Source organism: Oryctolagus cuniculus, chromosome 16, assembly GCF_051225735.1.
Source record: "Oryctolagus cuniculus isolate XC-2025 breed Fujian yellow rabbit chromosome 16, ASM5122573v1, whole genome shotgun sequence".
In the NCBI taxonomy this organism is placed as follows: Eukaryota; Metazoa; Chordata; class Mammalia; order Lagomorpha; family Leporidae; genus Oryctolagus; species Oryctolagus cuniculus.
The window spans coordinates 51,567,003-51,709,808 of NC_142882.1; the positions used below are offsets into that span (position 1 = coordinate 51,567,003).

The 142,806-nt window shown below is 45.3% G+C and overlaps 2 protein-coding genes, 1 long non-coding RNA gene and 1 pseudogene across 9 annotated transcripts; 3 read left to right on the forward strand and 1 right to left on the reverse strand.

The window, feature by feature from the left end:
* Nucleotides 1-3,534: 3,534 nt before the first annotated feature.
* Nucleotides 3,535-72,870, forward strand: KLHL7 (kelch like family member 7). Of its 6 annotated transcripts, none has more exons than XM_002713712.6 (11): nucleotides 3,535-3,910; nucleotides 26,163-26,265; nucleotides 27,155-27,248; nucleotides 27,525-27,649; nucleotides 34,001-34,176; nucleotides 37,411-37,585; nucleotides 48,047-48,189; nucleotides 63,972-64,212; nucleotides 68,178-68,379; nucleotides 70,478-70,575; nucleotides 71,479-72,870. In XM_002713712.6, exons 1-11 carry the CDS (start codon nucleotides 3,791-3,793, stop codon nucleotides 71,760-71,762), a joined length of 1,761 nt encoding a protein of 586 aa, XP_002713758.1. In that variant the 5' UTR covers nucleotides 3,535-3,790; the 3' UTR covers nucleotides 71,763-72,870. The 6 variants fall into 6 exon arrangements, with proteins under 6 accessions (XP_002713758.1, XP_089171496.1, XP_089171497.1 ...); XM_008261523.5 differs by lacking the exon at nucleotides 3,535-3,910 and adding an exon at nucleotides 3,924-4,306; XM_089315371.1 differs by lacking the exon at nucleotides 37,411-37,585 and having other exon boundaries at nucleotides 3,567-3,910.
* On the reverse strand, nucleotides 61,365-62,268 carry LOC100350333 (poly(rC)-binding protein 2 pseudogene; annotated as a pseudogene).
* Nucleotides 72,871-79,283: 6,413 nt separating the features above from the next.
* Nucleotides 79,284-97,013, forward strand: NUP42 (nucleoporin 42). Of its 2 annotated transcripts, XM_002713713.6 has the most exons (7): nucleotides 80,040-80,303; nucleotides 81,902-82,130; nucleotides 84,328-84,422; nucleotides 90,160-90,236; nucleotides 90,998-91,084; nucleotides 95,566-95,650; nucleotides 96,173-97,013. In XM_002713713.6, the coding sequence occupies exons 1-7, from the start codon at nucleotides 80,180-80,182 to the stop codon at nucleotides 96,745-96,747; spliced, it is 1,272 nt and encodes a 423-aa protein (XP_002713759.1). In that variant the 5' UTR covers nucleotides 80,040-80,179; the 3' UTR covers nucleotides 96,748-97,013. The 2 variants fall into 2 exon arrangements, with proteins under 2 accessions (XP_069915751.1, XP_002713759.1); XM_070059650.2 differs by lacking the exon at nucleotides 84,328-84,422 and having other exon boundaries at nucleotides 79,284-80,303.
* A 14,883-nt stretch (nucleotides 97,014-111,896) lies between these two features.
* On the forward strand, nucleotides 111,897-134,467 carry LOC149121744 (uncharacterized). Its single transcript, XR_016222539.1, has 2 exons — nucleotides 111,897-112,074; nucleotides 134,183-134,467. It is a non-coding gene; the product is annotated as an uncharacterized LOC149121744 (long non-coding RNA).
* Nucleotides 134,468-142,806: the final 8,339 nt, after the last annotated feature.

Here is a 142,806-nt window from a genome sequence, read left to right on the forward strand (position 1 = left end):
GTGCACCGGCCGCAGCGCGCCAGCCGCGGCGGCCATTGGAGGGTGAATCAACAGCAAAGGAAGACCTTTCTCTCTGTCTCTCTCTGTCAATGTCCACTCTGCCTGTCCAAAAAAAAAAAAAAAAAAAAAAAAAAAGATAGGATTAGTGTCAAAGGGATTACATAAATAAGACTAGTGTCTGCAAATAATAATTGATAGAATTAAAAAGGAGAGAATGGTCCTACATAGGAAGCAGGATACACAGCAGACTCATAGAACGGCAAATGCCCTAAACAGCAATCTGACCTCAGAGTTAGCCCTTAAGGCATTCGGATCTGACTAAAAAGCCCAGGAGAGTTTCGCAGGCATGGAAAGCCAAGACACTCTTGTGGGGGAGGGGAGGGAACCTAATTAAAAGATCTCTGTGAGTGAGATCCCAGTGGAAAGAACAGGCCATCAAAGAAGTAGGTACCTTTCTCTGAAGGGAGGAGAGAACTTCCACTTTGAATATGGCCCTATCTAAAATTGGAGTTGGTGAACTCAAGAGGCTTCCATAGCCTTGACAGCTCATGACAGAGCCTCGGGTGATTACTGATGCCATAAATAAGAGTATCAATTGTTAAATCAACAACGGGAGTCACTGTGCACCTGCTCCCCATGTAGGACCTCTGTCCTTAATGTGTTGTACTATATGAATTAACGGTAAAACTACTACTCAAACAGTACTCTATACTTTGTGTGTCTGTGTGGGTGCAGTCTGTTGAAATCTTTGCTTAGTATATAATAATTTGATCTTCTGTATATAAAGATAATTGAAAATGAATCTTGATGTGAATGGGATGGGAGAGGGGGTGGGAGATGAGATGGTTGTGGGTGGGAGGTTATGGGGGGAAAAGCTGCTATAATTCAAAAGTTGTACTTTGGAAATTTATATACATTAAATAAAAGTTGAGAAAAAAAGAAAGTAAATAAATTTTAAAATATTAAAAAAAAAGTGGGGTAGCTGGAACTCAAGCCCAGGACTCCGATATGGGATATAGGTATTCCAAACCTCATCCTAACCACTGCACCAAACATGCAGGCCCCTCTATGGTCTCTTGAGTTGTGGCTCATCCTGTGGCTGTTCCACAAACTTCAATGTTTTATATTCTGCAGGGTATGAAAGGACTGTTTCAATATCAAGGTACTAAGAATAATATTGTTTATTTTTGCCTTGTTACAGACCAGCTGTTTACCCCATTACCTGCATCTTTGCCTTTGAATCACAGACCCATTAGCAGAAATAGCTGGAATACAGGTCTTTGTCTTCGGTAAGAAAAAGAATTTCAGATGTGAGATACAGTAGCAGGAAGCAAGGTAACAAAGTTCAATGAGGCAGTGCATCTATCAGAATGGATGGGCAGCTCTTCAAACAAATCCAAGAAGCCTCCCAGTTTTCATTCAGACTGGGGTTTATGTGGGTATGAGGTCAACTTCTTTCTACTATTTCTCCCTCTACACCCTCTTCTGGACAAAGGGCTTCCTGGGTATGAAATTGGTGAAAACTCTCCCAAGGTTTTGTTACCCAATGCTACCAGACTGCATAGCCTGCTTGGCATGGGCAGAGGGTGAATGAGGAGACAGCCAAGAGTTAACTGGGCAAGCTGAGAAAAGCAAATTCCAAGGCTCTCTCCTAGTCTCAGTCTGCTTCTCCTTTTTTCCTTTCCTCCTTCATCAGAAACTTTCAGGTGGGAGACAGAGAAGGAAACAGATAAAGACTGTTGGAGAAATTCAGAGAAACAAACTCCAGGTTTAACAGAAAGCAGCTAAAGCCCCAAAATTCTGGAAGCCTAACTGCTCTAATTGCTGGATTGATAAATTACTTGTCAAGAAATTACACTTTGGGGCCACCTTTGGGACATAGTGGGTTTAAGTCACTGCCTGCAACAGCAGCATCCCATATGAACCTGGTTCAGGTTCAAGTCCTGGCTGCTCCAATTACAATCCAGTTCCCTGCTAATTTATGTGGGAAGGCAGTGGGCCACGTGGGAGACCCAGATGGAGCTCTGGGCTCCTGGCTTCTGCCTGGCCCAGCACCAGCCATTGCAGCCATTTGGGGAGTGAACCAGTGGATGGAAGATCTTTCTTTCTCTCACTCTGTCTCTCCCTCTTTCTCTGTGACTCTGCCTTTCAAGTAATTAAATGAATCTTAAATAAAAAAGAAAGTATAACCCTTCAATAGTGTAAATTATTTTACATAAAACATGCTTCCATATAATTCTAGTAGACCCAGGTAGAAAATGAAGGGGATGTATAAAGTTTTCAGAAAACAAAGTAACATACAAGTTCAAATAACTATACTTTAGAAACCTTAAATAAGAAGATAGAAATTAGCCTAGAAAAACAAAGCACTTGCAGAAAGGAATTAGCCTAGGAAACATGACTTCGAAGGAATGCAGTATTTTACACTACAAAGTCCTGCCCGTGCCCACCAATTTCATAGGTGGTCCGTCTTCCTCTCCAAAGAAATGTACCCTAGAGAATCTTTACCCAGCGCCCACCAGGATATCCAGTCTGATAATACTAACAAAATCCTGGGAGGAAAGTCAACAAGTCCACACTCAGGGAAACACAGTCTAGGGGAAGGGGGGGGGGGAATGGCAGGAAGACCTGGACCCCTTAGAAGCCCCGGTCTAAATGAAACTTGGCTCTCAGCTCCCAGTTCTTTGCTAAGGTGCCGCCTGGCCAGTCAGGTGTATTCTATTAAACTCTGTAACCTTGCTTATCGCAGTCTAACTGGGTGTTCTCATCCGTGTGGAGAGGTGCCTATCCGGTCTCCTGGATGCCTAACCTTGAAACCTCGCCACCTCTCTTATAACACAAATACTGAGCAAAGGTGGGCTCCTGTGCACCTGTCACCCACGTGTTGATGGGCGCTGATACAAATCTGCAGCCGGTGCACGTTACGCATCAGGGCTTTTGTCTGCTCCACACTCATTGGCCCACCACGACAGTCCAGCCATCTCCGCTGACAGCAAGTTACCAAACTAACTTCCAAGACCAAGTCCCGCCTTCCTCAGAAGCTTGACTGGAGAGAGTTTTGGAGCTGACACTGATCACAGCGCGCGTCAAGGGGACACCTACGGGACTGCAGGCTCTCGCTTCGCCAGCACCAAGCAAGCGCACCCTGTGCTCCGTCTAACAAGCCGTCAGCTTGCAGCAGGGGACATCCTTTCACAATTGAACAACTATTTATTGCGCTTCTCTCATAGGCCAGGCTCTGATACTGCAGCGAAAAAAGCACCACTCTGTTCCCACGCAACCGACACTGATGGGAGGTGCTTCTGTGTGACAACCACGTCATCTAAATCCAGAAAACCTATCAGTTTCGGACAGACGGAGGAGCACGTACAACCTCGCCCCAGCTCCAGGGAAAAATTCACCCATCGCCGACCGGCTCCCAACAACTCCGAAGCCCAGGTGCGCCGGGGCGCGCGGCTCTGAGCGTCGCGCGGCTGTGACGCACTAGACCCCGCCCCTTGCCCCCTTTATAGTGTTCCGCTCCCTCCTCCCTCCCCCCTCCCCCACACAGCGAAGTGCGCAGGCTCCTGGGGTAGGCTCGGGTCCTTGCCCGGGAAGCCGCAGAGGCGGCCGGGGCTCCTCCCTCTTGTTGAGTTTCTGAGAGGGCTTCGGGCCTCGTCACGCTACAGAGACGGAGCCGGCGTCGCCGCAGCCGCAGTGCTGCCTGCCGCCAGCCGGGAGAGAGTGACGCCGCCCCCTCCTCGCTGGCCCTGCCTGACGAGCTCTGGGGCGTGACCCGCTCTGAGGGACCATGGCAGCCTCCGGGGTGGAGAAGAGCAGCAAGAAGAAGACGGAGAAGAAACTGGCGGCGCGAGAGGAAGCTAAACTGTTGGCGGGCTTCATGGGCGTCATGAATAACATGCGGAAGCAGGTACCGCCTCCGTGGGAGTGACGGGCGGTCGCTGGGAGGGAGGGTCCCTGCGGGCCGCGACCCCCGGCCGTCTCCGCCTCGCTCCTCGCGCGCCGACCGGCCGCTTTTGCTATTGGGTGCGGGGGTTGGGGGCCCAAGAGCTCCTCGCCGGCGGACCCTGGGGGGCGCTGGTTGTGTAACGGCGCCGGCCGGGCTGTTTGAGGGGTCGCGAGGGCTGGCACCGGCGCGGCCCAGCCCGAGGACCCTCAGCCCAGGGGAAGGAGGAGGATCGCTGGCCGCGAGTCGGCGCCTGCCCGGGACCCCCGTCCCCCGCCTGCCTTGCCCCGATGGAGCTGGTAGACGCCCTTGTTGTTAAGAGGGGCCCCTTTTGTGGGCTCTGCGGCGCGGAGGCGAAAGGTGGGTGATGGAACGCTGGAGAAGGCAGCCCGGAGAGGTGGCGTGTGTTTGTTAATTCCGTGATGTGTCGCATAGCCGCGAGCCCAGATGGTTCCTTCTGCAAGCTTTGCTTGGTGGACAAAGCCACCTCCGGGGAGGTCTGTGGGAATGCTAAGGTTCTGTTGTCCGAGGGGGACAAAGCAGAGGCGTGAGTTGTGGGCTTGTCAGAGTGATCCTGCGGGCGTTGCGAATGGCGGGCGAGGCATCGAAGGGTTTTGTGATGATGTTAATGTCTGGCTGCTTGAAGCAAACGCTGGCCGCGGGCACCGAGTCTTCCTTTGTTCATTGGCAGTAGATGTCTGCGGAACTGCGTTCGCATGGCTCCTGGCCTTTGTGCTGGAGGAGCCGTGAAGTCTGACTGCATTGTGTTGTGTAAGTTAGGCTCGTTGCTCTTGTCCCGGTGGCGGGCTTGCATGTACATCTGATTGTGTTTGCAGCCCCACTGACTCGTAATTGCGGGTACATTTAGCCAGCGTCGGCCTGTAATGGCAGTCTGACGCAGCTGCCCGGTGCTAGGACTTGTTGAGGGCTCCTGATGGTTCCCATCACTCCCCCTTGTAGCTGTGTTTTCATGCCGGGATGAGATTATTGTAAAGCATGGCCTCATCCTTAATTGGAGAGCTGCAAAAATCAAATGTTTACTTAAGAGGGGGAGGGGACTGAGATTGTACATTTAGCTATCTGCATTTAAAAATGGATCACCTGTATTTCTTTGACTTCTTTTTGTATTAACATCTGTTTGTTTACTGTTCAAACAGAAATGTGGTTACTGAGTTACAGTTGCTGGAAACTGTTACTGAGTAGGGGAAAATGGATACAAGGTAAACAGAGATCTCCCTCAGGGCGTAACTGACCTTAATTTGCCTCACTCTCCTTTTGTCATTGACTGCATTCTCCCATAGTTCTTGTACCAACTTCGTGGAATCCTGCATCTTCTTGCAAAATGTAATTTACCTTGTGTTTATATTGCATTGTTCTTTCTTACATCTTGACACAGGGGAGACTTCCCCAAGAATGACTGACAAGGGCAGTTGGAATTTGCAGAAGCAAAAGCTGTTCTGAGCTGGAGGAGGAATGTTTTGAGTGAGGACCAGTTTTATCAGTGTTGTCCTTTAGTAAATAGTTTTGCGTTATGACCATTTTTGTTTTCCCTTATGACCTCATTACTTTGGGGACCTGGGTGAGTGTTTAGATAACAAAGACCCCCCTCCGTATACAACCAGAAACACTCCTTCAAAAATTTGAGAGCACTCTGAAATTAATATATCTTTCTTTTTTCCTTTCCTTTTTTTTTTTTTTTAAGAATTTATTTATTTGAAAGGCAGACTTATAGAGAAGGGTGGGAAGGAGGGGGAAAGAGAGGGAGAGAGAGAGGATCTTTCATCCCCTGATTCATTCCCTAGGTGGCCACAAGGGCCAGAGCTGGGCAATTCAAGAGCAGGGGCCCAAGCACTTGAGTCATCCTCTGCTGCTTTCCCAGACACATTAGCAGGAAGCTGGACCAGAAGTGGAGCAGCCAGGACTCTATCAAGCACCCATATGGGAGAAAATTTTTGAAAATCAGAGAATAAATTGTTTCAGTAGGTTTATCACAAATTTTGAAGGTGATGAGAAGTCAGTATAAGATTAGAACTAGAAACACCGAAAAGATGAAGCAACACAGAAGGTTTTGTTGTTGTAGTGACAGTTATTTTGATGGGGAAGCAGATGGGAGTCAGACTGGTATAAACTGAAGTGAGTAGGATATGAGGAAATTGAGACAGCCCTTTTGAGAAATTTGGCCTTCATGGAAGTAAGAAAGTCAGATGAAGGTTGCTTGGTTTATTTGTTTAAATGAGAGAGAGATATGTTTAAAAATTGGTGGGGAGAGGGGCCGGCACTGTGGCGCACTAGGCTAATCCTCTGCCTTCGGTGCCGGCAACCCATATGGGCACTGGGTTCTAGTCTGGGTTGCTCCTCTTCCAGTCCAGCTCTCTGCTGTAGCCCGGGAGGGCAGTGGAGGATGGCCCAAGTGCTTGGGCCCATGCACCCACATGGGAGACCAGGAGGAAACACCTGGCTCCTGGCTTTGGATCGGCGCGGTTCCGGCCATATTGGCCATTTGGGGGGTGAACCAACAGAAGGAAGACCTTTCTCTCTCTCTCACTGTCTATAACTCTACCTCTCAAATAAATTAAAAGAATTAGTGGGGAGAATTTGAGTTGTAGAGGTTGACTGTATAGAAAACAGAATGAGTAATTAATAATTCCTGAGATGACATCCTAAGTAAATGTGATTAATCTTAGGTGGAGGGAGAGGGAAGACAGTTCTCTTCATAAGTGGGAAGGACAAGAATGGTAAATAGCTGTGTTTGGAATCAGAAGGATAAAGGAAGAAAAGAGGAAGAAGAAGGAGAGGCTGGAGGTTGAAGAACGTGGTCTTTATGAATAGTAGCAGTGATGTGTTGGCTGGCAGGGTTTCTGGAAGCTCTTTTGAGGTTGTCACGAATTTATAATGAATCCTTATCCTTAACCTGGCCTTCAAAACCTCTATCTGTTCTAATCCCTACCTACTTCTCCAGTCAGATCTCCTACGACTCATCTCTTAACTGTTTCACTCCAGACATCTGTCTTCCTTTCAGAGCCTAAAATATTGTAGCAGTGCCTGAAACTCCCTTCCCCTCCTACTCATGCTTCAGTTCTTACCTTAAATGCCATTTCCTCCCAGAATGTCCTAGATTATGTCAAGGCCCTCTGTTCATTTCCCTCATGCATTTATCTCTCTCAAAATGCGGAAATCACTTTTTAGTTTAATGTTTGTCTTTTCCACAGACAACAAACATGTTTGTCTAAGCTCCATGGTGGCAAAGATTGTGTCTTAGTGGTGTATTACCAACATTACCACATAGGAACTCAACTATTTGTTAAATAAATAGTTCAGTGGTGGGCACTTAGCACTTGAGATGCCAGTTAACATCACATCCCATATCAGAATTCCATGGGTTTGATGATTCCCTGCTCCAGCTCTTGACTCCAGCTTCCTCCTAATGCATGCTGTGGAAGGCAGCAGGTGGTGGCTCAAGTAATTGGGTTCCTGCCACCCACATGGGAGACCTGGATTGAGTTCCCAGCTCCCACCTTTGGACTGCACTAGCCCCAACTGTTGCTGTTTGGGGAGTGAACCAGTGATAAGAACTTGATTGTTCTCTGCCTGTCTCTCTCTCTGTCAAATAAGTAAAACTTTAAATAAATAAATAAATAAATAGTTGATGTATAGATATGTCTAGGAGGTGCTGAAAGCAAAGTAAGAAGTGAATAGAAGATGAAACTCTAGGCAACATCAAACTTTTTTTTTTTTTTAAGATTTTATTTATTTGAGAGGTAGAGTTACAGACAGTGAGAGGAAGAGACAGAGAGAAAGGTCTTCCTTCCGTTGGTTCACTCCCCAAATCTGGCCGCAACGGCCAGAGCTGCACCCTATCAGGAGCCAGGAGCTTCTTCCTGGTCTCCCACATGGGTGAAGGGGCCCAAGGACTTGGGCCATCTTCTACTTCTTTCCCAGGCCATAGCAGAGAGCTGCATTGGAAGAGCAGCAGCTGGGACTTGAACCGGCACCCTTATGGGATGCCAGTGCCACAGGCAGAGGATTAACCTACTACACCACGGTGCTGGCCCGGCAACATCAAACATTTTAAAGAATAGGACATAACATGCATTGGCAATTAAGGAGTGAAAAGGCATAAAGACAGCAGGAATAGTATCATTGAGACCAAGATGTAAGTAAGAAAGAGACAATGAGGTCTATCATATGTTGTAGTGAGGCCAAAAGAGATAATGTGCCAACTGAAAATTAAAACTTGAAAATTGATGCTCTTTGCAAGTATAGTTTTAATGTAATGTCAGGGTGGGGAGGAGACAGATTTTAGAGGACAAAGGAGGGACAGGGTGCTAAGTATATGGTGAGTGACCTGCTGCCTGTGCTCCTGCTGCTTTACAGATGGGATTAATGTTCTTCCTCTAAACTGTAGCAGTGTCCAGTACATGCAGCCATCCTGACATTTACCACTTGTTGGTTAAGTGAGTGAGTACAGCAGCACATAAGTATCTTGAGGGGATACATGATTGTATCAAAATTCCCTTTTTTTTTTTTTTAAGATTTATTTATTTACTTGAAAGGTGGAATTACATAGAGACACAGGCAGAGAGAGAATCTTCCATCTGCTGGTTCACCCCTCAAATGGCCCCACAATGGGTAGAGCTGGGCTGATCTGAAGCCAGAAGCCAGGAGCTTCTTCTGGGTCTCCCACGTGGGTGCAGGAGCCCAAGCACTTGGGCCATTTCTACTGCTTTCCCAGGCCATAGCAGAGAACTGGATCGGAAGTGGAGCAGCTGGGTCTTTTTTTTTTTTTTTTAATTTTTTTATTTTTATTTGACAGGCAGGTGGATAGTGAGAGAGAGAGACAGAAAGGTCTTCCTTTTGCTGTTAGTTCACCCTCCAATGGCCGCCACGGCTGGTGCACTGTGGCCGGCGCACCGTGCTGATCCGAAGGTAGGAGCTAGGTGCTTCTCGTCTCCCATGGGGTGCAGGGCCCAAGCACTTGGGCCATCCTCCACTGCACTCCCGGGCCACAGCAGAGAGCTGGCCTGGTAGAGGGGCAACCGGGACAGAATCCGGTGCCCCGACCGGGACTAGAACCCGGTGTGCTGGCGCCGCTAGGTGGAGGATTAGCCTATTGAGCCGCGGCACTGGCCATGCAGCTGGGCCTTAAACCGGTGCCCATATGGGATGCCAGCACTGCAAGTGCCACAACACCAGCCCCCAAAATTCCTTTCAAAAGAGGAGACGGCCAAGACTTGGGAATTGCAAGAACTAAGACAGCCCCAAAAGCATCACTAGCCTTTTTCTGGGATGCTGCCTTCATTTCAGCTCAGCTGTGAGCACTCCAAGTGTGCATTTTTCTATCAGAGTTTCAAATCTTGTGGTGAAAGGATCTGATAGACCTAGTAATAATTAAAGATTAATCCTTTGAATCAGTTCTCTGTGATAAGGAGAGCAGGGCCAGTAGCATGTCCTGATAAGGAAGGACTTGTATATTGAGGTCATTTCTTTTTTTTTTTTTTTTTAAATAAAGATTTATTCATTTGAAAGTCAGAGTTACACAAAGAGAGGAGAGGCAGAGAGAGAGAGGTCTTCTATCTGATGGTTCACTCCCCAGATGGCCACAATGGCCAGAGCTGTGCTGATCCAAAGCCAGGAGCCAGGAGCTTCTTCCCAGTCTCCCACGTGGGTGCAGGGGCCCAAGGAGTTGGGCCATCTTCTACTTTCCTGGGCCATAGCAGAGAGCTGGACAGGAAGTGGAACAGCCGGGTCTCAAACCGGTGCCCATATGGGATGCCACGCTTCAGGGCAGGACGTTAACCCACTGCACCACAGCGCCGGCCCTGAGGCCATTTCTTGAGTAGGCATAAATTGTAACCCTGGTAGCTGCTTCAGTTAGTGTCTACTATGAAGATTCTTATCAGCGAAATACTAGGATATTAACTATTTTACTAGATAATAATACACCATATTTAGTTATATTTTCATCAAAGTATAATTGATATAATTAATATTTAAGAAATATACTCCCAACAATATACTATCTATACTAAATATCCCAAATTCGGTGCATCAGATTGGCCCACAATAAAGTAGTATTCAGAATTAATTCTTCCTTTTTTTAAAAAAAAGATTTATTTTATTTATTTGAAAGAATTACAGAGAGAGGTGGAGACAGAGAGAGGTCTTCTATCCACTGGTTCACTCCCCAGATGACCACAATGGCCGGAGCTGCGCTGATCCGAATCCAGGAGCCAGGAGCTTCCTCCAGGTCCCCACGTGGGTGCAGGGGCCCAAGGAATTGGGCCATCTTCTACTGCTTTCCCAGGCCATAGCAGAGAGCTGGATGGGAAGAGGAGCAGCCAGGACTAGAACTGGCGCCCATATGAGATGCCGGCACTTCAGGCCAGGGCTTTAACCTTCTGCGCCACAGCACTGGCCCCTATTCCTTACACCTTTCTTTTATTTTTTTTTTTTTTTAAGATTTATTTATTAATTTGAAAGGCAGAGTTAGAGAGGCAGAAGCGGAGAGAGAGAGAGAGAGAAGTCTTCCATCTGCTTATTGACTCCCCAGATTGCTGCAATGGCTGGAGCTGCACTGAACCAAAGCCAGGAGCTTCTTCCAGGTCTCCCGTGTGGGTAAAGTGGCCCAAGGATTTGGGCGATCTTCTACTGCTTTCCCAGGCCATAACAAAGAGCTGGATCAGAAGTGGAGCAGCTGGGACTTGAACCAGCACCCATATGGGATGCTGGCACTTCAGGCAGTTGCTTTACCCACTACACCACAGCGCCAGTCCCTACACCTTTCTTTTAAGTTACAATTGAATTGAATTGCAATTTACTGTTACATGGTAAACTTTTATTATGAAGAGTTATTTAAAAGTGGTTTTGTGTCCTCCATAAACTTTTAGTGTTGTCTTTGGGCACTCGTTGCTTTGGGAAGCAACATGTTGTACTGGAAATAACATGGATTTTGGAATCAAATAGATCTGTGTTTGAATCCTAGCTTAGTCTTCTTACTAATTGGATAACATTGAGCAAATCACAGTTTCCTCAGTGTTATGTGTTCTTATCAGACCAACAGTGATTACAACACCATACTTGTCTACCTAACTGATATTAGAATAAGTGAGATAAAGGATGTATGAAGTCTTGATAAATTGTCCATTCCATATAAATATAGACCAGATTCCTGGTGGTAAGCAGCAGAAAGCTATTCTGTCTTAAATAAAAATAATTGATGGTGAGATATCTGAAGCTCATAGCATTGCCCACAGGCAGGGAGTTGAGCAGCCATGGCAAGCAAGCAAGGCCAGGGGTCCTCTGAAAGCTGGACAGCTGAAACCCTGGGATCGAGGTTGCAGTGCAAGAGTCGCCTTGACCACTGCTACTGCTGCTGAAAGATGTCTTTCTTTCCCTCTTAATGTCACTCAGGAGTCAGAATCGTGGAAGTAGGTTTCCAATTAGCTAGCATTAGATCTTTTTCCAGGCCGATTCTGAAAGGAATGAATAGAAGAAATTTGGCTTCTGTAATGAGAAGCAGTCTCTGGGATTGCTGTTTTGCCAGGAGAGTTCATAATAAGAATTTTTTTCAGAAATAGGAACTAAGGGTTTTAGTTGGATGTTAGTTAGCCAGAATCCATAGATATCTACCACAGTCTATCCCTTGTGCTGGCCAGTAAAAATGTACATGCTCTTGTTTTTGTTTTTTCTTCACTTACCATGTCTAATTGCAAGTTCAAGTCCACTTACTGATATCCATTCCTTCTGTAGTCACTTCCAGATCCTAAGGATTAAATGAGGATTGGTTCTTTATATGATTGTGGAGAGGAAATGAAAAGAAGGGAAACTAGTTGAAACTTAGCCAAATAAAACAGCAAGGATTACAATTAAGTTAGAAGCTACATTCATTTTTTTAAAAAGATTTATTTTATTTATCTGAAAGAGTTACAGAGAGGGGCAGAGACAGAGAGATCTTCCATCCACTGGTTTACTCCCCAGATGGCTGCAATGGCCGGAGCTGTGCTGATCTGAAGGCAGGATCCAGGAGCCTCCTCCTCTGGGTCTCCCACGCGGGTGCAGGGACCCATGGACTTGTGCCACCCTCCTCTGCTTTCCCAGGCCACAGCAGAGAGATGGATTAGAAGAGGAGCAGCCGGGACTAGAACCGGTGCCCACATAGGATACCGGCACCTCAGACCAGGGTTTTAACCTGCTGTGCCACAGCACCAGTCCCTACGTTCATTTTTAAAATCTGTTCCTTAGTGTTATTTATCATGTGGTGGTTATAACTCCTTCCTTCACTGCCTTCCTGTTCTTTGTCTTTAGCCAACTCCTCAAGGTTCTATCTGTTGAGGTGACCCAAACCTTTAGCCTTGAGCCTTTGATATTGCCTGTTTAGGGCTGTTTTAGTCTGGTTGACATTCACCAGTAGAGGGACAAGTGTTTAGCCTAGCCATTAAGGCACCCGTGTCCCCTGTTAGAGTTTGTGGGTACTTTTCCTGGCTCCAGCTCCTGATTCCAGCTTCCTGCTAATGTAGACCTTGGGAGACAGCCATGATGGCTCCAGCTGTTGGGTTCCTGCCATCTGTGTTGGAGACCTGGATTGTATCCCTGGCTCCCAGCTTCAGCCCTGGCCCAGCATATTAGGAACATTTGGGAAGTGAACCAACAGATAGCTGCTCTTGCTCTGTGTTTCCCCCTCTCTCTGCTCTCAAATTAAAAAAAAAAAAAAAAAATTTTTTTTTTGACAGGCAGAGTGGACAGTGAGAGAGAGAGACAGAGAGAAAGGTCTTCCTTTGCCGTTGGTTCACCCTCCAATGGCCGCCGCAGCCAGCGCGCTGCGCTGATCCGAAGGCAGGAGCCAGATGCTTCTCCTGGTCTCCCATGGGGTGCAGGGCCCAAGTACTTGGGCCATCCTCCACTGCACTCCCTGGCCACAGCAGAGAGCTGGCCTGGAAGAGGGGCAACCGGGACAGAATCTGGCACCCCGACCAGGACTAGAACCCGGTGTGCCAGCGCTGCAAGGCGGAGGATTAGCCTATTGAGCCGCGGCGCTGGCCCAAATTAAATATTTTTTTAAAGATTTATTTTATTTATTTGAAAGAGCCACAGAGAGATGTCTTCCATCTGCTGGTTCTCTCCCCAAATGGACGTGATGGCTGGTGCTGAGCTGATCCAAAGCCAGGAGATTCTTCAGGTCTCCCATGTGTATGCAGGGACCTAAGGACTTGGGCTGTCTTTCCCAGGTGCATCAGCAGGGAGCTGGTTCAGAAGTGGATCAGCAGGGACTCAAACTGGTGTCCATATAGGATGCTGGTGCTATAGGCCCCGGCTTTAACCCACTGCACCACAGCATTGGCCCCTAAATCAATTTTTTAAGATTTACCAAGACTGACATGGTGGTGCAGTGGATTAAGTCACCACTTTTGACTCTCAAGTCTCATATCAGAGTGCTGATTTAAGTCCCAACTACACCACTTCCAATCCAGCTCCCTGTTAATGTGCCTGGGAAGCAGCAGATTATGGCTGAAGGAAGTGAGTCCCTGACACACACATCAGAGACCCAGATGGAATTCCTGGCTTCACTCTGGTCCAGCTGCAGCATGCTTGTGCTTGTTCTTTCTGCATTTCAAATAAATCTTAAAAAAAAAAAAAAAAAAAGATTTATCACTAGATTTTACATTACCAGTGTTGGGTATGGAATTTGACTTGACACTATTTACAAGCTAATTAGATGTTGCTGTTAAATGTGTGCTTATAGAAGACACTAGACGCTTGGATCAGCAACAGTGATTGGTTACTTGCAGCATTGCATCATGAAGTTTGCTTTGTCCCAGAGTGCTATGAAGGCAGCAGATGGGAGCCCAGGTGGATGTCACATACAGTGGATTCTTGCTGCAGCCAAGGAATAAACACTACACTTAAGGAATCTACTATTTTTATTGTAAGAAAATAAGTTATTTCATCCCCTAAGATCACCGTCTGTTTACACAACTCTGAGAAATGGTATCTCAGGTAAACAGTGGCAGAGTCTTGCCTTTTTGACATGTCTGGGAGATATGTGAGACTCAACAGATCCACAGGGGGCTGTCTTTGCCAGCAATCAGAGGCCCCCAGGGGGATCCCTTGATCACCTGAGTTCCAGGGCATCTCTTGCCCATGGAGTAGAGCAACAGTTTTGTTCTTGATGGCCAGAGTCAGACAGAGAGGCAAATGGAACCCTTTTTTTCTTTCTACCTGAAGAGGAGGTAAAAATGATGAGACCATAATGGCCAGGTCACAGTCTTCACTTCCAATTTTGTGGAAATATTTGTATCACTTGGTTCAATCTTTCATCTTTTGGCTCCCTGAAATATCTAAACCAGCAGAACCACTTTCAGAAAGACTAATTGCTAAGATCAGAAGCAAAACTTTTGTAAGTGGATTTTTTAAAGAGATTATTTGTTTGTTTGAAAGGCAGAGGAGGAGAGGGAACTGTCTTCCACCCACTGGTTCACTTCCCAAATGGCTGCTGTGCCAGGCTGAAGCCAGGAGCAGGAACTCCATCCGGGCCTTGCATGTGGGTGGCGGGATTCTGCTGCTTTTCCAGGCTTAGCAGTGAGCTGGATCAGAAGTAGAGCAGGTGACTTGAACAGGTGCTCATATGGGACTCCAGTGTCACAAGCGGCAGCTTAACCCACTGCACCACAACGCCAGCCCCTATAAGTAAATTATTAAGCATGATAGTGAAGGGAGACTCTTTCTCTTGTTTGAGGTTGTTAATCCTACTTACAGAGAAATCATTCTGTGAAAATAAGTCATATGAGATTAGATTATTTAGGGATGGATCTTGCTGCTTAAAGAAGTTTGAAAAGCCAGCAGTATAAAGGGCCTTTCCCTGGAAGGAGAGAGTGAGTGTGTGTGTGAGAGCGTGTGTGTGCGCACTTATTTGTGTTGGCATCTGTATGTGGCTTTAGTGGCTGAAGGAATTGTTAGGTAGAAACATTTCTGACCTTCACTCAAAAGGTAAATGAAGTATTTTGAGCTCGTGTCTGTCTTGCTTTCTAACTCAGTTGCTATTCTAATTAAGTTAAAACTTTAAGACGCTGCTGGTGTAGTTACTCTTTAGAGAACCACGTTCTTCTACTTAAGGTCTCCAAAGTAAGGTGTGCCAGATGGTGATCTCCCTAAGCTAGATTTGGGCTCAGCTGTGCCCCTCCCACGCACCCACTCCTGACATATGAATATGCAGATTCAGAGATTTCAATTATTGGGATGTGCAGAGGTGATTAAAAGGCCCACCTATATTGGCTTTTTTAGCAAAGCCTTGTTTTCCACTTTGATTTTACTAGAGAAGGGCTGCATATGGGGGATTACCAAGTATTATCCTTCAGTCTGTAGTGTGTTTTATTGTCTTCTTTGCCTGTTGATCCTATGTAAACTCCCTGAGATGAGAATCCAAGAGCACTGAATGGTCCCACCCCAAACCCTCTACAGGAGGGTTCTCATTTCCAAGTTTGCCTTGTCTTCGGTTTTGTATTTGCTTAGCAGCACAGGAATGCCTTGTTCTCTCCTAACTGCTGATGTGGCTGCTCTCCTCCAGCACTCTCTGTTCTTTGTTGATCCTCCATAGAGCAGCTCAGGTGGTTATTTACATTTTTACACCACAGAGCTTTGAAATGAGTAGATAATGCATTAATGCAAGCCTTGATGTATGACGGGCTAGAAGTTCACTTCCATTTCTTTCCTCAAATATTCCTAAGCCAAGTTGTTCATAGCTCTCCAGATGTTCCGCAGTGAACCAGATGACATTCTAAAACACCTATCTGATTCCATACTAGCAACATGACATCCCCTCAAATTTGATTCTTATGAGCCCCCTCATTACTAAATTTCCACATCTGTGTTCTCTCTGAATTAAAATGAAAGGCAATTGAATTCCAAATATCTGCTCTCCCTGGTGTGTTACACAGCTCAGAGTCTTCATCCAGAAAGACTGAAGTCCTTGGATACAGTCAAGGTGGCTTCTTCAGTAGATGCAGCCTGGACTAACTTCCCTTGGAGAGAAGTCAGTAACCTCTGAGACTGAATTTCTCCCCTTTCCAGGTGCACACTTTTTTTTTTTTTTTTTTTTTTTTTTTTTTTTTTGACAGGCAGAGTGGACAGTGAGAGAGAGAGACAGAGAGAAAGGTCTTCCTTTGCCGTTGGTTCACCCTCCAATGGCCGCCGCAGCCAGCGCGCTGCGCTGATCCGAAGGCAGGAGCCAGATGCTTCTCCTGGTCTCCCATGGGGTGCAGGGCCCAAGTACTTGGGCCATCCTCCACTGCACTCCCTGGCCACAGCAGAGAGCTGGCCTGGAAGAGGGGCAACCGGGACAGAATCTGGCGCCCCAACCGGGACTAGAACCTGGTGTGCCAGCGCCGCAAGGCGGAGGATTACCCTACTGAGCCACAGCGCCCAGGTGCACACTTTTTCAGTGTGTCAGAGCATTCCTAAGACTCTTGAAAGTAGCACTGTGCTATCTCCAACCTCACAAACCTGAAAAGATAAAAGCAAATCTCTGATTTCTATTCTATTAGCATAGATGTTGCCACATTGCTGTTCCCAGCCAAGAACAGAACAGAAACTTTGAAAATCCTCTGTTCTCCAGAAACCCAAGAAAAGAAAATCTTAGTTTTTGGCCCTGACAGGTTACTGTAGTCTCTTGGCTGTCAGAAAGCTGAAGACTATGATTAAACTCAGCTGGGAGGGGTCTTCCCTCAGAAGGCTAGCAGGTGCACTATTTGCTGTCTGTAGATGATTGTTTCACCTATGTTTCTCTGGCATAGGGTGCATTCTTTTTCTTGGACAAAATGTTATCAATTTGCCAGAGTGAGGATGTATGCAGCCACCAGGTCTCATGGAGTTACCTTTCTTTCCTTATTGCCCATCCTGCACATTTAAAGCTTTATTTTATTTTAATTTCTTTTAATCCCATGCTCCTGGCATCCTAGGGGTACTGAAGTGGTTGAGTTCTGTGTAGTGACAAAGCCTTCCCTTCCCTGCCTTTGAGAGAAGAGTGATCCATATTTGCAGCCACTAGTTCTGCAGAGCAGTCTGTGGCTTTGCAGTCTCTAGCTTGCTGATCCTCCTGGTGCCTCTGCCCCTGTGCACCCCTGTTGTGATCCAGCCCTGCTTTTCAGTCCCTCGTGTCTGTGAGTCCTGTCTCTTGGAGCAGTCTGTCCTCTTTTCCTATCTGCTGGAAGATGGCATTTAACAGGTTTCCTTTAGGGCCTTAACACCATACCCCTCAAAACCTTGCCTTTCTCCCATATTTGATTTTGCCAGGCCTTGCAAACTCAGTGGCAGCAGACATGTTCCTTTCAGTTGCCTCTTTGCACCAAAAATGGTCTATATCTCCACTGTCCCATTTTCCTCTTGTATATTTTTTCCTTTCAGGTGACCCCAGCTGACTTGTTAACCTGCTTAACTTGGATTTCTTCCTTCCTACATCATGTAGAGATGGCTTGCTTAGGTCAGAACATCTTCCTTGTTCTTCCCTTTGATTTTAGGCCCAGATGATTGTTTTGCTAGCATGCATCTTTCTCTAATGCCTTTTTTTTTTTAAGCTTTTTATTTAATGAATGAAAATTTCATAGGTAGAGCTTTAGGAATAAAGTGGTTCTTTCCTCCATAACCACCCTCACACTCCCATTCCTGTCCCCCCTCTGCTCCCTCTCCCATCCCATCTTTATTAAGATTCATTTTTAATTAACTTTATATACAGAAAATCAACTCTATACTAGTAAAGATTTCAACAATTTGCACCCCCCAACACACACGCAAAGTATAAAGTACTGTTTGAAAACAAGTTTTACAGTTAAATCTCATAGTTCAACTCATTGAGGACAGAAGTCCTACATAGGGAGTAAGTGCACAGTGACTCCTGTTGTTAATTTAACAATTAACACTCTTATTTATGATGTCAGCAATCACCCAAGGCTCTTGTCATGAGCTGCCAAGTCTGTGGAAGCCTTTTGAGTCCACAGACTCCATCAGTATTTAGACAGGGCCATAAGCAAAGCAAAAGTCCTCTCCTCCCTTCAAAGGAAAGTACATCCTTCTTTGGCCTCCTCTTTCCACTGGGCTTTCACTCACAGAGATCCGTCATGTAGACCATTTTTAGCCACAGTGTCTTGGCTTTCCATGCCTGAAATGGTCTCATGGGCTTTTCAGCCATATCCAAATGCCTTAAGGGCTGATTCTGAGGTCAGAGTACTGTTTAGGGCATTTGTCATTCTTTGAGTCTGCTGTGTGGACTGATTCCCATGTTGGAACATTGTCTGTTTTTTAATTCTATTGTTATTAGCAGACACTTGGTCTTATTTATGTGATCCTTTTGACAATCCTATCTATATGATCAATTACGCATTTAATATGATCACTTTAACACGTACGATGGAGTTAGTATCACCCAGCTTAATGGAGTTTGGAGTCCCATGGCAAGTTTTTAGCTTTACCCTGAGGGGTAAGTCCGTGGGAATGTGTGGAACTGTACAGCTCCTCCGTCTCCTATTCCCACTCTTAGTTTTTACTTGGATCTATTTTCAGTTGAATTTATACACCTATGTTTAATTGTATATTAAGAGTTCAACCAATGGTATTAAGTAGAAAAATAATAAAATAATAAACTTTTCCTCAACAGTCAAAACAAAGGCTGTTCAAGTCATTGCTTCTCATAGTGTCAATTTCACTTCTACAGGTTTCCTTTTAGGTGCTCTGTTAGTTGTTACAGATCAGGGAGAACATATGGTATTTTTCCCTTTGGGACTGGCTTATTTCACTAAGTTTGATGTTTTCCAGATTCATCCATTTTGCAAATGACCTGATTTCATTTTTGTTTTGTTTTGTTTTTACTGCTGTGTAGTATTCCATAGAGTACATATCCCATAATTTTTTTATCCAGTCTTCCGTTGACGGACATTTAGGTTGACTCCATGTCTTAGCTGTTGTAGATTGAGCTGCAATAAACATGGAGGTGCAGATAACTCTTGTATTTGCTGATTTCATTTCCCTTGGGTAAGTTCTGAAGAGTGGGATGGCTGGGTCATATGGTAGGACTATATTCAAATTTCTAAGTTATCTCCAAACTGTCTTACATAGTAGTTTGCATTCCCACCAACAGTGGATTAGGGAACCTTTTTCCCTACATCCTGGCCAGCATTTGTTGTTTGTTGATTTCTGTATGAAAGCCATTCTAACTGGGGTGAGGTGAAACTCCATTGTGATTTTAATCTGCATTTCCCTGGTAGCTAGTGATCCTGAGCATTTTTTCATGTGTCTGTTGTCTAATGCCTGATTTCCCATAGTGGAAGATAAGGGCCCTCTGTGTTCAGGATTGATGCAGTTATTTACAACTTTCACCACCTTCAGACAGAGAATTCCAGTTAAGGGGAAATACAGCATCTAACTCAGGCCTGGACTGTTACATGGCTTCCCTGTAATGTGGTCTTTAAGGTGTACTTCCCCCTTAAAATCTTATTTCCACAAACTTCCCAGGTGTGTTCCAGCGCAGCATATACCATTCCTGTCTTCCCACCAATATCACCTAGAAATTACTTTATATTGCAAGAAACACTCTACTGCTGGTCTTCCCACTTTTCCTTTTTCCATTGTATCTGAACTTAGCATAATCATGTATTATATTTTCCCCAGCCTTGAAAGGGACACATTCTAATTTTTTAAGATTTCTTTAGCTTTAGGAAAAATCATACAAAATTGTACTAGATCCAGGCTCTTTCTTAGAAAACTGCTTTAGTCTACTCCTGAATTCTTACCTCTCTTCCTCCACTCTTTGATGCCTATAAAGCCTTTCTTGAATAAATAGCAAAAAAAAAAAAAAAAAAAAAAATCTATTATTTTCTTAGTGGCCTGTTTTTTAAAGAGCAGTTATGCTAAAGGGGTTTGACTTGTCATATTCCCTTAAAAGAAGGAAAGCTCCCCTTTTCAGTAGCTTAATTTGGGATTCTTCCTTTGTTTCTCTTTCATACTTGATTTATTCTAATTGTATATGTGTTTTAGTCTGTCGGATCCTGTTTCTAATTTTTCTTCTAGCCTATGAATTTATTAATGACTTTTAAAAAAATATTTATTTGAAAGGCAGAGTTAGAGGGAGAGACAGAGATCTCCCATCCTCTGGTTCACTTCCAAATGACCTCTGCAACCGAAGCTGGGCCAATCCAACGCCAGAATCCAGGAGCTTCATCCAGGTCTCCCATGTGAGTGGCTGGGACCCAAGCACTTAGTCCATCTACCACTGCTTTTCTAGACATGTTAACAGGTATTGCAGATGGTGGCTTAACTCGCACAACAATTATTAATGACTTAATTGAGGCTTTTCTAGAAATTCAATCCAAGATGATTCATTCTCATATATTAAGGGCTCCATGACCCTATAGTTTTTCAGTGATTTAAATCTGCCACCCAAATACAATTAAATCTATAGTCTGCTGAGGGATTAAATCCAGGGCCAACCTGGAATGTCACTGGGAGTGACTCGTTGAAGAAACTTTTTGACAAGCCATGTAAAGGTTACGCATTCCTTAGGCCCCTCCTTGGCTGTAACAGAATTTGGACAGTTGATTGCATGCCTCCGGCTAATGGCAACACATGTTGTTAGATGCCAGAACTTCATATAATGCTTTGGAACTTAAGTAGACCTCACTACCTTTGCTGTCTTTCCTGTCAAATGTGATAAAGAATAAAAGGTCCAAGGCCAGCATTTTGGTGCAGTGAGTTAAGCCACTGCCTGTGACACTGGCATCCCATATTGGTGCCAGTTCAAGTCCTGAATGCTCCACTTCTGACCCAGCTCCTTGCTAATGAGCCTGAGAAAACAGTGGAATATGGCCCAAGTGCTTAAGTCTCCATCACTCACATGGTAGACCCAGATGAAGTTACAGGCTCCTAACTTCAGCTTGGCCCAGCCTTGGCCGCTGTGGCCATTTGGGGAGTGAACCACCAAATGAAAAGTCTCTCTCTTTCTCTGTGTCTTTCTCTTTCTAATTCTGCCTTTCAAATAAATAAATCTTTTCAAAGAGTAAAAGATATGGGGCCAGTGCTGTGGCACAGTGGGCTAAAGCCCCGGCCTGCAGTGCCAACATCCCACATAGGCACTGGCTCAAGTTCCGGCTGCTCCACTTCTATTCCAGCTCTCTGCTATGGCCTGGGGAAGCAGTAGAAGATGCCCCAAATCCTTGGGCCCCTGAATGCATGTGGGAGACCCAAAAGAATCTCCTGGCTTCGGATTGGCTCACTCTGGCTGTTGTGGTCATTTGGGGAGTGAACCAACGGATGAAAGACCTCTCTCTCTGCCTCTACCTCTCTCTGTAACTCTGTCTTTCAAACAGATAAAATAAATCTTAAAAAAAAAAAAAAAAAAAGAGTAAAAGATCCTTCATCAGCAGATACCTAAAATGCCTACTTGTTTTGAGATGAGCCTCTTCTGAAACCAAATAAGTCTTCCTGCCAAAGCCTCAAAGTTTGCAAGTGCTAGAATTACCCTGAAATTTGTGTTCCTATGTGATACCTGGAGTAGCTTTACATATAAATTTGAAGGGCCTTTCTTCACTACTAGTTCTGACACAGCAAACAAGTAAGTCAATAGGAAGACAGACTGAAGGCCGTGGCTTTGACCTGAGCATAAAACTGGGCTTCCTGTACTTTCTCCCCTAAACTAAGTTTGGTATCACTGCCTGCCCAGGTTAAGGCTGAGCAGCTAATGACCCCAACGAGCTAGGTCCCACCTGGGGCTGACTTAGGGGAGAAGAATGAGCCAGGAGGCCTGGCCATGTGAGGCCAGTGGCCCTACTTGCACTCTTGACAGGTGGAGAAAAGGACTGAAACTTCCTTCCCATTGTGTCCCTGCCCAGAGGAAGAGGGGAGCACATTATGCCTGAGGAATCTCATGTTTTTCCCTAAATGGTTAACTTATCCCAATTTCATTTTTTTCAATTATACAATCCCTTACCACAGTTTTAAAACTAATAGAATAATGTTTAAGAACACTTTTTTTCATAAAATACCTTTATACAATTTTATTATATGAAGAAACTGCATTATTCCAGCCAAAAAATCAATAAATATTGATAGAATCATGTTTTCCATTTAAAAAGATGAAAAGATCACATTTGAAATGGTAAGAGATGATATCCACAGGCTTTACTCCAACTTCTAGAGGTCCAGGGAAATCCTCATGCAGCCAGGGTACCAGGAGCAGTCAGGCTACCTCACCATGCAGAATTTACAGCTTATTTGTAGACATAACAGGAAGGGATAACATTTTTGTGATCCAGCAAGGAAAAAATATTCCTAAATGATGTTCCTGATTGGATTCCCAAGCATTTAGCTTTATGTGATAGTGACCACTTCTGTCCCATGGGCGTTTTGCATTCATGACTATTATCATCTCCTTTTCATCACCACGGTTATTGAAAACTTTCTTTGAATCTAACATGATACCAAGATGTGGCAAATAAAATCTAAATTCATCCGCTAATATGTGATTATACTTTCAATGAGAATAGCTAATGTGTATCTGTTCACTTTGATGCCACATAAACTTAGGAGATAAAGGAACTCAAAGAAATCCGTCTCGACTACATTTACAGGGCAGCCGTCTCCTAAATACAGTTCATTTTGCTGAAGTTGTAGGTTATTATAGGCGTTAGTCTAATTCTTACCTGGAGCCAAGATGCAGTACAGGTTACAGACGTATCAGCAGAGCCCTCCTAGCACGCCAGCAATCTATTTCTTCAGATCTCAGCCCATGGTACCCCTGGAAAACAGGAGGTTGGAACACTGTTAGGCTTGTAGTATAGAATTCTCATTTATTCTGCTCAGCCCCTGTGCGTGCACACAGCCCTCATGTTGACATCTTACAGTGGTGTGATACACTTGTACAACTGGTGAGAGACAGTGTGGTTACATTATTACTAACTAAAGACCATCCTTTACAGTTCTTCATTTTGCCACATGCCTTCTGTGGGTTTTGACAAATCTGTGAAATGTAGCCCTTGTTACAGTATCATACAGAATTGTTTCCCTACCCTAAACACTCCCTGTGCTCCACTTTGTCACCTTATTTTTAAAAATTAATTAATTTATTTGAAAGGCAGAGTTACAGAGAGGCAGAGAGAGAAATGTCTTTCTTCCATCCGTTGGTTCACTCCCCAAATGGCAGCAACAACCAGAGCTAGGCTGATCTGAATCCAGGCCAGGAGCCTCTTCCAGGTCTCCCACACAGGTGCAGGGGCCCAAGGACTTTGGCCATTCTCTACTGCTTTCTCAGGCTATAGCAGAGAGCCAGATCAGAAATGGAGCAGCCAGGACTTGATCTGGCACCTGTGTGGGATGCTGGTGCTGCAGGTGGTGGCTTTACCTGCTATGTCACAACATCAGGCCCTCTTTTCTTTATAAAAAGATTTATTTTATTCACTTGAAAGGCAGAGTTACAGAGAGGGAGAAACAGAAAGAGATTTTCCATCTGCTGGTTCACTTCCCAAATGGCTGCAATGCCACAATGCCAGCCCTTGTCACCTTATTTTTTAAGTGGTGTCCTTATTCTATACCAAATCCCACTTAATGCAGATGCCTTACATTTCTTGTTTATTTCTTAACAATATCTATTTTATTTTATTTTTACAGGCAGAGCGATAGTGAGAGAGACAGAGAGAAAGGTCTTCCTTTTTCCGTTGGTTCACCCTACAATGGCCGCTGCGGCCAGCGCGCTGCGGCCAGCGCACCACATTGATCAGAAGCCAGGAGCCAGGTGCTTATTCCTGGTCTCCCTTGTGGGTGCAGGGCCCAAGGACCTGGGTCATCCTCCACTGCCCTCCTGGGGCCACAACAGAGAGCTGACCTGGAAGAGGAGCAACCGGGACAGAATCCAGCGCCCCGACCAGGATTAGAACCGGGGTGCCAGTGCCGCAAGCGGAGGATTAGCCTAGTGAGCTGCGGCACCAGCCTCTTGTTTATTTCTTAATACTTTTTTTGCTGCTATCACTTGAGATATTTTTTCTAATTTATGTTTCTCTATGGCTTATTTACATATAGAATAGCTATCTGATTTTTCATATTTGTGTCTGGCCATCTTACTCATTTTTCATGTTAGTTTTACAAATGTCAAGTTGATTATCTTATATTTCCTAACTGGCTTGGCCAAAATTTCCAGAAGAGTGTTAAATAACAGTAGTGACAAGGGTATGTATGCCTCATTTCAAACTTGAAGAACAGCTCTCTTGTGTCACCAACACATGTGATGTTTGCTGTTGATATCTGACAAATGACCTTCAGTATATGTGGAGACACACCATTTGATTGATTAGAGTTTTTCAGGATTTTTAATTGTGTCACACCCTTTTGCCATCTATGGAAGATTTTCTGGATGAAAGTTTTCTTTTTTAGCCTATTGACATAATGGATTGCACTACTAAAATCATCGTTCTTAAACCTTCCTTACATTCCTGGAGTAATTGATTAATACCTTTCTGGATTCAGTTAGCAAATATTTGATAGCTATTATAAGTTCATAAAGAAAACGTAGTTAAAAAGGCAGTAAGAAAGCATAATAAATAGTGTAAAAGAAGATGGCAAATATCAGCCAAAATATATTTTCATAGTAAATATGAAGGGCTTAACTAATCCCTACTAAAAGTAAACTTAGATATTGAGAACTGAAGTTCCAAAAGCTGAAAATAATAAACACAAAGAAAACAAATAGGAGATGTGAACAGAGGAATTGCGAAGTTGTTTTTCTTCTTCAGTTTAACAGGTAGTGTTCAGGGGTTAGTTGTTCTCACTTTTTTAACTTTGTCACTCTTCATCTCATTTAGGACACAATACCTCTTAAATTCTCTTAAGTTACCCAGGTCTTGCTCTCTTTTCCTATCTGTGGCTATACCTCTTCCTTAGCTGACTGGTAGCAGGAGAGAACTCTGTTGTAGTACTATCAAATAAATGTTCTGTTTGGATATAAAGAACTCTCACTTCACCTACACATATACAACATTAACATCCAGCTGGAAATTAATCTTAGACAAAAACTCAGTTGTCAAACAATGATTTTTTCTCCAACTTCTTTCAGTGCCTATAAATCCACTCTACTTTTAAACTCCCTATTCTTAGAAATATTTTTTACCACATTTGAGTGTAGCCCTACATTTTCTGGAAGTTCCCAGTAGTAGCCACAGATTGCTCCCCTGTGAGAACTCAGACCAGATGTGACCTGATTTGCTTGCAACTTTATATGTCCTGTCTCGTTCTTCTCTCTCTGTCCCTTCCTCCCTCCCTCTCTGTCACTGTGCCTTTCAAATAGATAAATAAGTAAAACTTCAAAAAATAAACAAATTTTATTTCGCAAAAGTGATTTATTTTTCCTTGAAATTCATCTGTAAGGTTGCAGGAAAGCTTAGGATTTTTCTTTAATATTCCATTTTCCCAAGTTTTAATTATTGGCTCTTCTAGCAGCCTGGTGATGCCATTTTGGCCCTGGTCAGAATTCACACTTTGGCTGCTGTCCAGCTTCTGCCAGCAGTATGTTTGAAAGAAGTGTGCTGAAGGAAAGCTTGTTGGAGAGAGGACATTCAGTTCTTCTACTCTGTTTATTCTGCATTGTTTCTGTGTCAAGTTAGATCTCCTGAGGCTACCTTCTTGGAGAATGCAGTATGCGCTCTGGATTTTATCAGTGATAACTCGGGGAGCATAATGTAAAAACAGATGGCTGACTTTGAAGAAATTGTCAAGGACACTGCCATTATGATGTTTAATTCCCCCAGAAAAGTGCACCTTGGGAATGATCTTTGAAGTTTTGTCAGAAAAGAATTGCTTTCAGAACGATTTGTAGATGTCTTTAGTTCTGATTATAAGAAGCTTTCGTTTTTTTCTCTTGACTTTGGGAGCTCAGTGTGAAATTTTGGTGTTATGTGGAAGCATCTTAAAGTCCCTCGTAAATATGAGGGGTCTTTAAAAAGTTCACAGGAAGTGAGTCTTATGAAAAAATTATGCATAGCTTTTAAAACTGTTTGAAAGTTAACATCTAATTCCCCCTTACCACAGACTTTCTTAAATACCTTCATATGTCTTATAAACAAACTGTGTGCTGGAAAAAGTCTGGGTTTAGATGGAAAATAGAAAGCCTTCAGCAACCATACGTGTGTGTCTGTGTGTTGCTAAGCTCGACCTAATGAGCCCCATTTAATTTCATGTATTTCTCCTTTGATAGAAAACTTTGTGTGATGTGATCCTCATGGTCCAGGAAAGGAAGATTCCTGCTCATCGAGTTGTCCTTGCTGCAGCCAGTCACTTTTTTAACTTAATGTTCACAAGTAAGTTTCTCAAGACAAAACATGTCATTATTTTTCCTGTGAGAATGAGATGGGGTTAGGTTTAAAGCTCTCAAGGAATGGAGGCTGATAGAATAGCAAAGTGTTTGAAAAGTGGTCATATGATGATTGTTTAGAGGGGAAACCTTTCTTGAGAGCTAAAGGCATGATGCCCTCACTAATGGAGATCCAGCTTCCACTTGAATGCCCAAGATTTGCTTCTTTTCTTCCTCTTCCTCCTCCTTTTTTTTTTTTTTTTTCCTAAGGATTTATTTATTTGAAAGGCAGAGTTACGCAGAGGGAGAGGGAGAGGTGGAGAGAGAAAGAGAGAGAGAGAGAGAGAGAGAGATCTTCCATCCACTGGTTCATTCCCCTAAATGGCCACAACAGCCAAGGTTAGGCCAGGCTGAAGCCAGAGCTTCATCTAGGTCTCCATTTTGGGTGCAGGGGGCCAAGCATCTCCTGGGTACTCCAGCTCCCTACAAGGGCTTTTAGGAGGAATTGTGAGAGATTTGCAAGTTATAGAGGAGATGTATATAAATGATATTGTTGTTACAGTTTATCCAGTTACATTGGAGGCATTTGCTTGTAGCAATCTGAAAAGAGGGCTGTTAAATTATTTTAGGAGTTGGGCAAAGCTAAATGTAGTTGTGTGTTTACTCGGGCTTATCTAAAGAACTACACTGATTCATTAATTTCTTGGATTAATTTAAGGCACATCTCCAGTTTGGAGAGTTGGTTTCCATTTATTATAGGAGTGGTGGGCTTCCTGGGGTATTTTCTTACAGAGAGCTCTGTGCTATTCTTCTCCATGTTTCATTTGGCCTGGAATGTTCTGGGTCCTCAGTTAACCTGTGATAGTCCTGATGCTATTCGTGTCTCTTCACTGCAGCAAACATGCTTGAATCAAAGTCCTTTGAAGTAGAGCTCAAGGACGCTGAACCTGACATTATTGAACAACTTGTGGAATTTGCTTATACTGCTAGGTGAGTGAAGAAAGATCCTTTCTGTTTTAGTGGAATAAAGTTGGGATCTACCGTGGCAAAGCTTGCTGTGACAGATTGGCGTACCCCAAATTCTTCAGAGTAGAAAATTGCAAGGACGGAGGAGTTAAGAATCTTCTGACAAACTAATTCAAGGACTGTAATGCTTAATTTTTTGTTTGATTTTAGTGGCTAGTAGGATACATTCTACATTAGATTATTATGGTAATAAGAGATTGTGGGGCAGTAATAACTCATTTTTATTTTATTTATTTGCAGAATTTCTGTGAATAGCAACAATGTTCAGTCCTTGCTAGATGCAGCAAACCAGTACCAGATTGAACCTGTGAAGAAAATGTGTGTTGATTTTTTGAAAGAACAAGTTGATGCTTCAAATTGTCTTGGTAAGAAATACCAGATCCTGCTTTCTCGTTAAATCCACAGTGTGTATTTTAATAAAGGAAAAAAGCATTGTTAAAAGTATCAGTTCAGGGGCTGGTGCTGTGGCTTAGCAGGTAAAGCTGCCACCGGCAGTGTCCACATCCCATATGGGTGCTGGTTTGAGTCCCAGCTGCTCCACCTCCGATCCAGCTCTGGCCTGGGAAAGCAATGGAATATGTTCTAACTTTCTGGGCCCCTGCACCCACGTGGGAGACCCAGAAAAGGCTCCTGGTTTTGGATCAGCACAGCCCCGGCCATTGCAGCCATCTGGGGAATAAACCAGCATATGGAAGACCTTTCTCTCTCCCTCTCTGCCTCTCTCTAACTCTACCTTTCAAATAAATAAATAAATCTTTATCAAAAATAAAGGTATCAGTTTACCTTAAAGACACTGCCTAGTAGAATGTTCCTTTTAATGAAATTTAAGAGGAGCTTGGCATTGTGGTGTAGCAGGTAAAGCCACCACCTGCTTCATCAGCATCCCATGTGGGCACCAGTTTGAGTCCTGGCTACTCCACTTCCCATCCAGCTCCCTGCTAATGCTCCTGGGAAAGCAGTGGAAGATGGCCCAAGTGCTTGGGCCCCTGCACCCACATGGGAGATCCAGATGAGCTTCCTGGCTTCTGATCCAACTCCCTGCACCTGAGCTATCTTCCACTGCTTTCCCAGGGACATTAGCCAGAGCAGCCAGAATTGAACCAGCACTCTGAAATGGGATATAGGCATTGAGCAGTGGCTTAACCTGTTGTGCCACAGTGCCTACCCCCAAATACTTTATTAATAGCTTCAAAATGGAGTGCTATAATAATTGCTCAATTAGCAGTTAGATTTTTATGTCTTCTAGTATAAACAAGTTAGTAATTTTGACAGTGTGAGAGAGAACATAGTTAAGGATTAGAATACTCGAATTCCAATCGCAGTTCTTTCACTTTCTAACTATGTGACCTCAGCCAAATTATATAACCTTAGTTTTCTCATCTGGGACTTAGCACATCATATGCTTAAGTAAAAATAACATTCATGTTTATCTCATCAGCATATCATCACTAGATGGAAGCCTTAGTCCTTATCCTAGATACAAGGAAGCTCTTTTTAAAAGCCATTTTGTGCTTTGGAAAATGTTGATACAGTATTTAATGAGCTTATTTATTGCCATCAGGTAAGTATCTCTTCCCAAGCTCTTCATTTTTTTTTAAAGGTTTATTTATTTGAAAGGCAGAGTTAGGGAGAGATAAGAGACCTTCCATCTGCCTGTTCACTCTCCAAATGGCTGCAGCAGCCAGGGCTGGGCCTGGGTCCTCCATGTGGTTGCAGGGACCCAAGTCCTGGTCTGCTGCCTCGCAGTGCATTAGCAGGAAGCCAGCTTGGAAGCAGAGAAGCAGGGACTCTAATCCCAGGCACTTCAGTATGAGACGCAGGTTTCCCAAGCTACAACTTAACCTGCCATGCTACAGTGTTTACCCCAGACCTTTGAAATAGCTTTGTCCTACCCTTGCTGTGATTCCGCTGCAGGAAGGTAAAGAGCGTTAGGGTGGAAACGTTAAGAAAGCAGTGAGGAAAGAAAAGTGGCCTCAGCTGAAGTAAAGAGAGAGGCCTTGCCATCCTGGTCATCCTGTGCATGCTAAGATTTTACCTCGGGGAGGGGGAAAATGAAAACAGGATAGAGGCTGGGCACAAGGCTCCTAGAGATGCTTGGGAGCGTTTCTAAAACCCCTCTGTCCTTCCGCCTCCTCCTAGGCCTTCCTCCTTCTAGATCCTCCAGTATTCTTTCCAGCACATTTCACCACTGTGGGCACAGAGAGAAAGATCTTGAAAGGCAAATGGAAAGAAAGCAGAATAAATTACAGGGGAGGATAAAAGCCAGGCAAAGGAGATAAAAAAAAATAATAAGGCTCGGCCTACTACCCAGAAAAGGAATTAAACTAGAAGGGGACTGGTATGCCGGTGAACATACGATGAAAGTTTTCAAGTCATGGCTCAGAAAAGTTCCATATATTAGAAAGTCTTTAACCCACTGATGCAACAGAGACGTTCTGGTGTTAGTCCCTCCATCTCTCTGGACCATGGTTTGGGGCTGCATTTATCTATAAGATTGATGATGTTCCTAAGACTTTAAGTTTTTTCCCTGTTACATATAAACATGAGCTCACAAAATGTGTTTTTAAAAGAGAATTGTGCAAAGTTTGCAACTGTTGAAGTGGAGGAAAAAACATTGTATTCCAAAGCATTACTTATTTAGGGCGTTGCAAGGGAATAATGTATAATCACCTGTGTCCTTCTGAGAAAACTATTAGAGAAAGTGCTCCAGCCAGGTGAGAGGTGAAGGCTCAAGACATATATGCACTGGTTAGATTTCTTAGCTGTAATCAAAGTAAGGTGACTTTTGCTGATTTAAACAGAAAGAGAATTTTATTTTTTAAATTATTTGAGAAGCAGAGAGAAAGGTAGACAGAGCTTGTCCTTCTGCTAGTTCCCTCCCCAAATGCCCATAACAGCCAGGGATGGACCAGACCCAAGTCAGGAGCTTGGAATGCAGTCCAGTCTCCTCCATGGGTGGCAGGGACACAACTGCGGCTGTGATCTCCCACCTCTCAGATCTGCATTAACAGAAAGCTGCAGTCAAGAGCCAAAGCCAGGAATCGAATCCAGGTACTCCAGTGTGAGACTCAGGTACCCTAAAAATTAGGTTAAATTCCTGCTCTCAGAAAGTTAATTTTTTAAACTATTTTTTTAAAAGATTCATTTATGTACTTGAAAGGCAGAATTAGGAGAGAAGAGGGAGAGACAGAGGGAGATCTTCCATCTGCTGGTTTACTCCCCAAATGGCCACAAAGGCTGAAGCTGGACCAATCTGAAGCCAGGAGCCAGGAGCTTCTTCTGGGTTTCCCACCTGGGTACAGGAGCCCAAGTACTTGGGGTTGTCTTCTGCCGCTTTCCCACGTGCATTAGTAGGGAGCTGAATTGGAAATGGAGCAGCCAGTACTTGAACCAGTGCCCATATGGGATGCCAGCGCTATAGGCAGCAGCTTTACCTGCTAAACCACAGAGCCCCCCGCAAGAAAGGGAATTTTTTGAAAGGTTGATGAGTGACTAATAGAATTGCTCAGAAATATCAAAAATCAGCTTTAAAAAGCTATATGGATTTACATAACACAGAATTGTTCTGGTGAGTATCAAAGAATGTTTTGCCTAGTGATCAGAGAACACAGTTGTTTCCAGACATCTGTGCAGTGTTTGTAAATCCTGCTTGTTGTTTGCATATAATCTGGAGCACCTACAAGAGAAGAGACACAGGCTCATCCCCCAGCACCATGCAGTAAACTCTAGAGTAACTGCAAAGGGTCGTTCCTTCTCCCACATCATTGTGGACACTTGGAAATTTAACTGAAGAATGAAGTACTTTTAAAAAGGTACTTAGGGGCTGACATTGTGGCATCACAGGCTCAGGTAAAGCTACCAGCTGCCATGCCAACATTCCCTTACAGGTGCTGGTTGGAGACCCAGCTGCTCCACTTACGATCCAGCTCCCTGCTAATATGTCTGAGAAAACAGTGAAAGATGTCCCAGGTGCTTAGACCTCTTCACTGACGTGGGAAACTTGGGTGGAGCTCCTGGCTGTGGCCTGACCCAGCCCCAGAAATTGCAGCCATTTGGAGAGTGAACCAGTGGATGAAAGATCACAGTCCCTCTCTCACTCCATATCTCTTCTCTCTCTAACTCTTTCCCCCAAAAAAAGATACTTAAAATGAAAATACATAGCAGCATTTAGCCTAGCACTTAAGATGCCCACATCCCGCATGGAGTGCTTGGGTTCCATGCCCAGCCCCTAACTTCAACTTCCTGCTAATGCAGATCCTAAGTGGCAGCAGGTGGAGGCTCAAGTAACGAGATTCCTGCTGCCCATGTAGGACATGTAGATTGAGTTGCTCGTTCCCAGACTTTGATTTGGCACAGTCCTGGCTGTTACAGGAGTTTGGAGGCTGAACAGTAGATGGGAAAGCTTTTTCTGTCTCTCTAATAAGTAAATTGTTTTTAAAAGAACTAATAGATGCTATAGAAATGTATGATAATATGAGGAATTTTCAAAAAGTTCATGGGAAATGCCTATTAATGAAAAATTTATGCATGCATATCAATTTTTTTGCAGCAAAATAAACTTCTAATTCCATTTTTCCACAGACTTTTTGAAGTACCCTTGGAAGCATGCAGTAAGTCAAAACCTTTGAAATGTAGCCAGAGTATTTCTTAGGAGAAAATTTGTAGTCTTAAAATGTTTTCCAGATAACTGCATTTATTTCTATCTTTTTTGGCTTAAGTATTCCACTCAGGTAGAGAAAAAATTTAAATGTATAATAGGAGTAGAAGGAAATATTTTTTGAGGCATAGATTAATGAAGCAGGAAAATAAAACTAATCAACTTGGCCAGTAAAACAAAAGCTAATTATTTCAAAGAATAGTATAAAGTAGCCAGAAATTTAACAAATCCAAGAAAAGATCAAAAAACCATCAATAATTAGAATTACAGATATGAAAACAAAAAACCAAAACCAAACTTTTCTGAAAAACAAAATTTGAAACCCAAAACCTCAAACAAGTGAAAAGGATAAAAGACCTGTTCCCAATTAATACTCTGCCTGATGGCTTTATGGACTAAGACTACCAGGCTTTCAGTGAATAGGTCAGTGCTTATGTTACCTAAGTTGTTCTAAATCAATAGTGTATAAAACTTTCCCAATCACTCATTCAGCTGGGGTGGTATTATCATAATGCGAACACTGGGTGAGGGACATATGTGTGCATATACTTGTACAAAACTTCAGTTTCATTTAGAAATGTTGAGATTTGCTTTTTTGTAAGTGCTAAAGAAAATCAGCAAATTAAATGTGTTTTAAAGCAGAGCCTGGTGCAGGATGGTAACATTAGGAGAGCTTGAGCATGTGTGATGACACAGGGTACTTGGGGACTCCATTTCCTTCAGTTTTTCTGTGAACCTAAAACTGCTCTGGAAGTTCACTTGTTAAAAAGTACTTTGTGACCAGGTAGGATTTAATTCAGAAATACCACAATGTTTCAATGATTTCAGTGTCAAGAAATCTAGTATGGTAACTTGCTATACTAATCAGCTGTAGGAGAAAAAACCTTAGCAACAGATATTAATGGCTCTTTTGTGATTTCAGTTTCTGTGGCTGATATTTTTTAAAAATTTAGGCTCTTAAAGTAGAAATAGTTTTTGGTGAAAATATCATATCCCTAGTGGGAGCAGAAGTGTCCAAATATGGCAGACTCTTCACCACTAGCACCCAGCACACAGAAGTGTTGGCCAGCCAGCACATTTTACAAAGGGGAAAAGGCAATAAAGTCTGACAAGCAGGCATCAATTATGAGAACCTTTATGGTAGAAATATGAAAGCATCAAATCTTACTCACTGAAGACAACCTGCACAGTCAAAGATGATAAACTGAAAAAGGTTCAACTTGGATGTAAAGGAGTGTTGCTGCATGCTTGGTCACATGCAGAAAAATAACTAGTGATTACATACAGAAAGGGAATTGCAAACTTTCTCTGCATCAGCACAAATAGTAAATATGTCAGTCTTTGTGGGCCTCATGCAGTCCTATCTTTCCTTCTGCTCCCCCATTTTTCTTCTACTCCCTTTCCTTCCTTTTCTCTCTCACTTTTCTTCATTTTCTTTCCCCACAAAACTTTAAGAATATAAAACTACTCCTAGCTGCTGATCCTACAAGACAGTCTGGGTTTGGCCTATGGATAGAACTTTGCAGACTCCTGATACAGAATAGAAATGACAAATGGCGTGAAACTTCCTCCAAAATTAAAATATCTGGGAAATGTATAGGGCTTATGTGGGAAAATTGTGTATTCACACTGAATCTCATAAAAAATCAAAATATTATAAATAAATGTATTTCTGAAGAAATGTGATATTTGTCATGTTCTTAAATGGAGCACCTGTATGTTGCAGAAGTGAGATCTCCTGAGTTCAGTGAAGCCCTACTTAAAATCACATCATAATTTTTAACATAGAAAAGATAAAACTTATTTCCTCTTGCAAATACATTTAAAGATGTTTAATCATGACCTAGAAATATTTGAACAAAATGTGGAAGGGGACTGGTTCTACAAAAATCAAAATCAGCCAAACATAAGACATGGGTATAAAAATAGACAAACAGAACAGAAAAGGATTCAGATTTATGGAACTCAGTATTATTTTTCTGAAGTGATTCTTTGTCTTCGGTGTGTATTGGTGTTCTTACAGTGACACTGCGTTCTTTCCTTGTCTTCTTGGGTGCAGGCATAAGTGTGCTGGCGGAATGCCTGGACTGTCCCGAACTGAAAGCGACTGCAGACGACTTTATTCATCAGCATTTTACTGAGGTTTACAAAACTGATGAATTTCTCCAGCTTGATGTCAAGCGCGTGACACATCTTCTCAACCAGGACACTCTGACCGTGAGGGCAGAGGATCAGGTGACTAATTGCCTTCTCACATTTTTCTTAGTGAAAATATACTCTGAGTTCTTACACCTCTTGTTTAGATACATGACAAGGAGAAGAATCATATTAGAAAATGGTGTGTTCTTTTCATTACACAGAGTAAGTAGAGTCTTGTTTCTTAAGAAAAGTAAGTCTTGTGAGGGCTGGCTGTTGGAGAGAGGCCTGATCGAGGAAACAGTGTTAGGTACCATGGTAGACAGAGTCGTGCCTCCTCAAAAGATGTGCACACCCTAATCCCTGGAACCTGAAAATACATTACCTTATGTGACAGGTGGGACTTGATAGATGTGGTTTAAGTTAAGGGTCTGGAGATGAGGATGTTGTCTGAATGGGTCCCATGTGATCTTGAAGTTCTTTAAATGTGCCAGAGTGATGCAGTGTGAGAAAGACTTGACTGGCCATTGCTGGCTTGGAAGGTGAAACAGCCACAAGCCAAGGAATGCAGGCAGCTGCTTGGCACTGGAAGAGGCAAGGGAATAATTTCTCCTGTAGAGCCCCAAGCAGCCCTGCCAGCACCTTGGTTACCTTGGTTACCTTGGTTACCTTGGTTACCTTGGTTTTAGCCTGGTATGACTGGTTCATTTTGTACTCACCTCAGAAACTGCCAGATAAACTGTTAGAAGTTAGAGATGCAGGCAGGGCACAGGCGTTTGGGAGCTGGTTATAGGACCTTTTGATATGCAGACCTGTTGCACATTTTTAGCTTCACATCCATCTCTGTATTTTAAGCCACTATGTTTATGGTAATTTGTTACAGCAGGAATAAGACACTAAAATAGGTACTATAAGATCACAGGCTTTCAGTAACTTTTGTTCTAAAGATGACAGGTTTGCACTAAGTCATGTTCTTTTGCCCTTTTTATATGACCCAGACTATCTTTGTAAGCTAACCCAGAGGCTCTTACTAGGCAAAAAGAAAAAATGCAGACCTAACATGAAAATCAACTGACTTATATATTCAGTTTGGAAAGGAAAGAAAAGATAACTTCAGCCTAGAGAAACCTGACAAACACTACCTATAAGTCATCAAGGTTAACACCCTCAGTACTGAGCAGTGGTGTGATGGCGCACACTGTACCTCATGAAGACGCACCCTCAGTACTGAGCAGTGGTGTGATGGCGCACACTGTACCTCATGGAGACGCACCCTCAGTACTGAGCAGTGGTGTGATGGCGCACACTGTACCTCATGGAGACGCACCCTCAGTACTGAGCAGTGGTGTGATGGCGCACACTGTACCTCATGGAGACGCACCCTCAGTACTGAGCAGTGGTGTGATGGAGCACCCTCAGTACTGAGCAGTGGTGTGATAGAGCACCCTCAGTACTGAGCAGTGGTGTGATGGAGCACACACAGTACAACATGGAGACGCACCCTCAGTACTGAGCAGTGGTGTGATGGAGCACACACAGTACTGAGTAGTGGTGTGATGGCGCACACTGTACCTCATGGAGACGCACCCTCAGTACTGAGCAGTGGTGTGATGGAGCACCCTCAGTACTGAGCAGTGGTGTGATAGAGCACCCTCAGTACTGAGCAGTGGTGTGATGGAGCACACACAGTACAACATGGAGACGCACCCTCAGTACTGAGCAGTGGTGTGATGGAGCACACACAGTACTGAGTAGTGGTGTGATGGCGCACACTGTACCTCATGGAGACGCACCCTCAGTACTGAGCAGTGGAAATTGCAGGGCACCTCTTTGGTTGTCCTCCCAAAAAACCTGTACGGTTTCTGGCCAGAACGCAAAACTGTTAAGATCATCAAAAATTAGGAAAGGGTGAGAAACTGTCACAGTCTAGAAGAGTCTAATGTCATTTAATAAATAAATGTAAAGTGGTCTACTTTATGAGGTCCTGAGACAGAAAAATAACCTTAACTAAAAACTAAAGTCCAAAAAGAAATATTAACTTTAGTTAATCTGTCAATATTGGTTCAGTATTTGTGACAAACAAATCATACTAATGTAACTTCTTAACAACTGGGTACAAGGTATATGAGAATTCTGTATACTATCTTTGCTACTTTTCTGTAAATCTGAAGCTTCTAAAATTAAATATTTTTTAAAGACCAATTCCCATAAATACTTAACTCATCAGTTAAAAAGTGGACCTTGTTAACATCACCACAAAATTAACTAATTTTGCTCCATTGTGTGTGTGTGTGTGTGTGTGTGTGAGAGAGAGAGAGAGAGAGAGAGAGAGAGAGAGAATGGGCTTGTTTTCAGTGTTGATTGATTTGTAAATTATGGTAAGGAGCTGCAGCTCCTTCAGTGCAGTTAAATATCAATGCTATATAGTATTTGGGGAAAAAACTTTTAGGTAATGTGATATTCTATTATTTAAGTTCAAAATCTTTATGTCTTAGAGTTTCTAGGAAGTAGGTAAGTCTGTGAATTCACAATGCAGAAATGTAAGATTGAAATAAAATCACAAGTGAACCTTCATACCTCTTTTGATGGAAGGCCCTTTGGGAAATTAACCTGTTTTTCTGATATTGAATGAGCACATACTGAAACTAATTGACCAGTAGATTTTTTTTTAACTACTATGTATGTCATATCTCCTTCCAAAAGCAAAGTTATATTTTGCTATAAATAATCATGAATTTGGGGCTGGCACTGTGGTGTAGCAGGTAAAACCACCGCCTGCAGTGCTGGCATCCCATGTGGGCGCCAGTTCGAATCCCAGATGCTCCATTTTGATCCATCTCTCTGCTATGCCCTGGGAAATCAGTAGAAGATGACCCAAGTCCTTGGGCCCCTGCACATGCATGGGAGACCCGGAGGAAGCTCCTGGCTTTGGGTTGGCACAGCTCTGGCCACTGTGGCCAACTGGGGAGTGAACCAGAGGATGGAAGACCTCTCTTTCTGCCTCTGCCCCTCTGTAACTCTGCCTTTCAAATAAATAAATAAGTCACTAAATAATAATAATAAAAATCATGAATTGATTTCATTATCCAGTAGTAGTAATAGCAATGGTTCCAAAAAAACTTAGTACTAGAAGATTCACTACAGCGGTGTGAAAATTGTTATGAAGTATAAGTATAGGCAGGCGTTTAGGAATGAAAGCAAATATCTGAATAAAATACTGGGAATAAGTGGCTGTTTCCTCCTGAAGTTTTGCCCCTTCTGGGTGAGTGCAAACAGGTAACTGGAAATGCTGCTTCCATCTAAGAACTTGACTATGCTGTTTTTCCCCTGTAGGTTTATGATGCTGCAGTCAGGTGGCTGAAATATGATGAACCTAATCGCCAGCCATTTATGGTTGATATCCTTGCTAAAGTCAGGTTTCCTCTTATATCAAAGAATTTCTTAAGTAAAACGGTACAAGCTGAACCGCTTATTCAAGACAATCCTGAATGCCTTAAGATGGTGATAAGTAAGTTGCCTTCATATTCATTTATAACCTGATCCATAGCCATTTTCTCGTAATCCATTAGAATTTCTTTATAATCCGTTAGAATGGATCAGACTCAGTAGCTGGGGAGAAACACTCAAGACTTTGCTCTTCCAGATAATTAGTGCCTTGGAGTTCTCAGCTATACCCCTGCTAAGACTTAGCCTCAGACCTTATTTTATGTAGACCTGTGTGATAGAAGGTAAAAATTAGGTAAGCTTTTCCCACTTTTGTATACAGAAGCTTTCATGCACCTGTTCCCACTGTGTCCTTTTCATTTCACCTAGCTATGTGGTATACTTTGTATATGTTTTCTTTCTTAAACAGGTACTGTGGGGAAGGGGGCAGCCTGGAGCTAATAATTGCCATATCTTTTACATTTCCTTCAATTTCTTGGTTTCAGGCTAAGTCCCAACCCCCCAGAACTTATGTAAAATGCTGCTTTAAAAAGTTGTACAATGAATATGTTGCTTTTGTTTCTGGGTAATATTGTGCCTACTCCACTAGGGATTGTGTGCTCTCGGGCTGAGGCCCTGTGCTCACTCGGGGCCTTCCCTTCTCCACCGCCCCCACAGTCCTCTCACCCACTCCTCTGTGGGATCCGTTAGCCTCCGCCATCCCAGGCTTTCCCCCTCTTAATTCTCTCTGTTCAGTGAAACACCCTCTAAAGATTCCTGAAAAAGAGCTCATGGTCAGTAAATATTTGAAGACTCGACAAAACTCGTGTTTGTGTTACAATAAAACATTGACAGATGTTTAATCTGAATATAGAATTACATTGAAAATCATTTTGTTAGCCTTTTGAAAGCGTTCTCCATAATATTCTCAATTCCAGTATTTAGGAAGTCTAGTGCCAATCTAATCCTTTCCTTATCCCTCTCTGTGGGAATTTAAGATCTTTGTTAATCCCTGACGTTTTGAAAGTTTACAATAATGACTGGAGAGAGTAAGTATCTCGGAAGGTGGAGTTAGAGAAGAAAACACGAGAACTCTGAATTCTGAGGAAACAACAGTTGTTTCCTATGTGCGTCTTTTTTTTTTTTTTTTTTTTTTTGAGCCATGTTATTTGAGCACTCTCTTTTCAGCCCAATTTCTCAGTTCTCTTTCACTAATACTGTGGTTCTTAAGCCATTGAGTCTTGAATGTTTGTCTCTTATTAGTCATCTATGTCTCCTGGTCCTCTTATTCTTTTTTTTTTTAAATCTCATTTGCTTTTTTTTGCCTTTTTTAAAAAAAGATTTATTTATTCATTTGAAAGAGTCACACAGAGAGAGAAAGAGAGGCAGAGAGAGAGGTCTTCATCCACTGCTTCACTCCCCAGTTGGCCGCAAAGGCCACAGTTGTACTAATCTATAGCCAGGAGCCAGGAGCTTCTTCTGGGTCTCCCATGCAGGTGCAGGGGCCCAAGGACTTGGGCCATCTTCTACTGCTTTCCCAGGCCATAGCCAAGAGCTGGGTTGGAATTGGAGCAGCCGGGACTTGAACTGGTGCCCTTTTGGGATGCCAGCACTGCAGGCAACGACTTTACCCGCTACACCACAGCACCAGCCCTGTTTTTACTTTTTAATTTCATGTTTTATGCTTCAATATCGTATCACTCTAAAGTAGATAAGTTGTGTGCCTTAGAAGTTTTCTTACTACATAAAATATAGACAACTTATCTTTGAATTTTCATCTTTTTGTTGTTGAAGCTTTTCGTAAATGTTTGATTTCCTGTTTCAATCATGTGAGTATGTTATTAGAAGACTCATAAATGATGCTCTGTGTGTGGGTGGGCTTCTCAGTTTTGGGCTGAGCTGTGGAGGATTCACGGCAGCCAGCTGTTAACTGAGGGCTCCCAAATGCCGGTGCCTACAGACATTTTCTCAGGGAAGAATATGCTGGGTGTTGGTGTTTGGGAGCTGAATAAGGGGCATTTGGCAGCATAATCCCAGTTATCTGTCCCATGTCCTTCTCTGTTCTGTTGCTTAACTCTGGCTTATTGTCTCCAAAGACCAGCTCTGTCTCCTACAGTGCTCAAAGTACCATGGGTCCCTGCCTGATTGTGTAGCACATGAGGGATGCCTGGGATTTCAACTGTTGTTTCCTCAGAATTCAGAGTTCTCGTGTTTTCTTCTCTAACTCCACCTTCCGGGATACTTACTCTCTCCAGTCATGAGGCTCTCCAGGGTAATTTGGTGTGCTTTTCATTGGGGAAGCATTTATGCTAGACTAGCCTTCCATCTGCTGCTTGTCTCCAATAATTGGGCTTTGAGGCTACAGTTCTCTGACTGTCATAGGTAGAGTTTGTATTTATTACTTGTTTCCTTGTTTGCTATGGTTTTCAAGAGGAGAGGAGAAAAAAGTTTCACTGTCTTGTTCAATCTCAAGTTGTTTTTATGTTAAATACAAACCAGTCTTTTCATCTGTGTCTGGCTTTAGTGTCCGGCTTCCCTTGTCCAATTTTTTTTTTTAAAGAGAAGTATATATATATATATATTTAAGATTTTGTTTATTTGAGAGGTAGAGTTACAGTGAGAGGGAGAAAAAGAGAGATTTTCCATCCGCTGGTTCGCTCCCCAAATAGCTGCAATGACCAGAGCTGGGCCAGTCTGAAGCCAGGAGCCAGGAGCTTCTTCCCGGTCTCCCACAGGGGTGCAGGGGCCCAAGCACTGGGCAATCTTCCACTGGTTTCCCAGGCCACAGCTGAGAGCGAGATCGAAAGTGGAGCAGCTGGGACTCGAACCAGCACCCATATGGGATGCTGGCGCCACAGACAGAGGATTAACCTACAGCACCAGCTCCCCAAGATGGTTTTTAATTATCTAAATTTTCCTCATATACGTTTTTGACCTTTATCTTTTCTTTTAACCATTGAGCCTATGTCTTCCTGAAATGTGTCTGCTGTGAAGTAATCCATCTTTTATATGATTTGAAACATGATAAACTTAGTAAGTCTTTTGTCCTTGCTGATGTTTTCAGTTCTCATTTCTTTAAGAATGGTCGCTTTATGTTCTGTGTTTGATCATGGCAGTGTCTGTGGTGCTGTAAACCAAGTGCTATTTGTTGGTTCTGTTGTCTTATTCTCTTGAGCATTGTAATTTTGAATTATGTGCTTATATTGCTTGGTGTTAATCTGCAGGAATGCTGAGTGGTTTGGGTTGTGTTCCAGCAGGTCTTCTCTGGTCTCTTCAAGAGAATAATGTCTGCTTTTGCCATGTTTCTTAAGGCACAACAGTCCAGGACTACTTCAAAATTTTCTTGTCTTATGCTTTCCTAGACCTACAGGAAGGGTAAAATCAAACCTCAAAGCTGCAGGAGGGCAGAGCTGTCATTATCAGTCCTCGGTGTTGGAAGACTTCACCTGCCCCTGGGGCTGAAATTGAAACAGGCAGTTTACTATTTCTGCCTTTACTGACAGGCTGGTTTTTTTGTTTGTTTTTCCTTAGGCTGTCCTTTAAACTAAAAACACAAGCACCAATCCAAGGGCTCCAGTTTCCCGCAGAGACCTCCATTCCCACTTCTCACCCCTCATTTTGAGCAGGTCCAAGACCTTGTGTCCTCTGTCTTGCACAGCAGTCACAACAGGCTCTAGACCCCCAGAGTTAGCATCAGCCCTGAGAACAGCCCCAAGGTCTCTGCATGGGTGCGTCTAGTGTTTAGTCCTTCTTCATTTTTAGACCTCTGAGATCTTGCAGTCCTTGCTATGCATTTAAGAGAGTGTTTGTTTTATTCTTTCCAACATTTATAGTAATTTTGTAGCAGGAGTTTTTCTGAAGATCTAAGCTGACATTTTCTATAAATTTAGATTGTTATTTATGTGAAAAAAATCATTTTCTAGTGTAATGACAGATACACTGAGTTATGTACATTCCAGTTAACCCTAATGGGCTCTTAAATTCCCATCATCCTAATTAAACCAAAAGCCACTGGACAGTTATCCCTAAATGAGGCAGCATTACAGACTTCAGTTTACATGTGATGAGTGAGGTCTCAGAGAAGCAGTAACCTATTTTGAACCCTTCAGTTGTGGGGTTTTTTTTTGTTTTTTTTTGTTTGTTTGTTTGTTTGTTTTTGACAGGCAGAGTGGACAGTGAGAGAGAGAGACAGAGAGAAAGGTCTTCCTTTGCCATTGGTTCACCCTCCAATGGCCGCCGCGGCCAGCGTGCTGCGGCCAGTGCACCGCGGTGATCCGATGGCAGGAGCCAGGAGCCAGGTACTTATCCTGGTCTCCCATGGGGTGCAGGGCCCAAGTACTTGGGCCATCCTCCACTGCACTCCCTGGCCACAGCAGAGAGCTGGCCTGGAAGAGGGCAACCAGGACAGAATCCGGCACCCCGACCGGGACCAGAACCTGGGGTGCCGGCGCCACAAGGCGGAGGATTAGCCTAGTAAGCCGCGGCGCTGGCCTCCTTCAGTTGTTTTTGACACTTCTTTTGAGCGATTAGTTTGTGTACCTAGTTTCAGATGCAAAATTAAGAAAAGAATTAGAAGAAATGAATACTTTGGCTCACACCTACGATATCCTCATGAGTGGTGATAAGTTTGAGTGTTCTGATTATTAAATCACTTGTTCCTTGATTTGGAAGTCACAAAGCTACTACTTAGTAGCATTGTGTGGTAGTTCTAGGTAAGTTGACCTGGTGTTGTCCCTGTTTTGGAAAAATAATTGTCATGGAGGTATTTCAAAAAGTTTGTGGGGAAAAAACTGAATTAAGAGAAAGTTTAATTTGGTACAAAAAATTGAAATCATACTTTTTTTATAATGCACATTTTCCATGAATTTTTTGAAGTCTTCTCACATAGCCATATAATGAAATGCTCTATATTTACTAAAATTATTTTACATAAACATCTGGTAATGTGGAAAATTTTTATAGGTAGCAAAGCATAAAACAGTGTATGTTGTATCTTTTGTTAAAGTAAAATGGAACTTTAGAAAATACTTAGAAGTGTTTGAACCCAATTTAAGTTGTCAAGGAGAAAAGAACTCAAGGGCCTATGGGAGTAACAGGCATATACTTAACTCGGTATACCGTGGTCATCACACTAGTGTGAGAGTGTGAGCCGTGGGCACATCCTTCTGCTTAGGTTTAAAGGATGGAAGGAGACAAAACAGGAAAGGAGGAGTCACTTGAAACAAAGGCTGCTGTCTTGAAAATCAAGATGTATGAGTGTTAAGAGTGGAACATGGGTGCAGGCATTTATCTTGATGGCTAAAATGCCATTTAAGACAACAGCATACCACATTAAAGCTTCTGGGTCTGTAACCCTGCTCCTGATTACAGCTTCCTGCTAATGCAGACCATGGAGGACAGTAGTAATGGGTCCCTGCTACCCATGTGGAAGACCTGGATTTTGTCTGTGGCTCCCAGTTTTGGCCCTGACCAATCCCAGTTGGGATAATAGACATTTGGGTAGTACTTCCTCTGTCTCCCAAAAAGATAAAACTTTTTTAGAGACTTACTTATTTGAGAGGCAGAGCTATAGACAGAGAAAAGAGGTCTTCCATCCACTGGTTCACTCCGCAAATGGCCACAAAGGCTGGAGCTGGGCATATCCAAAGCCAAGAGCTTCCTCCAGGTCTCCCATGTGGGTACAGGGACCCAAGCAGAGAAGCCATCCTCTACTGCTTTTCCAGGCCACAAGCAGAGAACTGAATCAGGAGAGGAGCAGCTATGGTACAAACTGGCACCCATATGGAATGCTGAAACTGCAGGTAGAGGCTTAACCTACTATGCCACAGTGCCAGCACCCAAAAAATAAATTTTTAAGAAAGTAGAAATAGTGGGCATTGTGGCACAGCAGGTTGAACCACCACTAGGGATACCTGCATCCCAAATCAGAGTGTCTAGGATCAGTTCTCGCCTCTGCTTCCAATCCAGTTTCCTGGTAATGCATCTGGGAGCCAGCAGATGATGGCCCAAGTACTTGGGTCCCTGCCAGCCATATAATCCAGTTGGAGTTCCTGGCTCTTGGCCCTGGCTGTTGCAGGCATTTGGAGAGTGAACCAGAAGATGGAAGATCTCTGTCACTGTGCCTTTCAAATAAATAGAACTTTTTAAAAATTATTTTAAAGATTTTTTTTAACTTTTATTTAATGAATATAAATTTCCAAAGTATAGCTTATGGATTACAATGGCTTCCCCCCCTCCCATAACTTCCCTCCCACCCGCAACCCTCCCCTTTCCCTCTCCCTCCCCCCTTCCATTCACATCAAGATTCATTTTCAATTCTCTTTATATACAGAAGATCAGTTTAGCATATATTAAGTAAAGATTTCAACAGTTTACACCCACATAGAAACACAAAGTGAAAAATACTGTTTACTGTTTGAGTACTAGTTATAGCATTAAATCTCAATGTACAGCACACTAAGGACAGAGATCCTACATGAGGAGTAAGTGCACAGTGACTCCTGTTGTTGACTTAACAAATTGACACTCTTGTTTATGGCATCAGTAATCACCCTAGGCTCTTGTCATGAGCTGCCAAGGCTATGGAAGCCCCCTGAGTTCACTGACTCTGATTAAAGATTTATTTTTATTTATTTGAAAGACAGAGTTACATAGAGAGGTGGAGCCAGAGACAAAGGTCTTCCATTCTCCTGGTTTACTCGCCAGATGACCACAACCGCCAGAGCTGAGCTGATCCGAAGCCAGGAACTTCTTCCGGGTCTCCCACGTGGGTGCAGGGGCTCAAGGACTTGGGCCATCTCTTGCTGCTTTCCCAGGTCATAGCAGAGAGCTGGAGCAGCCGGGACTCAAACCAGCACCTATATGGAAAGCCGGCGCTACAGGCTGGGGCTTTAATCTGCTGTGCCACAGTGCCAGCCCCAGAACTTTTTTAAGCTAAAAAAAACTTTAAAAACATTTAAAAGGAAAGATTAGAGCATAAGTGACCACTAGGTCTCTAACTGCAGAGATGAAAAAAAATTGCCCCCCCCACAAAAAAAATTGATGTTAGATTAGGGCTTTCATATTGTGGATTCCCATATGTGTTACTGTCAGGTTTGTGTTATTCCTCCATTCCCAAGCTGTGTGCTATTTGGCCTTAAAGTTTGACTAGACAGAGCACTCCACTCAACTACTTCGTATGGATGTGAGCTGTTGGAGACAACTAGCCAGTTTCATAGTTGGGTGTTTTGTGTTCATTTTGGTTCTGAATTTTAGAAATCGGAAACAGGATTATTCCAGAAATTCAACTAAGTGCAGGGATTAGGCTCTTGAACAGGAAACTTTGTTACTTAAAGTTTCTTTTAACTTATAAAGCTTATTCCATTTTTTCCTTTTTTTTTTTTCTTCAAATAAAGAACACTGAATGGCTGTAACTCCCTGACTAAGCCCAAGCAGCTGAGACTCTTCCAAGCACTGAGGCCCTGGCAAGGCTCAGTGGGGGAAAGAAGGCCTCCAGCGTCCCTCCTTCAGATCTTCAGTGTCTTCCCACCACCTGACTTACATTGCCTTTTCAGAGCAGAAGAAAACAGAAAAGATGATTGAAAGATAGAATAAAACTAAGCTAAAAGAATTGACAGCTAAAGGAGAATGAGTTACAGAGTGAAAAGCAAGTACACGATCAAAGCCACCACAAAGGGCCAGGCCGGGTTCATCCTCAGAACTTACCAGTGCTAATACCTGACTGCAATGAATAGCTCCCAGCGGAACGAGCCCGAGGAACAGTGAGCTCCTCGCGAAATTGTCCACTCCTTGGAGAGGGGAAGAAAGCCCATCAGGAAAAGGAGCCATGGCTCATGTTTCCTGCAGGGCCAGCCACTTAGGTCCAGTTCCCTCCTGGACCTAAGTTCCTCCCCTGCCTGTGTCTTGCTGGGAGAATTGTGCTCAGACTACACAGTCCACCTTGTGTGTGTGGGAAACCCTCCTACAGCAGTGGCTCTCAAACCCCAGAGTTACTGGTTCAGAAGGTCTGGACTCCTGTCCAATAATATCAATTCCCCACACATTTCCAGGTGATTTGATGCCCCAGGTGATGGCACCTCACTTCAAGAACCACCCACAGTCTAAATCCAGCCTTGAGCTAAAAGCGGTTTTTACATTTGTAGAGGATTGCAAAAGACAAAGAATGTTTCACAGAAACCATACATAGCCTGGAAAACCTGAAGTGTTTACTATCTGGCCCTTTACAGAAGTTGCCAACCCCTAACCTAGAGCGTGTGCCAGAGCCTGGGCCACTGTTGTTTCCAGCTGTTCATATACAGAAGTACAATTCAGATTCCAATAGGAAAGGAAATGCTAAGCCTTGGCAATGATTTTTGTTCATTCACTAACTTTTCTCTAATCATGGCTTCACTCTCCATCCCTTTCATAAAAGTCAAACATAGCCCTGTGTACAGAAGTGCTTTGCCTGTATTAATAATTTTTTTTGACATTTTTGGATCAGTCATACTGTACCTCATGTACAGTTCAAAGGGTATAAAAGGATACATAGTGAAAAGTCTCTCTGTTGCCCCTGTTCCCTACCCCCTCGTCCCCTTGTGCTGGGGCACTGTGATTGGTCATGTACATCCTTCCAAAGGTACTCTTGAGGCTGTACATACAGTCATGTACTTATATATACACATGTATAAATTATGTATGGACAAAAACATACATTTTAACACAATGGTATTATGCAATGTATATTTTTCTATAGCTTGCCTTTTTTTCATTCTACATTGTTTCTTGGAGCTCATTCCATTGTGCAGATATTAATCTTTCTCATTCATCTTAACAGCCACATTTAAAGTTTTATGTAGATATACCATAATTTTCAAAATACTTCCCTAACAGTAAACTTGGCTTGATAACCTCCTGAAGAGGGGAATTCCTGCATGAAAGAGTCTGCACTTTGGAGATTTTTGTGGGCACACTGTATTGCTCTCCAGATAGCTGAGCCCATCCACGTCCCCCCTTATTACACCCTGTGTTCTGGTCAGTTTGATTTTGGCCATCCTGATAAGTGGAGGAAAAAGTATGGTTTTAACTGATGTTTCTCTAACCAGAGAAGTTGAACATCTCCTTATGTTTAGAAGTTGTAGTTCTTTTTCTGTGAACTGATTCAGACACCTCATCGGATTTTCTGTTAAGTTATTGGTCTTAATCATATTAACAAATGGAATACCTTTTTATAATTTTATATTATTTATAAATATTTTCCTAGTTTGTCATTGTCTTTTTTTTTTTTTTTGCCATTTAGTAATTGAACTAAAACAGAATTTTATACAGTTTAACATTTGTTTATAAAGATTACTTATTTGAAAGAGATGCAAAGAGAGAGAGATCTTTTAGCCACTGATTCACTCCCCAAATGGCTTCAATGGCTAGGGGCTAGACCAAGCTGAAGCCAGGAGCCTGCAACTCCATCCAGCTCTCCCATGTGGGTAGCAGGGGCCCAAGTACTTGGGCTATCTTCGATTTCTTTCTCAGGCGCATTAGCAAGGAGCCAGAGGTAGAGCAGCCAGGTTGTGAACCAGCCCCCATGTTGGATGCTGGCGTTGCAGGCAGTGAACCTGCCGGGCCACTACACAGGCCCCTTGTCTGAACATTTGTTTATGGCTACTGTGTTTTTTGTCATTCTTAGCCTTCCCCATGCTGGACCTTTATTGTGTGTTTGTTTTAAATGCTTCTGTTATTTTACTGCATGTATGAGGTGTTTTTGCATATTCAGATTTTTATTGATCTGAAATTTAGAATAGAATAGAGATGGGTAGGTTTTTTTCCTCCGAAGTCAAACAACCGTGGAAGATTCATCTTTCCACTGATTTGAAATGAAACCTTAAAACAGTTTTCAATTAAGTAACCTATAACAAAATTAGGGAATTCCTGAAAGAAGAGGGTCATTAAATCATAGTAGTTCTCAACCCTTGTTGCACTGTAGAGTGGTCCACACCAGTGCTTCTCATCTTAATTACCTTGTGGTTTTGTTGAATATGCAGATGATGACTTGATAGACCCAGGGTTAAGTCTGGGATTCAGCATTTCTCATGAACTCCCAGATGCCAAAGCTGTTGCTCTTTGAACCACGTTTTAAGTGTCTAGGATTTAAAGAGCCCTTGTACACAACAGTGCATGAGCCCTGCCATCACAGATTCTGATTTAATTGATCTGTGGCAGGCCCAGGTATAAGTAGCTTCAGAGTTTTCCTGGGGGTTTCTAATGTGTGTTAAGATTGGTCTGGATTTCAGTAATTATGATTTTGGCAGATGTTGCTTTAGTAGCCAGATGATTCTCTGGGATATAGTAAGGGGAGGGGGACAGTCTGGAATAATGGTGATTACTGAGAATAATGAATTGTTTAGGACTCAAGTCCTCAGACATTTCTCTTGCTCTTCCTTCTCCTTCTCCTAGAATGCTACAGAGGGATGATAAAAGTTCCAGGAATGAATTCACTATTATGTCTGAGGATTTCCTTCTCAGAGTGTTACGTGAGTGCTGCTGTTCTTGAGGAGTTGCCATGTATTTTTCACAGGTGGAATGAGGTACCATCTCCTGTCCCCAGAGGATCGAGAAGAACTCGTAGATGGCACCAGACCTAGAAGAAAGAAACATGACTACCGCATAGCCCTCTTTGGAGGCTCCCAACCACAGTCTTGTAGATATTTTAACCCAAAGGTAAATAAGTCATTCTTATTCTTCTCTTTGTTTTGAAAGCTGTAAGGACACCAACACCCACCATAAGTAGTGGCTCATGTCTTCAGAGTTGTTTATGTTGTTCTTTCAAACACCTATGGTTGTCATCTTCATTTACAGATATGGAAATTGAGCCTTATCAGATTTCAGATGTTTCCATCATTGCTCTGGAGTGCTGCACAGTAACTACTATCAAAGAAAATAGAAAGCTAGTTCTTTCTGTTAGCAACTCCTTGCTTTCATTATGTGCCATTTTCAGTGAAAATCTGCTTCTGGCGCTAGATGGATTTTCTTTCTTCAATAATTATATTTTAATATAAAATGATACCTAATCATTGCAGAAAACATGGAAAACCTAGAAAAACACAAAGAAAAATATAAAATTACTTTTAATCCAACCATCTGGGAGGTAGCCAATTTTAGTGTTCTTTCCTGGATATATTTTGCCAGTGGGACTCACAGGGCTGTATCATCGGTCATTAGCCATTACCATAAATCATTAGACATTATCATAGGTCCTTATAGTAGATCATTATCAGACAGGTTCCACTCAATTGCTACTCCTTGTTTCTCAGACCTATAGGAGAAATAATTGGGGGGTGGGGTGGGGGGTGGAGTTCCTTCGTGTATTGCTGCGACAGAGCAGATACTGCAGTCCTGAAAGATGGCTGTCCACACTCACGTTGCTACCATAGCTGATGCCAAATCCAAGCACACACTGTGATCCCTTTCATCGCTTCTTAAGTCCATTTGTGGTTGCTACCTATGAGACCAGCACATCCTGTCAAGTAGATTCTTATCTGATACCTTTGAATATTCTGGGATATAATGTGGTGATACAGTGTTATCAAGGGTGCTGAAGACAGAAAATACTAAGTATCAATTCCTGTGAGGACAGAACAGTGTCAACAATGGATGGTTCCCAGTGTAATTAGTGTATTATCAGGTAACTAACTGTTTCCCTCAAAATATGGTGACAAAGCAAGGGCTTTGGATTGTTCAGTATCGCTGCCAAAGTGGCCGGTGGTCAGTAACAGGGAGCCAAATTGGCCAGAGGGAGGAAACGTCCGTTAGCTTCTATGACTGCTGGATAATGCAACCTCTGTCAGTGCCAGTGTAGTCACTCATAAGCCCCGTTGAACAGGCATCACATTGGCTAGGGAGGAAAGATAAAGATGAAGTCCTGTCCATAGAGAATGTTTTGAAGTTGTGGGCATTCTGAGAATTCATGTAAGAGAAAGCTGTAATGACACAGTGGATTAAGCTGCCATTTGGGATGCCTATATCATGTATCAGAGTGCCAGTTGGAGTTCCAGCTACTCTGCTTCTGACCCAGCTTCCTGCTAATGCATCCTGGGGACAGCAAATTATGGCTCTGTGGTTGGACCCATGCCATCCACATGGGATACCCAGATGGAGTCCTGCCTGGCTTCAGTGTGGCCTAGCCTTGACTGTTGTGGGCATTTGAGGAGTAAACCAATGGATGGAAGTTCTCTTGCTTTCTCACTCTTGCTCTGACTTTCAGGTAGATTAAAATATATAAAATTTTTTTATAAAAAGCATTCATATGGGACATAACTGTGTCCTTTCTGGAGACTCACCTACATTGTTTTCCCTCAAATCTTGTCAGCAGTCTTCCAAGCAGTCTTATTTCAAATCTGCATCCATACGGGTAAGCCATTAGTGACATCCAGGAATTGGCCAGAACTGACCTTTATCTTTCCCTCCTGGACATAGAATGCACAGTAAGAACTGCTTGAAACTGTCAAATCAGAATACGTTCCTTCATGTTCTCCTTGAGTGCAGTTCCTGAAGGGGCTTTAGCAGTTCACTTTTGGTTAGTATCTTCGAGCATGAACCAAGCTGAAGTCTTCCAGATTTGCCAGCTGACACATGGGGAGCACCTCCCTCAGGGCACAGTCCTGGTTGAGGGCATGGTCCATCATACTGGGACAGGCCTCAGTGCAGCATCCTGACTCCCAGGATCACAAGGTAGCCTGAACGGCCAAGCAGTACTCTGGTAGTCTGTCCCTTTAAAAAGCCTTCTTCTGCTCTAGATTTTACTTATAACTGACAGCATTTTGTTTGACTCAGTAGAAGTGCGAAAAAAGGGCCACCCATATATAGGATACATCCCTGTCGGCTAAGCAGGAGATGACTCCAAGGATATATAACGTGTTGTAGATCAGGGCTTAGCTGACTATTTCTATAAAGGGCCAGAATAAGTGTATTCAGCTTTGCATGCCATGTGTACTCTGCTGCAGCGATTCAGCTCTGAACAGCCACCCACAATCAAATGGATGTGCCTGTGCTCCATGAAACTCTACGAAAACAGGTGGTGAGCTGGTTTAGCCTTTACTCTACAGTTGACCACCCTCTGCCCTGAACCCATGGATATCTGGGGACTTTGAAGTGATCAGCACTGTTCTAGGCTACCTTGTCTTCCATCCTGTCTAGTACATGTCTTACTTGCAGCATCCTTTCCATTTCCTGGTCTGCAGAACTGCTCAGCATGATGGGTATCAATGTAGGATGGAGATGACTGGGAAGGATAGATAGTCCAGGACATCTACTCCTTAAAATATGGGAGAGAGCTAGAGAGTCAAGAGGTCCTTAATGTCAGACCACAACATTATTTTCCCTGCTAGCTGACAAGAAAGTCCATCTGGTAGTCTGGGTAAACAGTAATAGAATATGCATTAGCCCAAGTGTTAGACATAACACGTTAGCTAAGTGTTAGCCAAGTTGGTGGTTGTATTAATCTAGTACAGTAAGAAAACCATATCTGGCCCTGCTGATTGAAGGCAATCAGAATCACCGGCAGTCTTCAAGGAAGCAGTTCCTCCTATTCTACTTTGGTACAGATCTCCAGTAGTTTCTCTTTCTTTAAGATTTATTTATTTATTTATTTATTTGAAAGGCAGAGTTACAGAGAGGCAGAGAGAGAGGTCTTCATTTCCCACATGGCTGCAATGGCTAGAATAGGGCCGATCCAAAGCCAGGAGCCAGGAGCTTCTTCAGGTCTCCCACGTGGGTGTAGGGGCCCAAGCACTTGGGCCATTTTCTACTGCTTCCCCAGGCCATAGCAGGAGAGCTGGATCAGAAGTGGAGCAGCTGGGTTTCGAACCAGTGCCTATATGGGATGCTGGCACTGCAGGTAGTGGCTTTACCCACTGTGCCACAGCACTGGCCCCAGTTTCTCTTTTTTACCATAAATCTTCACTCTATAACCCATAGAGTCAATGATAAGCTCCCCATATCCAAAATGCCTCAGTAAGGATGAAGGATCAGGTTGTATTGATTAAAGGCCATTATATCTGATAAGTCTTTATTGGGCTGCTCTCAGCTCAGACATCTACTCCTAATCCATTCTTACATCTCTATAATACATGCTGATTTTTAAATTTTTTACTTATATATTTTTTCACTAAAGATACATGGCTTCATTTCTCAGTAGAAGGCTTGATCACAGGTACCATGAGAATTCATGGTCATTGCATTCCAATAAACAGTGTCCTCAGCATGCTTAAATGGTGAATGAAACACATCTGTTTCATAGCAGTTGAGGGTAAGCCTGTTGAAATTTCAGTGACTATTTCTGTTTTTTAATTTTTTAGGATCCTTTTGTATCAAGAACAATAAAATGAGAAACGTTTTCTAAGCAAAAACAAATCATAGCATTTTAAATTGTAATTCTTCAAGCCATAGCTTTCAAACTTTAATAACAGTTATACCCTATTTGTTTCCCAAAGCCAAACTGTAATGTTGATTTTGGCAGTTAAAAAACAATTTCTACCAGTGTTTGTAGAAAATATTTTATTTTCTTTTTGATGTTTTTAAATCGCTATTTTAATGTACACTTGAACATAAAGAATCCTGATTTCATTTAGAAAGCAAGGAGTGTTTCTAGAATAAAGCAAATATGGGATGACCCTTAACACTTTATTTTTAGCCTGTAGTTCTAACACTTTCATTGATTTTTTTTTTTTTATTGGACAGTTGAAAACAGGTGCATATTCTACACGACCCTGGAAGTGAAACTGTAACTTCAGAATTCTCATTTGATGTCTTGCTTTGCTCATATAATGACCCATTCTTAATTGCTCTTTTTATAGAAAAGAGCTCAACCAGCTGTTTTTAGATATCCATTGGGAAAATTCAAATCATTGAGGAATTACTGGTAAAAACATCCTCATTCCATCAGAATCTCTTATTCACTGAAGCTAATATTACAATGTATATTGAATGTTTCTCTTAGAAGTGCCAGCTCCTTCCTGATTGCTGTAAAAATTCATCTTGCAAAATCTTTGCCATTTACTGTTATCTGTACATTATACTTCAGTGTAAATTGGCCAGTCCTAACTACCTCTGATATGAAAGTAATTGGAGAAGCTGGCTTCATTCTAAATTTTTATTTATCTTAGCTCTGCCAACATGATTGTTTGATTATTCAAGTACTATATAGAAGTTTATTTTACAGTTGTTGAACTTAATATGTTTGTAAATATTAAAGTAGGTTTCATTATCATTAAATAGTGTATTCTATAGTACCCAAAACTGGTGATCATTTTCAGTGAATTAATCCCCTTTAAAGAGTGCTGTGTAAGCAGTATTATTTAACTGAATTATCCAGAATTAAGTCAGTATACCTATAAGCTATTTATTGTCCTTGGATATTCTTTGGATATCATTGTTGATAGGAGGCAAATATTTGTAGTAATTAATGACTAAAAAGCTATAGCCAAAAAAAATCTTAACTTTTTTCAGAATACTGATAGGACAAGAAGGCCTGGGTGGCTGTATTAAGCCGAAATGGTATTTTTCTTGTTATGGTCCTTTTATAAACCCTGCTGAGCCTCTCTTTCCCCATCCTGAACCTGTTTTTAAATCTTCAGGTATATAATGATTATAAAAGAGTTACCTGTATTCGTTGTTCTATTTCTCTTAGAATTGGTGTTTTCATATTGTAGCATGGTAATGCCCGATGATGTCGATGCCTAAATAAAAGTTGACACAATTGACCAGTTTCATTTGGATTCTTCTTGCCAATGAAATGATGGGCTGAGGGTTTAAAGCTTTGTCAGGACCTTGGCCCAAACTTTCATATGGTGGAGAAACCAGAGACTAGAGAAAAGGAGACTCTGCATGTTCCCTGCCGAAAACAAACAAGGAATCCGACTGCCAGAATGAGGGCCAGAGCCTGTAAGTGACTTAGGCAGGAGACCTTCCCCTGAGAGAATGTTCACACTCAGCACTCTGAGGTGAACCCCTCACTGAACCTAGTGCCTGACCCAATGTGCCTGCTCGACGTTGGGGTTGAGGAATGAAGATAAATGAACCAGGATAACTTTATATCGCGTTTCACAGGAAATTTTGTCTGCTGATTTTGTGGGACTGGGATGAAATATATGAGGGCCTTCTTCAGTTTGGAACACATTTTCCTTTTGGAATACTGTTTATTGAAGGATTTACAGAGACTTTATCTCCAAAGTAGCATAGCCACCTTCCCTCCGTTTATTTTTAAAGATGATTTACTTGAAAGGCAGAGCTAGATAAGGGGAGGAGTGTCGATCTTCCAAGTGCCGCACTCCCCAAGTGGCCGCAACAGCCAGGACCAAAGCCAGGAGCCCAGAACTTCATCTGAGTCTGCCACTTGGATGGCAGGGACCTGAGTACTTGGGCCATCTTCTGTTTTCTCAAGAACATTAGCAGGGAGCTGGATCAGAAGCAGAGCAACTGAGACTTAAACCAGCACCCATTTTGGAATGCCCACATTGCAATTGGCTTAACCTGCTGTTCCACAACACCAGCCCCAACCATCTTCCATCTTCAATGGGCCCTCACTAAGGAGGAGACAGTCCCACCCTATAATGGGAGTAGAAATCTGTAGTTATACATTGTATATGATTTTATCTTATTTATATATTTGAAAGCAGAGCAACAGAGAAAAGAGAGAGATCTACCCTGTGCTATTTGAAACCACAAATGTCTACAATAGCCAGAGCAGGCTGAAGCCAGATCTAGGAATTCTGTTGGGGTCTACCACATAGGAGACTGGGGCCCAAGTACTTGAGCCATATTTCAGTACCTCCCAGACATATTCATCAGCAGGAAGCTGGATTGGAAGCAAAACCAGGACTCAATCCCAGGCACTCTTAGATGGGATGCAGGTGTCCCAAGCAGTGTCCTAACTGCCACAACACCCAGCCCCATTGCATATGATTTCAGAAGATCACATGCATGAGACAAGTGGAGACCTTAAAGGAAAGGGATGTGATGTTAATGTCAGATTGGGGCCAGCAGTATGGTATAGTGGGTAAAGCCGCTGGCTGCAGTGCCGGCATCCCATATGGACACTGGTTTGAGTCCCAGCTGCTCCACTTCCAATCTAGCTCTCTGCTATGGCCTGGGAAAGCGGTGGAAGATGGCCCAAGAGCTTGGGCCTCTGCAACTGTGTGGGTGACCCAGAGGAAGCTCCTGGCTGCTGACTTCGGATCAGCCCAGCTCCAGCCGTTGTGGCCACTTGGGTAGTGAACCAATGGATGGAAGTGTCAGTCTCTCTCTCTCCCCCTCCCTCCCTCCCTTCCTTCCCTCCCTCTCTGCCTCTCTAACTCTGCCTTTCAAATAAATAAATAAATCTTTAAAAAGTGAGACTTATGAGAGTATGTCAGTATTGTTTACCATCAGCAAAAGGTGTTCTAGAAGCAGTACACTCAAGTAAAAGCACTCACAGAAACAAAATATTTGAAATAAGCAGCAGCGGTCATTCCAGAGGGTTTGGACTTCACCTCTTTGACCTCCCAGTCACTGGGAGGCCCAGTGACTAACATTGCTGGAATGTGAGCGTGGGTCATCCCGGGTCTCCCTGAAGCTTGCTTAGTTGTCAGCATAGTAGGCGCCCCGGTTGAAGTCAGGGTTCTGCAGCTTGTGCATGGTAGGGTTTCTGCCTGATCCCAGGCAGTTTGGTAGACAAGTGATCTTCACATTGGCTTCAAGAAGATGCCACACCGTATTCTTAGGTGAATTCTCAATTGAGGCCTCTGCCTTCCTGGAATGTCTCCTGAAACAAGAGTATTGAGCGTCTCAGTCTGTTTCCTTTCAAGCAGCTCCACGCCACACTGATTTGTAGTTTTGTTCCAAGATTAACATCACTGCCCCTTCCGCCTCTCCTTGGAACAGCGCCTGAAATTCCCCAGCTTCAGAGATTGTGTCTCTGTGCTAAGTCCCTGCATCTGCAGGAAACCTCCAGGGCAAATACTACCAACCCTGAGGGATGCTTTCAAATACCTTCTCCATAAGCCACAGCCAGCCTTAATTATCATAAATTAGCAGATTGTCCCCTTTCTTGGGTTTGGAGAGAGTGGAAACAGCTGCAGGTACTTGGTTGTGGGCTATAACTGGGAAGAGATGAGGAAAGCAGGAATAGAATCTTTGTTGGTGTTTGAAGGGACTAGCTGCTGGGAAGTAGCTGGAGAATAGTAGGCTTGGGCGAGAGTCAGGCTGAGGATACCTGTTTACTATGCCATATCACCTGATGAGGATAGGCTGCCTTTGGTAGATGTCCACATGGTGACCCAGAGTCTCCATAAGCTCTGTCATCTCAGAAGTACTGAATCATATTCAGTTCATTCCTGCATTACCAGGAAGCTGGAATTGGGAGTGGACCAGGACTCAAACCCTGGCACTCTGATGTGGGATGGGGATATCCCAAGCAGCATCTTTTTTTTATTTATTATTTATTTATTTATTTATTTATTTTTGACAGGCAGAGTGGACACTGAGAGAGAGACAGAGAGAAAGGTCTTCCTTTGCCGTTGGTTCACCCTCCAATGGCCGCCGCAGCAGGCGCACTGCTGCCGGCGCACCGCGCTGATCCGATGGCAGGAGCCAGGTACTTATCCTGGTCTCTCATGGGGTGCAGGGCCCAAGTACTTGGGCCATCCTCCACTGCACTCCCTGGCCACCACAGAGAGCTGGCCTGGAAGAGGGGCAACCGGGACAGAATCCGGCGCCCCGACCGGGACTAGAACCCAGTGTGCCAGTGCCACAAGGCGGAGGATTAGCCTAGTGAGCCGCGGCACCGGCTCCAAGCGGCATCTTAACCACTTCACCAAGCACCCACCTCCAAAAGTCATTTAACTGAATGGAATCGAACTGAACTTTGCACTTTTTAAAAGAAATGAGATATATGTGGAAGGACTGAAATTCCAGGCTATCATTCTTTTTTCTTTTGTAGGACTTGGCAGAAGGAGAGTCTTTGGTTTTTTTGTTTGTTTGTTTTTCTTTAAGGAAAGCAGCTATTTGGTGAAAGAGCATTTCAGTCTAGGTATATGACCTTAGGCACATCAGTTAGCCTTTCTAAACTTTGGTTTTCTGGTCTGAAAATAAGAAATTTAAGTCTTCTCAGATTTGTGTGAATGTCGTTTATGGTCATCTCCTTATTCATGTCTTTGATCTTCATTCACTCCTGAGTCAGTTTTCTGATTGTCTTCTGTTTTAATGTAAAAAGGCTTACCATCTTCCCCGCTCATTTTGGTGAACTTGATTAATTCTTCTAAGCCTCCTAGCCATCTGCGTCATGCACTGTGCAAATCTGAGCACAAAAAGTAGATTCCATTGTGGAGAACATTTTATTAAATGACTCTGATTGCATTCTGGGATTTGAGATAATCATTGAAAGTGTGATATGTGCCTTTATAACATTAAAAATTACTCCCCAAGTGGCCGGCACCGCGGCTCACTAGGCTAATCCTCCGCCTAGCGGCGCCGGCACACCGGGTTCTAGTCCCGGTCGGGGCGCCGGATTCTGTCCCGGTTGCCCCTCTTCCAGGCCAGCCCTCTGCTGTGGCCGGGGAGTGCAGTGGAGGATGGCCCAGGTGCTTGGGCCCTGCACCCCTGGGAGACCAGGAAAAGCACCTGGCTCCTGGCTCCTGCCATCGGATCAGCGCAGCGCGCCGGCCACGGCGGCCATTGGAGGGTGAACCAACGGCAAAGGAAGACCTTTCTCTCTGTCTCTCTCTCACTGTCCACTCTGCCTGTCAAAAAAAAAAAAAAAAAAAAAATTACTCCCCAAAGTTCACTTGGAGGGCAAATCTGTTGAAGATCGCTGGCAGGGTCCTCACACAAGGATACTTCCCTAATATTTATTTTCTACTCAGAGCACAAATGCTGATAGTAAACATTATACCCCTGTCATTTTTCAGTTTCAGATCGAGTTTTATTTCATACTTGAATTTCTGAGTAGTTACAGGTTTGAAAAGTACTTTGTTTTTCAGTGTGATAGTTTTGAGTTTGAGAACAGAGAGGAAGAGCATGTGAAGCAGACAGTCATAATCAGTAATTCCCCGACTTGCTGTCCGGCCTCATTCTGGATCCCTGTGAATTTTTTATTAATCATGAACAGCTGAGAAATGTCCATTTACTCACATGTTATTTATTGCCAAGTAAGCCCAGTTGTCTTAGCAGGCAGCTACAGCACAAACTGTCCAGTGGTAGAAGCTTTCTTATTTGGCTACAATGCTGTTATTCTTGAAGAACTTAGGATGCAAAAATATTTTTTCTAATGACTAATTATTAAATCTCCTTCTGGACTTTGGGAAGTTACTATGTCTCCAGCAAAATTTGTGTGAACCTATTGAAAATGGGTACATTTCAAAATATGGGTGTAGCCTGAGAAATAACTTGGTATGAACAAGTGTTCTGCAAAACCATAGTGTCCCAAGAAAATACCAAAAAAGGCAAATTAATGTCTCTTGTCCTATAGTTGAAATTTAGCCATACAGAATGAGAGCTATTAATGTTTTTTAATTCTTAAAACCTTTAACTTAATGTAACTTTAATGTTACACTGAACACTACTGTGAGAAGCAGTTGTTTTTTTTTTTTTTTGTACCATAGTTAAGAACTTTTTCCCTGATTGTTGTATTTTAATATATGTTCATTGTAGAAAATTCAAATATAGTAAGATGTAAAAGAAGAAGCTAAAGTGCTCCCAGCATGTAAAGACGCTTATCAGTAGTTAGGGAACATGAGATTACAAATACAGAATCATGCCATACCTGCTGTTTCACAAAACTTTTTTTTAACTCTCAGCATTATATTAGGGAGATATTTTCATGTCAGTGAAAATATAACCCTTTTGAGGTGCTGCAGAGTATTTTATCATAAGGATATACCTTAATTTAATCCCTGTCTTCTTTATGGGCATTTGGCCTATTTGCAGTTTTTCCCTGTTAAAAGACTCCTGCAGTGAAACCCTCTTAACCGTGCCAGCTTTGCCCTCTGTCCAGAGAAGAATTGCTCTGGGGCTGGTGCTGGGGGTTAAGCCACTACTTGGAGTGCCTGCAGTCCGTATTGGAGTGCCACTTTGTCCCAGTCACCCTGCTTCACAGAATATTCTCGTGGAGCTACTTCTAGGAATTTACTGCATCTGACATAAAACTGCTTTCTGTATAGAGTATCACCAGTTTGCTGATTTTTAGATAACCTTTGGGTACTAAGTCAGACAATAAGAGAAAACACTTGTATTTGGTCATTTCAAACTTTGATTGGATTGACTCCTCCTGTAATCTTTCCTTTTTTCTAAGACCCTGCATCCTAGTTTGGTTTGAATCCTCTCCTAATGGTCCAAAATAAAGTTCTCAAGTCTTTAAAAAATGTATTTATTTACCTTTTGGATTGTGATCACCTTGATTTTTTGTGATCACCTTGATTTTCAGTCTACAGTGTTTCTCTTATTTGAGAATCCTGTGTTTTCAGAAGAAACAGTTCAGAAGAAAACAGTTCCCTGCCCACACATACTCCCTCCATATCAGTGACTCTAGTGCTGTTTGTCCACCTTGTTGCTAGCATTAATACTGCTTGTTTCTCCTGTTTGCCTGTAGCTGAGGAATACCCCCAGGTTGTGTATAACTTTCCTTTCACCTGCAGACCTGGTTGCATCCCCAGGGTTTAGGCCCAGTACTTATCCCCCCTTGAGCTGCTGAACTTGACTTCCCATTCTTTTTTCCCACTCTCCTTGAATCCTCGATTACACGTTACCTCCTAGATAGTATAACCAGTCACCAAGGAGCAGGCATCAAGTCAACTTCTCAGCGTTCTGTTTTGGATTGGGGAAGTTAGGTAGGTTTACCAGAGAAATCTACCACACACACGTACAAAAAGAGAAATGAAAGAGATCAGCTGCCCCCTCTCTCCCACATATACACACAACCAAAGCCAGGTGTGTTCAGAGAGATATCTAAATGAATCCAAGTGTAAAAATACTAAATTTTAGCTGAAATGAAGTCCATTTTGCATTCTAGGTAGAAATTCTTACAATGGACTTTAACTTAGCATAGAACACGAACTGTTGGGCACAGTATTAGAGCTAGGTAGTCTATATATCAAGCTTAGTGTCTGGTGTGTGCAATAACTTTTGACAGTTATCTAAACTCTCTTTAAACATATTATAAATCTGCAGATTTCTAGAGAAATTGGACTCCAAATTGAAAGCAGGTAGAGTATGTGCCTGTTTCTCCCTCTTTCCTCCCACCTCTGGCTGGCTCAAAAGCTAATCTTTTTTACCCTTATGCTGATAGTTCCAAGAAAGCAATGTATTTCAGTGCTTAAATCTGAAGTCTGCCCAAGCTGTAGGACAAGTACTTGTAAGCATCCACTTATTCCTGCCCCAACCCCTGAGTAGCACTAGAAAGTTAGAACTAATCTGTTCCAAGCTCTCTGAAACCATTTCCTCATAGCCACGTGTCTAAGTGCTTAAACACATCTGGCTAAAAGAGTGCTGTAAGGTTTTTCCCTTTAATTCCGACTGTTACATGGACAGTTATTTTTTATTTGAAGTGTATCAGGTCTTAGAAATCATTTAAAGCAATGTATGACCAACTTTCTCATCTTAAAATTAATTTTTGGAAGATTTATTGATTTATTTGAAAGCCAGAATTAGAGAGGTCTTCTATCCAGTGAATCACTCCCCAAATGACCAGAACAGCCAAGGCTGGGACAAGCCAAAACCAGGAGCCAGAACTATATCTGGGTCTCCCACATGGGTGGCAGAGTACCAAGCAAGCACTTGGACCATCTTCTGCTGCTTCCCCAGGTACATTAGCAGGGAGCTGTGAAGTAGCCAGGACTCCAGCTGGGGCTTACATGGAATGCCAGCCTCTCATCCTAAAATTAATTAAAAAGGAATGCAAAATTAATGTTCTTGAGAATATTTTTAAAAATTGTGGAGAAGTGCCTATATGGCTTTCTCCCCCAATCCCTACCGCCAGTTTCTATTCACAAAGAAAAAGCTCCAGTCCATCTTAATTTTTTTGAGAAATTCCTGATGTTGCAGAATTCAAATTATTTTTATGCTCTTAACATTTCCATGACAAACAGAAAATTTTATGAGCCAAGAAAAAAAAGGCCGGCGCCGCGGCTCACCAGGCAAATCCTCTGCCTTGCGGTGCCAGCACACCAGGTTCTAGTCCCAGTCAGGGCGCCGGATTCTGTCCTGGTTGCCCCTCTTCCAGGCCAGCTCTCTGCTGTGGCCCGGGAGTGCAGTGGAGGATGGCCCAAGTCCTTGGGCTCTGCACCCCATGGGAGACCAGGATAAGTACCTGGCTCCTGCCATTGGATCAGCGTGGTGCACCGGCCGCAGCGCGCCGGCTGCGGCAGCCATTGGAGGGTGAACCAACGGCAAAGGAAGACCTTTCTCTCTGTCTCTCTCTCTCTCACTGTCCACTCTGCCTGTCAAAAAAAAAAAAAAAAAAAAAAGACACCAGGAGAAACTTAGAAAACTAAGTATGATCTCAGAACTAATGATTGAACAGAGAAAGGAACTAAAATGCTTTAATTAAAACAAAAATCACAAGTGGATGAAGTATGAAGAAACTGAAAATTTATAAGCTATTTAAAACCTGGAATTGCTGTCAGAAACTACACAGATGGGTCATGGGTGGTGAACAGCAGAAGGGATTCTGGATGAATCTGCTTTGTTCTAGTTGCTCCCCATGCCATCCATCTCTTGGAAAGCCTGACATTGATTAGCTGTTGAGCCAGACTAACGCTGGCAGCAGATCCAGTGATCTGCCTTTCAGTGCATCCTTCTGCTGGGTTTGCAGTTTTGATCTGCACCCAGACATCCATCATGTCTCATTGACTCTGGCACCCTTACTCCCAGTTGTGCAGCCAATCAAATCATTTCAAATGTTGAATTCATGAGATCATGTCTGAATGGATGCATCTAGTCCTGCCCAATAGCCTTTGACCTCAGGAGAGCTGGATTCAACACCACTGAATCCGATGTTATAGGTCATGGGAAAATGATACTGTTGTGTTGCCAACAGTTACAGCTTGGTCCATCTGGCTGTGGAATGGCATGCTGTCCTTGAGTGGCACAAGCCTGAGCACCTGCAGAGATGACCAGAGAACCGGAAGGCTTGGGTCTGGACAGAATGGTTGTGCCCTTCTTGGCGGGGGGGTCGGGGGGTGGGGGCTCCAGCATGACCACAGAGACCTGTTTGACACACTCCATGATGGACTGCAGGATGCCAGCAATAGTGAGGGCCCTCTCAGTTGAGTTGGGGAGCATTGCTTCTGCCACCTGCACCTGAGCCCTGAACTCACATTTCCTGGATCTTGCAACCACCTCTTCCAATGAGAAAGCCATGCTGACTGGCAGGGACCACCAATCTCAGGATGATCTGAGGTCTACTGGCAGCTGTGCTGTTAGTCATGGAACTGCTGATGTCCTCTTCCTGTCTGTCAATGATCTTAGCAAAGACTTTGAAGATGGCATCAGTGGGTCCAGCAAAGGGATCGCTCTCAGGACAGTTCCCTTCTGCGATGCTGATTTGAGCATTACTCTTAGCAGATTCTCCTTTCTCATGATGATATTGCCCACTTCCTTGCCAGATAGTGGGAGTGATGTTTAATCCACCCTCAGTCACACTGGTGTCCATGTCAAGCAGTGTTCTTGGGAGCTGGACCATAGTGGTCACATGTTTGGCCATGGATGTGGATGAAAGGCAAAAACTGCAGGCATGAGGCCATGGAGGGGGAAGGGAGAGCAGGCACAAAATGGAAGGACTGGAGGCTAGTGGGTGGGGGAAGAGGAGGGGGAAGAAGACCTCCATGGCGGGTGGGTGGGTGGGCAGGGCTCCGGCTGCTATTTCTGTTGGTCTGACCCATATAGCTTTCTTTCTTTTTTTTTTTTTTTTTTTTTTTTTTGACAGGCAGAGTGGACAGTGAGAGAGAGAGACAGAGAGAAAGGTCTTCCTTTGCCGTTGGTTCACCCTCCAATGGCCGCCGTGGCCGGCGCACCGCACTGATCCGATGGCAGGAGCCAGGTGCTTCTCCTGGTCTCCCATGGGGTGCAGGGCCCAAGTACTTGGGCCATCCTCCGCTGCACTCCCGGGCCACTATGTCCTGTCAAAAAAAAAAAAAAAAAAAAAAAAAGGAAGGAAGTGGAGTAGCCAGGACTCGAACCATTATCCATATGGCCATATGGGATGCCAGCACTACAGGATCTGATGTGCCATGACACTGACCCCATTTTCTTTTATTTTAAGGTGCACAGTTTCTCTTAAGAGAACAAATGAGAATATTTTTCCCCAGTTTTTCAGTATCCATTGACTAAAACTGAAGCTTAGGGAAGATGTTATGTTTATCCCATAGTTTTGTATGCCTACTGATTGATTACCACTGAGTAACCCAGGGAGACATTGATCCTACTTGGAGAGTGAAGTCCTGACCAATTAAGGCTCTGTGCCCTGGTCACCTAAACAACAGAATGTCCATCTTCACCATGAGTCAAAATAGTCTGTATTAAGGGTTCCTTTCATAAGAAGCTACCCTCTGTGGTACGCTTATCTAGTCTAGTGAACACCTGAGACGTGATAGGTATCAGTCCAGTTTTCCCAGAGGGAACTCAACATTAGAATCAGCTTGTTCTGTGCTTGGTTGAGATTGGGATTGTTTGAATTCCTGTGTGACCTTGCTTGTCTGCAGAAAGCAGGAGACACGCTGTAGCTTCCTTTCTTAAAAAAGGCAAGGGTTCAGCACACTGATTGGAAGCATCCCCACTCACACACCAGACGCACATGGGACACAAGCGTGCGTGGGGTGCCTGCTGGCGAGCGTGGTACTGTGAACAGGCCTTGCCATGAGGTACAGATAGGTGCTCCTTTCTAATCATTAGAGAGAAAATTGAGCATCCAGACCACTCAGAACAGACTTGTCAGCTACTTCATGGTATTGATCACAGTTGGAAGAGTGGCCGACTACACTGGCTCAACTGAATGTCTAAGAAATTACTCTGTCACAGAGGTCCACACAGTGCCTTCCGCCTCTAGAGATCAGCAGGAGAGTGGCAGTTGGAGCTTTACATTATCCTTTTTTTTTTAAATACCACTGAGTACATCTGGCTAGAAATGTATTTGAAAAAGAGGCTTTTTTAAAGTAACAAAATGACTTATTTTAGAATTTCTTGTATGTTATCTTCAGTAACAGAAGGAATAGAAGACAGGGTAGTGGTGATCTGTCCAGATAAATTAGAGCCAGAAAGTCACCAACGTAGTCATGTGCCTTCCTCTTGCTCTGCCCCAGCTGGCCCCCACTCTCAAGAAAGCGTGAGGTTAATTTGGATTTTAATCTCAAGCCACATGTGTCTGTGTGTATTCCAGTAAATTAACACATTCTTATACTTTGTTTGTTTGACTATCTCCTGTTGTTTTTGTTTTTATTTTCCCCTTACCAAAAGCTTTCTGTCCTTTCCTGTTACAGGATTATAGCTGGACAGACATCCGCTGCCCCTTTGAAAAACGCAGAGATGCAGCATGTGTGTTTTGGGACAACGTAGTATACATTTTGGGTGGCTCTCAGCTTTTCCCCATAAAACGAATGGACTGCTACAATGTGGTGAAGGACAGCTGGTACTCCAAACTGGGCCCCCCAACCCCTCGAGACAGCCTGGCTGCCTGCGCTGCAGAAGGCAAAATTTATACCTCGGGAGGCTCCGAAGTAGGTAAGGACTTCTTACTTTATTTTTGTTCAAAGGAAATGCTTTTAAGCCAAGCACTTTGGCTTACATATTTAAGTAAGTATTGACATTATTTATAAGGGGACTTTATGCTTCAGAGCCCCTTTCCCTGATAATTTACCTTATCCCATTATAAATCATTAACTAATAAAAATTCAGCTTCCTAGGTTACATTAATTGCCAGTTGTTTTCAGCATGATTAGGTTGACACCATCTGAATTTTATTTCTAGGTTAGATGGGGGTATGTGATATCAGTAAAAATGAACTATTTGATTTGCTTTAAGATTTTTTATTAATATTTTGATTGATTGTATCAGCATTTCTCTATTTATTTATTTGAGAGGCTAGGTGACTGGTACAAAGCAAGCATTCCCATCCGCTGATTCACTCCCCAAGTAAGGGCCCCCATCTAAGTCTGAAGCTGGGGATGCTGAGCCAGGAACTCATTCCTAGTATCCCATGTGGATGGCAAGGACCCAATTGCTTGTGCCGTCACCACTGCACAATGCACCCAGGTCTGCATTAGGAAGCTGGAGTCAAGAACCAAGCCACAAACGAACCCAGACACTCCCCAGTGTGACCATCATCTTAACCTCGAGGCCCAATGCCCACCCCTAGGTTTGTTTGTTTGTTTTTTTTAAGATTTTATTTATTTATTTAAGAGGTAGAGTTACAGACAGTGAGAGGGAGAGACAGATAAAAAGGTCTTCCAGCTGTTGGTTCACTCCCCAAATGGCCGCAACGGCCAGAGCTGCGCCGATCTGAAGCCAGGAGCCAGGAGCCTCCTCGGGTCTCCCACATGGGTGCAGAGGCCCAAGGACTTGGGCTGTCTTCCAGTCTTCCCAGGCCACAGCAGAGAGCCAGATTGGAAGAGGAGCAGCCGGGACTAGAACCAGCACCCATATGGGATGCCGGCACCACAGGTGGAGGATTAACCTGCACCACTAGGTTTTTAATCTAGTGACTGATAGTGGAATTTCATTCTTGTTGATCAGATCAGAGTGTGGGTATAAAAACTTTTCTTGCTGATGAATAGTTTGTTAATGTCCAACACTGATCTTTTCCTAAGCAAAATAATTTTCTAAGTGAATAAAGATGCCAGACAAAATACCTGTGTCCCACACCAGAGTACCTGCATTTGATACCTTCCTCCAGGACCTGACTCCAGATTGCTGCTAATGCAGACCCTGGGGAGGTAACAGTAATGGCTCAAGTAATTGGGTTTGTCATGTGGGAGACCTAGATTGAGTTCAGGTTCCCAGTCTCAGCCTAGCACAAGCCCAGCCATTTGCAGAGTAAACTGGCAGATGGAAGTGCATCTCTCTCTCTCTCTGCCTCTCAGATGAATTTAAAAAACGAAATGGATTGGTAAAGAGAACTCAGACCAATTAACCCAAGGTATAGATTTTAAATGTTATCTTTTTATTTTTCTATATTAGCCCAGAGACTGTTTTACTTTTGGACAGCATATTTATCTGTTTCAAGTTTCTACACCCCACCACGTGTCAGATAAGTACAAGAAAAACTGATTTCCTGAAGTGTCTTAGGAATTGACCTTTTCCCTTTAAAAGTATTCTGCACAAAATATTTCAAATACAGCATATTTCAAATACATAAACCCTAAAAAGAATAACTGCTCTGTGACACAGCACATCACCTCATTTCAGAATCTACCAACTCAGGTTTTCAGTTAAATAGTAGTGTTTTTTTAAAAAATATCTGCTATTCATGTATACTGCACACATTCCCCTCAGTTCCACCACCTGAACCTAGCAAGTTGGAAAAGAAGTTCTTGTTGGCCATGACCATTGCTTTTCTGTTTGTTGCTTTCTGATCTTTCCTTTTTCTACTGTGGTGGCAATAGAAAATTTTAAAGGCACATTGTACTTGTTTTCAAATCATTCAGCATTAATCTAAAATGGTGTGAGGTAAGAAATAGTAAAGTTCTAACTTGTTTTTTCTCAGGGGGAGGGGGAACACTTAATCTTCAATGTCATTTCTAAAATTCCTTACAGAGTTTCTGCACTGTGAAGTGGCAAAACATGACAAATCTATGAGTTATATTTTGCCCTCAAAACATATCATCAAAATACAACAGAAACAGTGGCCAGTATTGTGTCGCACCACTGCTTATGATGCCAGCATCCCATATCAGCCCCTGCCACCCATACGGGAGATGAGGATGGAGTTCCTGGCTCCTGTCTTCAGCGTGGCCCAAACCTGGTTGTTTGTGGCCATTTGGGGAGTGAACTGACTGATAAAAGATCCTCTCTCCCTCTCCCGCTCTTCCCCCCTCCCTCTCTCCCTCTCCCGCTCTTCCCCCCTCCCTCTCTCCCTCTCTCCCCCTCTCCCGTTCTCCCGCTCCTCCTCCTCTTCCTCCTCCCCCTCCTCCCTCCCCTCTCCCCTTCCTTCTCCCTCTCCCTCTCTATCACTCTGCCTTTCAAATAAATATTTTTAAAAAATACAGCAAACACATTTATACCTTTTAAATATACCCAAGAATGGACTAAGAGGCAGGCGTTGTGGTATAGCAGGTTAAGCCACCCCTTGGGATACCTACATCCTGTATTGCAGTGTATGGTATCAAGTCCCACCTCTGCTTCCAATCCAGCTTCCTGCTGATGGACCCTGGGAGGCAACAGTTGATGTTTCCCACGTGCATGGGAGACCCACATGAAGTTCCTGGCTCCTGGCTTCAGTCTGGCCTAGCCACAAGTATTGTAGGCACTCCCTCTCCTCCCCTGCTTTCAAATAAAATCTAAATAAATAAACTTTTTAAAAAAAATAGACTTTCAGGCTTACCCACGTGATCACTGAGAGTAGTCAGGGAGTCCAGCTTTGTTAGTGATGCAGCAGGTGTTATAGAATATTAAATAAGCCTTAGGATATTTTCAGATAGTGGTTTTCATGGAGTTTTTTGTTTGTTTTTTTAGTATTAGTCTCAGATGTTTTAACCGTATAAACTATCCTTCAAACATGAGAACTATTTAAAAGTAGTCTTTATATAGATCATTTAGAACAAAGTCAGTTTTGAGATATCTTTATTTGAAATTGATAGCAAACTTGCTCTTCACATGCCCAAGTCCAAAGTACTCCTGTAATTTGAGCAAGGGAATCATCTTCTACTACCATGTACATCACACACTTTATAACTACATGAGAAATATTTAGCCAAATACTTAACTGTAAGTTTTAATGTTTTTAAAGTGTGGAGCTACCATCCGTAAGTATGTTTTTTCACTCTGTATTAACATCTGAAGTTTGAATAATTCCCACGATGCATAACAGGGCTTGACGAATTATGTGTTGTTTCTTACTTAATTTTTGTATTGAAATCAAGCCACTTTCTTTTTCTAATGTTTGATTACCCATAAATAAACCTTTTTATTAGAGCCTTTTTTGCTTATTTTCCAAGGTGTATACAGAGTTTGTTTGTTTGTTTGTTTGTTTTGTTTGTTTTTGACAGGCAGAGTGGACAGTGAGAGAGACAGAGAGAAAGGTCTTCCTTTTGCCGTTGGTTCACCCTCCAATGGCCGCCGCTGCCGGCCCGCTGCGGCCGGCGCACCGCGCTGATCCGATGGCAGGAGCCAGGTACTTAACCTGGTCTCCCATGGGGTGCAGGGCCCAATTACTTGGGCCATCCTCCACTGCACTCCCTGGCCACAGCAGAGAGCTAGCCTGGAAGAGGGGCAACCGGGACAGAATCCGGCGCCCCAACCCGGACTAGAACCCGGTGTGCCGGCGCCGCAAGGCAGAGGATTAGCCTACCAAGGTGTATACAGAGTTATTAACTTTGTTCCTACCTACATGCTGGTGGTGGTGTTGATGGAGTGGGAACATTGCAACTCTGAATTTTTCCTTCCCATAATAATGATTCATCTATACTATGTCAGTTCACACTCAGTTCACTGCAGACCTGCAAAGCATGATGGGCCCTTTTCCTTTACAGGGAACTCAGCGCTGTACCTGTTTGAGTGCTATGACACAAGAACAGAAAGCTGGCACACCAAGCCCAGCATGCTGACTCAGCGCTGCAGCCACGGCATGGTGGAAGCCAACGGCCTCATCTATGTGTGTGGAGGAAGTTTAGGGAACAATGTCTCTGGAAGAGTGCTTAATTCCTGTGAAGTTTATGATCCTGCCACTGAAACGTACGTATCAACTCAAAACTCTTATTTCGGTTATTCTGCAAGTTCAGTTGGTGATGTCACTGATGGAGGGAACTCGACAGAAGAAGATGGCTTTTGTATTAAGACTATTATTATTAAATCAACCAAGACACAAATAACCGCTTTTAAAAAGGCAAATTACTGGGGTGAGCATTTGTGATGGTCATCAGGATGCAGCTTGGGACGTCCTCATCCCCTGCTGGAGTGCCTGGTACAGTCCCAGCTCCTCCATATCTGATCCAGAATCATGCTGCTGTGTACCCTGGAAGGCAGCAGATGATAGCTCAAGTACTTGGGCTCCTGTGTGCAAGCATGATGGAGTTCCAGGCTCCTGGCTTTCTGTTGCAAGCATTTGAGGAGTGAACAGCAGGTGGAAGATAGCTTTCTCAGTAAAAGTTTTTCAGAAGGCAAAATGGTAAAGAAAGAAATGACTAGCCAGTTTTCTAATCTTCTACTTAGTGGTAGAACCTGTACAGTGTGGCCAAAGGCAGTGTGCCAATCATTGAATAACAGAGATGGGGGTGAGTACAGTGACATTAAAGCTAATTAGGGAATAAAAATAAGTAATGTCCTAGTGTTTTCCTTTTGTTGACATATCCAAAGATCTTTGATAAGAAAAGTTACATGCTCATATGGCTGGATTGTTCATTGTTCTTCCTGTACCAGAACAAGTTATTAGGTAAATATGTTCAACTTAAATGTTATGCCAAGGCCGGCGCTGTGGCTCACTAGGCTAATCCTCTGCCTTGCGGCGCCAGCACACTGAGTTCTAGTCCCAGTCGGGGCGCCGGATTCTGTCCCGGTTGCCCCTCTTCCAGGCCAGCTCTCTGCTGTGGCCAGGGAGTGCAGTGGAGGATGGCCCAAGTACTTGGGCCCTGCACCCCACGGGAGACCAGGAGAAGCACCTGGCTCCTGGCTCCTGCCATCGGATCAGCGCGGTGCGCCGGCCGCGGCGGCCATTGGAGGGTGAACCAACGGCAGAGGAAGACCTTTCTCTCTGTCTCTCTCTCTCACTGTCCACTCTGCCTGTCAAAAAAAAAAAAAAAAAATGTTATGCCAAGGTGGCCCAGATGCTTGGGCCCCTGCACCCACATGGGAAACCTGGAAGAAGCTCCTGTCTGCTGGCTTTGGATCAGCCCAGCTTCAGCCATTGTGGCCAGTTGGGGAGTGAACCAGCAGATGGAAGACCACTCTCTGTGTAACTCTGACTTTCAAATAATAAATAAAATCTTTTTAAAAATGTTACGTCAAAGAGTTGCACCAACTCTGAGGCTTCAAGAAAATAATGTCAGACTACAAAACATAGAAGCCCTCCATTCTAGCTATTGTTGTTTTGTTAATTAAGAGATAAGAGTGCAGCCAGCGCCGCAGCTCACTAGGCTAATCCTCCGCCTTGCGGCGCCGGCACACCGGGTTCTAGCCCCGGTCGGGGCGCCGGATTCTGTCCCGGCTGCCCCTCTTCCAGGCCAGCTCTCTGCTGTGGCCAGGGAGTGCAGTGGAGGATGGCCCAAGTGCTTGGGCCCTGCACCCCATGGGAGACCAGGAGAAGTACCTGGCTCCTGCCATCGGATCAGTGTGGTGCGCTGGCCACAGCGCGCTGGCCTCGGTGACCATTGGAGGGTGAACCAACGGCAAAGGAAGACCTTTCTCTCTATCTCTCTCTCTCACTGTCCACTCTGCCTGTTAAAAAAAAAAAAAAAAAGAAAGAAAAAAAAGAGGTAAGAGCGCTTTTTTTGGTGTTTTTGTTTTGTTTTGTTTTGTTTTTTACATTATTTATGTGAAAGGCAGAATTACAGAGAGTCAGGACAAGGTCTTCCATCCAGTGGTTAGCTCCCCAAATGGCTTCAGTGAGTTTTGGTATTTAAAAGGTTATCTAAATAACCAGGCATTTCTCAGTTTGCTATTAACCAAAGGTCTCGAAGTTAATTAAGAATTTTGGAAGGTATGAATATGTTCAAGCTCACACAGCATAGATAAAGGCAGTTCCTGTTTCTATCATGAGTTCACCAGACAGATGATATTTAAATTTTTATAGAGATTTGTCCTGGGAACAACACTGATGACTTTTTATTTTTTTCAGGTGGACTGAGCTGTGTCCAATGATTGAGGCCAGGAAGAATCATGGGCTGGTTTTTGTAAAAGACAAGATATTTGCTGTGGGCGGTCAGAATGGTTTAGGTACGTGATGTTAATTCACTGTACCACTCTCCTGTGAGTTTGCTGGTGCTTCCTTAAATTATTGAAATGTTTCTTAAAATCCAGATACAAGCACTTACCGTATCATGGTATCTGTCTTAATAATTTCTGGGAAGTAATAAGTATGCATCTTGTGAAACACTGCAGGATACCAAACATCCCTGTCTATGAAACATCACCAGGGCCACCAGTCCTTGTGACAGCTCCCACACATTTTCAGATGCCCTTGGGAGGTGACTTCACACCAGTTTACCAACTACTGAGCGATAGAAGCATCTGAACTTTAAAAAAACTTCTTGGACATCTTAAGTAGAAATGTTAAGACTTGTATAAAGTCCCAAATGGCAAAGTTCCTAACCATTTTTAAGCAGTGCATGAAAACAACAATATTATTTTTTTTAATGACAAAATTGACCTTTTTATTTTTTTAAATAATGATGTGCTAAAGAATCTCCTTGTCTTAAATAACGGGGAATCCAAACTGAACCTAGAGATAATCCACAAACTTCACTTCAGTCAGTAAATTTTAGCTCTGAAGTGTAGCAAAGAACTACCTTCCTTCTGTATCCCTCTCCAAAGCTATTTTCCATAAACTGTTAAAAGAAAGAAGGGAAAAGGACATTTGTATGTTAATCATTGTTGATTTGCTTTTTCATTTTTCATAGCACATTTTTGTCAGGAAAAAAACCCAGTATTTATGAAGCTGAAAAAAGTTGAATTTCTGTTATGTTGAAGTAAGAATAAGGATTGAAATGGTGGATTTTTGGCATATACTGCAAAATTCTGTTTGAAAATGTTCATGATAGTTGAAAAATCATTACTTTTAAGAGGTCTTCTTAGACTTCAATAGTGTTTCATGTTGTTCTTGTTGTCTTATTCTCTTAGGTGGTCTCGACAATGTAGAATATTACGACATTAAATTAAACGAATGGAAGATGGTCTCCCCAATGCCCTGGAAGGGCGTGACAGTAAAGTGTGCCGCCGTCGGCTCTATAGTTTATGTCTTGGCTGGTTTCCAAGGTGTTGGTCGATTAGGACACATCCTCGAATATAACACTGAAACAGACAAATGGGTTGCCAACTCCAAAGTCCGTGCTTTCCCAGTCACCAGTTGTTTAATTTGTGTTGTAGATACTTGTGGAGCAAATGAAGAGACTCTTGAAACATGAAAAATGAGTGGTCCTGAAGATTCTCCAGACACTCAAAAATATGGCCACCAGTGCTTTGTTCCGAGAGTGTGGCTACAAAGTTTTGGTTTGGTGTTTTGTTAAAGAATGTTTAAATGAAATCCCTATAAAACTGATGATTGTTTTATATGGATTTCCTTACTTAATTCAAAGACCATATTTTAGCTGGCCAAATAACCAAGAACATATCTAGCAAGAAAACTTGAAAAGTTATATGCATTTGGTGGAAATATGAATTTCTGGAATGAATTTCACATTTGTAACTATATGACAGAGGAGGGACTGGCTCATCAGTGAAGCGCCCTCACCTTAACTCCGATTCTATTTTCATACATGATGGAAGTGCTGTGTAGTTAGGTCTGATTGTTTAGTCAAGAACTAAGAGTTCTTGAAGTCTAATTCAAGATGGGCAACTCTGATGGAGCAACTTAGCCTCACATGGTCTTGCTTGTCTTCATTTGTTTCCTTTAGTGCCAAATGTATTCCATTTTAAAAGTACATAGGAGTGGGTCATCATACACTCACAAAATTTCATGAACAATGTTTCTGGGGCTTAACGATGTGCCCAACCCCTCATAAAATATATTTAATCCAATTAAATATATTCCATCTTTTTAGCTTGAGAAATAGTTTGCTTAGCACCCATCATTAATTTATGTCACTGTTTTCACACAGTGGTTAACGAGATTCTGCCTCTTCAGTCCTCACTGCTAGATAAAATCCAGTCATAATAAGAATGATTCAATAGGAAAAGATAAAGCTATTTAGCAAAATTATAGATCATTAGAAAAGCACTGATCATTGTATCACATCATGTTGACGCTGAACTATGAATTTAAAAGATACATGATTTCTTTTTCCTTAGCAAAACAGTCATATTTAACACAGTTGTCTCTGAAAGTTTCATAATAATTTAATGTATGTATTCTATTCATTGCTTCTACGTGGTCTGTAAATCTTTTACAACCTCAGTTATTCAATTGTTTGCTAGTAACGTTTTGCCCTTTTCACTACATATGGAATGAGCCATATAAAGCTGTCACCATCAATGTTTTTAATCTGACAATATTAAATATTTTTTAACTTAAAATAGACTGCTCAATTTTACTCATTCTTCCATTTAAATATGTTAGGTAATGGTTGTTTTTAGAAATTTGTGAAGTGGTGTTTCTATTTTACTTTTCACTATTTTCTTTAAATGGAGATTTTAATAATCTTAAATAAAAGTATTCAACACACCATGCCCTCTAAACACCCCAGCAGCAACTAAGCTACTTTCTGTCTCTACATTTGACTGTTCTGAACATCTTAATGTAGGGTTTTGATGGTTGCACTCCACTGAAGAAAATGTCACTGGTTAAATTTTGTGGAAGGTAGAATACCAATTTATGTTAATACGGTTATATTACATTATTTGATATAATAACCTCATGTAGAATATACAACACCTCCTAAGACATTTTAAATACATTAATTAGCCTTTGTTTTTAGGCTGTGTCAACTGACTAGAATACACAGTGCTATAGACAGGTTTTATGTGGGCCATAATTAAGGGTTTTTGTTTTTGTTTTTTTTTTTCTTTTTTTTTTGGTAATCTGTATCATAATTTCTAGTTAATGGAGTTCTTTTTCTGCCTTGGAAATAGTCCACAGAATCGTCAGTGTCAGGATTATGGGTACACTAAGTTGACAAGTACACATTTTCTGTATGCTTTCTCCGCAAAATTCCCATCCTGTATAATGCCCCTTTTCAGGATTTTTTGAAAATATTTTCTCGTGTGTGTGTGTGTGTGTTAAGATTTATTTATTTACTTACTTGAAAATCAGAGGACTTGGGCCATCTTCTACTGCTTTCCCAGGACATAGCAGAGAGCTGGATCATAAGTGGAGCATCCGGGACTCAAATCAGCACCCAAATGGAATGCCAGCACTGCAGGTGGCGGCTTTACCTACTGCGCCACAGCGCCAGCCCCCCTTTTCAGTATTTGATTGACATGTTAACATCATTTGCAATAATACTACTTTGATGGTGCAACAGTTCAGTTTATGTTTTTGAAAACCACGCTTCAGGAATCGGTGCTGTGGCACAGTAGGTTAATCCTCTACCTGCGGCACTGACATACCATACGGACACCAGTTCTAGTCTGGGCTGCAACTGTTCTGCTCCAGCTCTCTGCTATGGCCTGGGAAAGCAGTGGAAGATGGCCCAAGTCCTTGGGCCCCCGCACCCGTGTGGGAGACCTGGAGAAAGTGCCTGGCTCCTGGCTTCGAATCGGCTCAGCTCTGGTTTTTGCTGCCATTTGGGGAGTGAATCAGTGGATGGAAGACCTTTATCTCTGTCTCTCCCTCTCACTGTCTGTAACTTCACCTCTCAAACAAATAAATCTTAAAGAAAAAAAGAAAACCACACTTCAAATAAGAGAATTGAGCATTTGGAAAAAGAAATCGTTGCTATAACAAACTAATCAAATTGTTACTTTGTGACCTGGCTTTCAAAAGCTTGATAGTCTTGAGAAAAATGTTGTCATGAATTACTTTGACATGATACCATTACCAACAAAATCAAAATGAGCCACTTAATAAGCAAGTCAACCATACACTCTATTTTCTTTTATAGCAAAATCAGTCCATTTCTTTATAGAGTTAACAGCAAGAAGTTTGGATTTGTGGCTCAGGCCAAGTGAAAGAGACATACAGGGGAAATTTTGCCTTTTAAAATTGGATACTATTGGGGACCCATGCTGTAGCGGGTAAAGCCACCTTCTCCAGTGCCAGCATCCAACTGGGCACCAGTTTGAGCCCCAGCTGCTCCACTTCTGATCTAGCTCTCTGCTATGGCCTGGGAAAGCAGTAGAAGATGGCCCAAGTCCTTGGGCCTGGAAGAGGCTCCTGGTTCCTGGCTTCGGATTGGTGCAGCTCTGGCTGTTGCGGCCATCTGGGGCGTGAACCAGTGGATGGAAGACCTTTCTCTCTGTCTCTCTGCCTCTCTGCCTTTCAAATAAATAAACCTTTAAAAGGATAAGATTGGATACTATTAACATTCAAAAAATTATATTTACTCCAACTTGGCATTAAACCAACTCTCACTAAGTCCTAAAAAGTAGGTAATAGGACAACACTAAATCTTACTTTAGATATCTTCCTTCTCTTTGCAGCTGCTTAAAAAGCTTGAATCCACTTTCCTCTTGCTAACTTGCCTCCTTCCCAAGATGATTCGAACTACTTCACAATCAAAATAAAGAGTGTGTGCTGGGAAGCTGAAATAGCATCCCCAGAACAAGAACGCTTCGACTTCCTGAGCTTCATGCCCCCTCCTAGCAGTGGTGCAAAATGGCCTACAAGAGCCAGCTTACTGGAGGGTCATAAGGGATTCTCCCGTCTATCTTCCAGTTCCTCTGTTTAATCAATCCCAGTATCCACATTTAATTTCCAGGAGCACTTCCTTTTTGTGATTCTTCTGTTATATAGCAGGCTATTCTTATTTCATTTTCCCTCTCCAAGCATGTTTTAGTTTATTTAACATGTACTGTACTCCAGGCATGTCATTCCTCTAACTTCTTTATCAATCTGTCTGCTTTGCTCTTTTCTGTTGGCGTGTATCCTCAACTATCTATCTGGTCCTCGGCCAAATATTTGTATTTAAATTCAAAATGGATACAAGGTGGCTTAATAATCAGTGAATGTCATCATAGGATGACAGAATGGTCAACTGTTTTTTCTTAGGGATCCATAGGTATTTTTTTTGGAATGTTTGATTCTCCAAAAAATAATCTCATCTCCTACCCCCTGGTTGGGAAGGAGAGCAAATTGGGAAGACAGAGGCTATGACCCTGGCTGTGGGGATTCTGGAGCTCAGGCCAAGGGACTCTTAACATTCCATGAGCCTCTGGAATCAAGCCTCTTCATTTTTCAGGAAAAAAGCCCATCTTCTGGGGCCGGCGCCGTGGCTCTCTTGGTTAATCCTCTGCCTGTGGCCCATATGGGCGCCGGATTCTAGTCCCTGTTGCTCCTCTTCCAGTCCAGCTCTCTGCTGTGGCCTGGGAGGGCAGTGGAGGATGGCCCAAGTGCTTGGGCCCTGCACCCACATGGGAGACCAGGAAGAAGCACCTGGCTCCTGGCTTCGGATTGGCATAGCTCTGGCCATGGTGGTCATTGTGGGGGTGAACCAACGGAAGAAAGACATTTCTCTCTGTCTCTCTCTCACTGTCAAAAAAAAAAAAAAAAACCATCTTCTGTCAGGTGGGGACAGTCACCTCACTGTGTGGGGTTTGGGAGCTAAGTTCTAACCACAGCCCACATAGATTCTGAACAATCCACCCCTCTTTGGTCCTTGTGGACTTTTAATTCCGGAGGTGTTTGACATCCTCTGGGGACCTCAGCACCCACCTTACCAGAATTTAACCTGACCCTCCTCCTCTCTTCTGAGGGATAGCTGCTCTTGTCCTACCTACCTGCAGCCTTCATCAATTGTGGTTTGGGAATGTGGCTCTCTCCTGACTTCCACCTGTGCCTCTCCCTACACTGACCCCTCAGAGCTTTGCAGGCCTCAGCCCCAGGCTGGCTGTCTCCCACTGCACCCCACCTGGACAACCTCAGCCAGGACCGGGACCTTGCCTGCCTCTCCACCTTCACCACACTGACTGTGCTCACTACAGCTTCAGCCACCAGTGGTATCATCTGGGGTCTTGGATCCCAGCAGAGACCTTACACATACTGTCAGCGAGGTGAGAAGTTAGTGGCTACAAAGAGATTGGGCAACACACGTGAATAATAAAAATGAATTTTTTAAAGAAAATAGAAGCCAAGACTCTCACTATCAAAGAAGAGTTAAAATATGGAAGGAAGATAACGTGAATCCTGTGATCTGGAGGCAGAATCAGTGAGTGTTAGTGCGAACTCAAAATTTTATCTATAGCCCAGTGGATTGAGCTACCAGTGTGGTATCCCACATGAGCACTGTTTCAAGTCCCAGTTGCTCTATTTGCAATCCAGCTCCCTGCTGATATGCTTGGGAAAGCAGCAGAGGATGGTTCAGTGTTTCGGTCCCTGTCACCCATGTGGGAGACCCAGATGGAGTTCCAGGCTCCTGGCTTCAACCTGGCCCAGCCCCAACCATTTGAGGAGTGAACCAGTGGATGGAAGACCTGTATCTCTCTCCCTTTCCCTCTCTCCTCTCTTCTCTCTCTCCCCCCTACCCCCTCTAACTATAACTCTGACTTTCAAATAATTAAATAAAATACCAAGACCGGCATTGTGGCGTAGTGGGTAGGGCTGCCACCTGTGATGCTGGCTTACCATATGGGTGCCAGTTTGAGTCCCAGCTGCTCCACTTCTGATCCAGCTCCCTGCTAATGTGCCTGGGAAGCAGCAAATGATGGCCCAAGTACTTGGGCCACTGCTGCCCACATAGGAGACTCAGATGGAGTTCCAGGCTCCTGGCTTTGGCTTAGTTCAGCCCCAGCCATTGCAACCATTCGGGGAGTGAACCAGCAGTTGGAAGATTCATTTCTCTCTCTCTCTCTCTCTCTCTCTCTCTCTCTCTCTCTCTCTCTCTCTCTCTCTCCCCCTCCCTCCTCCCTTTCCCTCTCCCTCTCCCTCTCCCTCCTCCTCACTCCCTCTCTCTCCTCTCTCTGTCTCTCCTCTCTCTGTCACTCTGCCTTTCAAATAAACAAATCTTTTAAAAAAAAAAAAGTCAAAAGAGTTTGAAGGAACCCCCACCATACAACCTGGGCATGATTTGAGCATCAAAATGATAGTAATGGGCTATGACCCATTGAATAAAATCAGAAACCAAATGAGTCCATACTTACTGGAATAAATGAATGGAACCAAAGTTTGGTGAGGAATCAGCTTTTTTTTATTTTTTCAAAGTAACTCCCAAGTGGAGTAACCATGGTGGAGGAATTTGGCTGATGTGATCTTAATCGAGTGATGAAAGTGAATGTCACAAGTACTAGGACAAACTGCACAACCAACAGGTACAGTGCAGACCACAGCATCAGTTCTGTGATGAGCCTGCCAAAGATGCATGGTCTGAATCTAATCCTAATAAAACATCTAAAAGACCTGCATTGCAGAACTTCTACAAGGGTACCTGTGATCGGGGCTGTGACCTGTGCTCAGGTTAAGCCGCCTCTTTGGATGCTGGCATCATCAGGATGTGAGTTGGAGTCCCGGCTGCTTTGCTTCCGATCTAGCTCCCTGCTAATGTGCCTGGGAAGGACCCGGAAGATGGCCCAACTACCTGAGTCTCCACCATCAATACGGGAGACAAGAATGGAGTTCCTGGCTCCTGGCTTCAACTCAGCCCAGATCTGGCCATTTGCAGCCATTTGGAAAGTGAACCAGCTGAGAGATTTCTGTCTTTCTCTTTCTCATCTTGCTTCTCAAATATGTAAATCTTTAGAAATATAAACTGTAATCGCTAATCATGTCAAGGTTATGAAAATCAACTAAAGACTGAGGAAATGTTGGTACTGAAAGAGTCTATACAGAAAGATGACTAAGGCAATCATGATTCTAAACTTTAAAGGAAAGGACATTATTGGGACATTCAGCAAAATGCCCTAATTTTGAGTTTGTTACTGCTATACAGCACAATGTCCTTGTTGGACTTAAACACTATTTGGATGATGGGGTATTTGGTTGGCAACATACATTCCAATGGTTCAGCAGAAAACTTCTTTGTACTGTATTTCAAAAGTTGCCCATAAACTTGTTTCAAAGTGAATTACACTGATCTATTTAGAAAATACAGAAGCAGGCGGTCAGCCTAGCAGTTAAGACACTAGCATCCCTTAGGCTGGCGCCACGGCTCACTAGGCTAACCCTCCGCCTGCAGCGCCGGCACACCGGGTTCTAGTCCCGGTCGGGGCGCCGGATCCTGTCCCGGTTGCCACTCTTCCAGGCCAGCTCTCTGCTGTGGCCCGGGAAGGCAGTAGAGGATGGCCCAAGAGCTTGGGACCTGCACCCCATGGGAGACCAGGTTAAGCACCTGGCTCCTGCCATCGGATCAGCGCGGTGCACCGGCCGCGGCGGCCATTGGAGGGTGAACCAACGGCGAAAAGGAAGACCTTTCTCTCTGTCTCTCTCTCTCACTGTCCACTCTGCCTGTCAAAAAAAAAAAAAAAAAAAAAAAAAAAAAAAAAAAAAAAAAAAAACACTAGCATCCCTCATCAGAGAACCTGGATTCGAGTCCTGACTCCAGGTTCCTGCCAACGCAGATCCTGGGAGGCAGCACTGATGGCTCAAATACTGGGTTCCTACCATGCATGTGGGAGACCTGGATTGAGTTCCAGACTCCTGGCTTCAGGCCCAGCCCTGGCCATTGCCAGCCTTTTCAGAGTGAGCCAACAAATGTGGTAAGTCCCTTACCCTTGATTCTGTATGGCTCTCAATATTTTGTAAAAATTTTGTTTGAAAGGTAGAGTTAGAGAGATTTTCCACCCACTGGTTCACTCCCCAAATGGCTGCAATGGCAAGGGCTGGGTCTGGCCAAAGCCAGGAACCTGGAACTCCATCCGGGTCTCCAACACGAGTGGCAGGGGCCCACACACTTGGGAAGCCATCTGCTTTCCCAGGCACATAACCGGGTCGGAAGTGGAGCAGCCAGGACTTGAACCAGTGTATACATGAGATGAGGCATTGCAGGCAGCAGCTTAACCCACTGTGACACAATGCAGGCCCAATTTTTTTTTTTTTTTTTTTTTTTTATAAAATAAACCAGTTACTAGCAGTAGTTAGTGCCCAGTGCTGCTGTAGATTCAGCTGTTTCCAAAATCCTAAGTATTTGAGCACGAACAATAGTTCTCCCTGGACTCGAGCCGGCGCTCCTCGGTTCCATTCTTACTGATAGACCTTCAAACAGCAACCTTTAAAAAGTTTCTCGGGGTGTAAGAAAATAGCAGATAAAGGTCGTTATAACGCTTTTCAGTTGCAGCGCGTCCCACAAAGAATCAGCGTTTCCTGCGAATGTCCCAGCCGGTTTTATCTGTCATTTACAAGAACGACTTGCTCCCTCGAGCCGCGACTAACTTTCCCGCAGGGCCGTGCTTAACTTGGCGCATTCCGTGGGCGCGATCGCCTCTCATCTCGGACCCGGATCTTCGCAGGCGTCGGGGGCCCAACGTAACCACCCCGTCTCCATTTAACGGTTCAAGCGTCCCGCCTTCCCAGGCCACACCCAGTGCGGCAGGCCCGTCCCGCTCGTACACCCTATTGGCTCAACTCCACGCCTCTCATCGCGCCGGGGGCGGGCCCAGGGAGAAGAGCCCTTTTCCGGGCGCGAACAGATGACGACACAGTGGCGGGGTTGAGCGCCTTCGGTCGCTTGAGTCTCTGCGCTAGCTCACAGAGGACCGCTCGCTCTCAGAGGACGGCTCGCTCGGCGATGCGGTCGCTATGACCGTTTGTCAGTTTTTCCTTCAAGGCCGGTGCCGCTTTGGAGACCGATGCTGGAACGAACACCCCGGCGCCAAGGGTTCTGGCGGGGCACGGCAGCAGCAGCAGCAGCAGCAGCCTGCAGGTGACGCTTCCCGGGCGGGCACGGCCTGACATGGGGCCCGCGCGTCCCTCGTGGGTCCCCAAGCGGGGTCCGGCGCCGCCCAGCGCGGCTCAGGTGACCTGACGTGCGGGGATCGCGGCCTCCCGGGCCAGGCGGCGCGTGGTGCCCGGGCGCCCTCGTCGGAGCGCTGGTCCGTGGTGGCGATCTGTGGAGCGAGCGAGGCTCTGGCTCTGGCCCTGGGCGCTCGAGCCAGACAGAGAGTGTTTAGGTCAGAAGTGGCTGTCAGGGCCTCCTGGGGGGTTGCGTGGCGGCGGTGGGCGCCTCGGCGTGGTACACCGACGTGTAGCGGCCCTTTCCCGCGACCCCGAGGTTTACTGAATTCTTTCTTGGACGGAGAGGCTAGCAGCTTGGGTCTGAATCGGGGCTCCTCCTCGAGGGGTAGGCCGCTGCCCCCTTTGGAACTCTAATGCTAGCTGGGACTGCACCGCAGAGAAACGCACGCGCTCGGGAAGCCCTGGGAAGGGCTGCACCGGCCCCAGCGAGCTCTGCGGGGTCGCCCGGGGCTCGCCCCCCCACCGCGTCCGTCCTCCTGTCCTTTCGCAGCGTTGGTGGTGGCGTGGCTGGTCCCCGCTTCAGGAGCCAGCCCTGTTAGCGTCGGGCACAGTTGGTCGGGGGGTGAGCTATTCCCGATGAAAAAGTAGCACCCAGACTCCGAGGAAGGTGAGCGTGACCCGCTCGCCCCGAATGCTGAGTGCGTGCAGAAAGTGCAGGTAGCCCCTGGCAGATAAGTGGATTGAACCCCTAGGAACAAGAGTGTGTGTGGAATTAGAAGCGTGAGGAGGTGAGGTTCTGCGGTCGTGTCCTCACCCCCCAGAGGACTTGGAACTTTGGGGAGATAAGTTACCATTGGCTCCTGTTTGGGGGGGTCTGCTGCTGCTGCTGCAGCCTCCCCTCTTTCCTCTCTGGGTTTGTCAGGAAGAGTTGGCGATGCGCTTGTGTACCTGGGCGCACCTCCCATCATTCCCGTCTCTTAACATAGCTGATGGAGTAGCCCAGAGACAGGTGAATTACCTCTCTGGGCCCCAGCCGCGAAGTGATGAGTGACCATGACTGTCAGCACAGGACAGAGTCCCGTAATAATCTACTCATAGAACCGCAGTGCATTTTATCCACATATTAAATTACCTCTGCAGTCTCCCCAGGAGGAGAAGGGAGACTGAGGCACATCGATTTAAGCATCTATTCAAGGTCAGAGGGTAGAATCTAATCTTTTTTTTCACTGTCCTTTTTTTATTCTTGGTCCATTTATTCAGTGTTTTCTCAGACCCTGTAGGAGCAAAGAATGACAAAAACACAGTTTTTTATCCACAACGAGCTTCCGGTGTAATAGATCTGTGTCAGCTGAACCTACTATCATTATTTTTCTAAGGATTTTCAATCCTCTCTTAATACACAAAAATGCCATGAGACCACAGTATGATTTGCTAATATTGTAGTAGAATGTTGTCCTTATCAAACCTTATGTGTATGTCAACACATAACAAGATGAAACATAATGAAAATGTTAGAGATTTTGAAAGAGGAGTTACCAGTGAAATTGTTAATTTTGTTTATTTTAGGTAATAACAGACGTGGTTGGAATGCTAGCAGCCAGAGATACTCCAATGTTATCCAGCCATCCAGTTTTTCCCAGTCTGCGCCATGGGGAGGCAGCAGAGAGCAAGAAGGGCCGGCTGCCCGTGCCTTTGACGCTGGAGCTGCCTCTGTCAGGAGCAGGGGCTTCGGATTATCTGAGAACTCCTTTGCTTCACTTAGCTCTCATGGGCAGGAAGACGAAAAGAAACTTCTGTAAGTGAAAGCCTTCAGGAAAGTTACTCCCCGTTTCGTTGTTGTTGTTGTTCCCAAAAGCACTTGCAGTGTTTTCTTGAAAAAAGAAACAACTCACTGTTAAACAATCAGAGTATGCCGTGAACATTTGGTGCCCACTTTCCATATTGGAGCACTTGGGTTCAAGTCCCAGGTCTGCTTCCCATTTCAGCTTCTTGCTAATGTGCACCCTGGGAGGAGGCAGATGATGGCTCAAATATTTGGTTCCCTAATACCCATGTAGGAAACCCACATTGAATTCTGGGCTCCTGGCTTCATTCTGGTCCAGCCTCAGCTATTGTGGACATCTGGGGAATGAATGGGCAGATGGAAGATCTGCCTCTGTTTCTGTCTTTCAAATAAATAAATATAAATAACAAATTTCTTTTTTAAAAGTGTTTTCTTTTAAAAGAAATAAACCACTATTTAAAAAAATCAAAGTATAGAGTAGGCCTTAGGTCTAGCAGTTAAGAAATCCACATCCCATGTTGGCATGCCCAGCTTTGAGTTCTGGCTCTGTTCCTGTCTCTGACTTCCTGCCATGCACCCACTGGGAGGCAGCTTCAGTCCAGACCAGTCCTGGTGTGGTGCAGGCATTTTGAGAGTGAACCGGCACGTGGGAATTCTGTCTCTGTCTCTCTGCCTCTAAAATAAATAAGTAGATAAATTTTAAAAATCAGAATAAGCAAAAAGGTAAAAAGTCACCCATGATCCTGTAACTCAGAGCTAACCACTGATTTGCTATATCTCACCCTAGATTTTATTTCACTTAAAAATATATTACCTTTCCGTATGAGCAGAATGCCTGCTCTGGGCTGCACATGCTTTTCCCACTTTCTGCTGATGATACTGTATTGTGACTATTTTTCTGAAGTTCTTCCTGTGCAAGTTCATTGTAAAGGATGAGTTCTTTACAAAGTACAAGGTGATTTAAAACAGCTTGTGATCTTGGAGATCTCTGATGAAAGAATCTTCAAAAGGTTCATGAAAAGGCATATCATGAAAAAGTTATGCATGATTTTCAGAATTTCTTGCATTAGTATAAACACCCTTCGGGGCCGACTCTGTGGCACAGCAGGTTAAAGCGCCGCCTGCAGTGCCAGCATCCTATATGGGTGCTGTTTGAGTCCCAGCTGCTCTACTTCCGATCCAGCTCCCTGCTAATGCACCTGGCAAAGCAGTGGAAGATGGCCCAAGTGCTTGGGCCCCTGCATCCACATGGGAGACATGGAAGAAGCTCCTGGCTCCTGGCTTTGGGATCAGCTCAGCTCCAGCCGTTCTGTCCTTTCAAATTGAATATATCTTTTAAAAAAAGAAAAAGAAAGAATCAGATCTTTCCATGGCTTTGCCACAAAATAACTGTTGATATAAATCTATTTCCATTATGCAAAATATGAGAATTGGAAAAAATGATCTCTAAAGTTCTGTAACCCACTTTGAAAATTGTATAATTCTGTATCATTTCTGCTGTTCCTAGTTAAATGTTCACTGATGTTAATTATAATTAACAAAGAAAGATTAAAATTAGTGTATTGTATTTTATTATTTCTAGTTCTTTAAAAATGCTATCTGTGATAGTTTTTAAGTATATTTCTTAATGGGTCATTGTTTTAAAAATCAAAATTACTGACTTCTCTGACATTATAAATAATATAGCTATAAAATACAGTTCTTTCTCTTTTTTTTTTTTTTTTTTTTAATTTTATTTGAAAGGCAGAGAGAGTCAGAGGTTTCCACCCACTGGTTCACTCCCCAAGTGCTTGCAACAAATATGACTGGACTAGAGTAGGCCAAAACCAGGAGCTCAGAACTCAGACCAGGTCTCCCACCAGATTAGCTGGGAGGACCTAAGTACTTGAGTCACCATCTGCTGCATCCACAGTGTACACTAGCAGGAAGCGGGATCAGAAGCGAAGTAGCCGGGACTCAAACCAGGCCCTGCAGTGCGGGATACAGGCGTCCCAAGCAGGGCTGCAGCTGCTGTGCCGCACACTCACCCCTGTAGTTCAGATTTCTGTAAGCTGCTTTAAAAACATTCTTTAGGAAATATAAGCAAAGAAATCTAAAATTATGTTTAGTAGAATTTAAGATTTCAGTCATCGAAAATTGTAAATGATAAATTTTAGCAAACAGGATGTAAAAAAGATCTTTTACTCTATTTTTTTTCTTTTTTTTTTAGGGAAGGAATTATAAAAGATATGGTGGTTTGGAAGTCATCTGGGCAGTGGATGTTTTCTGTTTATTCACCAGTCAAAAGGCAGTCTAATATTTCAGGTAACTGAGAAGTTAGGTACCTTAAAAATGTGTTCTAAAGCTGTTATTTTCCAAAAATAAGATCATGCCAAATAAATGAACCACGAACAGTTACCATTAGGAGAGTTTGGACAAGATGCCTTCCTTTAGAATATCCCTTTCCCTTTTTCTTTTGTCCATAGTCCTTAAGCCCTTTATGATCTTAAACTTAGACCTCCATCCAGGTTTTTCCACCCACCTTGGTGGTCCTGGACCATCAACCTGGTAAGGAAACAGCAGGTATATAGCAGAGAGAACTCCCGCAGTCAGTACCCAAAACTCAGGGGCCTCCGCTGTTGTCATCCTGCTCACTCATTCTGTGTGCATTTGCGACACAGCACTCTAGTTACTCAGTCATTCAGCAAGTTGGCATTGAATTTCTTCTGTGCTGGGCCATGCTCAAAGTTTGGGGTGACTGGATGATGTACAGATTCCTCCCTTGCAAAGCTTATGTTCTTGGCAGAGAAAGGCAAGAGGTAATGCAGAGAAATAAGAGAATTTCAGACAGTGATATTTCTATAAAGGAAATAAAATATTAAGACTTTAGTCCATGTAAGAATTAATACTTAATTAGTAATGAAGTAGTTTTCATCAGTTCAGAATTAAACATAGTATCTATCACCCTAAAGAAGTGAGTCTCAAAATAAAGAAAGTGGAACCCTGAATAGAGTTGCCTGATAAAAATACAGGACATCCTATTAAATTTAAATTTCTCATAAACAAAGAATAGCATTCTTAGTATATATACAGCCCAAAATATTTGGGACACGCTTAGACTAAAGAAGTGTTTGAATGGCTGAAATTCAGATTTAACTGGGTGTCTTGTATATTTTTTTTCTGTAAAATTTATCAGTGGCCTCTTTTCTTTGATTTTTTTTTAAGATTATTTATTTGAAAGATGGAGTTACAGAAAGGCAGAGGCAGAGAGAGAGAGAGAGGGAGGTTCCATCTGCTGGTTCACTCCCCAAGTGCCAACAAAGGCCGGAGCCTGGCCTATCCAAATCCAGGAACCAGGAGCTTCTGCTGGGTCTCCTACATGGGTGCAGGGGCCCAAGGACTTGGGTCATCTTCTACTGCTTTCCCAGGCCATAACAGAGAGCTGGATTGGAAGTGGAGCAGCCAGGACTAGAACCAGCACCCATATGGGATGCCGGCACTGCAGGAGGTGGTTTTACCCGCTATGCTACAGCGCCAGCCCCACGTCCTGTATTTTTAGTTCCTAAATCTGGCATCCCTACCCCTGAGAGCCTTTCAGGGTCTGGACACGTTTAGAAACATTTTCATTAATTGCCATTTTCACCACACCGATGCTTTACTATTGATGCCAAAGCACTGTTGGATAAGACTGCTTAAATTTCAGCGTAGTCAAAGCAAAGACAGCAGACTGCTTGTAGAACCTAGCACTCAGAATAAGACCTTGTAAATGCCTTTTGAACTCCACAGTGTCCCCCAGGAAAGGTAAAAATGGTTGATGTTGTTAAATCTTCACCCCTGAGTATATAACTTTTTTTTAAAAGATTTATTTATTTATTTGAAAATCAGAGTTGCAGAGAGAGAGAGAGAGAGAGAGGTCTTCCATCCGATGGTTCACTCCCCAGACAGCTGCAACGGCCAGAGCTGTGCTGCTCCGAAGCCAGGAGCTTCTTCCTGGTCTCCCACGTGGGTGCAGGGGTCCAAGGAGTTGGGCCATCTTCTGCTGCTTTCCTGGGCCATAGCAGAGAGCGGGACAGGAAGTGGAGCAGCCAGGTCTTGATCTGGCACCCACATGGGATGCCGGTGCTTCAGGCCAGGGTTTAACCCACTGCGCCACAGTGCCGGCCCCCTGAGTACGTAACTTTTTAAAAACAATTCTCAGTGTCACTGGTGACAAGCCCACAGTCGCCTCTTCCTCATGTGTAAGTGTTATGGTTGTCTCCAGGGAAACATGGCTGGCTGATTTGTGAGCCAAGCCAGCCACTTTTTGTCCATTTTTATTTGTAAGAATGACAGCTATGGTTATTCAGACTTGGGTATTTGGCAGACACGTTCTTAAAAAATGGAGTGAGCTCTCTCTGTCTCTCTCTCACTGTCCACTCTGCCTGTCCAAAAAAAAAAAAAAAATGAAGTGAGCTTGTGCCTTCAGAGAAAACAACTAACAGTGATTATTGCCAGGAACAAAATTCAAGCTTTCAAGCAAAAACTAGAATCTTTTCTGTCACTATGAGCAATGTGGTTTCTCAGTACTTAAAGTCTCTTCTGGTGAGATAAGTGACATTAATAGTTGTGACTCTTTGGTACTGTATAACGTTATATGCCAACACTCAGAAGTTCTACATAAGTCACTGTATTTTCCCAGTGATCCTGTGTGTGACGTTATAAATGTTTGCATGGCTGAAAAGTCCATTCTACATACAAGATAAAACAGTGCATTTTAATATAATGGTACTAAAGTCTATTTTTTTTAAGATTTATTTATTTACTTGAAAGAGTTACAGAGAGGGAGAGAGAGAAATGTCTTCCATCTGCTGGTTTACTCCCCAAATGGCTGCAACAGCCATAGTGGGACTTGGGCCATCTTCTACTGCTTTCCCAGGCCATAGCAGAGAGCTGGGTAGGAAGTGGGACAGTCAGGACTTGAACCGGTGTCCACATGGGATGGCAGCGCTGCAGGCGGCGGCCTTACCCACTATGCCACAGCACCAGCCACCTAAGTCTTTTTTTTTTTTTTTTAAAGATTTATTTATTTACTTGAATGTCAGAGTTACACAGAGAGGGAAGGAGAGGCAGAGAGAGAGAGGTCCTTCATCCACTGATTCACTCCCCAGATGGCTGCAATGGCTGGAGCTATGCCGATCTGAAGCCAGGAGCTTCCTCTGGGTCTCCCATGTGTGTGCAGGGGCCCAAGGATTTGGGCCATCTTCTACTGTTTTCCCGTGACATAGCTGAGAGCTGGATCAGAAATGGAGCAGCCAGGTCTTGAATTGGCGCCCATATGGGATGCTGGCACTGCAGGCGGCAGCTTTACCCGCTACGCCCTACGCCACAGCGCCAGCCCCCTAAAAGTCTTAATATGGCTTAAGTCCACATTATAGCTAACCTTTAGGAAACTACCACTTGTCACATTTTGCTACAATATCAGAATATCCAGTTATCTGTGAAGGCCGTTTAGATCTTCCTTTCCGGAGTCCAGCTTTTCTTCATACACTTCGGCCAGAACAGCTTCTGGCAACAGAGTGAATGCAGAGGCTAAAACAAGATTTCCAAACCTAAAACAATGCTGTTCATCTCTCTAGGTATTTTTTGTTTTGGAAGATAGTTTTTTCATTTAAATGGATATGTAAGTGGCTTCTTGTAAATGATTGAACAAATATTTTCCAAATTCCTCTGTTTACATTTCAAATGTGGGAGTTATCTATATATGTAAAACACAGATCTTTGGGGTCTTTTAAGGGTTTTTTCCTTCTTAATGGTTCTTAAGAATGTAAATAGATCCTGAGACCAACTGTTTTTCTGTACCACTGTCCTTAGGCATCTGTTGTTTAGAATGAATTAATTTCCTGTGCAGCTAGAGTGATGCTACTTCTGTACCACCCTTGCAGGAATTGAGAAAATAGCACAAATTATTTCCTGTGTTCTGTGGTTCAGAAGAGGAACCCTGGTTGAGCTATACCTGGAAGGTATAGAAAGTAGCTAGGGGAACAGTGTTAATTTAGATAGAGTGGTTATCCTTTCTTATAAAGTGGGATTGGAACTGAGTTCTGAGTGATGAGAAAGTAGTGGTTATGGGAAGATTTGGAGAGAACATTCCTGGCAGTAGCATAGGGGATTCAAAAGCCCTGAGTTGGGAATAAGAGTGGCCTTGTAGAAGAACAGCTGAGGCCTGAATCGCTGGAGGGGAGTAAACAAGGCAGAGAGTAGTATGACTTAGGGTCACAGAAGAAGCCAGGTCACGTCTCATTGGGCCTAATTACCCTGGGCGGGCAGCCCTGAAGAGCAGGAGACGGAGACGGTGCTTTCCAGTCAGGAAATGCTTGCTCAGGCTGCTGTGTGAAAACAAAAATAATTTGTTGGGAGCAGAGACAGGAGTAGAGGCAGGGAGAGAAGTAGGTGATTGCTGTTGAGGACGGCATTGAAATTATTCACAGAATTGGTCAAATTCAGGCCGTTTCAGAGCTAGAACTAGCACGATGCTGATTAAATATGAGAAAAGAGATATCCAAGATGACTCCTGAGTGCTTTGGGCTGAGCAGTTGATAGGTGTGGGAAGGACAAGTCACTGGAGGCCATCCAGGGTCCCGACTTGAATGTTTAATCTTTACTCTGAGGCACAGGTCTTTGGAGTTATTTGTATTCTTGGAGTTAATTATGTCTGCGTTAATTCTCTAGAAAATAACTCAAACACATGCTTTCCTTTCTTAATAAGCTTTCAATTATAAGACATAGCTGTAGAAAATTTGGAAAAGCATAGGAATATGTAAATAAAATGAAAATCACCTAATATTACAAAGATATTGTATATACTCACAAATATATTTCTTGTTTATATATATGAATATAAAATTAGGACCCTAGGCCGGCGCCGTGGCTCAATAGGCTAATCCTCCACCTTGCGGCGCCGGCACACCGGGTTCTAGTCCCGGTTGGGGCGCCGGATTCTGTCCCGGTTGCCCCTCTTCCAGGCCAGCTCTCTGCTATGGCCAGGGAGTGCAGTGGAGGATGGCCCAGGTGCTTGGGCCCTGCACCCCATGGGAGACCAGGAAAAGCACCTGGATCCTGGCTCCTGCCATCGGATCAGCACGGTGCGCCGGCTGCAGCGGCGGCCATTGGAGGGTGAACCAACGGCAAAGGAAGACCTTTCTCTCTCTGTCTCTCTCTCTCACTGTCCACTCTGCCTGTAAAAAAAAAAAAAAAAAAAAATTAGGACCCTAATCTGGTTTTGTGTTCTTTTTTGTTTGCAGTTTGTCTGTTACTAAAATCCTGGGATGAAATCCTTACATATAACACCCTGTGTTTATATATATATAATTATCTTCAGAGGTTAAGTCTTAGAAATTTTATTATAAGTCAGAGTGTGAGCATTTTAGGACCTGGTGATGCTCATTGACAATTTTTCCCCAAGAAAAACTGTTCTGTTCCCTTAATAGTAATTTAGGAGACTATACATTTCCCATATCAGAAACAATAAATATCTGTTTTTAATTTTTGCCAGTCCAGTAAATATGCATTTTATCACTATTTTAAGTTGCATTTTAAAAATTTAGCTATTTTATTTATTTACTATTTGATTTCTTTTTTGTAAATTGCCTATGCATTCTTGCCCATATTATTTTTCTTACCAATTTGTGAGAACTACTCATACACTGAAATTAGCTCTTTTGTCATGGATATTACAAGAATAGTTTTCTGAGTTTACTATTTGTCATTTAATTTTGTTTATTGTGGTTTCTGACAGGATGTTTTTGGACAGAAGTATGAATGTATGTGTTCAAATATTTTCCTTTGTTATTCCTACTTCATTTCTTGAGAAAATTCTTCCCAATGAAAGACCAAATAACCCACTCTGATTCTAATTTTGTAGTTTACTAAACATGAGATAAGTGATAGGCTTTCAGTTTCTCCTTATGCTTATGAGAGTTTTCTAATAATCAACATTAGCATATTTTCTTGTCTAGCACCTTTAGCTTTACTATCAAAATTATTAATATTGATCTTAAAGATTCCAATTGATTCCTCACTTCAGGTTTTACAGACATATCACCAGAGGAGTTGAGGCTTGAATACCATAACTTCTTAACCAGCAATAACTTACAGAGTTATGTAAGTTTGTTTCCTATTCATCTACCTCAATAACAGACGAGCTGTTCATTACTGTGTCTTTGGAGTGGCTTGCTTGTGTGTTGCAGAGTTGCTGAGGTCTGTCATTTTCTTCAGGACAGGCTATTTTTATTTTCTAAATTAGGTTCTTTGAAATTTGTTGGTAATCTATAATGATAATGCATTTTGACTGTAGTGACTAGGAATATAATTTTTGTTATAAATGAATTACCCAGCAATCAGCCTAAAAATCAAACCCTTTCATCTTTTGACAGACATTTATTAAGGATCTGTTCGGTGCAGATCCCATGATGACTGCTAGAAAAACAGTTAAGTAAGATGCAGTCGATGATACGGATCAACACCCTTACATCAAATACCAAAAAACAGATAACAGTAAAAATATGGGCTAGGAAAAGTTGGCGTTCCTAACAGAAACAATCTAAATTTTGTGTTTTTCTGTTGTCTGCAGTCATGATCATGCATTTCAACTAGTACACATGTTCAGCTCCCATCCAAATGTCACGCACTCTGCTGCCAGGTGCTAGTGATCCTTAACTAGGTGATACAAGGAGTGGAAGAGCAGGGAGAGGGACTAGCGCTGGAGTATCCATGGCGAATCAGGGTGGGATCAATGCAGGTTTTGCAGGTTAATGCACCAGAGAACTGTTAGAGAAACTTTCCTTGATTTTGATGAAGTTGTTATTGAAGAGACTAACATACATCCAATACTGAATCATCATTTTTTTCTCTTCTCTCTTCAGCTAAATTCTGTCCAACAGTTAATTAATCAGTGGAGGAACAGGGTAAATGAGCTGAAAAATATAAATGCCTCAACTCAGGCGGCTTTGGTGAGTATCAGCAGACTTCAGGGAAGTAGCTGGCCTGCTGCCTGTGCTGCAGAGTCTGCTTCACCTTGCGTTTGGGGAGCAAAGCAAGCATTCTCTCTTGAGAGTTATAAAGCCTGTATTCCCAGCATAACAACACTGAGAATCTAGGCCCTGGCATTTTCATCTGTTCTCAGTTGGAAAGCAGAGATGATTATGCTTTTTAGAGTCAAGCTGTTAACTTTATTTTTTTAAAGATTTATCTATTTATTCAAAAGTCAGAGTTGCACAGAGAGAGGAGAGTCAGAGAGAAAGAGAGAGGTCTTCCATCCAATGGTTCGCTCCCCAATTGGCTGCAATTGCTGTAGCTCACCCATCCGAAGGCAGGAGCCAGGAGCTTCTTCCAGGTCTCCCACACGAGTGCAGGGGCCCAAGGACTTGGGCCATCTACTGCTTTCTCAGGCCATAGCAGAAAGCTGGATCGGAAGTGGAGCAGCCGGGTCTCGAACTGACGCCCATATGGGACACCAGTGCTTCAGGCCAGGGCGTTAACCCACTGCGCCACAGTGCCTGCCCCATAGTTTTTAACTTTAGTAGTACTAGTTTTGAGAATTGGAAAATATTTCATAAATTCAAGTATTTAAAGTTACCTGAGTTCTTAAGAAAAGTTACTTTGAAAAGTGACAGGAATGTACAGACTAACGTGCACTTGAGTGACTGAAAGATACTCACCGTAGTGGGTTCCTAGTCAGCCACAGAAATGCTGCTAGAAGACTTAGAAAGGATCTTCAGAACGTTCTTGCAAAATGTATTATGAAAACATTGTACTCCAAATCCATTTACCTTTTAATTCCATTTTTCTACAAACTTTCCAAAGGCCCCTTGTATGCTCACCTGTCTCCACAGATCCATGGTCCTGACTATAGCAAGTTTGCTTTTCTATTTCTGTCAATAAAATTGTGATTTTTCTACCCCATAAAAAAATCCTTAAGAACGTTATTTTAAAACAAGAAATTGGGGGCCAGCACTGTGGCATAGTAGGTTAGGCATCTGCCTGCAACGCCAGCATCCCATGTGGGTGCCAGTTCGAGTCCTGGCTGTTCCAATTCCAATCCAGCTCCCTGCAAATGGTCTAGGAAAGCAATGAATAATGGCCCAAGTCCCTGGGCCCTACATCCACGTGGGAGACCTGGAGGAAGCTCCTGTCTCCTGGCTTCGGATCAGCCCAGCTCCAGCCCTTGTGGCATTTGGGGGGTGAACCAGCAAATGGAAGACATAACTCTCTGTCTCTCCCTCCCTCTGTAACTCTGTCTCACAAGTAAATAAATAAATCTTTGCAAAAAAAAAAAGCAAGAAATTTACATTCAGAATGTTAGTAACCTAGTAACCCCAGTTCCTCCAGCAGTTTAAAGCTTCTGCTGTAAAAGTCCCGGGAGTGGTATCTGCCTAACAGCAATTGCTGACCGTCGCAGCGTCCTCCCCTCCCTTGCATACCTGCTTCCTAGCCAGTGTACAGCCATGCCCAGGCTGGTTCCTTCCCCTTTCAGCTGCTGTGCCATTGGAATTGAGTGGGCCATCTTGGAAGTGGCCTGTCCCTAGGTGAGAGTGGCCTGTAGTCAGTAATGAGAGCTGGAGAAGGGAAACTGATCCAAAGAACCTGGAGCCGGAAATCCCGAGCTCTTGGCTGGTGTCCTCGGGCCCCTCTGTGGGTAGGGGTCTGGAACAGCCCACCTATCGCTGCCTTAGCATGTGTGGCAGCCCCTTCCGTCTGCCTGCGGGGTGGTGACCTACTGTATGGATGTGCTAGAACGTGTTCATCTGTTTTCCTGCTAATGAAGAGCAAACCGAGGGAGCAGAGTCAAACCTAAGAGCGAAAAGTACGTGCTGCCTGCTTCCATCTGTGTGACCCTCCGCACAGCTGTCAGCCACAGTGACGGAAATGTTCTAAATCTTGATCGAGGTAGTTTGTCAAAACTCTTTGAAATATGTACCAAAAATGGTGCACTTTATTGTGTAAAATCTATACCTCTAAGTAAAGTTTTTTGTTTTTTTCTTTAAAAAAAAAAAAAAAGCTGTTGGAGCGTCCTTTGCTCAGGAAAGGCCTCTCGGAGGGAGGAGTCAGGGAGAAGCTCCCGGAAAGGGAGGCGGAGGTTTCGGGGGTGAGAGACCTCCCTCAGCAGGGACTAGCAGGGGAAAAGGAAATGTTCAATGGATTTTAGTAGTAGCCTCTTTTTTTTAAAAGATTGATTTATTTATTTGAAAGGCAGAGTTGCAGAGAGCCATAGGTCTTCCATCTGCTGGTTCACTCCCCAAATGGCCGCAGCGGCCGGAGCCGTGCTGATCTGAAGCCAGGAGCTTCTTCTGGGTCTCCCACATGGATGCAGGGTCCCAAGCACTTGGGCCGATTTCCACTGCTTTCTCAGGCCATACCGGAGAGCTGGATCAGAAATTGAGCAGCCAGGACTCAAACCGGTGCCTATGTGGGACGTCAGCACTGCAGGCAGTGGTTTTACCCACTATGCCACAGCGCCGGCCCCAGTAGTAACTGTTTAATGAGATAATTATATTCAAGCATTAAATTGCATATCCTATAGAGGTCTCTTTCTCCTATTGTCTAGATTTCTTTTTGTTTTAAGATTTATTTTATTTATTTGAAAGATAAGAGTTACAGAGAGAGGTAGAGACAGAGAGAGAGGTCTTCCATTCCACTGGTTCACTCCCCAGATGGCCGCAATGGCCACAGCTGAGCTGATCCAAAGCCAGGAGCCAGGATGCTTCTTCCAAGTCTCCCATATGGGTGCAGGGGCCCAAGGACTTGGGCCATCTTCTACTGCTTTCCCAGGCCATAGCAGAGAGCCGGATCGGAAGTGGAGCAGCTGGGACACGAACCCGTGCCCATATGAAATGCCAGCACTGCAGACGGGGGCTTTAACCCACTGTACCACAGCACCAGCCCCTAGATTTCTTAATAAATGCAGATCTTCCCTTATAATATAGATATCAAAGTGTACTATCAAGAATATTTTTCTGGGGGCTGATGATGTAGTGCAGCAGGTTAAGCTGCCGCTTGCAACCAAATCAGAGTGCCAGTTTGCGACCCAGCTGCTCTGCTTCCCATCCATCTCCCTGCTAATGCGCCTGGGAAGGCAGCAGAAGATGGCCCAACTACTTGGGCTCTTGTCATCCGTGTGGGAGAACAGTATGGAGTTTCTAGCTTCTGGCTTTGGCCTGACCCACCCCTGGCTATTGCCACCTTTTGGGGCAGGGACCAACAATGAAAGATCTCTGTCTCTCTTCCCCCTTCCCCCTCCCCCTCCCCCCACCCCCCGTTGCTCTACTTTTCAAATAAGTGAATAAATAAAGTATGTATGTACGTGTATATACCCATGCCCCATGGGTACAGGTGTTTAGCCTAGCAGATAAGATGCCTGCCCGCATTGGAAGGTCTGCATCTGATTCCCAGCTCTTGCTCTTGGCCCCAACTTTCTGCCAGTACAGACTCTGTAAGACAGCAGTAATGGCTGAAATAACAGGTTTCTTGCCACACATGTGGAAGTAAATAAGAATAAGCTATCTTTGTGATTATACATGCTCACGGTAGAAATTTTTTAAAAAACACAGATAACTCCCTCAGGGACTGGCATTGTGGTATTGTGGGTTAAGCTGCTTCCTGTAGTGCCGTCATCCCGTATGAACATGGGTTAGAGTTCCCTGCTAATGTGCCTGGAAAAGCAGTGGAAGATGGCCCGTCACGTGGAAGACCTGGATGGAGTTCCAGGTTTCTGGCCTCAACCTGGCTCAGTCCACATTGGGGAGTAAACCAGCAAATGGAAGAGATTTCTCTATGTGTGTCTGTCTCTTCCTCTTTCTATGTAACTCTGCCTTTCAAATAAATAATTTTTTTTAAAAGAAACAGTTAGAATTCATCAAACAGAGACCATCACTATTAACTTACTGATGTACATTTTTCTATATATATTTATATTATTAGTAGCTATAATTACATTGTTTATCCAGTATTTGAATTATATCCTATCCTTTTCAACATCATATTATGGGCACTTTTTCCATGTTAAACAATTAAACACATTAAACCTTATATATATGGTACACACACACACACACACACACGCACACTTGTTTGAGCGAGACAGACCAACAGGCTCCCATCTGCTTGTTTACCTGCAATGGGCAAGACTGAGTCAGGCTACAGCTGGGAGCTGGGAACTCAGTCCAGGTCTCCTACATGGGCAACAGGGGCCCAATTACTTGAGCCGTCACCTGTTGCCTCCCAGGGTGCAGGAAACTAGAATAAGCACCAGGGTGGGTTTCGAACCCAGGATTCCAACATGGGATTCAGGCATCCTAACCAGCAACTTGACCACAAGGCTAAACATTTAGCACACAATTTCACACTTTTATAAACACATATTTTAAAAACTGAATTTGGCTGTACAGTGTGGAGGAAAGGTACTTTATTATTTGCATACCATTTTTTTTTAAAGCTCTCTGATGTAAAGGATGGAATGAATCAAGCAGCCCCTACGTTTGGATTTGGCAGTGGGCAAACAACAACCTTTGGATCACCAGGTAAGTGATACATGCAGACCTTCACTGATTTAGAAAAGTCGAACTTAAAAGGCTTCAAGTTATAAAGCCGAATCACCCATGCAGATTCTCCCACCTTACATTAGGCAGCATGGAAGAACTGGCTTGTCAAGCATTTGTGTGAGCAAGGCCAGAATGGGCATGATGTTTAAAGGATCCTACGATTGGGGAATGATTATTTCAGGAGTTTCACAAGAATATGTAACTATGGTGGCAGCACTTTCGGGAGGTTTCTGTTGCTCTGTGTACCAGCAGGGCACTGTCATTACAGCTGTGAGATGGGGTGACAAGCTGCTGGTGAAGTCCACCCCCTGTTCCCTTAGCTTTTCCTTGGGGTTGGGGTAAACCAGAGTGGAAATGAGGCCCATAGTAGAAGAGACAGGGCTGTGGGGTTAGTGTGTTCTAACTTCCCAACCTCAAAACATGGCAGAAATAAGGACAGCAGGGAGTATAACATAGCCTTGTCTTCTGACTGTAATAGATTTTTCCTCCTGTATTTTGCAGGTTTTCCAGTGAAAAACAGCAGTAATAATGCTCAGGTCTTTAGCTTTAAACTAAACTCTGGATTTGGCACTGCCCCTTCTGGAAGCCAGTCAGTGTTTGGGGGTCCTCCAACGTTTGGAGCAGTCCCCTCTGCCGGTTCTGCCATCTCTACTTCCACTCCAACTTTCGGATTTGGGAAACCTGAAGTCACATCTGCTGCTTCATTTTCATTTAAAAGCCCTGCAGCTTCCAACTTTGGATCGCCAGGATTTTCAGGATTTCCGTCTTCCTTGGCGGCAGGCCCAGCCGGAGCCCCAGCAGCCCCAGCCTGTGGCAGTGGCGGTTCTGTGGCTGGTTTTGGTCATGTGAGCTCACAGTCACAGACTGCGTTCTCTAAGCCATCTAATGACATCTTTGGAAATGGCAGCATCTCCACCCCTCTCCCAGTATCAAATGTCATTGTCACAAAAGATAACGTGTTATTTACAGCCAAGGATCAGCTAACAGCAGAAGAACTGGAACAATTTCAATCCAAGAAATTTACTCTGGGAAAAATTCCACTAAAGCCACCACCTCTGGAGTTTCTAAATATTTAAAAGGATGCTTGCTTTTAAATGCAAAAAAGAATGTGTTTTGAAATTATTTTGAGCGGTTCATATGAAAAAGCAGACACACATATGCATATATGTACATATGTAGACATACACATAAGGAATATAAGGTTTTGCATTTTCACTTTTTTCTTAAAGCTAATTATTTAAGTAAAACAACAAAACTACTTAGCAAGAAGGGAAATTTTTTGTACTGTAATTATGAATACAGCTGAAAAATTTGCACTGAATAAAGTACTTTTCTCATTGTATACCACTTGTCTCACCCTTTAAAATGTTATCTTTAATTTTTTTTTAGGAAGGAGATAATTTATTGAGGGGAGATGCTCAAATGTTTAGCTTACTTGTAGGATAACATTGGTGGCAAGACTTCATGTGGAAGATTCTCTAAAAGACATAACTAATTTAATTTCAAGAGTGACAGCTCTTCAATGACCTGGGGAGCCTTCACGCCTCATGATTTGGTTCTGTCTCAAATCTGGCTGCCTCCTGGACCACCATTCATGTCTTCTTCAATGGTTTTTGTGTTGGCTTAGTGTCTATATAATTGTTTTAATTCCTCACAGCAGTCAGGTGGAGAAGGAACAGAGAGTACGGTCTCCTGTGAGTGACTGGCGTGCGGTGGCTAGAGCTGCTGCTAGGATTCTGAGACAGGTTTGGACTCCCGGTGTGCTCTGGGTGGGGGGGGGGGGGGGATGGAGAGGCACTGCACGACGATCCGCACACCGAAGGCCTGAGGCCCGAGTTCTGTGCTTGCCCAGGTTTCAGAATGTACATAGCACCGCCACAGCAGTTCCTCCCACGGATCTGGTGTTGAGCTGACTTCTTTAAGTGAAAACCTTACCCAATAAAGGATGTGCTGTCCAAATGGTTTTGCTTTATATGTAAAAGATTCAGTCCTGAAAGGATCCAAATTACCCATTAAACTTGAAGAACTGTGTGATTTTGACAGGTCTGAAATCCCTGCATTGAAAGTAGGGTCCACAGCCAAGGTTTTTTGTTGCTGTGGTTTCTTCGTAATAAGCAGATGTTCAGAGTCGCTTTATAACTGCAGACAACCCAAATGCTATCAGGTGACTAGATAAACTGTGGTATCATCTATGAAGGAGGATTAGTGATACAGCAATATGGATCAGTATTAATCGTGTTGAGTAGAAGAAGGCAGACCTCACCAAGAGGAAAAAGCAAACATAACACATGTAATCTGTAAAAAGTTACTCAGTGCTTGCCTGGGAGACAGGGATGGGAGGGCCTGGGCTTCATAACGAAGCTAAAGGAAACTTGGGGGACTATGGCTGAGTTCATTGTCTTGATTGCGATGATGACTTCATGAATGGATACATATGTCAAAACTCATTGAGTTGGATGCTTTAAAGATGTACTGCATTGTACCTAAAATATACCTCAATTGGAAGAATGAACTAAAGTAAAATAGTGTGTGACAGAGAAAAAAGAATCCTTAACATAGTATTCACAACAGCCAAATGTATATGGTCATGTGTAGCTTAACAGGGATAGCTTCTGAGAAATGAGCCATTAGCTCACTTCATCCTTGTGTTAGCATCACAAAATAGCCTACCACACAATTGGCTAGAAGGGATAAATTCACGTGAGGTCCGTTGATGAAAATGTCATTGCAGCACTTGGCTGAGTATATCCTTACAGTGGATAACACACAGCCTTGGAAAGAAATTCTGACACATGCTACAGTGTGGGTAAACCTTAAGGATACACAAGTGGTATAAGCCTGGCACAAATACTTGTCTGAGTCCACCCACGTGCAGCAGTTAAATTCACAGGGACGGCAGAATGGTGGTTGTCAGTGGCCGGGGAAGGGCAGAACCGGGAGCGACTGTTTAACAGGTGCAGAGTTCCCATACTGCAGGGTGCAAGGGTTCTGGATGTCAGCTGGTGAGGGTTGCACAGCAGGGCGCGTGTATTTAATGTCACCAATTAGCCAAATGTTTTAAAGGGGGAATTTAATTACATGTATTTTACTACCCAAAAAATTGTTTTCCTCTGAGGAAAATTGGACACAGGCACAAACAGCCCTCGGCATGTCTTTTCCACATTAAGTGGTAGCACAGGGTGCGTACCCGAGAGACTTCTTCCGGAGTTCTGAGCTAGCTACTTTACTGTCATTCAGGCCACTGCTGAAGTGTCCAGAGATGTCACTTTGTAAACTGACTCCCAGGTTTGCTTGATCCCTCCTAATGGGTCCTTTCCACTCACTCACTCAGTTTATGTCAGTAAAACTGCAGAAGCCTTTTTTTTTTTTTTTTACAGAAATGTATTTGAAAGTCAGAGTTGCACAGAGAGGAGAGGCAGAGAGAGAGGTCTTCCATCCAATGGTTCACTCCCCAGTTGGCTGCAACAGCCAGAGCTGCGCCGATCAGGAGCCAGGAGCTTCTTCCAGGTCTCCCACGCGGGTGCAGGGGCCCAAGGACTTGGGCCATCTTCCACTGCTTTCCCAGGCCATAGCGGAGAGCTGGATAGAAGAGGAGCAGCCGGGACTTGAACCGGCACCCATATGGGATGCTGGCACTTCGGGCCAGGGCGTTAACCCACTGCGCCACAGCGCTGGCCCTGCAGAAGCAATATTACATCTTCATTAGCGTGTCAGGAGGCACCTCATTGCTTTGTGCTGCTACTGGTGAAGTGAATTTGCTTGAGGCGGAGTCGGGAAGGTTTCTCCACTTCAAAATGACCAACTTTCCTTTTGTAATTAATAAACGCCTATGACGAGATTCTTCGCGATGGTGTGTATCTTGTTCTGCAGACTTTCACCTGGGGGTTCTTGGCATCAGTTGATCATTTTTTCACCTGCATCAGTCATTACTATGATGACTGGAAAATACTAAGTTGATTTTCACTGTCTCTGTATCTGATGAACCGTGAAGCCAGGCTTAGTCAAAAGGGCCACGCGGTGCTTCTTGCACCCGTCTCGTCCTCCTGGAGTCCTGCTTATCATTCCAGAAAGCTTGGCGCACAGGGTCATCAGAAGATGGCCTCGAAGACAGATGTGAGGACCAGGTTGATGATACCACATCACTAAGTTTGTCTCCATGTCCACCAGGCTGTGGCTCAAGAGAAATAAGGGCTGCTAGGGAACTTGATGCCATTTTATTTCATCTTCAGTTTTGAAACCAAATTTGGACTTTGTTCAGGATCCCCAATTTCTTTAGTAAGTTGTTCTCTGGAATGAACCCCGCTGTAAGGGTTGTTCACCAGTGCCTTCATGAGGGCGTGTAATTGAGAGAAGCTGTGACTGACAGGACACTGCCCACTTTTTTTTTTTTTTTAAACAGGCAGAGTGGACAGTGAGAGAGAGAGAGGCCACTGCGGCCGGCGGCTGCGGCTGGCGCACCGCGCCTAGCCGAAGGCAGGAGCCAGGAGCCAGGTGCTTCTCCTGGTCTCCCATGGGGTGCAGGGCCCAAGCACTTGGGCCATCCTCCACTGCGCTCCCTGGCCACAGCAGAGAGCTGGCCTGGAACAGGGGCAACCGGGACAGAATTCGGTGCCCGACCGGGACTAGAACCCGGTGTGCCGGCGCCACAAGGCGGAGGATTAGCCTAGTGAGCCGCGGCACCGGCCCACTGCCCACTTTCTCTACTTTGAATCTGCTCTTGACGAGATCTTGTCCATGTCTCTTGCAGCACTTGGCTGAGTATATCCATACAGTGGATAACACGCAGCCTTGGAAAGAAATTCTGACACATGCTACAGTGTGAGTAAACCTTAAGGATACACAAGGGTGGATTCTAAAGGCTCCTTAGGTCCTGGGTTTTTGTGCAATTGGTGCCTTGCTGTTCACTTCTGGAACAAAATCTGCTTTCCTGACGCTTTGGTGTTGGTTTCCAAATCAGCTTTTCATTTGGTAGCGTGACCTGGGTAGGTTTTCTGAAGATGTTGATGAGAATTTCCAGTTGGAGTTAGTGCTGCTACACCTATGACTGGCTGATGCATTTGCGTTTCAAGAGTTGAACGGGGCTTTGGTCATTTAAAATAAAAACTGTACTTAGTCCCAACGTATCAAAGCAGGAGTGTCGAAGAGTTCTCTGCCACTGGTATCCTCTAACACAGGGCCCATCAGGCTTCTCCTCCTTGGGAGCCTCAGTGAATCCATCTGGGGGCCGGAGCTGTGGCGTAGCGGGTAAAGCCGCCACCAGTAATGCTGGCATCCCACATGGGTGCTGGTTTGAGTCCCAGCTGCTCCACTTCCGATCTAGCTCTCTGCTATGGCCTGGGAAAGCAGTGGAAGATAGCCCAAGTCTTTGGGCCCCTGCACCCGTGTGGGAGACCCAGAGGAAGCTCCTGGCTCCTGGCTACAGATCGGCGCAGCTCCAGCCATTGTGGCCAACTGGGGAATGAACCAGCGGATGGAAGATCTCTCTCTCTCTCTCTCTCTCTCTCTCTCTCTCTGCTTCTCTCTCTGTGTAACTCTGACTTTCAAATAAATAAATAAATAAACCTTTTTTTAAAAAAAGAATCCATCTGTGACTCCTTATGACTCGTACTCCCCTCCACCAAGAAAGAAAAGAGAAGACCTCTCTTGAACTGTCTGCCGTCTGCCATTTCAGAAGCCACTCGGCTAAGTCATTTCCATGATTCAGTGGATCCCACACACAGTCCTGTGTCAGAAAACGGTGGCCTGGTTTGGATTGTTACTTATCGGCTTCAAGGACCCACTGAGTGCAAACGTCACTCCATGGATTCAGTGGAGCGGCTTTGGCACAGGCCCTGAAGGATTATGGGAAGTTGCAAACAAAGGGTCAGATCTCTCAAGGAGCTCATCACCAAACTGCAGGTGAGCAAGAGTAGAAATGCTGGATCCAGATTCAACTGGTAACAGGTGAGCAAAAGCACCAACATGCTGCAAAGTGAGGCCGGTGCTGTGGCAGAGCAGGGTAAGCCGCTGCCGGTGATGCCAGCATCCCATGTGGGTGCTGGTTCATGTTCTGGCTGCTGCACTTCTGGTCCAGCTCCCTGTTATGGCCTGGGAAAGCAGCGGAAGATGGCCCAAGTGTTTGGGCTCCTGCCACCCACGTGGAAGTCTGGAAGAAGCTCCTGGCCCCTGGCTTCTGCCTGTCCCATCCTTGGCCATTGTGGCCATCTGAGGAGTGAACCAGCAGAAGAAAGATCTCTCTGTCTCTCCCTCCCTCTCTCTGTGTCTCTTTTCTTATTTAGATGGGGGGGAGGGAGGTGGGCAGGAGGAACGTGCATAAGACCCAAATCAATGTCCATGCAATGTGGGTCTGGGGAAGATGGGGGCAAGAAGCAATTTAGCACACTGTTATAAAACCGAAAATGGTCATAACTTTCAACTTAGCATCTTTACTTGTAAAACACCCCCACTCTGATATATGTTCTAGAATGTCCCTTAAAAAAAAAAAAAAGACTTGAAAGCCGGGGAGAGAGAGAGAGAGAAACATAACTTCCATCTGCAAATTCACTTCCCAAATGACAACAGCCATGTCTGGGCCTGACTGATGCCAGGAGACAGGCATCTTGCCGGCCTCCCACATGGATGGCAGGATCCAAGCACTTGAGTCATCTGCTGCTGCCTTCCCAGGCACGTTAGCAGGAAGCTGGATCAGAAGTGGAGCAGCCTGGAGCTCCCAAGAGGTGACTTAACCCACGGCTCCACAACACCAGGCCCAACAATGTCCCATTGAAGCATCGTTGCTCATAACCAGACACATGGATGAATCAACGAAGCAACCCACACACAACAGAACACCATAAGGTGTATAAAAAGAGTGAGGTAGACGTGAATGCACTGGTAGGGAAAGTTTTTCAAGATATTCTGTTCTGGGGCTGGTGCTGTGGCGTAGCAGTAAAGCTGCCACCTGCAGTTCCGGCATCCCTTATGGGCACCGGTTCGAGACCCGGCTGCTCCACTTCTGATCCAGCTCTCTGCTATGGCCTGGGAAAGTAGTAGAAGATGACCCAAGTCTTTGGGCCCCTGCACCCACGTGGGAGACCTGGAGGAAGCTGCTGGTTCCTGGCTCTGGATCGGCGCAGCTCCAGCCTTTGCGGCCAATTGGGGAGTAAACCAGTGGATGGAAGACCTCTCCTTCTCTGTGTAACTCTTTCAAGTAAATAAATATTTTTAAAAATATACTTTGTTCTATGATGTGATGTATAAAATACTGTGACATTGATGATAAATATTAGGATGTGTACAAGAATAAGCACTGGGGAAGTGGGCCCCAAAATATTAAAGATAAGGGTGGGAGTTGAAGATGCTGGTTAAGACACTCACACCAGGGTACCTTTAATTCCAAGTTCGTGCTGCTGACTTGTTTCCTGCTAATGCAAACCATGGGAGGCAGCAGAGATGGCTCAGGAGACTGGGTCTGTCACTCCCGTTTGAGACCTGGATTGAGTTCCAGGTTCCAGGTTTCAACCTGGTCCAGCCCCAGTCTTTGCAGATATTTGGAGGGGGACCAGTGGATGGGAGAATTCTCTCCTTCTCCAAAATCAATGTTCAACATAATGTTATTTGAAAGGTATGATATCATTTTCAGTTTTTCTATATGATTTTAATTCTATTAATTCTTTTAAGTGAATGCAATGCTAGGCACTTTACATTCATCTTTTCATTTAACCTTCACACAATCACTAGGTGATAGAAACTATCACTTCTACAGGGAAGGTGCTTAGGCTAGTTCACCTGTCTGACTTTGCCCATTTCTGTAGAGAAACCAAGAGCCTTTCAAACTTGAGCTAAATCCATTGTCTTCACAGCTCTCAGCTTTGTCAGGAGCTCACTCCTGGCTGTTTTGGCTGCTTCTCATGATTTCATTTCCCTCTCAGAACTTTTTTTTTTTTTTACAGGCAGAGTTAGACAGTGAGAGAGACAGAGAGAGAAAGGTCTTCCTTCCTTTGGTTCACTCCCCAAATGGCTGCTACAGCCAGCATGCTGCACCGATCCAAAGCCAGGAGCCAGGTGCTTCCTCCTGGTCTCCCATGCGGGTGCAGGGGCCCAAGCACTTGGGCCATCCTCCACTGCACTCCTGGGCCCCAGCAGAGAGCTGGACTGGAAGAGGAGCAACCAGGACAGAACCGGCGCCCCAACCGGGACTAGAACCTGGGGTGCTGGAGCCGCAGGCTCCTAGGAGGATTAGCCTAGTGAGCCGCGGCGCCGGCCTCTCAGAACTCTTAAAATGTGGTTCCCCTGGGAAGTTAACCTGAAGCTACCTTTGTACAATGTTAACAGAAATTTGTTTATTTATTTGAAGGTCAGAGTTATAGAAAGAAAGGCAGAGACAGAGAGAGAGAGATCTTCCATCTGCTGGTTCACTCCTCAGATGGCCTCAATGGCCAAGGCTGGGTCAGGCCAAAGCTGGGAGCCAGGAGCTTCTTGTGGGCCTCCCACGTGGGTGGCAGGGGCCCCAGCACTTGGACCATCCTCCACTGCTTTCCCAAACGCATTAGCAGGGAGCTGGATCAGAAGCAGAGCAGCCAGGACTTGAACCAGCGCCCAAGTGGAACACCAGCACCTCAGGCAGCAGCTTTAGCTGCTACACCACAGCACTGGCCTCTAAATATCTCAGTGTTGCTACCACTTGGTTGGCTTTCTTCTTGAGCAGAGTGATGGCGTCAAATACAGGTGCCAACAGCTCAGGGCTTTTACCATTTTTTAAAGATATCAGTTTTAGCAAAATATATATTATAATAGATATGGCAAAAGTCCCAGAGAGGATGCCATCCAGCCCAGCCTGAGTCACGTGTCCTTGTCTGAACTGTAACCAAAGTGATTGGCAAGGCTGGGTGGCCCTGGTGGGGGGAAGGTGGGGGCCATGCTCTCCAGATCCAGTTCCAGAAAGAAAAGGTGAGGGCTGACAAAAACTAACCGCTGGCTACGGCAGCCTCCCTGGTGGGCATCTGCTGCTCTCTCCGTCCACCCAGTTCTCTGAACATCACTCAATTCGAGTCTCTCCCTACCACCTCTGGAAGTCAGACCTTGCTCCCAGCCTCCTTTGCAGCTACAGCCCAGGCGTGTGACGAAGATGTCACCAGCCAGCTATAACGGCCAATGACCAAGCTGGAAGCTTGGGAAGCGAGAGGCAAGCCAACAGAAGGGTTCATCCCGGCAAGGGCGGTGAACCAGGCCCGTCACACGCTCATCCAGGCTTGAGGGTTGGTGAGAACGAAGACTTGGACTTGGCTGACGTCGCACTTCCAAGCCAGAAGAAAACACAGCAAAATGGACACAAGTGTGTGGGCATGGCTTCCCTTTGCCACCTCGGTTGCTTTTGGAGTTGCATCCAAAGTTTGGACATCCGTGAGAAATGAGGAATCTGTCAGGGCAGAGAGGTTCACAACCAGGGGCTCCCTGTCTCGGGGGCAGCAGGGAGTCAGACGGTCTCCCTCATGGCCACCAGTGTCGTGCAGTGCAGGGGACAACATCACACTGTGGTCTATGGGACTGCTGGAAGTCATGCTAACGACTAGCTCTGTTGTACCCCCCTACCGCCCAGCAAAATTCTGCACCACCACTTATGGATGTCTGTATTCTTTTCATGTCAATCCATTAACCTATGCAAGGTTTTAGTGCAGCAGACCTGGCCATGCCCCCCACACTGGCAGCTGTGGCCATCTCCCAGGTGGGGAGGAGCAGAGGCACCTGCTATAGCATCCACCGTGGTGGATGGCAGAGTGGTCCCCAAGCCGGCAAGAAGCAAGCCAGACCTATGCAGTGACCAAGCCACGTTGCTGTTTGTTGTGGGGGTGCTGTGTCAGAACCCTGCATCAGAACACTTTGGCATTCCTAGCAAGAGGTGCATTGTTATGAGTGCCCAAGAACCATGCTTAATACAATATATAGGGACAGCGCTGTGGCATAGTGGGTAAAGCCACCGCCTGCAATGCCGGCATCCCATGTGGGTGCCAGTTCGAGTCCCGGGTGCTCTTCTTCCAATCCCGCTCTCTGCTGGGACCTAGGAAAGCAGTAGAAGATGACCCAAGTCCTTGGGCCCCTGCACCCGTGTGGGAGATCTGGAAGAAGCTCCTGGCTCCTGGCTTTGGATCAGCTCAGCTCCGGACATTGCAGCCAACTGGGGTGTGAACCAGTGGAGGGAAGACCTCTCTCTCTCTCTTTCTCTCTCTGTGTAACTCTGCCTTTTAAATAAATAAATGAATCTTAAAAAAATACAATTAATAGAATTTCAATCTTGAAGCCCTCACCCATTGAATTCCATGTCCTGATCCCCCTCCTGCCCTTCTGTTTGTCCCTGGGGAGGAGGAAGGCTGGAGAACACAGAGGCAAGAGAGCAAAGGGAGGAGTTTGATAAACCCAGCTTGGCCACCAGGGCTGTGGGCATGCTCTGAATCTCCCCCAGATGCAAGGCTGGCTTTCTGGGGAAGGGAGCCATGTTGTGCAGTGAACTGTGACCATCAAATGCACCCCATTCTAAGCTACTGGAGAGACAGGAATCCTCTTCCGTCTTTTGCTTCTTGGGCAGGACCTGTGAGGCCCTTGAAACCATGAATGAGATCTTAGCTCCATGGCTCCAGTTATCTTCAGAATGTGCGGCAGCTCAATTCCACTGAGCTCTTTAGAAACACAGTCATGGAGGGCGGCACTGTGGCTCACTTGGTTAATCCTCCGCCTGCGGTGCCAGCATACCATGTGGGTACTGGGTTCTAGTCCTGGATGCTTCTGAAAGAAACTCCTGGCTCCTGGCTTCAGATCATCCCAGCTACGGCTGTTGTGGCCATTTGGGGAGTGAACCAGTGATGGAAGATCTCTCTCTCCCTCTCTCTCTGTAGCTCTACCTCTCAAATCAATCAATCAATAAATAAAAATCTTAAAAAAAAATCCTATCATGTAGTGGTGCAACCATCATAACGCTGTAGTACAGCGTGTTGCCCAGTGTCTGTGGGGACGCTGGTGTGAACCTGCTGAGCTGCCGGTGTATAAAGCGCATTGCCTGCATTTATACAGAGTATAGGATACTTGACGATACATGACTGGGTTTCTGGTTCAAGTATTCACTGTCCAGTTTCTTTTGTTGTTATTTTAGAGTGCATTCCTCTACTTAGAAAACAAAGTTTGCTGTAAAACTGTGCTGTGGTAGCCCAGCAGGAGCCTCAAGCATCCCGTGTTTACAATGTCTCTTGGTGACATCAAGAGGCCACGTTGGGTGAGTGACCTCCACCATCTGGGCGTGTGTAGGTGAGCTCCGTGGTGTTTTGGTGCATTTCTCTGAAGGCATCCTATTCACTAATTGGAAGCCATGACCATGACTTTGCTTACCCCTACCTATAATTCTGCACTTCCAGTGTTCATGTATAATTAATTTCACCTCCTGCATCCTGTTCTTTAGGTAATTTTTTTTGAAATACCATCTATGCATTGATGTAAATTGCAATGCTAAGTGCTGACAGCTGTCCACGCCCAAGAGACCACCACTATTCCCAAGTTGATCTCCAGCCCCCAAGTGTTCTTGGACCCCTTGCAAGTCAAGAATTGTCTCCTTCCAGCTCTAAGCAGCCACTGACTTACGTCTTTAGAGACGCAATCACATTTTCTAGAATTTTAACTTGGATATAAAAGGAATCACAAAGCCTGTAGTCTTTGTTGCTTGGCTGTTATCACCAGGATCACTGGACAGTCACAGTGTATCCCAGGCCATAGCAGAGAGCTGGATCAGAGGTGGAGCAGCTGGGACTTGAACCAGTGCCCTTATAGGATGCTAGCACTGCAGGTGGCAGCTTTACCCGCTAGGCCACAGCACTGGTCCCCTTTTTCCCTGTTGTTTAAGTTGCTAGTCATGTGCCATTGTGTGGGTGGACCACAACTGGTTTATCCACTCACCTGTGGATGGATGCTGCACCATTTCCTAAAACTGCTGTCAACATTCATGCCCGGTGATGGAGAAAGCAGTTTTTTTTTTTTTTTTTTTTTTTTTTTTTTTTTTTTTTTTTTTTTTTTTTTTTTTGCCAGGCAGAGTGGACAGTGAGACAGAGAGAAAGGTCTTCCTTTTGCCATTGGTTCACCCTCCAATGGCCGCCGCGGCTGGTGCACTGTGGCCGGCGCACCGCGCTGATCCGAAGGCAGGAGCCAGGTACTTATCCTGGTCTTCCATGGGGTGCAGGGCCCAAGCACTTGGGCCATCCTCCACTGCACTCCCTGGCCACAGCAGAGAGCTGGCCTGGAACAGGGGCAACCGGAACAGAATCCAGCGCCCCGACCGGGACTAGAACCCAGTGTGCTGGCACCGCTAGGCGGAGGAGTAGCCTATTGAGCCGCAGCGCCGGCCGAAAGCAGCGTTTTCCACCACCGCTTCTGTCTCTGTCCTTCCCTGGACTCCTCAGGTGTCCTCAGGGACCTCGATCTCTTGATCTCTTGTTGTTGCCCTGCCCACCCTCTGACAGCCTCCCGCCTTAGCACGCTGCAGCTGGGGACTGATTCTGCGGTCTTGCTGGCCTTAAGCAATAGGTTGTGCCCTTGGGAAGTGCCCCAGGATACTGGCTCAGGCCGTGCCTGGCTCTGGACATGACCGTGGCTGAGCTGGAGCTCCACCAACAGGGGGGCTGGGTGAGGACAGCACTTTTTTTTTTTTTTTTTTTAAGATTTATTTATTTGAAAGAGTTACAGAGAGAGGTAGAAATAGAGACAGAGAGAGAGGTCGTCCATTAGCTGGTTCACTCCCCAGATGGCTGCAACGGTCAGAGCTGTGCTGATCTGAAGCCAGGAGCCAGGAGCTTCTTCCGGGTCTCCCAGGTGAGTGCAGGGGCCCAAGGACTTGGGCCACCTTCTACTGCTTTCCCAGGCCACAGCAGAGAGCTGGATTGGAAGACGAGCAGCCGGAACTAGAACCGGCGCCCATCTGGGATGCTGGTGCTTCAGGCCAGAGCTTTAACCCACTGCACCACAGCACCAGCCCTGAGGATGGCACTTTTTTTTTAAATCACCTTGCCCCATAGCTCCTGTTTCCAGCACTTCTTTTTTCTGTTTTAAGATTTATTTACTGGGCCCTGTATTGTGGCATAGCAGACTAAGCCTCCGCCTGCGATGCCAGCGTTCCATATGGACACAGGATCGAGACCCGGCTGCTCCACTTCTGATCCAGCTCCCTGCTAATGCACCTGGGAAAGAAGTGAAAAATGGCAAATGATTTATTTATTTGTCTGAAAGGCAGAGTTGCAGAGAGAGAGAGGGAGGGAGAGACAGAGAGAGAGAGATCTTCCATCCACTGGTTCACTCCTCAGCTGGCCACAACAGCTAGGGCTGGGCCAAGCAGGAGCCAGGAGCCAGGAGCTTCTTCCAGGTCACCCATGTGGGTAGCAGGGGACCAAGTGCTTGGGCCACCTTCCGCTGCTTTTTCCAGGCCATTAACAAGGTGTTGGACAAAAAGCAGAGCAGCCAGGACTCAAACCAGCGCCCATATGGAGTGCCAGCATCCCAGGCGGTGGCTTTGCCCACTATGCCACAATGCCAGCCCCTGTTTCCAGCATTTCTTACATCCTGAAGTGGTCCCCCTACCTCCCCTTCAGTCCCTAGTATCCACCAAAACTTGCAATCTACCCCCACTGTGCCTGTTCCTCTCCCCTCGTACCAGCAGTTCTGTCTCCAGGGTGCATCTTCTGGCTTCTCCCACATCACCTCTTCCCGTCATCGACAACTTCAATCCCCATTACGGGACAAGCACAGACCCGAGCCCATCTGCGTAGTGTGGAAATCCCAGAACAGCAGAGGTTGAAGCCCCGGAGCTTTTTCCTCTCTCTCATCCTTGCAGTCCAAGGGAGAATGGTGCAGAGCTGGCATGCTGATGGCCTCTTGACCATCAGAGACCCTCACTGACTTCTGCTCGGCCCTCTTCCCACAAGACAGTCATCCCTAAAGATGCCTCATGATCCAAGACGGCTGCAGAAGCTCTAGACCCTCTTATGTATCCACGCTCCATCCAGATGGACAAAGAGCACGAGGGTAACAAGGGTGCCTTGTGGAAAGCCACCTGCTACCTTCTACCCTGTAGAACAGACAGCCTACATACAGCCGCTGCACAGGTCGGGGAGGAGCAAATGGGAAAGGCGGTCCCTGTGCTGGGGGCACGAGAATGAAGCTTCTGTTAGGAAGAGAGGGGTGAAGAACGGCAGCTCGCAGATTCAGCCACCTGGGAAGGACCTGCCCAGAAGGGACCAGAGCAGAGAGACCACAGAGACTCTTCTCTCGAGCACGGGAAGAGGTTGGCTTTCTGAAGTCTTCTAATCTAACAACGGGTCTTTCATCCCCGCGACATTCCTCTGTTTACTTGGGTAATCACTAGTGTAGTGTCCATCTCACCCCAGCCCCCACTAGTCAGCAGTGCGTCCGGTGAACTTCCAGTAAATCTGACTACAGCCTGGCACAAAGCCTGGCCCACAGAAGGTGATTCACAATTTGTTGAATGAAAGGAGATTCCTCATCGAACCAAATGAACTTTCCTTTGTCGCTAGGGACAAGCATCAGTCAAATAGATTTAGTGGGGTCCAGGCTAGAAAACTCTCAGCTCTAAGCAAATGTATTTGAATCGGAAAGCTCGAAGAAGAAGCATGTCTTTATTTCAAGCTAATGTGTCAAATAACACAGTTGATTGTCAAATCCATTGCCTGGAGTTCTAGACTCATGATACTAATTCACTACCATTTGGTGCAGTTTATCCTGGTGAATTTTTTTTTTTGGAGGGAAAGGGGGTGTTTTAGATCTAAGGTATAATTTACATGCAATAAAATACACCTGTTTCCAGTAGCGTTCAGTAAGTTGTGACAGCTGTATACACCTGTATAAACATCACCACTCTCCAAATATGGAACTTCTTCTTACCCCAGAAAGTCCTCTCTCCTCTTTGCAGGCTAGCCTCAGCCCCTGCCAATACCCGATCTCTTCTGACACACCAGGTCCACGTCGACTGTTGTAGAAGTTCGTCACTCAGCGTAACGTTTTTGAGATTCATCTATACAATATAGATCAAGAGTTTGTTAATTTTTATTGCTGAGTATTATTTCTATGTTTGATTGCCAGTTTGTTCATCTACTAACTGAGGTTGCTTTTGGCTGTTGTCAGCAAACGCTGCTATGAACACTTGTGAACATGTTTGGTGGGGGCCTATGTTTCCACTTCTTTAGGGTAAACTCGCAGAAGTGGGATAGCTCGTATGCTTTTTGAAAAAGATTATTTATTTCAAAGGCAGATTGACAGAGAAGGAGAGACAGAGATATCTTCCATCATCTGCTTCACTCCCCCAATAGCTGCAATAGCCCGGTCTGGGCCAAGCTGAAGCCAGGAGCCAGGAACTCCATCTGGGTTTCCGAAGTGGGTAACCAGGGCCCAAGTACTCGGACCATCTTCTGCTGCCTCCCAGGTGCATTCGCAGGGAGCCGATCAGAATGCAGCAGCTGGGACTTGATCCAAGGCGTCCAGAAAGTACACTCCTGCTCCTGGGCGGTGGGCTAACCTGCTGCACCACAACACTTGTGTGCACCCAACACCTAAGTGGCCAGTCGGTAAAAAGTTAAAAGTTGGGGCCAGTGCCAGCATCCCATATGGAGTCCCAGATGCTCCACTTCTGATCCAGCTCCCTGCTAATGTGCCTGGGAAAGCAGCGGAAGATGGCCCAAGTGCTTGGGTCCCAGCAGCCACGTGGGAGACCTGGAGGCAGCTCCAGGCTCCTGGCTTCAGCCTTTGCGACCATTTGGGGAGCGAACCAGCAGATGGAAGACCTCTCTGTCTTAGAAAGTTATTCACTGTTTATCTGAAAATCACATTTAGCTGAACATTCTGCATTTTACCCAGTAACCTTGTTTTAATTTCTCCAACAAAATCCCTGAATCTGATCACACCTGGCCCCGTCCTATTTCCTTCATAATGCTGGCTTGTGATCGTAATTTTGAGCAACACAGAAAAGTACATCGTTGCAAGTGAGCGCTCCTGGGGTGGACGCCTCATCCTGCGACCGCGCTAAACACCAGTACGTGAAACAGAGCCCAACAGAGTCGAAGCAGAAGTGGAAGCTCTCTTCACGCCATTTTCTCCTTTTCCGTTTTATACCTCACTCCCCAGAGACACTCGCCAAGTCTGACGGGGAGGGGGCCCTTGCCCCTCCGCACGCACGCGCGGCCCCGGCCCGCCTGTGGCCGCCCTGCGACCACGCCCACCCCATCTCGGCCCCGCAGGAGAGCCGCAGGAACTACAACCCCCAGCATTCCTTTCGCCGCAACGCTCCGTGTTCGAATTATCCAATGAGAGAAGCTCGCTCAACAGCCGCAAGGGAGAAGAGCCGGGGTGACCGCGTTCCTCGGGGAGCCACTGACTGCAGACAGGTGGGAGACGTGAGGGCCCCGACAGCTGAAGGGAGCCCCCAGCTTAGGTCCTTCCGGCCGGGGCCAGCGGCTCCGGGGAACGCGAGCAGCTCTGGGGCGCTGCCGGGCGGCCGGGGTGCGGCGTCCTGGCAGTGTTCCCAGGCCCGCACGCGGGGCGCCGCCCTCGCCCCTGCCCCGCGCTCCCGCAGTTCTTTCTCCATCAGGCGCGTGACTGCTGAGTTGTGCTTTTTGCGCGTTTAAGGAACTCCGAGGCCACCACCGGCGTGTCACGTTGCTGGGTTCCTGTGGCCGCGGTGGGGACCCCACTTCCCCTGCTCTGTCTCCAGCCCAGCAGATGGGTCGTCCGCAGCCGCCTCTGAAACTTATCAAGCTTTCTTAGGTTTCTTAAGATCAGCCATCAGGGGGCCGTGTCCGATTTCAACTTGAGGGTCAGTTTTTTTTTTGTTTTTTTTTGTTTTTTTTTTTTAAGGTTGATTTATTTAAGGCAGAGTTACTGAGAGAAAGATGTTCCATCCACTGGTCGCTCCCCACATGGCCATCTTCCACTGCCTTCCCAGGCGCGTTTAGCAGGGAGCTGGATGGGAAGTGGAGCAGCCGGGGCTCCTGGCCTAACACCCCGCGCCCCAGTGCTGGCCCCAAACCTTCCAGTATCTGTAGGAGCCCTGTTTGCCGTCTGCTCTCTCCGTCACCGGGGTGGGGGGCATCTGACTCCCGTGTGGCGGTTCGCTAGAGCCTGGACATCTCCAGGTGTGCCTGTTAATGTTGCCATTGGGCTGCTGTGACCCTAGCCAGAGAGGGCACCTGCCACAGCCCTTCAGCTCCCGTACCCCCTCCCCCCGGGGACGAAGCCCAGCCGCAGCCCCACGTCTGGCCTCCCTTCTCCTGCCACATGCTCCTCCTCCAGCCGTGAATTGGGGCGCCCGGGGTCTGGTGAACTCCTCATCCCCTGCGTGTGAAGCCCTAGAGCTTAGCTTTCCCAGCGCCCCGCTTCCAGTTCGTGCTCCGCCATACTTCCTCCGCACTTTGTTGCTGATAAGACAGACTTGTTCTCGACCTTGCAGAACATTTACGTTTCCAGTTTTTTCCCCTCTTGCTTTCTTCTCCCGTTATGCCGTCCCCAGATGCCACCAGCCCCCTTTCCACCTGCTAGACAGATTTACTCCCTCCGCCTCTCCCTTCACCCCAGGCTTGCTGTAAAAGCTCCCTTTCTGGTGAGCGTCCTCTCTTCTTTCCATCAGGATACTCAGATCTACAGGGATACCTAGGGAGACTAGTAGCCCATGTTGGAATCCAGATTTCATGTGGCCACAACATTTGCTGATGTTTTCTAAACAAGACTTTCCTGTACTGGTAAACCCAATGAGCAAGTGCTGTTCATAAGGCAATTGTCAGCTTTAACACTGTGCTATCCACATTTATATATATATATATATTAAAGATTTATTTATTTGAAAGTTAGAGTTACACAGAGAGAGGAGGAGAGGCAGAGGTAGAGAGAGGTCTTTTCTCTGCTGGTTCACTCCCCTGTGGCCACAACAGCCAGAGCTGTGGTGATCCGGAGCCAGGGGCCAGGAGCCTGGAGCTTCTTCTGGGTCTCCCACGTGGGCGCAGGGGCCCAAGGACTTGGGTCATCTTCTACTGCTTTCCCAGGCCATAGCAAAGAGCTGGATTGGAAGTGGAGCAGCCAGACTCGAAAGTGAGTTCTATATATAGGATGCCGGCACTGCAGGCAGCAGCTTTACCTGCTACACCACATCGCCAGTCCCTGTATATTTGTTTCAAAGGCTTAGGTTTTTTGTTTTTTGTTTTTTTTTTGTTTTTTTTTGTTTTTTGTGGAAAAGACTTTTTAAAATTTTTTTTAATTTAATAAATGTAAATTTACGAAATGCAACTTTTGCATTGTTGTGGCTTTTTCCTCCATAACCTCCCTCCCTCCTGCAGCCATCCCATCTCCCACTCCCTCTCCCATCCCACTCTTCATCAAGATTAATTTTCAATTACCTTTATATACAGAAGATCAACTTAGTATACACTAAGCAAAGATTTCAACAGACTGCACCCACACAACCGCACAAGATACAGAGTACTGTTTGACTAGTAGTTTTTCCGTTAATTCTCATAGTAAAACACATTAAGGACTGAGATCCTGCGTGGAGAGCAGGTGCACAGTGACTCCTGTTGTTGATTTAACAATAGACACTCTTATTTATGACGTCAGTAATCACCTGAGGCTCTTGCCATGAGCTGTTGAGGATTGAAGCCCCTTGAGTTCACCAGCTCTGAACTTATTTAGTCAAGGCCATATCACAGTGGAGGTTCCTTCCTCCCTTCAGAGGAAGGTGCCTCCTTCTTTGATGGCCCGTTCTTTCTGCTGGGATCTTGTTCACCTAGATCTTTCATTCAGGTCGTTTTTGCCACAGTGTCTTGGCTTTCCATGTAAAAGGCTTAGTTTTATTTGAAGCAACCTAGAAGCATAGGAATAGTTTAAAAGCTGTAGACTCTAACTTGTGATTATTTTGTTTTTCAAAACTTTTTTTTTCCCCTAGATCTACCTACATTAGCTATTCTTTGGAAGTGGCACATTATCTCAGCATAGTTACCCATTTATACATTTAAATGTAGGAGTGAGGAGATCAGTGTGAAAATTGCTAAGTGAATTGCTTGAAACAGGAGAAAAACCAGCTGGTCTGCTTGCGTGAATTAAGGTGGAATCAGTAGACCGGTGTGAGCTGAGGTGCTCACTGGTCTTGGTCAGGTGCATTTAAGGTATTCAGTGATGTCTCAGTCTGTGATGAAGTGTGTATATCCGAGTCCCACTGCAGCCAACAGCTTGACACGGGATCAGATCTCTCCTTCACTGTGTCCCACAGTGTGGTCTTACTTCTGGAGATATGTGAGATGACTTTGGGCAAATGTAAACAAATTTTCTTATTTTGATAAGTAAATATTTTATGGTAGATTAAAAAAAATTAGAAAACCTTCTTCCCTCTCCCTTCCCCTCCTCGTCTTCCTCTCCTTTTTCCTCTCCATCTCCCCCTTCCTCCCTCTCCCCCTGTGTCTCTTCAGAAAACATCAGGGACCGTTCTCGGAGTTCGGTAACGAGGCCTGCTCCTCATCCACCCCTTCCTCCTGTGGCGCTCCAAAGAGCCAGTCACAGGCATAGCCAGTTAACTTCATGGCCGGCTTCCTGTGCTCGAGTTAGGGCAGCCAACTGGACTAATTGTGCTGCAGTTGGGTATCAGGAAAAGACACTGGGCATTTATGTGTGCAGAGGCCATGAGTTGACCTGGATCGTCTGCTTCTGAGAAAGAGGAAGAAGGGTGTCGTGATCTCCTGCCCAGAGCCCCGAGCAGCTGATTTGATGTCACAGGGCCTGCCAGGTTGGCGACGTTTCAACACCAGGCTCGAGCCCCTGCGCAGCAGGTCCCATGACTCCACGGGACCGCCCCAGTCACTCTCCTGCCAGAATTCTGTTGTGACTGGTACTGTGTGAGGAGCTCCTGAAATATCTTCTTGTTTTATAGGGACTTTATAGGAAGAAGGTGCTTAACCTTGCAGGTTTGATTGATTTTAGTGAGTGCCATTTATTGATTTAATTTTTTCCTTGAAAGGTATGAGATGATTTTTAAAAATGGGTATGATAAGATAAAATTTTAGACCAGTGGATAAAGAATAGGGGCAAAAGGATAAATGGAGCTGAAAATGAGGGCTGTAACCAAATGTATGCTGTGTGGCAGAGTTGGCCCTCAGTGTTTTAACAGCAAGATAGTGAAGACAACAAAGAATTACGTGACTGTCTCCCTAACATTTTTTTTTTAAGATTTATTTATTTATTTGAAAGGCAGAATTAGAGAGAGAGAGAGAGGTCTTCCATCCACTGGTTCACTCCCCAGATGGCCACAACAGCTGGAGCTGCGCCAGTCTGAAGCCAGGAGCTTCTTCTGGGTCTCCCACGCAGGTGCAGGGGCCCAAGGACTTGGGCCATCTTCCACTGCTTTCCCAGGCCATAGCAGAGAGCTGGATCAGAAGTGGAGCAGCTGGGACTCAAACTGGTGCCCATATGGGATGCCGGCAGTGCAGGAGGCAGCTTTACCTGCTACGTCACAGTGCTGACCCCTACATTTTTTCTAAAAACAAAACCCAACCCACTTGAGAAGGCAGCTAATTCCACCTGCTAAGGTCAGAGAGAAAGCTTCTGTCATATGTGTAATACCTTCAACACCGTCCTCAGCAATGACCCTGGAATGTACAACAGTGGCTTCCTGGAGCTGTTGCCTATGGTAGCCTCCAGCGAGGGTTCTGGGCCACGGTGAACACAGGGGATCAAGATGGTGCCCTTTGGGAACACATCTTAGCAGGTGGGTTTTGGAGGGTGTGGTGGACAGAGAATGTACCAGTCCCAGCTGCTGTGCTGTGGATTGTAATGCACCCTGCCAGAGGCAGGATCAGGGCTGGCTCCATCATTTGTAGGGCCCAGTATAAAATGAAAATGCAAGATCCCCTTTTCAGAATGCAAGAATTGCAAGATGGTAGCAGCAGAGCCTTCCATAAGTCTTGGGTTCTTTCTAAGGCTGAGGGCCTGTGGGACTGCTCACATCACCCATCTGTGGTAGGATACCTACTCCTTAGGCAGAACAGTTAATCCTCATGACAAACCAAAAACCTGGGTGAGGACAGAGCTGAAAGTAAAGGCCAGCTCTGCCCGCACACGCTGCTGACCCCCAGAGTGGAAATACAGGTAATTCCCCAAGGCCTGCAGAAGACAGGAACTCCAAACCACAGCTCAGGTGTGGAAGAAATAGGGCTTTATTTTTCATAGCAGGTTAATTTTTGAATCCATGCCTCACACTTCAAGGCCAACAGTGGCCAGCCTGTGGCACAGTGGGTTAAACCACTGTTTGTCATGCTGGCATCCTGTATCAGAGTTCCAGTTCTAGTCCCAGCCACTCTGCTTCTAATCTGGCTCCTTGCTAGTGCCCCTGGGAAGGTTGCAGATGATGACACAAGTGCTTGGCCCCTGCCATCCATGTGGGAGACCAGGATGGAGTTTCTGGCTCCTGGCTCCTGGCTCCTGGCTCCTGGCTCCTGGCTCCTGGCTTTGGCCTGCCCCAGACCTGGCTGTTGCAGTCATTTGGGGAGTGAGCCAGCAGATAGGAGAATCTCTCTCTGTTTCTCCCTCTCTTGCTCTGTGGTGTTCTGCCTTTCAAATAAATAAACAAACATCTTTTGTGTTTTTAAAAAGACTGATGTACTGAAATGAATAAATAAATTACCACCTTGGAGAACAATCTTAAAGTCCAGTCCTGCCTGCCATTTTTTGGAAATAAAGCTTTATTTTTTGAGTTCTTCAGGTGATCTCTACAGGAAGTATTGGGGGCAGGGGACATGGCGTGTTGCCCCACATGGTCTGGAGTGTGCTAATTGTCCATGAAAGGGAGAAGAGGAAGGTAGGCTGTTGAGTGGCAGGAGGGCACTAGTGGGATGCTGTCCTGTACCCTGGTGGACCACCAGGGACAAGCGAGACCTGAGGCCCTTGGTATCAGGCCCAAAGCTCAGAACATTTATAAGATATTTAGGGCACCAAAGAAGAATTTGACTTGCATATTTGTTATATACATGTATTTTTAAAATCTGTTCATTTATTTTCATTTTATTTGAAAGGCAGACTGACAGAGAAATCTTCCATTTGCTGGTTCATTCCCCACATGCCTGCAACAGCCAAGGCTAAAGCAGGCTGAAGCCGGGAGCCCAGAACCCAATTCAGGTATTCCACGTAGGTGGCAGGGATACAACTACTTGAGCCATCATCTGCTCGGGGTATGCATTAGCAGGAAGCTGAATTGGAAGCGGAGAAGCTGGTACTCAAATCAGGTGCTCTGATATGGAATCTCCAGTGGTATCTTTTTTTTTTTTTTTTTAAGATTTATTTTTATTTATTTGAAAGTCAGAGTTACACAGAGAGAGGCGAGGCAGAGAGAGACAGAGGTCTTCCATCCGCTGGTTCACTCCCCAGTTGGCTGCAACGGCCAGAGCTGTGCTGATTGGAAGCCAGGAGCCAGGAACTTCCTCTGGTCTCCCACGCTGGTGTAGGGGCCTAAGGACTTGGGCCATCCTCTTGTGCTATCCCAGGCCACAGCAGAGAGTTGGACTGGAAGTGGAACAGCCGGGACAAGAACTGGTGCCCATATGGAATACCGGTGCTTCAGGCTAGGGTGTTAACCCACTGTGCCACAGTGCCGGCCCCTCCAATGGTATCTTAACTGCTGTGCCAAACAGCTACCCTATTAAATGCATATTTATTGAACACATACTAGGTCAAGCACTGCTCTTGGAATCTGGGATAAAACCAACAGCAAGGGGGCTGATGCTGCAGCACAACTGGTAAAAGCCACCTCCTGCAGCGCCGGCATTGAATATGGTTCAAGTCCTGGCTGCTCTACTTCCAATTCAGCTCCCTGCTAATGGCATGGGAAATCAGAAGAAGATGGCCCAAGTACTCAGGCTCCTGAACCTAATAGCAGACCCAAAGAAAGCTCCTGGCTCCTGGTTTCAGATCAGCCCAGCTCCAGCAGTTGCAGCCATTTGGGGAATGAACCAGCAGATGGAAGATCTCTAACTCTGCCTTTCAGATATGTAAGTAAATCTTTAAAAAAAAAAAAAAACAGCAAAACAAATGAAATTCCTATTCTGTGGAGCTTACATTTTGCTTGTGAAAGAATTTCTTTTTTTTTTTTTAAGATTTTTAAAATTTATTTGAGAGGTAGTTACAGAGAGGGAAGGCGGAGAAAGGTCTTCCATCTGCTGGTTCACTCCCCATATGGCCACAACATCCAGAGCTGGGCCGATCTGAAGCCAGGAGCCAGGAGCTTCCTCTGGATCTCCCACACTCCCACACAGGTGCAGGGACTCAAGCATTTGGGTTGTCTTTCACTGCTTTTCCAGGCCATAGCAAAAAGCTGGATCAGAAGAGGAACAGCCAGGACACAAACTGGCATCCATATGGGATGCCAGCGTTACAGGCGGGATGCTTGGCTTACTGTGTTACAGTGCAGGCCCTGAAACAATTTTTTTAAGCAAGTAAATTATAGGGACTGGCGCTGTGGCGTAGCGGGTAAAGCTGCCACCTCCAGTGACAGCATCCCATATGGGCACTGATTCGAGTCCCGGCTGCTCCACTTCCGATCCAGCTCTCTGCTATGGCCTGGGAAAGCAGTAGAAGATGGCCCAAGTCCTTGAGCCCCTGCACCCACATGGGAGACCTGGAAGAAGCTGCTGGTTCCTGGCTTCAGATGGGTGCAGCTCTGGGCTGTTGAGGCCAATTGGGGAGTGAACCAGCGGATGGAAGACCTCTCTCTCTCTCTCTCTCTGCCTCTCCTCTCTCTCTGTGTAACTCCGACTTTCAAATAAATAAATAAATCTTAAAAATAAATAAATAAGTACATTAAAAACTGGAAAATCTTAAGTACTATATAAAAATTTTAAAATGAAAGGGAATAACTTATACTGGAGATGGGAACATTTCTATTATAAATATAGTGATTTAGAAAGGTGACCTTAGGGCAAAATATTAAAGACTTGAGGGCCTGCACTGTGGCGTAGAAAATTAAGCCTCTGTCTGCAGCACCAGCATCCTGTATGGGCACTGGTTTGAGTCCCAGCCACTCCACTTCCCATCCAAATCCCTGCTAACGCGCCTAGGACAGCAGCAGAAGATGGCCAAGGAGCTCGGGCTCCTGCCACCCATGTGGAAGCTCCTGGCTCCTGGCCTAGCCCCAGCTGTTGTGGCCATTTGGGGAATGAACCAGCAGATTTAAGATCTCTCTGTTTCTCTCTCTCTCTCTCTCTCTAGCTCTAGCTCTAGCTCTAGCTCTAACTCTGCCTTTCAAATAAATAAAATTTTTAAAAAAGAGGAGTTGAGGGAGTGAGGCAAGCCAGTGCATGGGTGAGCAGCTGGTGCCCAGGCACTGTGGTCAGATGGTTGCTGGTAGCTTTCAGGCACAGGGGCTCTGAGCAACATGAACTTGGGGAGGGGAGAGGGGTTTGCTGTCTGGAAGGCAGCAGGAGCTAGGTCTTTGATTTTTTTTTTTTTTTTTTGTATGGGTTTTTTTTTTTCTTTTTTTTTGGACAGGCAGAGTTAGACAGTGAGAGAGACAGAGAGAAAGGTCTTCCTTTTCTGTTGGTTCACCCCCCAAATGGCCGCTACGGCTGGCGTGTTGCGGCCAGCGTGCTGTGCCGATCCAAAGCCAGGAGCCAGGTGCTTCCTCCTGGTCTCCCATGTGGGTGCAGGGCCCAAGCACTTGGGCCATCCTCCACTGCCCCCCACCCCCGGCCACAACAGCGAGCTGGACTGGAAGAGGAGCAACTGAGACAGAATCCAGCGCCCCGACCGGGATTAGAACTCGGGGTGCCGGCGCCGCAGGCGGAGGATTAGCCTAATGAGCCGCGGCGCCGGCCAGGTCTTTGATTTTTATCCTGAGTTAAAGAGAAAATCTTCAGAAGAGAGCTATGATCTTATTTAGGTATTTTTTGTTTTGCTATGGTTATTTTAGTTTTAACAGGGTTGTGCTGGCTGCCCTGTTTTGATTAGGATGGTAGGAAGCCAGTTCCTAAAAGGTGATGATATGACGCAGCTAAGAGCTGGTGGTGGCCTGAACTCCTGAGTTAGCAGTGGTGGTGCAGACCATTGGTCATAGACATTGGATTTTTTTTTTTTTTTTTGAAAGAGTAAAAGAGAGAGAGAGCTCCTCCATCTACTGGTTCACTCCTCAGATGGCTGCTACGACCAAGTTAGGGTCAGGCAAAAGCCAAGGACTCTCAGTCTTCTACATGGGTGACTGTGGCCCAAGCGCTTGGGCCATCATCTGCTGCCTTTCTAGGAGCATTAGCAGGAAGCTGGACAGGAAGCAAAGTTGCCGGGACTAGAAACGAAGCAACAGGGACTTGAACGAGCTCCTTGTTATAGGATGCTAGTATCACAGGCAGTGGCTTCACCTGCTACACCACAATACCAGCCCCTGGATATATTTACTTTTAAGATTAACTGATTGAGGGGATAGCAGGTAAAGCCTCAGCATGCAGTGCTGGCATCCCATATGGGTGCCAGTTCAGCTCCTGACTGCTCCACTTCCAATCCAGCTCTCTGCTAATGTACTTGGGCAGAAGGAGATGGTCCAAGTCTTTGGGCCCCTGCATCCACATGGGAGACCCTGAGGAAGCTCCTGGTTCTTGGCTTTGGATTGGCCCAGCTCCAGCCATTATGGCCATTTTAGTGGGGAGTGAAGAAGTGAATGGAAGATACCTCTCTCTCTCTCTCTCTCTTTCTACTTCTGCTGCTCTGTAACTCTGCCTTTCAGATAAATAAATAAATCTCTTGTTTAAAAAAACTAAAAAGATTGATTGATTTAAAAGGTAAAATGGAGACCGGCACTGTGGCATAGAAGGTGGAGCCGCCGCCTGCAGTACCAGCATCCCATGTGGGCACTGGTTCAAATCCCTAGCTGTTCTACTTTCAATCCAGCTCTCTGCTGTGGTCTGGGAAAGTGGTAGAGGATAGCCTAAGTCCTTGGGGCCCTGCACCCATATGGGAGATATGGAGGAAGCTCCTGGCTCCTGGTTTCAGATAGTCCAAGCTCTGGCCATTTCGGGAGTGAACCAGCAGATGGAAGTCCGCTTTCTGTCTCTGCCTCTCTGTAACTCTGCCTTCCAAATAAATAAATCTTAGAAGAAGAAGGAGAAGGAGAAGGTAGAATGACAAAGAAGTTGAGAGGGAGAGGAAGATCTTCTATCTACTGGTTCATTCCTCAAATGCCAGCAAGAGTCAGGGCTGAGCCAGGACTGGGCCAGGCCAAGACCTGAACCTAAAAAGTGGCAGGAGTCCGAGGACTTGGGTCACCATCTGCTGCATCCCAGGGGTATTAACAGGAAGCTTGATCAAAAGTGTCACAGTGGGGCTGCTGCTGTGGCACAGCAGGTTAAAGCCCCAGCCTGCAGTCCTTAGGCCCCTGCACCCACGTGGGAGACCTGGAAGAAGCTCCTGCCTCCTGACTTCAGATTGGCTCAGCTCCAGCCATTGTGGCCACTAGGGAAATGAACCAGAGGATGGAAGACCTCTCTCACTGTCTCTCTCTTTTTCAAGATTTATTTGCTTACTTATTTGAAAGGCAGAGTTACAGAAAGAGAGAGAGAAGAGTATCTTCCATCCTCTGGTTCATTTCCCAAATGGCCACAATGGCTGGAGCTGAGCCAATCTGAAGCCAGGAGCCAGAAGCTTCCTCCAGGTCTCCTACATGGGTGCAGGGGCCCAAGGACTTGGGGCCATCTTCTATTGCTTTTCCAGGCCATAGCAGAGAACTGGACCGGAAGTGGAGCAGCCAGGACTCGAACCGGCGTCCATGTGGATGCTGGTGCCGCAGGTGGTGGCTTTATCCACTATGCCACAGTGCTGGCCCCTGTAACTCTTTCAAATAAATAAAATAAATCTTTTTTTTTTTTTTTTTTTTTTTTTTAAGTGAAGCAGTAAGTAGGGACTCAAACCAGGCACACTTGCTGTGTCACAATACTTGCCCCTGGATATATTTTTTTTTCTTGTAAGATTTACTTATTTGTAAGGCAGAGTGTCAGAGAAATCTCCCATCCCTGGTTCACTCCCCAAATGCCCACAATAGCCAGAGTTGGGTCAGTAGGAGCCAGGAGCCAGAAGTTTCTTCCGGGTCTCCCACATGGGTAGCAGGGGCCCAAGCACTTGGGCCATCCTCTGCTGCTTCTCCAGGCATATAAGCAGGGAGCTGTGTCAGAAGTAGAGCAGCTGGGACTTGAACCAGTGCCCATATGGGATGCTGACACTGCAGGCAGTGGCTTTACCTCCTATGCCACAGTGGCAATTTTACCTGCTACACCACAGCACCAGTCCCCAGGTATATTTTTAAATAGTACTACTTAGAGTTCATTTACACTACAATCCTCTGTTGTAAAAGGTACCATTCTGTAATTGAAAATGAAACGTGATGAAGGGTGGGATGGGAGAGGGAGTGGGTGAGGGGAGGGCCACGGGAGGGAGGGAGGTGGGGGGGGTGGAGGAAGCCACAACAATACAAAAGATGCATTTTATATTCTACTTAAAACTATTGGTTGAACTCTGTAATTAATACACAATTACTCTTAGGTGTTTAATTAATGCTATAACTGGTACTCAAATAGTATTTTACACTTTGTGTTTCTGTGTGGGAGCAAAATGTGGAAATCTTTACTTAACATATGCTAAATTGATCTTCTGTATATAAAGATAATTGAAAATTAATCGTGATGTGAAGGGGAAGGAGAGAGGGAGGGGAAGAGGGGAGCGTTGTGGGTGGGAGGGAAGTTACGGGGGGGAGGAAGCTATTGTAATCCATAAGTTGTACTTTGGAAATTTATGCACATTAAATAAAAAAAAAAAAAAAAAAGGTACCATTCTGGCCGGAGCCGCGGCTCAATAGGCTAATCCTCTGCCTGCAACACCGGCACACCGGGTTCTAGTCCCAGTTGGGGCGCCAGATTCTGTCCCAGTCCCTCCTCTTCCTGTCCAGCTCTCTGCTATGGCCCGGGGGTGGGGGAACAGTAGAGGATGGTCCAAGTCCTTGGGCCCTGCACCTGCATGGGAGACTAGGAGAAGCACCTGGCTCCTGGCTTCGGATCAGGGCAGTGCACCGGCTGCAGTGGCCATTAGGGGTGAACCAACGGAAAAGGAAGACCTTCCTCTCTGTCTCTCTCTCTCACTGTCCATTCTGCCTGTCAAAAAAAAAAAAAAAAAAAAAAAAAAAAAAAAAAGGTACCATTCTGTGATTTCTGTTACACTCAAAAAGTTGTACAACCATCATCACTGTCAATTTTAGAATATTCCTGTTACCTCCATACCCATTAACAATTTGCCTCCAACTCCCCCACCTCGAGGTAGTCACTAGTCAATTTTCTGTCAGTATGGGTTTGTCTATTCTGAATATTTCATATAAATGGAATCATACAATATTTGGCCATTTGTGTCTTTTCTTTTACGTGGAATAATGTTTTTAAGGTTCATCCACATTATAGTGTATATCAGTTGGGATGTATTTTGAAGGTAAATGTGGATTTTTAGAGACAGAAGAGAAGGAAAATTGGAGTTCGGTCTTGAACACTTTCTGTTTGAGATACCTGTTATACACCTAAGTAAAATAGTGGTAGGTCATCCATATGGGAAAAAGCAGGCATCAAACATTACCTTACACTATACACAGAAGTCAGGGTTAAATGGGCCAAAGCCCTGCACATAACTAAATATAAAAGCTAAAATCACTGTGAAAATTCTTTGATGAAATTCTTTGTGGATTAAGCATGCAGTGTATTAGTCCTTGCAATATGCAGAATAGGGGCCCTAGTGCAGCTTTGCACTAGTGAGTGAGTGAAAAGAAGGAAGACTGGATATCCTGTCATCAGGAAATTGAAGGAAAGGGAGAAAGCACCATAGGGAATTACATATAGGAAATAAAAACACCTAAGGCTGTAAGTAACTGAAACGAATACAACGGTTTATTGAAAACATAATTACAAGGCTTGGTTAGGTAGTTCGGGTACTTCTGTACACTCCCTGATCTGAGGGGACAAAATCCACGTAGGTTGGGCTCTTGTAGTTGTTAGTGTCCTGCATCTCTGGATTCTACCTCTTAGAAATTTCTTCCCTGAGTCTCTAGGTCATCTCCATTGGCACTGAAATGGTTGCATACTGGGTGATGAGAAGATTGCCTATCTGTGAAAGCAGTCACATTTCCAGGAACAGTTCTTAATAAGCAACATGCGTGGTGGTTTTTTTGAGTCCAAATTCACCCAAATGAGGACTGGGATGGAAATGTTCTTTGGTATCGGAATTTTGGTTCAAATAGGTCCCTGATGATAGATGTCTCATGACATCCAGGCAGGACCGGGTATGGTTCCTCAGTGATTAAAGAGACCTGTTCTAAGAGCTGTTGATACACTTTGGTTGTTGGTGGTCACTCTGTCAGCATTGTTGTAAACCTGAGGGCTGGTGGCTGTTGTTACACTCTCATCAAGTAATAAGTAACTCAGAAACAAGAGTAAGGGTGTGTCCCTTAGTACAATCTTATCATCATTGAAAAATCATGGTGATGTCCTAGGAACAAAATTAGTTCCGTCTTGATGGGTGACTATTATATCTGGTCCTGGTTTTGAGGTATAATTATAGTTATTCAGAAGAATCGATTGTTGCTGCTGACAGTTTGGTTGAAATTTGTTCTTAGGCAGTGTTCTGAGCCTGTGTTTTATATACAGCTCTGCTCAGGCTGTTTTGGTATGTTTTGCCAATTGGAAACTTTGAAGATGGGTGTTCCTGAATTGACAGCTTCCACAAGTATTGATCAACCTGCAGATTAGCCAGTTTGTTGAAAAGCTCACTGGGTACAAATCTTGAATAGAGGGCCACTTCTTCAAATTGGAAGGCAAATTCAGAGTTGTTGCTGGGCTTCAGCATCTTGCCAGGAAAGTACACCAGGGAGTAAAGGGTGCTTCTATCTATAGGACTGTCGGTGTTGTCATCGTCACTGCAAGAGTGTAAAGGCCTCTGGAGGAACACCGGCAGGCAGCCCCCTGTTGCACTGCCCAGAAGGTAGGGGACCTGATACTCAGAATCAGCAAAGACGTGGACCATGGGCGTGAGGTTGTTGGCAAGTCATGACTTCTTTGACTTGTATATTAAAGACTCTGACTTTGAGAGTCTTGGGACAGACTCCCCAGTGGTTGTTGATGAGTCTTTGCCAGTCTCGGAGGCTGCAGTGGCAGTGGAACCTGTTCAAGTATTCCCAGGAGGTGCTGCACCTGAAGTGGGCACTGACATTTCTGGCTGTTCTGATACTGGAGATTTGTTGGTAGAGGTAATTGTTGTAGCTGGACAGGACCCAGGTTCGGGTGGACATGGTGTTCCCCATCCATTTGGAACCTCAGTGCCCATCTGAGTACCATGGTACCTTGGTTATTATCACCCATTGGTACACCTCCTCCTGCAGACATTGTAGTAGAGCCCAAATTTAAGGTGCATCTGAGGAGGCTACGTGTGAGGAGGATACTGCTCTAGCATTGACAGTGTTTAACTTCTTTTTTCGAAAAGTATTTTAAGACTTTCAGGACCAGAACCATGAGCCTGTTCTAGAGTCTTCTCTTCAGGCAGAGGTCTCTTTTTACCCAGGGCCATGTTGCTTTCCTCAACCAGACCGAAGGATTCCACTATCCACTTTTTTGGCCTGGGAAACAGCCTTGCTGAGATCACCTCTAGAAGAGGTGTCTTTGAGTACCTCTTGGAACTAGGTGTCCATGTGGTTGTACTTGAGGTACGGATTATCTCGTTGTACCCTGAGAGCAGCAAGAACAGTGGTCTCTACCTGACTGACAGGCTTTTCCTTGTCTGGACCATTGACAGGGCCTACATATTTACATCCGGGTAACATCAAGACTATAGCAGAGTCTTGATGCTGTTGATTGGCTTTGAATTTTGGGGTACCCGACTCAAGACCAAGCCACTCTTCAAAGTCATAAGGGAGTTTATCCTCCGCCAAGTCTGAAATGAAATCAGCAGCAAACATAAACTAGGTTTAAATAATCATCTTGTTTTTGAACACAGTCAACTAAATCAAAATGGAGAATTTACAAGCACTACAATCAAATAATAAATATAATAATAAACATAATTTGACGTACTCTTTTTGATCAGATTCGTTTTAGTCAGAACTTTCATTTTTGGTCTGAAATTGTTTCAGAAAGAAAACCCTCAAAACAACCCAATTTTCCATGAATAAAGCACATGTTAAGAGCCGTATTCACACATTCACAGCCTTTCCATGGATATTTCACCGTACCCAACCGCAAGTGCTCAGAACATGGGGATACATACCTTCCAGAGGCAGAAGGAACGTGGGGCTCGAACGCAAGAGCGGGCTTTTCCGCCGGCCTTCTATTCTTTCCATCACCGGAAGGGGCGGGCCTTCCCTCTGACTCGGTCTTCCCGACGAAGAACTCAAGAGTCACGTCAGTCATGGGATCGGAAACCCAACGGAAAAAGCTTTTGGCTTCTCGTTTAGGCAAACGTTCGCCAAAGCCAGGCGTCAAACGTCGGGTACGTTCAAACGTGGACCTCTGGTCCTGGAGCCGTTGCTGGTGTTGGGAGTTTGTCGGCTTCCCATCGGCCACCGCGCCCATGCCCATGTCGGCGTTGCCAGTGATGACGGCAACGGCGACGGCGGGAGTCGGTTCCACCTGAGCGGAGGATTTGCATATTTGGTCTGCACGGACCTTGCCGCCCCTGGGAGTGGCCTTGACGGCGTCCACCACCGTGGCCGTCCTCTTTTCCTCCTCCCACCAGATGGTCATCTGCTCGACGCAGCCCCTGAAGGGAAAGATCTCATTTGTCCATTTGGCGCAACCATAGCAGGGAGCAGCACGGGCAGTAGCCTCCGCGATACTGCTCCTTCGCGTGGTCACAGGTCCAAACAACCAGGTGGTGTTTCGTCTGCCGTATTGGCAAGGACACCATGCCGCCCACACGCTGCCGGCACAGGCCCGATGGCAGCCGCTCATCTGTAGGATTTGGTGGGTCCGGCCGTTGGCAGTGTCTGGCAGAGCCAGCACCCCCACCAGGCAGTCCAGAACCATTATGGTCAGGCCCATGACCTTGGTGAAGTTGTCCAGGGCCGACCTGATTTGGCTCCTGGCGTTCTTGGTCGAGCTGAAGCTGAGGTAAGACTTGCTGTTCTCCTGCATCCATGGTTTTCCTGACGTGGTGCCGTTTTCCACGTGCCAGTTCACCACAGCCATATATTTCTGACTGATTTTGGTTCTGGTCACAGGACCGGAGTCCTCGGAGAAACTATCTGGTGAGAATTTAGACGGCACGTCCGTCGGGCGATCCTCTACAGGACACTCGCGTTCCACCAGAGGCAGAGCCGCCCTTATATACTCTTCCATGTTAGTCCACGCCCACTGCCAATTCTGGTTGGCTCTTTCCCAGAGGGTAGGCAGGAATATAGGCCTGATCTCGAATCTGATTGGCTCCTTCTAGATTTGAATTTTTGATGATGGCCATCCAATAGAATCCTGGGCTCGACATTCTGAGACGGAAATTCTGAATTTGTTTAGAATTTGAGGCACATGGCATGCTATAGAGCCTTGCTCTTCATACCTACGGTTCTGATAAAAGCGTGGAGATGGTTCAAATTGTGTAAAATTGTTTAGGTTGGATTTCGTTAACTTTCTGCATTCCTTCAGAAATTCCCTGTGAACTTCTCGGTAATGGTCAGCCGAGGTTGCTCGATTTGACTTAAATCCATGTCGCTGTCCTCAGAGTCCATTCTTCGTGGCCATCCAGTCCACGAAAGTGTCTGGAATCCCAGGAAGATGTTCAGTCCGCGTCGCTGGGAATGCGAACGTTCGCATCGTAGGCGCCGGCCATGGCCACGCCTTCTTCCCACAGAGCAAGTGGTTCCTCTCTCACTCACCGCGTCTTTTATGCGCCTTTTAGTTCCCTGACAATGATGTCACAGGTTTTTTGGAGCAAATTCACTTTCACTCAGACTTTGTCCTTTTCTTTCTTTACTGATGGAGTGTCCAGTCTAACTTCTCGACTCATCCCATATTGGAGTGCCTGGGTCCAAGTCCTAGATCCACTTCCAGTTCCAGCCTGCTGCTAATGCACACCCTGGAGGCTGCAGTGGCGACTCAAGTAGCTGGATCCCTGCCACCCATGAGGGAGACTTGGATTCAGTTCTGGGCTCCCAGCTTCAGCCTGGTCCAGCCCTGGGAGTTGTGGGCATTGGGGAGTGAACCAGCTGGTGGCATCTCACTCTCTCGTGCTCACTCTCTTTCCTCCACCTCTTAAATAAAATAAAAGTTTTTTAAAGGCTCCTTAAGTGCACCATTGAGCTAGCAAGAAAGTGAAGAAAAACCTTAAAAGCCCAACACAAGGACAGCCAGAAATCTAGATATGCATATGAGTGCTGAAGATGCTGGCTGCACTGGATACATCTACCTATCAGGGGACCTCACCAAATTCAAGTGTCCCATAGCTTCAGTTGTAACAAGTAAGTCCCAGCACCTTTGTCCAAAGCCTAGTCCAGTGCAAAGTGAAAATTCAGATCGAAGTTTCCTCCATAAAGCTAGGACCACTGCAAACAAGCATCTGCAGTAGAAAGGTAAACAGAAAATAAAATTCAAGTGCTACTCCCTTCCCTTCTCCCCTCTGTCCCCACAGAAACATACAGTTGCCATTTCCTTCCTTGACTCAGGCTGCTAAATATACAGCAAAAGTTTCCTGTGAAGAAGCCGGTATTTAGCTTGGATGGTTAAGACACTGTTGGCCCATAGGGAGTACCTATCTTCAGTTCCCAGCTCTGACTGCTGACTCCAGCTTCCTGCCAATGATGCCCCTGGGAGGCAGTGATGATGGACCAAGTAACTGGGTTCCTGCCAACCATGTAGGAGACTTGGATTGTGTTCCTGGCTCCCAGCTTTGGCCCTAACCACATTGTGCTCATTTGGGGAGTGAACAAGCAGATAGAAGAACTTGAGATTTCTCTCTCTCTCTCTCTCTCTCAAATACATAACTGAGCTCTTAAGTTTCTTATCAGAATTCATGTTAAAAGCAGACTTCAGATGGATGTAAAGCTAGAATTTATATTAATTGTGGTGCCTGAATATTTCCAAGTTAAAAATTTGTAGCAAAGTGGTTCCAGCAAGCTAGCAAATAAAAACAAAATTATCACCACCTGTCACCAAAGGAACTTCTTGAGAATAAATTTTTTTAAATTTATTTATTTACTTGAAACTCAGAGTTACACAGAGAGAGAAGGAGAGGTAGAGAGAGAGAGGTCTTCCGTCTGCTGGTTCACTCCCCACTTGGCCACAATGGCCGGAGCTGTGCCGATCTGAAGCCAGGAGTCAGGAACTTCCTCCAGGTCTCCCACATGGGTGCAGGGGCCAAGGACTTGGGCCATCTTCTATTGCTTTCCCAGGCCATAGCAGAGAGCTGGATCAGAAGAAGAGCTGCCAGGACTCAAAACCGGTGCCCATATAGGATGCCAACACTGCAGGCTGGGGCTTTAACCTGCTGCACCATACTGCCAGCCCCAAGAATGAATTTATGATACAAAATGATAATTGATAAGAGATATGATATGGGGGCTGGCGCCATGGCTCACTTGGCTAATCCTCCGCCTGTAGCGCCGGCATCCCATATGGGTGCCGGGTTCTAGTCCCAGTTGCTCCTCTTCCAGTCCAGCTCTCTGCTGTGGCCCGGGAGGGCAGTGGAGGATGGCCCAAGTGCTTGGGCCCTGCACCCGCATGGGAGACCAGGAGGAAGCCCCTGGCTCTTGGCTTCGGATCGGCGCAGCTCCGGCCGTAGTGGCCATTTGGGGAATGAACCAACGGAAGGAAGACCTTTCTCTCTGTCTCTCTCTCTCACTATCTATATCTCTACCTGTCAAATAAATTTAAAAAATAAATAAATAAAAAATAAAAACACCATTATCTCATATCAGAGTGCCTTGGATTTAAAAAAAAAAAAGAGAGAGATCTGATATGGTAGGCAAAGAATATAGTAACAAAATAGGGAAATCTAAGGAAATGACCAAATAACCAAAAAACATATAGAGACAAAAAATTTTATTTATTTATTTGAAATATTTATCCTCTGGTTCATTCCCCAAATTGCTGCAGTGGTTAGTGCTGGGCCGATCTGAAGCCAGGAGCTAGGAGCTTTCTCAGGGTCTCCCCCACAAGTGCAGGGTCCCAGACACTTGGGCCATCTTCCACTGCTTTCCAAGACCATAAGCAGAGAGCTGGATCAGAAAAGAAGCAGCCGGGACACATTCTGGCTGGCATCTGTATGGGATGCCGACACTGCAGGCAGAGGCTTAACCTATGCCACAGTGCTGGCCCCCACAAACAAGTTTTTTTTTTCATTTTTTGCCCCAAAGAAACCTTTTATTTAAGGAATACAGACTTCATGCATTTCTTTTTCTTTCTTTCTTTCTTTCTTTCTTTCTTTCTTTCTTTCTTTCTTTCTTTCTTTCTTTCTTTCTTTCTTTCTTTCTTTCTTTGACAGGCAGAGTGGACAGTGAGAGAGAGAGAGAGACAGAGAGAAAGGTCTTCCTTTTGCCATTGGTTCACCCTCCAATGTCCGCTGCGGCCGGCGCACCACGCTGATCCGAAGCCAGGAGCCAGGTGCTTCTCCTGGTCTCCCATGGGGTGCAGGGCCCAAGCACTTGGGCCATCCTCCACTGCACCCCCGGGCCACAGCAGAGAGCTGGACTGGAAGAGGGGCAACCGGGACAGAATCCAGTGCCCCGACTGGGACTAGAACCCGGGGTGCCGGCACCGTACTGTGGAGGATTAGCCTATTGAGCCGTGGCGCCGGCCATCATGCATTTCATAATTACAACTTCAGGAATATGGTGATTCTTCCCACCATACCTGCCCTCCCACCTCTCATCCTCCCTCTCCCATTCCCAGTCCCATTCTCCACTAAGATCCATACAAAAAAGATTTTTAAAGAAAGAATAAGACAAGGAGAAGGTGGTGGAGAAAAAAGGAAAAAGAAGAGAAAGAAAGAAAGAAAGAAAGAAAGAAAGAAAGAAAGAAAGAAAGAAAGAAAGAAAGAAAGAAAGAAAGAAAGAAAGAAAGAAAGAAAGAAAGAAAGAAAGAAAGAAAGAAAGAAAGAGAGAGAAAGGAAGAGGGAGGGAAGGAAGGAAGGAAGGAAGGAAGGAAGGAAGGAAGGAAGGAAGGAAGGAAGGAAGGAAGGAAGGAAGGAAGGAAATCTTTGTGACTAGATAGTAGGCAATAATTTCCTAGATAGAACAACAGCATCAAAAAAATGCATTGCATTTTTGTAATGAATAAATTGATAAACTGGACTTTATCATTTAAAACTTTCGTTCTTCCAAATACTCCATTAAGAAAACAAAAAAGGGGGCCCATACTGATGGGCACTGGCTCAAGTCCCAGCTGACCCAGCTCTCTGCTAACGGCCTGGGAGAGCAGTAGATGGCAATTCAAGTCCTTGGGCCCCTGCACCCACATGGGAGAGCTGAAAGAAGCTCCTGGCTGCTGGCTTCAGATTAGCTCAGCTCTGGCTGTTGTGGCCATTTGGGGAGTGAACCAGCGGGTAGAAGACACACTCTCTCCCCCCCCTCCCCCTTCCCCTCCCTCTGTAACTTTCAAATAAATAAAATAAATCTTAAAAAAAAAAAAAAAGGCAAACCACAAACATTAGAAAAATATAACACATTTAGGCTGGCGCCGTGGCTCACTAGGCTAATCCTCCGCCTGTGGCGCCAACACACCAGGTTCTAGTCCCGGTTGGGGCGCTGGATTCTGTCCCCGTTGTTCCTCTTCCTGTCCAGCTCTCTGCTGTGGCCAGGGAGTGCAGTGGAGGATGGCCCAAGTGCTTGGGCCCTGCACCCCATAGGAGACCAGGAGAAGCACCTGGCTCCTGGCTTCGGATCAGCGCGGTGCACAGGCCGCGGCGGCCATTGGGAGGTGAGCCAATGGAAAAAGGAAGACCTTTCTCTCTGTCTTTGTCTCTCACTGTCCACTCTGCCTGTCAAAAAAACAAAATTAAAAAAAATATAACACATTTAAAATTAAAAACTTACAACTCAACAATAACATAAATAAACCAGTTTTTCAATATTTGAACAGACATTCATAAAAAGACTTGTTAAAATGACCAGAGGTGGGTGTTTGCTACATCCCATATCAGAGTACCCAGGTTTGAGTCCTAGCTCGGTTCTCCATCCTACCTTCCTGCTAATGCTCACCCTGGTAGACAGCATGTGATGATCTGAGTCCCTGCCACCCACATGAGAGACTTGGATTTAGTTCTGGGCTCTCAACTTCTGCCTGGTCCAGCCTGGCTGCTACAGGCATTTGGGAAGTGAACCACTGGATGGGAAAGGTGTCTGCCTTTCAAACAAATAAAATAATTAAAAAAAAATTTTTTTTTTTGACAGGCAGAGTGGACAGTGAGAGAGAGAGACAGAGAGAAAGGTCTTCCTTTTGCCATTGGTTCACCTTCCAATGGCTGCCACGGCCGGCGCGCTGCAGCCGGTGCATCGCGCTGATCCGAAGGCAGGAGCCAGGTGCTTCTCCTGGTCTCCCGTGCGGGTGCAGGACCCAAGCACTTGGGCCATCCTCCACTGCACTCCCAGGCCACAGCAGAGAGCTGGCCTGGAAGAGGGGCGACCGGGACAGAATCCGGCGCCCCGACTGGGACTAGAACCCAGTGTGCCGGCACCGCAGGTGGAGGATTAGCCTATTGAGCCACGGCGCCAGCCACAAACAAATAAAATAATTTTTAAAATTAATTGATTAAAGTGAACAATAAGCATATGAAAATGTCAGTATTATTTGTCATCAGGGAAATGTAGCTAAAAACCATGATGTGATACCATTATCAACCATTGTAATGGCTAAAATTGTAAAACTTGGCAATTCTAAGTGCTGATGAGGAAGCTGAATAATGGGAAAGCAAATGTTATTTCCCCTTTGTAAGAAAACAATTTGGGGCCGACGCCGTGGCTCAATAGGTTAATTCTCCACCTGCGGCGCCGGCATACCGGGTTCTAGTTCCGGTCGGGGTGCCGGATTCTGTCCCAGTTGCCCCTCGTCCAGTCCAGCTCTCTGCTGTGGCCCGGGAGGGCAGTGGAGGATGGCCCAAGTGCTTGGGCCCTGCACCCACATGGGAGACCAGGAGAAGCACCTGGCTCCTGCCATCAGATCAGTGCCGTGCACCAGCCGCAGCGCGCCGGCCGTGGCGGCCATTGGAGGGTGAGCCAACGGCAAAGGAAGACCTTTCTCTCTGTCTCTCTCTCACTGTCCACTCTGCCTGTCGAAAAAAGAAAACAATTTGGTGATTTCTTTAAAAAATTCAACATACCGCATTCTACTCCTAGGTGTTTACCCGAGAGAAATGAAAGTACATGAGGGGGACTCCAAAACATTCATGGAGAATGTGTATTAGGGAAAAACTGTGTGTGTGGATATAAACATTTTTTGCACCAAAATAAACTCATGCTAACTTGTTTTCACACCTGATCAGGATCTAGTTTGAAGCACCATGAAGGATAAGACATCGGTTTGAAAGAGCCCCTGGAAGAGCTACATGAATTCTGTCCAGATCGAAGCAAGAGGGGGCTGATTTTGTGTGCAGTGGGTTTAGCCACTGCCTGTGACACTGGCATTCCACATCAGAGTGCCAGGTCCAGGGCGACCTGTTCACCTGTTGCAGCCATCGGAGAGTGAGCCAGTGAAGGAAGATTCAATCTCTCTCTCTCTCTCTCTCTTTCTGTCTCCTTTCAAATAAATAAAATAAATCTTTTTTAAACACATAAAAGAACTTATAATGTCACTTGGTTGCAAAAATGGTGAAATACTTGATGTTTTATGAAAAGCTTATGGAGACAATATCTCAAAGAAATCAGCAGTTTACAAAGGAATACCTGGTGGTTAAGACACTACCCACATCCCATATCAGAATAGCTGGGTTCAAGTCCCAGCTCCACTCCTCACTTCAGCTTATGCTAATGTGTACCCAAGGAAGCAGCAGGCAATGCTCAAGTGGGTGGGTCCCTGCCACCCATGTAAGAGACCCAGATTGAGTTCTTGACCCCTGGCCCCTGGCTTCAGCCAGGCCCAGCCCTAACTGTTGCAGGCCTTTGGACTGTGAACCAGTGGGCATCCCAGATAGGGCTCCTGGCTCCTGGCTTCTGGCTTCTGCCTGGCTCAGTCTTGGTTGTTGCAGCCATTTGGGGAGTGAACCAGCATTTATTTGGAAGATAGCATCTCTGTCTCTCATTCCCTTGCTCTCTGTTGCTCTCTCTCTCTTTTATCTAATGCTCTGCCTTTCAAATAATTTTTCTTTAAAAAAAAAAAAAAGCAATTTGATAATAGCTGATAATAGAAATCAAGCAAGCAGATCCTTGGTCCCTGGGGTGGGTATAGAAAGATAAACTACACAGTGACAGGCAGTCTCCTGGGAATGGGGATTCTCTGTATTGTGACTGCATAGGTGTACCCAATTATCAAAAGGCATTCACTTGTGTACTGTAAGTGGATTTGAAGTACACTGTATTTATTGAATGTAAATCAATTTTTAAAAAAATGCAAAACAGGCCGGCGCCACGGCTCACTAGGCTAATCCTCCACATACGGTGCCGGCACCCCGGGTTCTAGTCCCAGTTGGGGCACCAGATTCTGTCCCGGTTGCTCCTCTTCCAGTCCAGCTGTCTGCTGTGGCCTGGGAAGGCAGTGGAGGATGGCCCAGGTGCTTGGGCCCTGCACCCGCATGGGAGACCAGGAGGAGGCACTTGGCTCCTGGCTTCAGATCGGTGCAGAGCGCCGGCTGCAACACACCGGCCATAGTGGCCATTTTTGGGGTAAACCAACGGAAAAAGGAAGACCTTTCTCCCTGTCTCTCTCTATCACTGTCTAACTCTGCCTGTCAAAAAAAATTTTTTTTTAATTAAAAAAAATTTTTTTTAAATGCAAAACAAGGGGCAGGCATTTGGCACAGTGCCTGGATTCAAGTTCCTGCTCCACTTCCAATCCAACTCCTGGCTAACACACACCACGTGAGACAGCAGATGGTAGCTCAAGTACTTGGCTCTCTGCTCACCCATGTGGGAGACTAGGATTGTTTCAGACTTCTGACTTTGACCTGGCCCAGTCTGGCTATTGTGGGCATTTGGGGAGTGAACCAAAAGATGAAGTTTCTCTCTCTCTCTGTACCTTTCAAATAGATAAAGAAAAATAAAGTGGAACTCATCTATATTTTTAAAAAAAGGAAAACAAAACTTCAAAAAGTCAGTTCTGTAGGTCCCTTCTTTATACACACACATACACACACACCTGACAAAGCTTTTCCTGGCCGGCGCTGCGGCTCAACAGGCTAATCCTCCACCTAGCGGTGCTGGCACACTGGGTTCTAGTCCCGGTCGGCGCACCGGATTCTGTCCCGGTTGCCCCTCTTCCAGGCCAGCTCTCTGCTGTGGCCAGGGAGTGCAGTGGAGGACGGCCCAGGTGCTTGGGCCCTGCACCCCATGGGAGACCAGGATAGCACCTGGCTCCTGCCTTCGGATTGGCGTGGTGCGCCGGCCACAGCGCGCCGGCCGCGGCGGCCATTGGAGGGTGAACCAACAGCAAAGGAAGACCTTTCTCTCTGTCTCTCTCACTGTCCACTCTGCCTGTTAAAAAAAAAAAAAAAAAAGCTTTTCCCTTCCCTCTTTCTCTAACGGGCTAAAGGAATCACAGATAAAAGTGTCTCTTTGGATCCCAAATGGCGTATAATAAGCTGGACACTAATTCTCAAGTAGCTGGAGATTGTGTTTGTTTTAGTTGTTTTACGTTTCAGTACATCTGTGCACATCTTGCTGCAAACAGCCTGTGGCAGAAACCTACAGCTTGCTGGGGTGTACGATCCCAGGGCAGCCAGGGCCAAGTGGTTGGGCCCCTACCATCCACGTGGGAGACCCAGATTGAGTTCCCATCTCCTGGTTTTGAATCCAGTCACACACCATAATAACAGGCTTTTGTGCGAGTGAAGCAGTGATTGGGAACTCTCTCTCCCTGTGTCTCTGTCTCTGTCTCTGTCTCTGTCTGTCTCAAGGCGTGCTGAGTGTGTGCGGATTACAAGACCCTGATGCAGTGACTAGGACTGAGTGTTGCTCTGTGACCAGAGTTGAGGGCATGGACTCCTGGTGGACTGGGAATGCAGGACCAGAATGGCAGGGTGAGTGGGCGCCACCAGATGGCTCAGCAGAGACGGGAGAAAACAGCCCCCTGGCCTGGGAGAGCATGGCCAGGCCACGAGGCTGCTTCAGGGAAGCGTGGAGAACACAGTCTAGGTTGAGGATTATCCAGGAGTAATCTGTAAGATGTAACTAGAAGAGAAATTATTTTAATACTTATTTATTTATTTTTATCCACCTGAAAGAAAGAGAGAGAAATAGATCAATCTTCCGTCTGTTGGTTTACTCCCCAAATGTCCACAACAACCAGGTTGGACTAGGCCAAAGCCAAAAGTCTAGCACTCCATTCAGGTCTTGCCTGTGGGTGGCAGGGGCCCAAGCACTTGAGCCATCACCTGTCAGGTTGCATTCACAGGAAGCTGGATTAGAAGCAGAGGAGCTGGGACTCAAACCAGCAAGAGGCAACTTAACCCATTGCACCACAATGCCCACCCCTGGAGAACATTTAAAAAAAACCTTTTTTTTCTTGAGGCCAAATGAGAGAGATCCCCCATCTGCTGGTTTACTTTCCAAATACCCACTACAGCCAAGGTTGGGCTAGGCTAAAGCCAGGAGCTGGGATTTCAGCCCAGGTTCTCTCCAACGGGATGGCAGAGACCCAGTTTCTTGAGCCACCAGCGCTTGCCTCCAGGGGTCTGAATTAGCAGGAAGAACTGGGAGCAGAGCTGGGCATCCCAAGCACTTCGCCAGACTCCCACCCTGTGCTACTGTTTTTTGTTTGTTTGTTTGTTTTGTTTGTTTGTTTTTTGACGACCCCTTCAACCTCTCTCACATTCAAGGCTGTCCCTTCCAGCCTGCGTCCTCATGAAGGCTGAGCCTGCTCACCTGTGTCCTCACAGCCCCCTCCCCTTAAGAACGGGATCAGGCCCCTGCACACTAGCCCTGTGCATCCTGGGACCTGGTGGGAGCTGACCCAGAAGGACCCCCTTCCTCCTCCTGCCTGCAGATCTGGCGGAGCGGCCCGCAGTACAATGGCCCTCATTGGCAGCAAGGCTGCCTTTCGGGGCGCCTGGTGCCAACCCCAGCTGTCTTTCTCAGCCCTCTGAGCTCTCCTCCAGCGCCTCGCCCTGGGGCCTCCATTCTTTCTCGGACACCGCATTCCTTCGGCGGCAGCCACATGTTCCGCCAGGGCCCCATCTGACAGCTGTGGCCCTGGCCCGGCCCCACAGGCACCCAGTGTTTGCTCTCACAGGCCCTGGTGTGTCCCTGCCAGGAAAGCCCACTTCCTTTTGCCACCCTCTCTCTCCCGGTGTCGCTTTTCTTGGCCTTGCGTGTCATGCTGGCTCCTTGTACCTTGGGTGAACAGGATTCTGGGTCGGAGAGCAGGAATCAATGGGGTCTTTTGAGTTTTGGACATCAGTAAGCAGCACAAATCCGTGCCATGAGTGCAGCCCCTCTGTTATTGTCGTGCCCACTGCCATCCCTGGCCAGCATTAAATCCCACTGAGAATGCCTCCTGTTGCCGCGGGCTCATGAAGAATGTTGCTCTTTTTTCTTAGCTTGAACTCACGCCAGCGTGTTGGCCCGAAAGATCCATTTAGCATTGGAGAGCCCTGAATGCGAAAGTCCCTGACTGCCATTTAAACAGCTCAGCAACACGATTCTAATCATTTCCTTTCCTCTCCATTTCATTCTACTCGCTGCCAGTGTTTTGATCTGCTTGGTAGTGCAGAACGCAATCTTTCTTCTCAGGACTTGAGTGTCCCAGAATCTCCTCCATTGACTACACGACAAATCATGTAATGAGAGGTTAAAAGGCTCACTTAGCCTGTTAACTTGTAGCTGCGCCTCCGTCAAAGCAGCCCCTCCTCGCCCCCTGTTCTCCTCTGTCATTCCCAACATCCAGGCCCAGGAAGCCCAAGTCACAGACTGTGTGGCGGCCCTCCACGTTTTCCTGTGTTTACTTTTATTTGTCATCATTTAACTGAAGGCAGAGTGACAGAGAGAGAAAGAGGCTTTCCTTCTGCTGGTGCACTCCCCAGATGCCCACAACAGGTAGTGCTGGGCCGGACCAAAGCCAGGAGCCCAGAGCTCCGTCCAGGTCTCACGCGTGGGTGCAGGGGCCTAAGCACTCAAGCCAGCATCCGCTGCCTCCCAGGACGCATGAGCAGAAAGCTGGGTTGAAAGCAGAGTAGCTGGAACTTGAACCAGGCGCTTCAGTATGGGATGTGGGCATCCCAAGAGGCAACTTAAACCCACTGCACCACAACCACACCTCCTCCCGTGGTGATTTATCTCTGGAGAAGTAAAATCACAGGGAAAAAAAAAAAAGCCTCCCGAACAAAGTATTTAAGGCCAAAACAAACTATGTATTGTCTCATCTAGTAGTGAATGTTTCATATTTTTGAAAGAACTAGACCTCTGTTCCCATCTGAAATACTAAGAGCATACGTTAAGTGGTGCAGGTGACAAAGCGTCAGCAGATACTGCTGACAGCTTCAGAGGTAAATTCTGGGACCAGACAGCAGGGGTTCAAATTCCAGCTCCAGCACTTACGAGCTGTGTGATCTCAGGCAGATCACCTCACCACTCTGCACTCCAAGTCCTCTTATCTGTCAAATCAGAGCAATCGGCAGGTTGGCATGAGCGTGTGAAACACGTTGATTGGCACCTGGCCTGTGGAAAGTACTCCTCTTGTCATCATCTTGGTTGCCATCCTCGGTGAATGATAGCTAACGCTCTCTGGCCAGCCATCACAGCCCTGCCAAAAAAGCATCTCTCCCAAGTGCTGTCCCCAGCATGGACATTTAGCCGAGTGATGAAGCTACCACCTAAGAAGCCCACCGTCCACCTCGGAGTGCCTGGGTTTGATTCCCGGCTCTGGCTCCTGACTCCAGCTTCCTGCTAAGGTGCGCCCTGGGAGGCAGCAGGTGACGGCTCAAGGAGCTGGTTCCCTGCCACCCACATAGGAGATCTGGGTTGCAGATCGCAGCCCCTGGCTTCAGCCTGCCCCACTGCTGAGCGTTGCAGGCATTTGGGGGAGTGAACCAGCAGGTGGGAGCCCTCTCTCTGTGTCTCCCTGTCTCTCTCCATGTCTCTCTGCCTCCCAAATAAATTCTCTCACACCTCTACTCCCTGACATCTGGCTGCATGTGGCAAAAACCTGAGCATTTTGCACTTACCGAGTGGTCTGTTCCCTCCTAGGAGGAAGTGACCCCAGTGTGTGCAATGAACGTAGGGGAAGACAGTGGAGGTCTCTGATCCTCAAAGGCACCGCCTTGTCTGTAGTGCCCATGAGCCCCTTCTCTGTATATTTTATTCTTATTCACTTCCCCCACTTCCATATACACCTAGCCCTCCGTTCTATTTCCAAGCGGCTGTGGTGGGGCCGGCATGAGCCTTTCGGCGGCACAGATCATCTGCGGAGTTCTCCCAGCGGAATTCAGCTCCTGCTGCCCGGCGACAGGCTGCCTGGGCCCATGATACACCTCTTCACATTCAGGCACCCCTCCCCCCCAGGGAAGACACCGAGGTGGTCTCCAGCCATCCTCTAGAACACAGAAAAGATGGTTTCTTGGGAGGGGGGAGGTATTGAGAGTTGACACTTGGCTTAGCATTGAGGACGCTGTATTAGCGTGCTTGGGTTCCATCTCCAGCTCTCGCTCCTGACTCCAGCTCCCTGCTGATTCAGGCACAAGTGATTGGGTTCCTGCCACCTGTGTGGCAGAGCTAAGCTGAGTTCCCAGCTCCCCACTTCAGCCTGGCCCAGCCCCAGCTGGTTTGGGGGAGTGAACCAACAGATGGGAGCTCTGTCTGTCTCTATTTCTCTCTCTGTGATAGATTTTACAAAAAGAAGAAGACCATGACAGTTCAGGGACATCTTGCTACTATGTGGATCAAAATAAAACTTCATCCCCACATAACATTATATACAGAGAGAACTCTAGACCAATTAAAGATCAAAATGTGAAAGGTAAAACAATGAGAGGAATATGTGAAAATGTAAAGGCCAATTTCTCAGTGACCCAGGGGAAGAACTTTTTTTTTTTGATTTATTTATTTATTTATTTATTTGAAAGAGATACACACAGAGAAAAGGAGAGGCAGAGAGAGAGAGAGAGGTCTTCCATCTGCTGCTTCACTCCCCAGATGGGCGCAACAACCAGAGCTGTGCCGATCCAAATCCAGGAGCCAAGAGCTTCCTCCCAGTCTTCCCATGTGGGTGCAGGGGCCCAAGGACTTGGCCCATCTTATGCTGCTTTCCTGGGCCATAGAAGAGAGCTAGATTGGCAGTGGAGCAGCCGGGACTCGAATCGGCACTCATATGGAATGCCAGCACTGCAGGTGGCAGCTTTAACCGCTACGCCACAGCGCTGGCCCCAGGGGAAGAACTTAAACACAGGTGCAGGGGCACATAAAATTTCTTGCACATTTTCTCATTAAGATTGGGAAATTCCCACCCCCTCCCACCTCTTGTTCAGCACTTCTCAAGGGCTGACAAATTATCTTTTTTTTTTTTTTTTTTTTTAAGGACAAAAGTAGACGAAAAGTGAAATTTTAAATCCTGTCTCTTCCCTACTTTCAGTGTTCCCTTCCTGTTTGAGGAAGTTCATGGAAAAGACACATTTCCAGCAAAATAAACTCACCTTGTAGTTCCATTGTCCAGGAGTTTGTAGAAGTGCTGTCGCTTCTTAGACCGAAGCCTTCCTTTCCTAGGCCCCTTCTGAGCCCAGAACGGGAGGTTGGCAAGCTCTGACCCTGTGCCACATCCAGCCTGCTGAGAAAGGTGGTTTATTTTATTTTATTTTATTTTATTTTATTTTATTTTATTTATTTACTTATTTGAGAGGCAGAGTTACTGAAGAGAGGGAGAGACAGAGAGAAAGGTCTTCCATCTACTGGTTCACTCCAGAAATAGCTGCAATGGCCAAAGCTGGGCCAGTCTGAAGCCAGGAGCTTCTTCTAGGTCTCCCACGTGGGTGCAGAGTCTCAAGCACTTGAGCCATCTTCTACTGCTTTCCCAGGCCACAGCAGAGAGCTGGGACTTGAACCCAAATGGGATGCCAGTGCCACAGGTGGAGGCCCAGTCCCCTAAGACACAGCACCGGCCCCTAAGAAAGGGTTTTGTGTCTTTAACTGGTTGAGAAACAAAAGAAGACCAGTGTTGTGACACGAGAACCTCATATGCAAAACCCCCTTCAGTGTCCATCAATAAAGTTTCATTAGGACACAGCGACAGTCATTCATTTACAGACTGCCACATTGCTAGTGATTGTAACAGAGACCACACGGCCAAAAATATTTACTATCTGGCTTTTCCAGAAAAAAAAAAAAAAAATCTGCCAAACCCTGAACTAGACTGTGTGCCCCTCGAGGATAGAAATCACACCCAAATGGATCTTCTATTTCCAGGATTGCTTAGCTGTGGCATAGGTAAAGACCTTCACCCAGGACCGCCCCCTCTTAGGAGCAAGGTCACCCCAGGAGCCTCCCAGCAGGCTTCCCTCATGGTGATATGATGCGGGGCAAACAGTCCCGCAGACCAGGGGCTGCACCCCTCCTCGCTCTGAGCACAGAAGATTCCCTCCACAAATGCCACCAGCGATCAGGGAATGGGGAATGAGGGATAAGGGAGTGACCTGGGGACAGGCAATGAGAAGTGTGTGCTCCCAGGCTGGCTAACAGAGAGGCTGATTACCACTGGGAAAGGCAGCGCAGACAGTGAAACCACATCTGTGCAGAACCAAGCAGTAGGTCAACTCCAACCTTTGCCAGAGTGGTGGCTCATCTTAAAGGAGCATTGATTTTCCAGATAGTTTCAGATGGTTTTCAAACTGGAGAAGCACACAGCTCAGCTGAGTAGCTTTTCCAAGTTCTGCTTGGTCTTTCTAAATTCTTATTTATGCATTTATTTTTCTTTGAAAGGCAGAGAGCGAGCGAGCGAGCAAACTTCCATCTGCTGGTTGTCCCCAAATGC

Coding starts and splice junctions, on each gene's coding strand:
- KLHL7 (XM_002713712.6), top strand. CDS start 3,791: ATGGCAGCCTCCGGGGTGGAGAAGAGCAGCAAGAAGAAGACGGAGAAG. Junction 27,249..27,524: donor GAATTTGCTTATACTGCTAG/GTGAGTGAAGAA, acceptor ATTTATTTGCAG/AATTTCTGTGAATAGCAACA. Junction 70,576..71,478: donor GGGCGGTCAGAATGGTTTAG/GTACGTGATGTT, acceptor TTATTCTCTTAG/GTGGTCTCGACAATGTAGAA.
- NUP42 (XM_002713713.6), top strand. CDS start 80,180: ATGACCGTTTGTCAGTTTTTCCTTCAAGGCCGGTGCCGCTTTGGAGAC. Junction 80,304..81,901: donor GCAGCAGCAGCAGCCTGCAG/GTGACGCTTCCC, acceptor TGTTTATTTTAG/GTAATAACAGACGTGGTTGG. Junction 95,651..96,172: donor AACAACCTTTGGATCACCAG/GTAAGTGATACA, acceptor TGTATTTTGCAG/GTTTTCCAGTGAAAAACAGC.